The 136,446-nt window shown below is 43.9% G+C and overlaps 1 protein-coding gene and 2 long non-coding RNA genes across 6 annotated transcripts; 2 read left to right on the top strand and 1 right to left on the bottom strand.

Annotated features, from left to right (window-relative positions):
• Positions 1-43,770: 43,770 nt before the first annotated feature.
• LOC102151632 lies at positions 43,771-60,459 on the bottom strand. The gene is made up of 3 exons (XR_005380615.1): positions 60,235-60,459; positions 47,062-47,156; positions 43,771-44,034 (listed from the first exon to the last, which is right to left on the bottom strand). It is a non-coding gene; the product is annotated as an uncharacterized LOC102151632 (long non-coding RNA).
• Positions 59,601-96,241, top strand: GPAM (glycerol-3-phosphate acyltransferase, mitochondrial). 4 transcript variants are annotated; one of them, XM_038578790.1, is made up of 22 exons: positions 59,601-59,737; positions 60,027-60,105; positions 61,295-61,425; positions 62,539-62,661; positions 66,107-66,180; positions 68,480-68,593; positions 70,294-70,440; positions 71,431-71,527; positions 72,184-72,320; positions 74,590-74,689; positions 75,206-75,418; positions 79,105-79,218; positions 80,502-80,587; positions 82,010-82,125; positions 84,040-84,110; positions 85,666-85,930; positions 86,484-86,626; positions 87,969-88,046; positions 88,676-88,816; positions 90,057-90,246; positions 91,692-91,750; positions 92,437-96,241. In XM_038578790.1, the coding sequence occupies exons 3-22, from the start codon at positions 61,324-61,326 to the stop codon at positions 92,551-92,553; spliced, it is 2,487 nt and encodes an 828-aa protein (XP_038434718.1). In that variant the 5' UTR covers positions 59,601-59,737; positions 60,027-60,105; positions 61,295-61,323; the 3' UTR covers positions 92,554-96,241. The 4 variants fall into 4 exon arrangements, with proteins under 4 accessions (XP_038434718.1, XP_038434717.1, XP_038434719.1 ...); XM_038578789.1 differs by lacking the exons at positions 59,601-59,737; positions 60,027-60,105 and adding an exon at positions 59,860-59,994; XM_038578791.1 differs by lacking the exons at positions 59,601-59,737; positions 60,027-60,105 and adding an exon at positions 60,304-60,446.
• A 9,312-nt stretch (positions 96,242-105,553) lies between these two features.
• LOC119866521 lies at positions 105,554-112,757 on the top strand. Its single transcript, XR_005380285.1, has 2 exons — positions 105,554-105,680; positions 111,437-112,757. It is a non-coding gene; the product is annotated as an uncharacterized LOC119866521 (long non-coding RNA).
• The last annotated feature ends 23,689 nt before the right edge of the window (positions 112,758-136,446 follow it).

The raw sequence follows: 136,446 nt of genomic DNA, 5'->3' as shown, positions 1-136,446 counted from the left end.
CAATAAATAATAGATTACATGGACATACAATTAACAATTGCATGCAAATGTCTATGTCCCTGAGTTGGTTTTTTTGTTCCCCTCAAAAAAAGGTAACATAACGTGTTGTATCTAGTTTCATGTAGCAGGAGGCATATCTATATTATATAACAGACATGCATGTATTTTATGGATAAAGACCAAATGGGCTGAAGAGAGGAGGGGGATGGTGCATATTACTTTTTTTAATTCATACACTTGGATCAAGTTTCATGTGGCCTGGAAACACCAGCATGTTTATACTCATCTCCACAGTTCATTATAGGCACTACTTCTTGAGCACAAAAGGCACTGGACTCTAACAAGTATGTGTGAATTCTTTGAGTTCCTCTTTCCGCAGGCTTTGCACTAACCTACCTTATTTCTTCCTCTATCATTTTCTTAAACATTTACTGAGCCTCAAACATATACTGTGTGCTGGGAAAACACAGACATGTCAGTGGTGCCAGGAACTGGGTGGGTGGGTGGGGGATGCGTAGCGATGAAATGTGGGATGGAGAGGAGGGAAAAGGGGGAAAATCATGATGCTTGGCAGAGGAATGAACCAGTAGCTCAGGTCACAGAGGCCCAAAGCAGCCTTGCTTCTAGAGAATGGCCCCTCTGATTCGACATAATGATTGTTCATCACTGATAACTCACTATTGCTACTCTATGTATGTTGAGATACCTGTTTCTATCTCAAGAAGATTCTTTTCACACATCTTCAAGTGTATCCTTCCTTTCAGCCAACTTTGGCTCAGGCAGGTCGACAGGATCATCTAATCTCTGACTTGGAAGGGCAGAGTTCACTCAAGGAAAGTGTTGCAGTAGAAATGAAAACCTTTCTTCTCTCCCAGTGGAAATGTCTGATAAACACCTGCAAGATGCTGTGACTTTGGGCAGATAGACCCTGCTGTTGGCTTGGAATCAGAGGCCCACCCATACCATTCTCTAGCTGTGGGTTCTTGGGCAAGTTACATAGCTTCTGTGAGTCTTAATTTCCTCCACTCCTGAAAGGATATGATAATATCTATGACATAGTGTTAGAGTATTAAATAAGATATAAATTGGTTTATACAGACATGGTTTATTTTCCTCTATTAGGGGTAGAGCATCATTGTTTTATGCTTTATTCTATTTGGGAAATCCAAAGAGGGGAGCCCATTAGGAGTGGGTCACCACTGGAAAGTATATACATTATTGCCATCAATGCTGAATTATGTCACATGTAACTAAGAGCACAGGTTCTGAATCAGAGATTGTGGCTCTGTTACATTTCCAGTTGTGTGATCTTGGGCAAGTAACTTGACCTCTAAGCCTTCAGTTTCTAAATCTGTAAATTTGGGCTCCTATGGCCTAGGGCTATTGCAAGGGACTAAAGAAATGATACATGTAGATTGCGTAGCACAAGGCCTGGTACACAGTAAGTGCTCAGTGAAGGTTTGCTACCATTAAGTTTATTCGTCTGAGGTTGGTATCCTCAAGTTGGGAAGACATGTCAATAGTGTTCCTGTATGAACTCTGGGCATTAGAATTATTTCTAATGGGAATAATTCTCTCTTTAGAAGCCCACCTTAACAAAGAGTAGGTGCTTTTGATTTCTAGAAAAGCCTGATAATGATAAGATCTCGCCTACAATTTCTTGGATGTAGGGGCCCAGCTAACAATCAGGTATATGATACTCCTTTCAAGGGCAAGTTGAATGAAGTTGGGGAAGTGGAATTAACTTTTGTGGCAGGCTGCTTACTAGATGTTGAATTTGCATAAGAAACAGAACAGGACAAAATGTACTGGGGCTGAACAGTATTTGATACTTGCTCTGATAAAAGGTAGGAGGCTCCTATTTTTTCCTGGTAATTATCCCACTGTTCTGCTACCCCACCCCATCCCCTCTCTGCTTTCCAACACCCCTCTCCCTTCTGGAGATGAGGATGCAGGCAAAGGGATGCCACTGGGAGATGGATCCCAAAGGAATGTCTCCCGCTGAGACTTATTGCTATTTCTCCATAAACCACACACACAAAACTGATGGGAAGATTTGAACAATCCCAGGATCTCAAAAGAATGCAGTAAAGGGGGTTTTACGGCACTCATCTGAAAGGTGAGCTTGTCTCTCAAGTGTCTTTTTTTTGCAAATTGCCAGGGAATAGAAGTTATCTGTTCTATTTGAAGGTCTTGCATGATTTGTGAAAGCTGATCCAGACACCAAAAGATTTCCATTTGCAAAATTCCAACCAACATTTTCATTCATCGGTCAGAAATCATATAGGTGATGAATCCTGATGATAAACAAACCAGGAAACCCTTACTATGGTAACAGATGGTACTTTAGAAATAAAGCTAATAGGCATGCATTAAAGTTTAAAAGGCTGCTTTATTAACTTATTTTTTAAAGCACACTGTTTTGAGTTCATTAAATGTTGGCTTTGTTAAATGGACTCCATTGTTTCCTTTAAGCCCTGAATCAAGCCTTCTTCTACTTTGTGGGAGACTCTTTTGCCAATTTGCAAATGAGTGGGTGTTCCCATGCAGTCTTCAATGGCTTACTCCTTGGGAATTAATAGTTCTCCAGAGAAAGCGGTGTTCCCCTTAGAGAAAATACACTTCATAAAGGAGAATTGAGAAGTGAGAAAAGAGTCTGTGCTGATAGTGCATCAGAAATTCAGAGCAAGAAGCTCCACCTCCCCATCCCTCCCCAGACCCAGCAGCCACAAGTTTTAGGGAACCAGATTGCCTCGGGAAGGTAAACTGGTCTGTCCAGGAAATCCTCCAGTCTTATCTGGCAAATCTCTAAGAAGGGGGCTGGGGGGAGGATAAAGTCTTACCTCTTTCTCAGAAGAGTAGGACCCATTGATTCCTCCCTGGCCTGTCTCCCCACCACCCTCCTTGACTCCAAGTATAAGACTAGAGAGTAAAAAAAAAATAGTTCCTCTTCAGATCAACATTAAGGATCTCATTACTGGTAAAAAACATTCAAGGTGAATAATTTGTTCTGTTCTTAAAACTTCACGAGATATCGTCCTTTTATTCTTTATCCATTTACTCATTTATTCATTCACCAAACATGTAATGAGTGTCTGTTATGTACCATGTAGTAATCAAATACATGTATGTGAATGTGTACATGGATGGTCCTCGGCTTAAAGATGTTTTGACTTAAGATTTTGTTGACTTCATGATGGTGCGAGAGTGATGTGTTCAGGAGAAAACCATGCTTCAAATTTGAATTTGGATCTTTTCTCGGGCTAGCAATACACGATCTAATACTCTTGTGATGCCGGGCAGCCCCATCATAAGTTGAGGAATATATGTGGATCTGGGGTAAATGTAAGGATATCGAGGAAGGGCACAAATAGGTTACAAAGACAAAGAATACAGGACAGAGAAGAGGCATCTAAGTTAGATAAACTGGTCAAGATGGGGCCTGAAGGATGAAAATGCATTGGGGTGGGTGTCGATGGGATTTGTTCACACGTATACACACATGTTGTGTGAGTATATATGTAGGGACAGAATATTCTAGGCAGAGTGTTTGGCATTTAAGGAGACTGATTTATAAAATATTTGCTCAAATTATTCTTTGGAAGAAGCCAAAGAACTTTCAAACTGTCCTCAAACCCAGGAGGGTATTATTCTGTATTTCTTTGTGAAGTCCATTACATTTTGGCCAGTTTGCCAAAAGAGACCCGGTCAGACTCCTTCTGAAGTCTGAACATGCATGACTCTGATTTGCCTCTCACTAACTCGCAGTCCGTTCTGCTTCCTGCAGCTCCACAGCCCCCACAGGCAGGCACCATTGTTGAAGTGTTTCTGAGGGGAAGGCCATTCCCACAGTGCCTCAAAGGGATTTATGTGTAACTGCAGTACACAAACCTACCAACATTGTCCCTTGGCTCTGAGAACCAAATTGTATCCTGGGGTTGGGGAGGGAGTGTTTTCAAAACCTTGCAGTGCTGTTAGCACTCACCCTGCAAAATGCGCGCTCCACATTGTAGTTTACGAGTGTTAAATGGTCTCATGAACTAAATTCTGAGTAGTCCCATTTTTCTATTTTTCTGACCCTAACATGTGGGTCTCATTTGTTTAATAAACTGGCGGGATGATGTGTGACACTTTTAAGTCTGCTTTGCATCTCAATGCAGACATACATTGTGTGCTTTTGAACGCAGAGAGAGAATGACAATGCCTGTGTTAAACATTTGGGGAAGGTTGAAAACTTGGGAAGGTACAAATGTAGTTTCTATTATTCATAGAAAGTAGACATGCCAATTGATTTTATTTTATTATTTTTTCTTAAGATTTTATTTATTTATTCATGAGAGATATAGAGACACACAGAGAGAGGCAGAGACACAGGCAGAAGCAGGCTCCCTGCAGGGAGCCCACAGGGGACTTGATCCAGGGTCTCCAGGATGAGGCCCTGGGCCAAAGGCAGTGCTAAACCGCTGAGCCACCAGGGCTGCCCAACAGACCAATCTTCTTAAAGGACAGCTCCAGCCTTATCAATTCACAACCTGAAAATCTTTAATAAATGCTCAGTAAATATATGTTAATTCCCTAGTGAATGAAAAGCAAAGGCCCTGACCAGGGTTCAAGGCTTCAGATTACAGAATTATCTGGAAACAATCTGAGAGCATACCCTGGGGTCCCTGAATGTCCTAACATTCTGTGGGTAAGCCTGTGCTCAGAAACATAGATTCTGGGTTGTTAAAGAATGACTGAGCCTGGGTGGCTCAGTTGGTTGAGCATCTGCCTTTAACTCTGGTCATGATCCTGGGCCTTGGGATGGCCTGCATTGTGGGGCTCCCTGCTCAGTGGGGAGTCTGCTTCTTCCTCTCCCTCTGCCCCTCCCCCTGCTCCTCCTCCCTCTCCCTCCACTTACTCTCTGTATTTCAAATAAATAAATAAAATCTTTATATATATATATATATATATATATATATATATATATATAAATGAATAACTTATTTCTGATCTTCTTCTAGGAAGGGTTAGGTATCTTACTCCCTGAAAATTTTTAGATGTAACTGCACAGGCCCCTGTCTTTAGTAGAAGAGAGAGAAGAAACTGCTGTTGGATCTTGAATCTACTCCTCTGCACACATTCAATGAATATCAGCCTCTACACTACCAGCAGGGAAAGGGTCGCAGAATGCTCCTGAGCCTGTGCAGGGTTTCTATTTAATTAATCTAGTGATTTATCTGGAAAAACTAGTTTATGCACAATGGCAGTAGCAGATTTTCTATAAGGAAGGGATTTAATGTAGCATTCTAGTTGAAAGGATAGGATGTTTCAGCGATAAGCTGACCTTACATAAGACTAAAATCTCAACTGTTCATGTTGAAGACTTAAGTGGTTGATGTGGATTACACAAAAATGGAGTTCCTCCACTCCCCTCTACTACTACCACTGCACTACCAACCAGGTGATGCTTTTTGCAGCACTCATGATCTCTGTCCCTTTTTCATCACCCAGTGCTCCACCTCTGCTTCCTCTGGCAATATTGCAAGGCTGTGCCTGTCAACTCCAGCTCCATTAGAAGTGCCCACCAATGGCCATCGCCTGGGCCTTGCACCAGCAGAATTGCAGACAGTGTAATGGTTACTTTGATGGCAACTGATTATGTGGGAAAAAAGCATCAAACAGACAAATAGAAAGGGGCTCATTCTCCCTTTTGTGTCCTCTGCTGCTGAAATCTGAAGAGCAGAGCCTGCAGAAATAATGGGAACAGGGTTCAGTGTAAAGACTTTACACATTTTGGAGTGGCCAGGCCTTCTGACTCCAGGCAGCCAAGCCTCAGGTCTCAGAATAGGGTGGTAGGCTCCTGCCTTGGTAGGGGGTAGGTGGACAGAAGAACTTGGGGTCCTGGACTGGACATGTCAGTGGCTCAGAGCTAGTAAGGATTTGGGTGAATGAGCGGGACAGTAAATCTTGGCACAGTGTTACTGTATCCTCTTCTTAAGCTCAGAGCAGATAATCCACTGCTTGCTGAGTTCCTCTGTAGATCACTGGTCATCCCAATAGAGGATCTTCTTGGTCAGCTAGTACCTTATTGGCAGAGCTCTTTTGCCAGGCCAGCTATCTCAATGATTACTGACCAGCCTACAGAGGGACCAACTGACCCCTTGTCCAATCAGCTGAGGTTCAAGTTGGTTGAAGTATAGTAATCAGGTATAAGAAAAATTTGGCTTCTTTCCTTCAGAGGGGCGTTGTAAGTGGGTGGGCTTTAGAGTATTGTTTTCCACTTAGACTGACAGTGAGACAGACAAGCTGTGTGTCTGTGAACCCATTACTTAACCTTTCTTTCCTCTACTTTCCTCATTTGGAAGAAGGTGATAATGCCAACATCTGCCTCCAAGGGTTGTTGAGAGACTAAATGAGATAAGATTGATAATGTACTTGGCATCCGGTAAGGACTCAATAACCAGTAGCTATTGCCATCATCTTAACATCATTTCTCAAAGTCCCAGTAGAGCAGTTTTATCTGGCTCCTTCCTCTATGGGGTTCAGACCCCTTCATGTAAAGGACATCTTTCATCTGAGCCCTTGGGGCTTCTGCTGGATAACCCCAGGGACTCACGTGTGTGAGGAGCTGGGGTGGGGGGCACCTTTTCTATTCCCTGCCAGGTGCCTTCAAGAGTCTGGGAGCGTCAACGTTCAAGATGCTTCTTGGCCCCAGCGAAGTCTTTCTGACACTGACTTTTAAATCACATCCTATGGAACCATTCATGCACCGACTCTGTCTTATCAGCCTGTGTCTGCTCATGTGCTGGGAAATCAGGTCAAAGCAGAACACACAGGGTCAGGGCTTGCAGGAGAAATTTAGGTCAACCCCCTCCCATGATCCATCTGCCAGACTGGGACACAGGTGAGGTGTCTTTCCGGTTTCGTTCCCATTTGCTTCTTATCTTCATTGTCCATCTTTACAGAGCCCATTGATCTAGGGATTTTGTGCTCACTGAATATTTGTTATATTTAACAATTCGCAATTGAAGGGTTTTATCTGGCAGTGAGCCAGTGAGCCAATAGGTTGGCCCAAACAATGATACAGTAGCTTCCCCTTTTCAAAAGTTTACACTCTGCCACTTCTACAAGAGATCGATGTTAGGACCTGTCTTCACTGACCAAAGGAAATCCAAGGAGGATTTTTGCTTTTACCAAAAAGGGAAAAAAGCAAAAACAGCATGCAGTGTTTGTTTTGCAGAGAGTGGTTACAGAAGCAGTCCTCATCCCCAGCCGCAACGGAGGCCCCACTAAGCTCCTTCCCAGAAGGATGCTCAGCATCTCAGCATGGAACCTCCAGAGCTCTGAACTGTGTCTGTGACCACCCGTGCCGTATCTCCATTTATTTTTGGCACCCATCAGCAAGATGTGTCCTAAAGTATAAAAAGAAAAAGCCTAATAGAAAGTATTTTGCGGGTCTGGGAACGCTTGAAAATTTCCCCATGTAAATTAATAGTAATTGCTTCTCTGCTTTATGCTTTTTCAGCTTATTAAAGCTTTCAAAGGAATGCTCTATTTTCAGATAGTGGGGGAAACCTGTATTGATTTTCTGGGACCATCCAGAATATACAGACAGCTGTGAGATCTTTATGGGAGAATCTAGTGCAGTGATTTTTTTTTCCCTTTCTTTCTCTCTTTCTTTCTTTTTTTTTTTTTTTTTTTAAAGCAAAATAAAACAAAGAGTGGCCCAGTATTTTTGAGCAACTTGGAAGCCGCATAACCAGGCCTGCAATCTTTCTCAAGTATTGCAATTGCTGGATAGTTCTATGGCTTTGTGCCCTATGACCCTTCCTGGTTACATCAGACCATTTATACCGCTTTGGTTTCTGGTTTGAAATTAGCTCTGCTCTCTTACAGATGGATTAAACAACTATGGAAATCAATCCTTCCCAGTGGACCTAAAAGATGGTTAGATTTGATAGGAAATCCATTTGCAGCTCTGTGCACACTCCAAGATATCCACAGCACAATGCAGTCTTCCCTTGGAGAACAGAAGCTTGGGCTTGGGAAGTACTTAGATTCCTCCTCCCCCCGCCCCTGTTCTGGTCCTGCCCTTAGCTCCCTGTGCAACCTTGGCCAAATGGCCCCACTTCCCTGGCCATTCATTTCCACCAAGCTCCTTAAAAAGTTCTGATGAAGATCAGAGGAGAGGCAGTCAAAAATGATTTGAAAATTAGAAGCTGTACATTGAAGTACATAATTGCAATTATATATACACACATGTGTATGCACACATGTATATATTTACATTTATATAAAATTTCTTGCTTCTAAGCAGAGAGTCTGATAGAGAGGTAGGTGGAAGTTGTGAGTGTATTTTCAATACTCTAAGGTCAACCACATATGCAAGGTCCTACAAGAGACAGCCATTTCTAATAGTGAGGCTGGCTGGTGGTGTTTTTAGCTGGAGGAAAGGCCACCGGTTAGACTGCTGTGCTGACTACAATTTATTGGCTATGCAGGTGGAGGTGGTCCTTGAGTGGTGGCCCTGAGCTGTGGCTTGCATGACTCGAGGGGAGGTGGAGACATTTCCATAGGATCTTACCCTCTTCTACCAACCTCTTCCTTTCATTTTTCCTTGGACTTTCAGGATCACTTGTGAATAGTTTAAACCTCAAATATTCAGCAGTGGCTGCCAAGGGTGTCCTGATACCTATGCCACTGAGGAAGAAGGGCCACTCAAGATTCTGTTTCTCTTCCATCTTTCTTGACCTTCTCCCACGTGGAATTTGGTGACTCAGAGAATCACCTCACTCAGCCTCGTTGCCATCCAGGGAGGGTGACCCACAGCAAAAGTCTCTTATTTTCCAGCAGGTAAAAGGGATTGAGGTAGGGATAAAGCAATATGACCATAAGCTGGCCCCCAGAATCTCTCATCTGGGTTCAGTAGAGGTTTCCTATCAAATGGCCACTGGAAAAATGCAAATGTCGACCTCTCCCCTCTGCATTTGAGCTTATCCTGAGTGGAATCAGAATTCTCTCCTCCACATAACTCAAGCCTATGACTTCATGCCAGGGCCTCCTTTTGTGAACACACTGAAACCATGATCCTACCGGGTAATCCCTGGTTTTCTACGCCTGTGATTTCAAGGGAGCTGATAGCGCCATCCCCCATGGAGCCAGCCTCATTGTCCCAGGCCTTTTGGAACTCATATTGAGTCACTTGGAGGTGGCCTGTTAGAGGCGGCTTACACATAGTAAGTGAGAGAATGACAAGAAAGTGGCTTTAGGAAAAAAGAACAAAGCCAAGCCAGTGAGTTCTGAAGCTGATTTGGGCACAGGTTTCACCTGTCCCAGTACCACAAAAGGGCCGCAGCCCTCCGTAGCTCTTCCTTTGATGGCGGCCTGCTGGTTTCATCAAAGGGTAGGAGATAGCGCCACACTTCAGAAGAAGAGATTCTAGGGATGCCCAGATTTTGAAAAATTTTTCTGCAGTCAAGTGTCACTCTTCTGCTTGAACGTGTTTAATGGCTCCTTATGATTTCCAGGATAAAATTAAATCCCCAGGATTGGTGGTCCCTCAGTGATCTCCCTTAATTTGTGCTTCTATGTTTTATTCCTTTTTCTCCATCCTATTTAGCAGATTTACTGTGGTCTCTCCATTATTAGCACCTCCTAACTGTGACTCAAGCATTTCTACTCTGCTGGTAATGGCTCCCACCTCCTTCCTTTCTTTTTGGGTCATTTCTCACTACTTACTTAACACTTAACTATTTTTTAAAAAATATTTATTTATTTTAGAGAGAGAGCAAGTGAGGGAGGGGCAGAGGGAGAGAAACTTCAAGCAGACTCCTGCTGAATACAGCCCACCGTGGGGCTCAATCTCACAACCCAAAAGATCATGACCTGAGCCACAACCAAGAGTCAGACACTTAACCAACTGAACTACCCAGGTGCCCCCCACCCAATAGCACATAACTATTTACAAAAGAGCATTTCCTTAGATCAGAGGTTAGGAATAGACAGGTCAGGTCACAGGCTAATTCAACCAGCAGACACATGACTTGTTTGGCCCTCAGAGAATTTTATGAATTTGAGTCAACATTTAAAAATTGGGAGATATCACGTAACCTTGGACAAACACTTTTTGCTGAATCTGAAGAATGACAAGTTCTGGCAATACTGTGCCTACATTTCAGCACAGTGATAGCTGTGGTTGCAGATTAGCTCCCATATGCAGTTGACAGGTCACATTCTCTAGTTGTCACAGTCCCTACCATTCACAGACACAATTTGTGTGTCTGTTTCCACCTGCTTCTGCTTCTCATATTCATATTCCAACTGGACCCTGTACGCATTTGTCTTTGTGACTTCTGCCTTAAGTAAAATAGCAATAACTTAAAAATAATAAATGATGAAAACATACACATGGATTCTTCCAAAGCACTATTAAAACAAATTAAAGCTCTGCCTAGAACATGGCATTGTAGAGTGGGAGGTGATATCTGGGTTGCAATCTTCTGGGAAAGTTTAAATCTCCCCATGCTGGTTGGTCTCATCAGCATTTACATGGGCAGGCAGGGATGGACAGAGTGGAGGACATGGAAGACAGAGAGGACTCAAGGGTGATACCAGGGTTTTCACTCTGAAATTATGAGAATAGAGTTGCCAATGATGGATGGAAGGAAGACCATAAGAAAAGTAGACTGAGGAGAATTCAGAGCTTGATTCTGAACCTATTAGATTTGATGCACTTGTTAGACATCTTTTATGAATTGAAGTGTGTCCCCCCTAAAAGATCAGCGCATCACCATTTGGTCAAAATGCTGTACTTGGTCAGTGATATCTGCTAAGAGCATTGAATTGAGAGCAAAAAAAATGCATGAGAGACATTTGTATCCTTTGGTGAATGTATTTTGGTTGTCAGCAAAGCATTTCATGACCTCTATGGAGACCAGGGCACTTTGGTATATAATGTGATGATAGTTACTCTGTATTTTTTGGAATTCTTTCTTTTTTGTTTTTCCTTACATTTTTGTTGTTTTCTTTTTAAGTGAAAATGCTACTTGTTTTTAGCTGCACTGAAAGGATTACAGGGAATCCTTTTTTGACCTTTCTAGACACTGTGTTAAAAGGGGAAGATTGATCTAAGAGTGGGGGGATGGGGCTGACGTAGAAATTGGGAACCTGGGCTAGGATCCGGACTGGTTGTGTTGTGAAGCCCTCCTTTCTCACTCTTGCTCATGCCAGGAGGTGTCTGGTTTTCACCTAAGGGAGGGGATTTTTTTCTTATATGTCCTGTCCAACCAGTGTCAGCCAATAGCTTGTCCCCATTTTAGGGAGAATCTCTTGCCTTCACTTCCTTCTGCTTCCTCTCCCCAACCAGTCTTCATGGGAGTTCAAACCCAAAGGCTCCCATCCTTGATGTCTCAGAGACAGCTCTGGCTGAAAGGCCTGGACAATGGGGCTCATCTGCAGGCTAGAGGTACAATAGGCTCTGACTTGGCAGAGTGTAACCAGCTAATGGGTGCAACAACCTTCAAAAGGGCCCTGGAACACATCTCAGTCATTCTTCTGAGTCATCACCTCATTGATGGTTTTGTCCATATGAAATCCTCAGAGAGCACCAGGGAAGGGGGAGGAGGAATGGGCTGAGGGGCAGGGCCTGTTGATTCTTACCAACATCATTGGATGAAGGACTTTTATGTATCGACAGCAAGTTGGGGAACTTTCCCTCTCAACTTTGGTAGGTTCAGAAGGAATGAGGTGGGCATCTGGGAAAGCATGCTTACTTCAGAAGGGCCCCTCTGGCCTCTACCCAACACACTCACAGAATGACTGGTGGGGCTCCACTAGCCTTCTTAATTTCTCTCTCCCTCTCTCTTTTTCTGTCTCTCTTGGTAGCCTAAATTTCTACCTCGGAGCCACTGCTTAGTCCTCACTCCAGTTATTTATTTTATTTTGTTTTATTATTTTTTTAAATTTTTATTTATTTATGATAGTCACACACACACACAGAGAGAGAGAGAGAGAGAGAGAGAGAGAGAGAGAGGCAGAGACACAGGCAGAGGGAGAAGCAGGCTCCATGCACCAGGAGCCCGACGTGGGACTCAATTCCGGGTCTCCAGGATCGTGCCCTGGGCCAAAGGCAGGTGCTAAACTGCTGCGTCACCCAGGGATCCCCAGTTATTTATTTTAAAGGGTTACTTACCCTTCGAAAGACGTTAAAGTCAGTGGAGCAGGTATTCTATTCGAATGCTGGGGATATGAAGTGCTGGGGATACAGCACTGATGCAGGACTGCCTCCAGGTGATTTGAGTCCTTCCCTTGGGTTTCAGCTCTCTCATTTGTGCAATGGGAGAACAGAATTCAGTGGTACTGACATCATTTTCATTTATCTCTGTGTAGAATTCATTCTAAAGCCCTGCTACTCAGACCAACTAGGGGAAATCCATGCACCTTTCTCTTCCCTCACGGTCCTCCAGCTTCCAGTACTTTCCAGAACTGAAAGGTCAATGAGAGAATCAAATGCAGCCTCTTGAAAGGGAAAAATGTCACAGAAAGTCATCATGCTGCCCAGGTGGGTGGTGAATGTGAATGTTTGGGGACAGGAGGCAGATTTTTTGATATATGAGCTAGGGACTTGGGGAGGCGATGCAGAATAAGGCTGCAGTAGACGTTATAGAGACCCTAAGCCCTAAACACTCATGTCTCCCCTCTTCCTGTTTGTAATTAAAAATATAAATACTACACACCAAAAAAAAATCAAGGATCCAATGTAGTTTTGAATTTTTAATGCTTTCTCAGAGATACAAAATAAATTCTTTAAAAATACTCACTCTCTCTGAGGGCGGTGGAGGGCATAGGGGATGCTTGGGCTTTGCTGAGGTCATTGCCACAGCCCTGGCCTTGTCATCAATTGGTAAGGAGCCACTTCCCTTTCCTGGTCACTGTGAACATATTTGACCTGGAGTAAGTCACGTTCTCTGGAGCAAGACTCAGGTGTCTCATTTGAAAAACAAGGAGTTTGGCAGGAAGGGTCTCTGAAGATACTCTGCAGAGTCAGTGTTTGATTACTTTACAAAGAGGGCAGGTGCTTTAGTTTGTTTTTAAAAGTTTATCTGTCTGTGAGTCAGGGCAATAACAAACAGTAAGCTGAAACAAACAACAAATACAAAACACACAAAACAGCTGTAGTGTTTTGCATGATAAACAATTAGTTTCTCTGCAAGCCTAACCTATCCATTCTATTCAGGTTAGGTAGACTGAGGACAGGAAGGGTGGCTTTTTTTTTTTTTTTCCTGCAAATGTGGAGGAGGGGATGTGTGAGAACATATGGAACATTCCATTCTGGCATCAACTGGCTCCTGTCCTAATGTTATTAGAGAGATCTTGTAACAGTTAAAGCATTGTTCCGAGAGGCTTTCTGTTGCTTTCTACTGCCTTCCAAAAAAAATCTTTCACTCTCTAAAGGCAGTGATGGTGATAGAGACGAAGGGTCCTGAGGGAGATGTTGACAGGTGTGGCTTGTTCCCTCCTCTCACCTCAGCTGACCCCTCCCCTCTCTTTCTTGAGGCCAAAATGGAGAAGGGTCTGCATTGGCTTCAAGCAGAACAGCTCTTTTCAGAGGTGGGTGGGAGGGCAAGGGAGGTTCTTATTAAAACTGGCCATTTTCCAACTTCTAAAACAGCCTCCTCTGTTGGAAGAAAACATGAGAAACTGGAAGCAAGGAAAATGGGATTTTTATCAGATTTGTAAAAGCAGTAGAGAGGTGGGCATGGTGGAGAAGTTGGGGCGATGAACCAGAGTGATCGTCTCCTCTTGGCTGGTTTTAGAACCTCCTATAATACTGGCTGCTTCTATATTTTCAGGTAGATTCGAAGTGATTGACAAAAACAGCATGTTGGTGAGTTGGTTCAGCAATAGGTGTGTTGTCTTGTAGGAACATCCATTGGATTTTTTTTTAACATCCATTGGATGTTAAGAGTGATGGCTTTATCAGTTCTTATGGATGATACCATCTTGAGGCACCTGGATAAACCCCTGGTTTTCCAGAGGAAGCTGGTGTCCTCCCTGGGATGGTAAATCTCTTTCTCTTAGAAATAAAACCAAATAAAAGCTTCTTGTTCTGAAATGCAGACTGTGGCTGGGTAGTTCTGGAAACCTTCAACAAGACATAGGTGCCTGCTGGCCCCTCACATCCCTAGACAGGAGCTCCTCGCCCCTCTGGGACCCTCTGCAAGGACTTCATCCTGGATCTCATCTGGAGGGGCCAGGTTGTCCTGTGGTGGCGTGACTGGCCAGCCTGGGCTTGAGAAGAGCAAAGAACTCACTCGCACCAGTATCTGGTCTTCTGGGGAGGGCTGATGATCAAATCTGGCTTGAAGTTTCCAGTGAAGTCCTTTGCCAAGTCCCAACCAGTAATGATAAAATTCGGTTGAGAATTTTACGGTGTGATCTGAATAGATTTCCATTCCTGGAATGTTGCCTAGATTCATTTATACCTTCTAGAATAAAAGAAGTCTCCATCCTTTGTCAAAAGTGTCAGTGTTCCAACTGCAAAAATACTCCAACTAAAGACACTTCTAAGTGTTACATGTTGCAAAACATTGAAGTGCTTAGCAGGCATCATCTTATTAAATGCTCAGAGCAATCCTGTAAAGTAGGACTTCCTTCATCCTTGTTTCTCAGATGAGGACCTAAGGTTTAACAGTTCAGGTTGGTGAGTAAGTAGAGCTGGGATTATGGGCTCAGATAAGCCTGGCTTCAAAGCCTCTGCTTTCACCACTGTATCTTCCCTAGTGATGGACTGGGTTAACTGGAAAGTGTGTTAAGGGACCTTACTGACTAGTAGGCCAGTGTCCTTTTATGAGAAAGAAACTGAAACTCAGCCAGATCTCACAGTGGTTAGGAAGCTGCCTGGGTCTGTGTTCTGACTATCTCTTATTAGCTCTGTGACTTTGGGCAAATTACTTATTTCTCTCTGCTTCTATTTCCTTGTCTGTAGAATGGTGATGATAGTAATACCCACCTCATGGCATTATTGTGAAACTTAATGAAATAATCATTAGAAAGCATTTAACACAGTAAAAATGAGCTATTTTTTGCAATAGTGAAAAATTAGAAATAAAATTTTATTTTTTAAAAATGGTTTTATTTATTTATTCATGAGAGACACATACAGAGAGAGAGAGGCAGAGACACAGGTGGAGAAGCAGGCTCCCCACAAGGAGCCTGATGTGGTACTCTATCCCAGACCCTGGGATCATGCCCTGAGCCGAAGGCAGACCCTCAACCGCTGAGCCACCCAGGTGTCCCTAGAAATAAAATTTTAATAATACTGTTTAGTAAATCACATATGCACAGGTACGTATATTTAAATGTATACACAACTGCACAATTGAAAAATATATATATGCTTTGTCTGAATATACAGATGGTCCCCAACTAAAATGGTTCGACTTATGATTTATTGACTTCACAATGCCGTGAAAGTAATATGCATGCAGTAGAAACTGTACTTCAAATTTCGATCTTTTCCCAGGCTAGTGGTATGTAGTATGTTCTTCACTTTCATTACATTCTGTTCTTCACTTTCAGTACAGTCTTCAGTAAATAACAGGAGACATTTAAGAATTTATTATAAAATAGACTTTGTATTAGATGATTTTGCCTAACTGTGGCTAATGTAAGTGTTCTGAGCACATTTAAGATAGGCTAGGCTAAGCTATGAACCTTGGTAGGTTAGACATATTAAATGCATTTCAATTTATGATATTTTCAACTTGCAGTGGTTCTATCAAGATGTAATGGAGGAACTAAGTCTTCCTCCAATATAAGTGGAGGAAGATCTATATGTGTATTAAATATGTTACCTATATTTATTCAAATACGATGCAATGAAAACAATGAAACTAACAGAAACCATAATTTTGCAGAATAATTAATTACATGGGGAAATGCTTATAATTTAATGTTTAGTGAAAAAATAGGTTGCAAAGCATTGTTCATAGTATGGTTCCAAATTTAAATAACACGCACATACCTGCATGCAAAGCTATACAAAAATGCTAAGAGTTACTCAATTATTATCTCTGGGAGAACAGATTTCGTGAGATGAATATCTGTGTTCCCTCAAAATTCATGTTGAAATCCTAACCCCCACTTGATGGTATTAGGAGGTGAGGCCTTTGGAAGGAGATTGGTTGTGAGGGTGGAGCCCTCATGAATGGGATTGGTGTCCAGAGAGGACAGAGACTACTTTGGAGGCCATTAATCTCTCTACCATGGGGCTATGGTATGAGTGATCCATTTTATCAGGCATATTGTTGCTTGTTGGGAGGTGATACCATATTAAGTCTGAGGAGGTGGGTCTGGCCAGATTGGAGAATCTTGAGTATCTTCTGCAGTAAGGAATGATACACTGGTTATTAGAAGATGAGGGTTCAAGAAGTCTCTGTCTTACCTCTCATGGTGTGGCCTTGGGAAATTCACCTAATCTTCCTTTGGCTTCAATTTATTGCTCAATAACATTTTCATTTTGAACTTCATCAGCAATTTCTGTGGGCCACCAGCCCTGGGGCCTATGAGGTTCCCTGCAAGTCAATGGATCATGTGCACGAGTCACATTGCAGCTCCCATGGGTGCTATTTCTGAAGCACATGGTGATGCTGTACTGATGAATAAGACATGCTGTTCAGTGAAAAGTGTGACTGAAGTCCAGTAGCTATTCATCAATCCCCAGACTCTGCAAATAGAAAACTACTCACACATGGGGAGACAGTGAATTTATCTATAAATGGGGTTTAGAGCCACATGGGTGGATGGATCTTTCCGGCATAAAAATTCTTATTGAATGGAGGAGGAATGGGGAAGACTATTTTGTTTGTTGGTTGGCTGATGGGTTGAATTTTGTTTTTTAACAAAATTGTGAAGCATGGGTGGAGCTGTGTTTTGGGAAGGCCACTCTGGGGGTGGTAATGGTGGTGGTGGGGTATTCCTCAGACTTAGAGACTGACAGGCACATTGCTCTTGTCCCAGGTATCAGCAGCCTGACCTCCCTCATTTCCCTTAGTCTTTGATGAAAACTCCTCTGCTTCTTGGAGCCTTTTCTGGCCTCCCGAGCACCATGCCCGATCTCCTCTCACACACCACTCCTTCCCTGTGTCTTCTTCCCACACTTGGGTGTTCACCCTCATGAATATCACTACGAACATTCTATGTCCTTCTTCACAGACCCTCTCCCCCACCCCAGTAACAGCTGCATATGAACAGATTTTAACTTTGCTATTATAGTCCCAGCACCCAGAACATTTTATTTTAAAAATATTGATTAATAAATTTTTTCTTCGAGTGTAATGAGCATACAGTGTTATATTAGCTTCAGGTGTACAATGTAGTGATTCAGCAATTCTGTATGTTCCTCAGTGCTCATCATGACAAGTGCATTCTTCATCCCCTTCATCTATTTCACTCTACCCGCCTTCCCTCTGGTCACCATCAGTTTCTTCTCTGGATTTAAGAGCAGGGTTTTTTTGTTCATCTCTTTTTTCCCTTTGTTTATTCACTTGTTTTATTTCTTAAATTCCCCATATGAGTGAAATTGTTTGCTATTTGTCTGACTCACTTTGTTCACTTGTCATTGTACCTATCACTCAAAACACTTGAGAAGGTGTCTCATAAATGATTGTTGGATGAATGAATGAACAAATGAGTGAATGAATGAGTGAATGGTGATGTGGGGGATGGGGACAGCCTATATTGTCCAGCTCATCCCACTCGCTGTCTGCCTTCTGGGCCAATCCCTGGAAAATTTCCATCTTGGGTACTCCTAGCCTCTGAAACTCCCATTTTCCTGCCCCTTCTCCTGCCCTCAGATCTCCAGATGTCTCTCACTGTTGCACAGAAATTAAACTCCTTTGACTCTGCATGCCCCACTTGAGGGTACCAGCCATCCTAGAGTTCAAGAGAAATCAAACTTAAAAGATCTTTGTTATTGTTCTGTATAGACTGCTTATCAGAGGCTGCAACAGAAGTATATCCAGGCAACAAGTGCACAGTGCCGATGACAGTGTCTGCATGCAGTAGGTGTGCAGGTGAATGCTGAGATTCAGCGGTGCCACGTCACCTCACAGCTCCCACCAGGAGCGAGGTGCTATACAAATGTCATATTTCAGAATCTGAACACACCCCACTCTACCTTCTTTTAGTTACTAAAATCTAGTCAGGGAAGGGGGAAGTAGAGTCCAGAGGCCCTGGGGTACACACAGATTAGATGGATCCTGGCCCAACCCTCTATCACTCCAGGCCAGGCTCTGATGACATTTGCTTATAGCCAGGAAGGGGCTTGGCCAGAGGTGCTGACCCAGCACTGGGAAGGTGTATAAATATGCTAAGGTGGGCAGTGGCCTAATGTTGTTTTTGTTCAGGGCCTGAGCATTGAGGGTTCAAACAGAGGGATTGTTGGGCTCTAATTCTCTACTCACCTCCATCTTGCTGTGTAGCCTTGAATAATATTCCCTCTCTTTCTGAGCCTCTGGATTATCCTTTGCAAAGATGGGACACCAGCAAATTAGAATATCAGGTGGTTTTCAAAGGTTGGGCTACCGCTCGGCGCTCAGCGCTATTACAAGTGAGAGATTCTGGATGGAAAATTCTTTGTGTACAAACTTGTCTGAGACCTAAAGCAGAAGAGAGGGACAGCTGCACATCTGGGGTGTCAAGTTCTCAGGAAGACGTAGACATCTTTTGGCAAAGCTTCTGGCATTGATTGCTTCCTGTAGGTATTTAGGGTCTGGATGCACAGCTTAGCTGAGCTTGTTGGTTTTTATCTCTCCCTTGTCAGTAGGGGGATCTGGGAACTCATGTGAGGAAGCAGGACTCTAACCTTGGCTCCCTTCTCTACCCCCTCATTGGATCACCAGTTTGGAGAAATTGCATGTCCTAATTGCCTTCAAGCCACCCACCTATCTTCGTTCCCCTGGATACCACCCTAGTGTAGTCCCCTGGGTTCCTGCAATAGCCTCTTATCCTTCCTCTAAACCCAAGTTCTCCCCATGGCTTTCACCATCCCCCATGATAATCCTGCCTGCCCTTTATAACTGGCCACATGGAGTCACTTGCCCCACACTCTCTCTACCTCCCACCATTTGTACCTGCTGTTCTTGTGTCCAGAACCATCACCTTTGCCAGCTTCTCTTAGGTAACTCCTAATTGATCTTTAGGCCTCTCTATTTGGGAGGCATTTTCACCTGCCGATTTCCCTGACCTATGGTCGCTGGCTCAGGCTGAGATTTCTCCTCTTATGCTAACTCTGCTTCTCTAGAGCCATTTTCCTGGAATGATAGTTTGAGAAGGTTTTTGAGACCAAGGTTTGTGGGAGAGTGGCTTAAGATGTTTGCAGTGGGAGGAGTGAGTGTGTGCAGTGAAAGCTTGGCCATCCTGGTACAATCCTTCCCTCTCCAAGGTCTGGCCCACTCCTCCCCCACGAAAGCCTCTAAATGCTTCTGCTCCAGTGATCTTCCTTTCCTCAAATACCTTTCCGTAGAATCAGCACCAGATACAACTTGGCCCAGATTTCTTCCATAATTGTGTTAGCCATTGTTTTTGGCTCTGGCCCTAGCCTGGAAGCTTCTAGAAAATAAGAAGCTTTTCATCAAATCCTCTATGTTCCCATCCAGCAAGACTGGAACATAGTTGCTGATGACTGGATGGCTGCATGCTACCCTTTGCTCTGGCTCACCAAATAGCCTGCTGATGGCCACTGGTCCTCCTCCCTACAGCCTCTGAGAGCCTATGCTTTTATTGCTATCTCTGCTGTTGCCTCCCTACACCATACTTTAGCTTCTTGTGGCTTCCTTCTTCTTGTCATTCCAGTCTCCTCCCAAATTAAATTCAAACGTCACCTCCTGAAAGACCCTTTCTCGCTACTCACTCTGTTCCCTTGTGACTCTCTAGAGCCAGACTTTGCTTCATATTCTTTGTGGCATGTGCCCATTTTCTGAAAGTATTTATTGATGTGTTATCTTTTTTCCTATTTTCTGTCTACCCTCCCCTATGTCCTCCAAATATAAGTTCCCTGAAGGCCATGTTTAATCTGTCTTGTTCTTACTATATCCTCAGGTAAAATACTCTTGTGAAGTGGACAGATGGATGAGTAAGTGAATACTCAAGGAATGGGCAGTCTGGCTTTGAGGTTGATCCAGTAGGAGAACCCTTTTACTAGATTATTAATTTCCCAGACCTCTGGGATTATGGCCTCTTGCTCTGCAAACTCAGGAGATTTATAGATGGCCTCTTGCTTTCTGGAAGAAAGCAAGAAAAAAAAAAAAAACAACTTTACAACACAAGGCAAAGAGAATGGCTCCTGGGTTGTATGTGGACCGGGCTCCCTGAAAGGCAGAGGAGCCATTGGCCGGCCACCTTTCTGCTCCCAGCTTCTCCAGCCTCCTGGGAAGAAAAGAGGCCATGAAAGGGCCCTTCCTGTGGCCATATTTGCTAGAAAATAAGGAGCCACGTTTCCCAGCTGACTCACCGGGAAGGAACAAATACCCCTCTGTGGATCTCTGAGCCTTGGACTTGAGAATCCCCTGAAGAATGTTAAGGGGGTTTAATGTTTCTCAGCAGAAAGTGCTTTAGAAGAAGGGGAACTAGGGACAGAGGGAGGCATTTTCCTGTATCCTTTTTGGTCTTAACAAACAAGGCCTGTTCCCCAGGAGAATGTCTTGTTCTTTTTTTTTTTTTTTCTTGGCTGCAATTTTTATCCTCCAAGCCTATTGTCCAGTGTGTCAGTAGTGTATGCCTGAGGGTAGACGGCCGTCTTCTAGGTCCAGGTGGAGAACCACTTGCCCGTGGCTGCTGTGTGTTCCTAAGATTTCTTACTGGGATCAATTTGGAAAATGTCAAAAAACAGAAGGAAAAAAACCGAAAACAAACTATATTCCCAACACTCAGAGGCAACTCTCCAGGCTTTTGTTTCTCTCATATACATATTATTTTTTTCTCTTCTATGTATTTATGAAAATTTGGAACAGTTCATATACTGCTTTTTCATTTGACAGTGTATCATAAACAACCATGAATGTTCTTTAAGAAAACTTTTTTATTCCATGATTACAAGACAATATACTCTTGTTACAGAAAACTCAGAAATGAAATTTAAAAAAACTAGTGCAGAAAATATATTTTTAAAAACCTATCATTTCATCATTCAAGGATAATCACTATAAAAGGTGTACCTAACTATTCTTTAAAAATATAGTCTTAAAAACATAACTACATTTAAAAGCCGATTCTTAAAAAGATAAATACGGGGTATATCACACATTCAGTGAGGCCAGGGACATCATGTCTTATAATATGGCTATTTAAAATCGAATATAGTTCATATATTATAGGTTTAGTGAAACCTATATAATCACCTTCTCCCTTGCCTTTCTCTGCTATGAAGGCTGAAAAGTGAAAAATACCCAGCTTCCCTTGCAGCTAGGGATGGCCATACGTTTTCTTCTGGTCAATGAGATAAAGGCAGATACCCAAGGAAGGCTTCTCTTCCCAATTGAAAAATTATTAGCTTAAAAAGAGAAGAGAAGAAGAAGAAGAAGAAGAAGAAGAAGAAGAAGAAGAAGAAGAAGAAGAAGAAGAAGAAGAAGAAGAAGAAGATTTTTGCCATTTCTACTTTCCTTGTTTTGTCTTCTAAAATGTGGATATGATGCCTGGGGTACAGCAGCCATTTTGAAAACAAGAGGATAAAATCCACAAAGGACAGTACAGTGGGGAAATACAAACTGTTGATGATTTTCGTAACAACTTCTCCAGCTCTGAGTTGTCTCCCTTTGGAATTCTTACTGAGTGAGAAAAAATATGCCCTGTACTAGTTTAAACTACTTTTTGTGAGTATTTTGTTACTTACAGCTGAATGCCTTTCTAACTGATTTGAGATGCATATGAAATCCAGCATTATTCATGTCTATCCCTTACCATTTTACGCTCTATGTAAAATTACCAAATCTTACATCAGAACTTGGTGGATCTGTTTTGACAGTAATAGGCTTAATCCAACGAAGGACCTATTTCAGATGTTCATTTCAGTGTGAGTTCATAACATCTGGCTATTTTCACTCAATCATTTTTTAAAATATTGTATGTATGTATGTACTTATTTCAGAAAGAAAGAGAGAGAGAGCTTGAGCAGGGAGAGAGACAGAGGGAGAAGGAGAGAGAGAGAATCTCAAGAAGACTCTTCACTGAGCATGGAGTGTGACACAGGGCTTGATCACAAGACCCAGAGATCACAAGACCTGAGCCAAAATTAAGAGTTAGACACTTAACAGCCTGAGCTACCCATGTGTTCCCTCACTCCATCATTTTGATGTAGGTTTATAACTTCTGTTCCTAAACCTTCTTCAGTGACCAACTCACATCTGGAAGTCAAGGTCTGAGCTTTATATTTCTGTGTATCAACATAATGCAGCATTTTGAGAGTTATAGACACTCAATTAATATTAGGGGTTTGATTGTAACTCTGAATTCTCGATTACAGAACATGTAAGAATTTCTGAGGCTATTGGTTTAGACAACTTTACAGGATCCACAAACACAAAATGATGCTTGTTTTTTTTTAAATGTTAAGCAGAATAGTTAAAATGATACATTTATACTGTTTTGTTTATGGAGTATTTTCAGCTGCCCATCATTCATCATTTCACTATTGTTAGTGACAACTTTTTTTTTATTTTTTTATTTTTTTATTTTTTATTTATGATAGGCACACAGTGAGAGAGAGAGAGGCAGAGACACAGGCAGAGGGAGAAGCAGGCTCCATGCACCAGGAGCCCGACGTGGGATTCGATCCCGGGTCTCCAGGATCGCGCCCTGGGCCAAAGGCAGGCGCTAAACCGCTGCGCCACCCAGGGATCCCTGTTAGTGACAACTTATCTCAGCCCAGTGGTAAGATTACCCTTTTGAAAGAGAGGTTGTATTTCAAAAGACCTGGAAATGATTAGTCAGGAGGCTTTGATACTGTTCATATCATCTCATGATTGCAAATGGAATGTGGTTAATTAGTTGCCCTATGCTCAGTGTACCCAGACCCTTGTAATTGAGGGGCTGGTGTGGTGTTCTTGCCTGTTGGAGCAAGGAGCCTCATAGTCAGATAGACAAAGAGGGAAGAGAGCAGTATGGTTGTCCAATGAGCCTTTGAAATAAATTGATTCAGACTGTTTGTGGTTTCAAAAGCCACCAGGTACTTGTCATGCAGTTCTCCTTGGTATGTAATTGGTCGTGGTTAGAGTGGGGGCAGGGACCTTGACCTCTGCTTGTCCACTTGCAGCAGCAGGATGAGAACCAACAGCTTAATGAATGTCATCAGCTCATGTCTTCATTTACCTGGCTCAACCCATCTTCTTCAGCTATGGAGATCAGCACAATGAAGAAAAAGTCACTCGAGACCATAGTCTTGTTGGCTTCTGTCCAATGGGTGGCCAGAGGGCCAGAAGCCAAGGACTCTTGGTGAGTGCAGGAGCTTATTGAGCTTTGGCCTCATATCCAATCAGGTGAGTCAATTGAGCAAGAGAAGAACCAGGACAGCCAATGGCTGAGCTCCAGGATGGAGAGATGCCAGAGGAGAAGGTAGAGCATGAGAGAGAGAGAGAGTGTACTCCAGGTTAGTTGGAAAGAGTTGAACAGAGAAACCATTGAGCTCTTTTATTCTCCTTCATTCTCCAAACTAATTTTCCCTAAGAAGCAAAATTTCAGGTTTAATGGACTGTCCCTTACAAAAATCACATTTATGAAAACACCGTGAAGTTATTTTTCCATGAGGAGACATTAGAAAAAGGTCCACAGGAAGCAAAGGAAGGAGACACTGTGTGGGTTAGGAAAGATCATAGATGTTTACACATAAAGAAATTTGGAGGTTGTCTGGGCCACCATTTGCCTTTACTGATGTGAAGAGGCCAAGAGAAGAAGAGTGGTGTGCCCAAGGTTGCATGGGTACAGGGTATAACCTGGCTTCTTTTCACCAGGCTTGGTGATCTTTTCCTATATTCTTTTTGTGTCTCCTTTTATATTTCTAATAGAAAATGACTGTCTATTCCCCTCAACCTCTGGGTTCTGACTCCTGTGCTCTGCAAGGCCCTTCTCCATTCCTCTCCCATCATTGGCCCATGAATGACCTTCTTTTTAGGGTCAGACCACCTGGTTGCAGAAGAATGCATATGACCATACTGGGAATGTGCTGATGCTCAGCAATGTCAGCTGTCTGTCTTCTTCAGCAACCTCTGGCTTCTTGGGTAGAAAAAGCTATCAGGAAGCAACTAGAAACCCAAACTAGATGCTTTGTATGTACTAAACTAAATTGCAAACTGCTTGAAGGCTAGGACTTTCCTTAGTCTCTCCTGTAAATCCAGGGCTTAATATATAATTTGGCACATCATAGGTGTTCAATAAGAATTGTTGAAAAGAAATGAATGAGTGTCCACAGGAAAAATGGAATGATCTTCAGAGTAGTCAGAGGAGGTTCCCAGAGTAGGTGTAGCCTAAGCCAGGCTCCCAAAACATGGCTACTGGTAATTCCTTTATTTATTTATTAAATGTATTTAAAGAAGCATTTATTGGGCCAGGCATTCTTCTAAGTGGGGAAGGAATTGCCATTGTTTATGTAGAGGTTAGTTAAGGCTTCATTTATGAAGAGAGAAGTGTGTCCTGTTCTATGAGAGATCACAGTGCCGGGATCCTACTAAGAATCTTCCTGCCCCCAACCCCTTGCTCCCTAGAACATTCTTTTTATTTTATTTCCCCCCATAGACATCCTGGTAGTGAATTGGGCTGGCTGGCTGACACACCTGGGAGGGTGAAATTGTGGAATGCAAAGGTGTGGCAGTGACACCTGGGCGACTCAGTGTCCTGAAGCTTTGAACCTCAGGCCCCAACTTTCCCTGGAGTCTTTTCTCCAGGAGCCAGTGGCCTTCAGGTGGCTTATCCAATGTGGGGCTCTCCTCCAGGATTTTGAAATTGTGGGCAAATTTGTGCCTGTGTAGCAGGAACCTGGATTCTGCATTCTAGATTAGAAGCTTAAATCTGTTCTAGGGCAGCATCCACCTGTTCTGGGAGATATCCCTGGGGACTTCCCTAGGAGGCAGCTGTGAAGTTGGCAAAGTCATCCTAAGGCACATGCTCCAACCTAAGCTTATAAATATTCTGCTTGATGACACAGAGGACTATGTGCATTCTGTGGAAATGATAATATTAACTAGTGTGAGGCTGTCATTTGGATATAAATAAAGAGGTGACCCTGGAGAGTGGGAAAGTTGGGGTGACCACAGTACATGTGCCTTTCCCATGGAGAAGATCCATGGATATCATCAGATTCTAAAATGGGTGGTTGATCCCAAATGGTGGAGTTGACCTATCCAGTGTGTATAAGGGAAGTTGGCTTCTTAGGGGCAGAGATGTACATTGTCAGTCCTGTAAAGGAAAAATCAATCTCCCATGTGTCTCCACTCTCAAAACTCATGACAACACCTCTTCACTTCTGACACACTTCTGTCCCACACATCAATTTGGTGACACCAGCTAGATGTCCTACAATGTAACTCTGTTCTGATACTCCCTGGCATTATTGTCAGATCCCACTGGTGAAGGGCGCAGTTCCACAACACTACCTACTTCAGACACCAATCCCGAATTCAAATTATCACCTCTATTTCTGACTGAATGGCTATAAATTAGAGGTTCCCATGACTCCCTCATCTGGTTCAATCAATTTGCTAAAGTGGCTCACAGAATTCAGGAAAAACAGTTTACTTACTAGATTATAGATTTATTATAAAAGATACAACTCAGAAAGAGCCAAGTGAAAGAGATGTTTAGGGCAAGGTGTGCGAGAAGGGGCGAGAAACTTCCATACCTTCTCTGAGTCTACTGTTCTACCAGCACCTCGGTGAGATCACCAACCTGGAAGCTCACCCAACCCAGTCCTGTGTTTCTGTGGAAGCCTTATTACATAGGCATGATTGATTAAACCATTAGCCATTGGTGATTGAACTTGAATCTCCAGCCTCTCCTCTCCCCAACCCCCCAACACCCTGGTCTGATTGCAAGGAGGAACTAAAGTTTCAACCAACTAATGGTAGCTCTCCCAGGCAACCAGTCCACCTCCTAGGGGCTTTCCCCCCAAATACATCTGCGGTGTGGTTGAAAAGGGCTTATTAGGATTAATGAAAGACAACTTTATCTTTCATTGCCTTTTTGCTTCAGAAACTTCAAGGGTTTTAGGAACTCTGTGCCAGAAATGGGGATGAAGACCAAAACATACATTTCTTATAAATCACAGTATCACAAATCCTGTGTAGTTGTATATTTTACAGAAGGCTTTGATCTTTCTGCTGAACAAGTTGAGAGAAAATGTCAAGGTTGTCCTCCCAGAACGTAATGACAAAGCAGCTTCAAGGAGAGGCCAGTCAAAGGAGCACCTGGTGGTGCCCATGTGGGCTCTGCTTTGGACAGACCCTTGCTGAGAGGGCATCTAAGACAGCTGGCAACCCTGTTCTAGCACCTGTGTGGTTCTGCAGGGGAAAGGTGCAGACCTGTCTCATGCCTCCAGCCCAGGGCCAGAGAGCCCAGCCCATCTCCTGCCAGTGGAAAAATAGACATTTGTCTGTGCAAACTAAGATGGTGAAGCCCTACTTTCCATGAGATAGGAATAGGGCAATAGAAAATTCTGACCCAGTTGTTCCCGCTGCAGAAAATCATGATCATTTTGTATGCAATGATTTAATGTATTATTATTTAAATATTGTTTCAAATGGCTGGTTTTTAGCCCAGTACCGATACATTTTGCTTCGAAGAAGGGCAGTACACATTTTAAAACACTTTTATATATGTTGTCATGAAACACTGGCCTCAGTTCTCTCATTTAGGAGTCGTGGGGACTGAACAAGAGCTAGGGAAATGATAGACATGCCAGCTCAGCTTGATCTACAGCCCTGTGTTAAGAAGGATTCTGAGGCCACTGGTGAGTGCTATAGGAAGATGCTTCCTGATTGGTCAGCTCTGCCAGGAGTATAGGAGGAAGGGTGTTGGTACGTTAAGCCTCATAATGTTTATTATCTTTTCCAACCATGAGATTCCAGGACTCTAGGGTAAGGGTCAGCAAATTGCAGCCCTTGGACCCAATGCAGTCCACTACAAGTTTTCATTTAAATAAAATTTTGTTGAAACACCATTGCACTGCTTTTTCACACTATCTGTGGCAGCTTTTGCCTACATGGCAGCTGAGTAGCTGTGACAGACACCATAAGGCCCACAAAGCCTAAAATATTTACTATTTAGCTCTTTACAGATAGAGCTTGTCAATTTTGTTTTACGGTACTTAAGACACGTTTTAAAAAGGTGTACATCCAGGGAAGTAAGTGTTAACAATGATTAAGTAAGTCAGTTCATTTGATACAGACAACATTTATTTAACACTTCATAAGCAGGCAGTCTCTGTTCCCAAGGGGCTGGAGAACTGCACAATGGTGTAGAAGGGTGAAGAATAAGGTATAAGGAAGGGACAAATAGAAAATGAATAAAGAACAAGAAAGTAAGTGTAGAGCCCAGAGGTAACTTCACACTTGGGGATTGGCTGAGTGGATATACTACATTTCTGGCTGAGCAGAGCATTTACAGGGAAATGAACTTTATTGAAGATTTGGTTTCCTGCTGTGGCACCTGGGAACATCTCCAACTGGGGCCTAGAAATGTCTTTCAACCTTAGGAAGACCTTAGTAGCTTTATCAAGCAAGTGAGGCACCCCGAAGGAGAGGACCTTGCTCAATATCATAATGCCATGTACAACTACCTAGGTGTCCCATGGGGCGCTGATTCATTCCACTGCAACTCGTGGGCTTCACAGAAGAGAACATCTTCATTCAGGGCAGAATTTATTTAATTGGTTCTAGGGTAAGAATTTCACACCATGTTTTCAAATGTAACCTGGGAAGCCAATGATTTTTTGTTTGTTTATTTATGTGCAAGAAAGGGAGCATGGAAGTCCCTGCCTATTGGTGGAGTTCAGGCACTTTGGTTGTTCAACAGTTTGGGTTCTCCAAGAAGTAGGTACTGAAACAGGAGTAGGCAGGCAAGAGATTTATTGAGGGAAATGCTTTTGAAGGATACAGAGGGAGAGGGCAGAAGCAGGTAGGCCTTGGACCATAATGTTGGTCTGAGCCCTGTGAAGGGAGAGAAAGGGAGGAAAGAAGAGCCTCAGACCCCATGGCAGCTCCAAGAATGTCTTATCTGGGCTGATGGAGCAACGTTGCATGGGCAGAAAAAGATTGGCTCAGACCCCTATCATGCCCAGCCATTGATCAACAGGAACCTATGGAAATGTGGCCTTGGCTGAAATGTGTAGTGGATTTTTAGGGGCAGCATCTAGAGGATGTTTGCCAACTATGCTCCTGTAGCAGGTTCTCTTGAAGAGGACGCTGGGGAGTACATCTCTATGATGCTACAGCATGCATTGTTTGCCTGCACACCCTTGCCAGGGTCTGTGCCAGGCCTGGAAGCTATGAGGATCTAAGGAACATTGTTCCCATCACCAGGGAGCTCATGATCTAACCAGGAAGATCAATTTGCACACCTGGACAAGGGAATGTGCATCAAATCATGGCACAGGCAATAATAAAAGGAGAATGACAGCAGCCTGAGATTGGCAGGAACAATGTGTGGTAGTGGTTCAAAGAGGCATCCTTGGAGGAGAGCTTGGAATGTTCTCATTAGGCATTACGACGGGCATGTGTGCTGGGTGTTCTGCATCATTTTCAGCCTTGCCCACGCCCACGGGTTGCCTCCACCTATTCAGCATTCACTGAGTATCTAACCAAGTACTAGGCTCCATGCCAGCTACTGTGATTATGTGGGTCCCTGGTCACAAACAAGCTCATGATATAGAGGGGCCTCACAGACACGGATGAGTCATTCAAAAAAAAAATCTACGGAAATATGTGTGGGTTTGTGTGGGATTCCTAATGACTGGAATCCAGCTACTATTCACAGTGAGACACAAACAATGGGCAATTTCTGGTTTCTGTTCCTAGGGCTTCCAGGGTGGTGCCCGGAGATCTGTGTGGTTATGATGTACCTGGAGACTTCCGATAAAAGAGTCCTCTGACCACACTTTAATGACTCTAGGGAGGCAAGAGAGAGAAACCCACAAGCCACTTGGAGGTTTGGCTGTTACAGTCTATTTAGAAACTTTGGTAACTGTAAAAAAGTATTAGCAAGTAAATATATGTGAATATGTATTTTGTTTACGTTATGGGGCAAAAACTGGCAGCCATAGGCTGAATTATCTTGAAAATCTGTGGAGATCTTTTTGGCCTGAACAGTTGCCAAATTCTAAAAAAAATTGGAGGTTTCCATAAAAGTCATCTTTCCTGTCTCTCATGAAGATAAAGAGCCCTGACAACACAGCCTACATTTTCCATGCAATGTTTGGCTGGAGATGGTAGATGCCCTTAGATGGGTTATGTACGCCCCATTTGACGTCAGCCCCCGCTACTCCCTATTAATTACACCTAACCCATTTTTCTCATTTATATTACCTGCCTGGTGCTAAGATGCTTTTGGATTTGTGATACATTGGACAGACTCCCCAATTCAATTGGCAAGTGTGTTTGTCTCTGTGTGGTTCTGCCCTTAAGTAGTGCAGACTGAGCCCAAATGGAAAAGGGTTTTTATCTGGCCACGACACAGCCATCAATGGTATGGATCACTGGGCACCTCCATTAACAGAAGTTTGCACAGATCTTCTCTGGGTTGAAAGACTCATCCCAGGACCAGGTACTCAGAAAATGCCTGCAGTAGGAAGATTTACCTGGTCACAGGAGCCAATTTCTCTACTTAAGACTATCATCAACCAACTATTTAAGGACAAACTTTGACATAGCCTTAAGGAAATTAAAGCTAAAGCTACTATTCTCTGAAGGCAACAGAACTCATAGAGTCAAAAGCAAGGAAACACACACGCAGATATGTACATAGATATTCTCACAGATATGTATGATATGGATCTAGATGCACATATGTATTAACATACACATGATTTGGGGAATGCCGGAGAAATCACTGAACGGAGAATGGGAATAAGCGGTAGTTTGTGAGAAACAGAAAGGAAATGAATCTAAAAACTCTCTGTGTTTTAAAGGTTTATTTATTTATTTAAGAGAGAGAGAGAGCGCGCACATGTGCACACGTGCGAGTGCGTGAATGGGCAGAGAGGCAGAGGGAGAGAATCTTCAAGCAGACTCCCCAGTGGTCATGGAGCCTAACTTGGGCTCAATCTCACAACCCATGAGATCACAACCTGAGCCGACACTGAGAGTCAGACACCTAACTGACTGAGCCGCCCAGGTGCCCCTAAGAATAGGAATAAGAGAATAAGAATTCTCTTATGAGTGCTAACATGAAATCACAGGAAGATAGGTTTTGGAGTCAGATGGCCTCAGGTTTAAGTCCCAACTGCACCACATGCTAACTGTGTGACCTCAAGCATTTTAGTTAACTTCTCTGAGCTCTACTATTTCATTCTCTGAAATGGGTGTACATATTCCTACCCTTTGGGTTTTCATGGGCCTGGCCTATGGTAGGTGCCAAAAGATATTGTTTCTTTTAACCAACTTGAACCTACTGCCTTGTTTTGCACCCCGATGCCCAATACTCTCTGGGACTCTGAAGTGGGAGCAGATCTAAAGATACCCTTTCCTTTTCCATAAGTGGATCTTGTAGCTAGCTCAGAGATATGAGGGACCTGGTACTAGCTTGGGACTGCTTCGTATTCTTAGAGCATTTTCTAATCAACTTTTTCTGGTTTTCCTGGTGCATACTGTATTCTGCGAGTAATGGGCCCAAGAAAACCCATGCAGGTGGCATGATCTGGATGCAATGGGTCAAGATCCAGGAGCCCATGAGATACCTGGCTAGTTCCAGACTTCTGGTACTTTCATACCCCTCTGCCCACTCCATGATTCCTACTCTCAGGTAAGGAGCACTTTTGCACCGTAATCTCCACTTCAGAGGTGAGCTGTGGCCATGCCCATCACTTGTGCTCTCCTGGCCCACGAGACCGCCCTTCCCCCATGGGGAGTTTTGCCCTCCTGCTCCCAGGAGGATCCCTCATGGGTGGTGCTCACCAGGTCTGTGCTCTTTGGTTGGGGCTGGACCGGTGATAAGAAGCTGGGTGGGCTCTGTACTCTAATACCACACTTGCTATCCCTGGTTAATGTTTTTCTCACATCATTCCACCTGGAGCATCTGTTTGTATTGTTTATCAAACCTTAGGGTTTGGATGAAACATTGCTTGGCCATGGGACAAGCTGGGAACATGGCCAGCCTTTGAACAGGACTCTCCCCACATTCTGTTACCCTTGGCTCTTCTCTTTATAGCCATCTTTCACTGCATCTTCAGACTTTCATGTTCCCTAATTCCCTGTGATGCCCAGTACCTTCCTCACCTTGGTCTTCCCTCACCTGCTGTGCCTCCTATGGGTTACCCTTCCTCCCACCTGAACATCTGAGACCTCAACTGCTCTCAGTTAAATGTTAGCAATAGAGCAAGCTGATCTAGCCCGTGTTTGGGAATCACATAACTGCCTTTCAATTGTTAATGTGTGGTTTACTAGGTTTGTGTCCTTAGAAAAAGTATGTAATCTTTCTGGGCTGAATGTACACATTTTAAAAATGTGAATGCTAACCTCTATTTGTCGGTCTAACTGCCATTTTCTCCATAAATAATAGTGAAGTTCTTTTATTTCTTTCTTCTTCTTTCTCGCTGAACTACACATCCTGGAAGCCAAGGCTGAGTCTGCAAGAGAAGATTAAAGATCTGTTTTGTGTGTGACGAGCTGAAGTAGAAAAAATCATAGGACTTAATTCTGGCTTCAATTTTCAGATGGGTGATTTTTGGCAAGTTACTGAAACTTTCTAATTTTTTTATGGTGTCATCTTTAAAATGATAATAAAAATAATATCTCCCTCATGCCTATGATTGTGGGGACCCTTACACGAGAGGGAATGTGTGATGGTGCTTCTACATGGTAAAAATCTATGCAAACATCAGACTCAGTTGCTGCTATGATATTCTAACTTCTGCCGGGAGAGAAGCCCTTTGAAGGCTAGCTCTCGCACCTGCTTTGCTGCCTTCTTGCTTTTCTGCTATGGGGTTGTGAATTTGTGGATAAAGGGGAGTGGAGACTGGTACATGAATGTCCATGACAGCATTATTCAAAACAACAAAAATGTGGAAACCATCCAAATGAACACCAAGCAGTGAATGGATAAACAAATTGCAGTATATTTTCACAATGGAATATTATTAGCAATAAAAAGGAATGGAGTGAACCTTGAAAACATTATGCTAAATGAAAGAGGTCAGTCGCAAAGGCCACATAGTATATGATTCCATTTAAATGAAATGTCCAGAATAGGCAAATCCACAGGAGACACCACGTGGATGAGTGGTTCCCTAGAATGGGTAGAGGTGGGGGTGGGGGGTGGAGCAAACAGGAAGAGGTTTCTTGTCTGGGGTGCCGAAAGGTTCTAAAATGGACTCTGCTGATGGCCACACAACTGTGTGAAGATGCTAGAAATTGTTGAATTATATCATTTAAATGGGTGAGTTGTACGGTATGTAAATTATATCTTAAGGAGGCTACTTTATATATAAGTATATATATTTTTCAAGTGGGGATACAATCTTGCTTTTCTTCTTTTTCCCCCTAGTTGGAGCCCTACAGGGAACCCACTGACTTGAGTCCACTTCTCGTCCATCGTTACTGGTTTTCCGCTGCTCCCTTTGGACAGGCCCAAACCGTCTGTGACAAGTTGCCTTCACTGGCCCCTTCCTTTGGCCTGACTGCACAAAGGACTCTAATGAACTTCTGCCTCCTGTGCTGTAACCGTTTCATGAGGGCAGGGGACTCACCTTGGTGCTCCTTCCCAAGCCCACTCCGCCATCCCCAGCCCAGGGATTACCTCAGTCCCTGATACAGTAGAAGCAAAATAAATCTGTTGAACAAATGGTTGATGGAGAGGTTGGAGTGGGGATAAGGGGAAATGACTGCTACTGGGAAGGGGTTTCTTTCTGATGTCACTTGAAATGTCCTAAAATTGATTCTGCTGATGGCTGTTATTCGCCTAACAAAGGGGTTCTGAGATTCCTTCATAGAAGAGTTCTACTGTATCAATACCATTATCCATTCTCAGGCCTGTTTAGCTGCCAACGCCCACCCTCCTCATGATGCTCCTGTGGCATCATCTCACTGACAGTGTGAGGGGGAGAGTGATTGGGAAGGATGAGGGATATAGAGAAGTTAAAGTCACTGCCAAGGAAGGACCCAAGGAAAGGCATGTAAAGCATCTCCAACATGTGAGAACAAGTCACTAGGGTCTCCATGACTTCTTCAGGGTCGCAGTCAATAAGTTGTTCATCTGGTGCCAAATACACTCACCCCTACTCCCCTACCCTCTCACGACCCAGCGCTGCTCAGCCCCACTCAGGCTTGGTTTCTTAGGAGCAGTGAGAGCTCTCTTGGCATCATGGAAGCATCCAGACTGGGAGCTGAGTGCCCCCACGTGATTTCTCAGGATACTTAGCTGCAGCCCCTGGGTCGAGCTCCTCTACTGAGAATGAGGCTCCTGAGCTCAAAGCTTCACTCCTAAGTCAGAAAATCCCCACCAGGCAAAGCCAAGAAGACACCACTTGCAGCATCATTAAATTATAACGAGGCCTGAAACTCACTCCAGAAGCCTGGGTCTGTTTGTCCTTGCGGTCGGAAGGAAGCAGGTGATTGGCTGGCCGAGCTCGGCCTAGCAGGCCTTATCTCTGGCTGGTTATTATTTGATTAAAGAGGCTTCCTCCTCCTGTGGTGTTTCAAAACTGTGCTGGGAGAGGTTTGCTGCTGCCTGGGGAGTTTTTCTGAGGTTACTCCCGAGCACCCAAAGTCCTTCGGTCTGCAGCCATACAGACACCCAGAGAAGCTACAGACAGGCAGAGGCTATTTTCTGATGAGTCTTCATCAGCTTTGCTAATCAGCTGGTTGAAAATAATCCCTCAAACACTACAGAGTCAAGGATACAGGTATTACAGGTAACTTTTTTTTTTTTTGCGGGGGGAGGTCTAATTTCCTAGAATGTCATGATATTTGAAATGGGGGGTAGGGTGGAGCTTTGGGCCCCAGAGTGGAAAACAGGAGAGGCAGAGAAAGTGGAAAAAGAAAGTGCAAGAAAAAAAGACTCAGAATCTTGGAATTCTACAGAAAGGCAAAGCCAAGATGTGAGTTATTTGCAGCTGGAAAGAGGTGTGAGCATGATTGCATCACTGGCATTTGAGTGTTTTGTTCCCTATGAAGTCCTTCCTGGAGGTCTGTCCCCTCCATTGGCATGTCTGTCATCGTCTCCCACTGAACCCCAAAGTTCTGATAGGATTTGGGGCACCATATGAGGAATTCAGTTGCCTTAGCTTGAAACTTATCCGATCTGATCTGCAAATAGGACACGGCCTTTGAAGGTCCTGCTGGGTGACCCCAATCCTTGTGCTGTTGACCACAGAGAAAAGAGTGGGGCCGAGCACTGCATTTATGAGAATTTGTCTCCACTTTGTCAGAGATCTCTGTGTGAAGTACACTGTTCTCATCCCCACCAAGCTCCCAGCTCAGCAGTGTTTTCTGCACTTGGGCTGGTTGGATGGAGGACAAGTCAGAGAACTTCCTCGCTACAGATGCAAACTGAGCTCCATGTGGTGGCGGCAGGGATTGAACCACTTGGAATGAGGACAGAACTGTCCTCTCTAATTGTGAGGTTTGGCTGGACATAGTCAAGAGGGGAGGATATGATGCAAAATAAGAAAAACATCATTTTATTTTAGCATTAAGTGGAAAAAGAGGCTTTTAGAGTAAGTTGGTATTAAAACTGGGTTTTCCCTCTGCGTTTTTCTAATTTTTTTTTATTTTTTTTATTTTTTATTTTTTTTCTAATTTTTTTTTAAAAAAGATTTTATTTTATTTCAGAAAGAGCAGAATGTGAGAGAGCACGAGCAGGAGAGGGGGATGGTGCAGAGGGAGAGGGAGAAGCAGAATCCCTGCTGAGCAGGGAGCCTGATGCCAAACTCGATCCCAGGACCCTGAGATCATGACCTGAGCTGAAGGGAGACGGGTCACCGACTAAACCACCCAGGCGCCCCTTCCTGTGCATTTTAGATTACTGTGTTTCCTCTCTCTAGTCACAGCAGTTGTTTTAACTTCCAAATGTTTCCATCCAGGCTGTTCTAATTTTGAACTCTTTGTACCCGGGTTGTGCTTTGTTGGTCTCGGTGGGATGTAATCGTCACCTTGTCCTGCAAAGCTTCTCCACAGGGTGGTGGGAGGACCCTTCTTCTTGTTGGTGACTCTGTGGCCCCCGGGGAATTATCTCTGCTGGGGACACATTGGATTTCCTGAGACTCTTCAGAGCAATGGTCTGAGTTGCTGATCACAGTAAATCCTGCTTCCCCCTCATAATTTTAAGGGAAATAACAAGAGGGAAGAAAAGCCCAGGGCAGCAGATTGTACCCCCGGGGCCAGATTCTTTCCTGCTCTCTTGGGAGAACTTCTTCCATTTACCATAGTCTGGGTCCTGCTCACCTCTCCGTCCTTCTCCCTCACCGTTCTCCATCCCTGTCCCACCACACAGACGCTCGTTCTTCACACCCACCCCTGCTCCCTGCTCTGGCCAAGTCAACATATTAGTTGCATCTTTGAGTAAAGCCTCTTGCTCTGGAGCGGGGTTAGGGCCCCTTGCACCTCATTGGATCCTAATTGTATTGCCTTAAGATGTCTTGTGTCCTTATCCATTGGCTCCCCTACACTTGGAGCTCTGTGGAGCAATGGGTCTTGCTTCCAGCTGGGCCCCCAAGGCCTAGTGGCATGTGACACCCAGTAAACTCTTACTGGTAATAGCAGGTAACACCGATGGAGTGTTTTCTCCCTGTCTGGCCCTGTTCCAACTGCTTTACACTTATTAACTCAATCCTCACAACAAGTCTGTGAGGTGAGTGTCAGCCCATTTAACGGACAAGGGGGCTATATCAAGAAACAAGTTCAGCTAGGAAATGGTGGACTTCAGAGCCCATGTTTCCCCTCCTGTGCTGCCCGCCAATCTGGTGCTGAGTGAGTCCATGAAAACCCAATGAGTGATATCAGGGTAATGAGCAGAACACTAGGCAACTCTCCCATCTGCTCTGTTGACCTGTTTGCCCAGCTGAGCGGATTGCACATGAACCACAGCGCAGGTTGTGAGCAAGGCTTTGAGGACATGGTAGCTAAGTGGGCACAGCCCCTGACCTGAGTGGGTTCTAATTTTAAGTTTTGTCCTCTCTGTCAGGATCTGCTTTCCCTCTCAGCCTCTTGCCTACCTTTGTAGCCAGGTTTAACCACTTATGAGCTCCAAATCGACAATTTGGTCCAGCCTTGAAGGAAGAACTTAAGGAAACGATCATTCGCTGGATGCTCAGATTTGATTGAGATGCTCAGGGGCTGTACTAAGGGCTCTCTCTGCCCGATCTCATTCATCCTGCTTCTGGGGGAGAGGGGGAGTGGTTAGCATCATCCTGTATCTTAGAGGAACCAACTAAGGCTAAGAGAATTAACTAGCCCAAGCTGGTAAGTGTGAAAGTCAAGACTCAATTTCTGATGTATCTAGCCTCAAAGCCAGAACCCTCCCCACATACCAGGGGGTTTCACAAACACTTAGCTTTGGGCTCACTGCCGTCTGTTGATGAGTCCCCCCTGAAATTCCTGTTGGGCAGATATTCCTGTTCCACTGTCTAACTTCCCAGTTGCTGAGTGGGGATCTCCTCACTGCTGTGTGTGGTCCTCCCCATCATCTTCCCTGCCTAGACCACAATCTAGCATGGGGCTTGACAAGGCCAGGGACTGGTTTGGGGGCATCTGGTTCTAGAGCCTCATAGCCAAAAAAGCCTAAGCCAAGGCCCCCTGGCCTAAGGGAATCTACAAAGTCTGAAAACCTGTGTTAGAAGAGTCGTAAGCCATTGAAGGGCCGGGGGGGGGGGCAGGATCATTCAGATCCACTGCCGAATTTTGCTTTTTTCCCCACTTGTTATTTACATTGTTTAAGCTCTAGTTTCCATCATCTGGAAATGGGTATAATACATCTCTCGTGGGGTTACTTTGCAAATAGAGCTTCTGTTCTCACTGAGTGTGCATGTGTGCCTGCCATGTGTGAGACCCTGGGATACAGTGGAGAATCAGGCAGAGGAAACTCCCTTCCCTTTAGAAGTTACAGTCAAATTGGAGGCAATAGGGACTTTTTAAAAAGTCACACAAATAACTAGGCCATTCTTGTTAGTGGTGAGAAAAAAGAACAAAAGACCTAATTTGGATGGAGGTGGAGAGCTAGACAGGAAAGACTTCTCTGATGAATCAATTGTATAGAAGCACCTAACATGTCCCCTGAACCAGAATGCAGTAGGTACTCAGTATGTGTAACCCTGGCCAACCACCTGCAGCTCTCTGGGACTCAGAGGCTGTGAGTATAAAGTGTAGCATATGGACTGGATGATTCCCTTTTTTTTTTTTTTTAAAGATTTTATTTATTTATTCATGAGAGACAGAGAGAGAGAGAGACAGAGACAGAGACAGAGACACAGGGAGAGGGAGAAGCAGGCTCCATGCAGGGAGCCCGATGTGGGATCCCGGGTCTCCAAGATCACGCCCTGGGCCAAAGGCAAGCGCTCAACCGCTCAGCCACCCAGGGATCCCCTGGACTGGATGATTCCTAAGGCTGAGTTTCCAATCTCTGGTATTTAAAATTCCCTTGATCCACAGCAAGATAGAGTCAGAGTAAAGGAGAATCCCCTACTTCCTGTCCAGTGCTCTTCTACCCAGTTGTCTCCATGGATGGAGAAAGTCTGAAATCCAAAATCAAGGAAGCCAGGAGGAAGACTTGGGTGATTCTGTCTCCTGGAAGCCTCTTTCTCTAGCACCTCCTTCCATTCCCCAGCTGGAGGCCAGCATCCTCACTCCCCATCCTCGATCCTCCTAGACGGAAATCTCTAAGCCCCTTCCTAGGGACAGAAACAAGTTCTCCATGTCCTTGTCCTCCAGATTCCTACATGTCCAGCTTGAATGATTCACTGGCCTGAGGCAATCCTCTCTGGTGAAATTCCAAGCACAGAGCTGCAAGTTGAGGATTTGGGGATGTGCGCATCATCTTCCTTGACTGCCCATGAGTGCTCCCAAGACTACCCCCTCCCCCACCCACTCAGTCCCCCCACCCCACCCTGCCCCGGGAGCACCATGTTCCTTTTGCACTGCACACAGTGTCTTTTGTGAGCTCTCTGGCCAGGGATTTAGTGACAGCCCTTGTGAAGAGCTGGTTAGCATTTTTTCCAGACAAAGCCAGAAGCTCTGAGAGGTGATGGAAAGGCTAAGCTTGCCAAGCGAGATGAAAGGAAATGATTAGTTTCAGGCTCCTGAAAGAATGGTCTTCAATCCTCTCCCACCTTCCCCATGGGGGATCCTGTCCCCTCGACCTCCAGGGGCATATCAACTCTCTACCTCCTCTTCCTTACCTGGGGCCTCACTCTTGCCTTCAGCTGCCCGTTAGCCAATCCCTACCTACTGCTTGCTGGCCAGGATGCATAGTAAAGACCTCCCAGGGACATCAGAGTTTTAGCCAGTGATGCCTAAGGGAGCAATGATGGCAGAGAGACAGGCTATAGGATTGAAACTTCACACAACTGTCTTCACATGAAATCAGGGTTTGAAAACCTTTATTTGGTAGGGGAGTCAAAGAGGACTGGATGGATATTGAGAAAGGCACAAAAATGCTGTGCAATAATACATCATGCCAAGAGCATTTCCAAAGAGACTTTGAATAGCAAGTTGAACCCTGAGGCAAATGCTCCCCAAAGGGTCATAAAAGGAAAGTGGCAGGATATTTGCAATGGAAAGCATACCCTCACCATTCAGTTCCCAGAACTTGAAGTCTTGCTAATCTTACAAGGTGAAGCTGGGTTCTCCAGTCATGAACAGAATTTCAGCTGTGTAATGGGGCTCTAAGTTAGCAGGCCGAGCCAGTGCTAATGAAGATGCTCCATCATTCCTGAGCTCTCAAGCAACAGGGGGCCAGGAGCCCTCTCCCCACCCCATCCTCTCCTAGCCTCATGCACTTGCTTAGTGAGCTTTACATTTGGCCTCCAACCTGCCCTACGGGTTTGGCAGGAAGTCTAGCTGAGGTTGGCTCTGTGCATTGAGAGCCTAGACCTCTTGCCAGAAATCAAGTTGGCTAAAAAAATCTACCCAAAACGAGTTTTAAGAGAAAGCAACATCCATTTCCCCATGAGCTGGACTTTCTCTGCAGGGAGGAGTGGTTGCTGTGGAACTTACCTTGGGGCTGCTCGCTAACAATGTGGATGATGTTTGCTTTGTGTGGATTCCAAATTAAGAGTGCCTATGAGGAGCAAGGGCCTGGGAAAATGCAAAATCTTGGGACTGAAAGCTCTTCTTCAACTCGGCAATGGGAAAACCAAGGGCATCAAGCAGCAGGCAGGAGGCTGGCGGCTCCACACCCCAGCCCTGCTTCTGCCCAGGCAGCTCAGGGACACGGGAGAGTTGCTGAGCCTTCACTCAGCGGTCCCCTGGCAACTCCCTGGGGCAGTAGCAGTCTTAACCCCCATCGCACTCCCCTTGGGGCTCATTTTAATTATCTTGTGGGATGATGCTCAGGGTGAGCCTGTTGGGTAGGATGGAGGTGAGGCTCCCTATCCACTGCACTAGCCAGAAACAGCATGCATGATTCAGATCATAGAAAATGTGCCCTCTAATCGCCAATCGTGAGGTCGTATAGGTTCATGAAGCAGGACTGTGTGTTCCTGGTGCTTCGCCATTGGTCTTTCGAATGCCCTCTCCCTACACTGCCACCTCTGCCCCCCAACTAATTAGTTCTGTGACTCAGGCAACAAGGCACAGCCACTGCTCTTAAGGAACTCAAGCAGAGTGGAAAAGGTGGGTAATTAGACAAGCAGTTTAGGGGAGCATTACCACGTGTAGAGAGCCACCATAAAGCAGAGTGGCTTATTCTCAGGGCAACTTTTATCCTTCCACCTCTACTCCTCCCTCCTCTCCGTCCTTGCCCTGGAATGCCCCCTCTGTTCAAGCTGGGTCTCAAATGTAATTTTTCTCCCAGCAACTCCAGTGGCTACTACCAGTACCCACATTCCAGACTGCAGATGAGTGCTGGTCTATGATGTTTTTCTAATCCATGGGCATTTAAGAGCTAAGGAGAAAGTAGCCAACCTTTAGTACTATGTATTTAGCTGGAGGAACTTCCCTTCCTTCTGAGAGTCTATCCCTCCTGTTTGTTGGGATGTCAAAGCATTCTTTCTTTTATGAGATGATGGCATTTGTAGATTATCAATTTGTGTTGTGTTTAATTTTAATGTTATGACCAAGAAGAATAAAAAAGTCCACATCCATTGTTTAGTGATAGCTAAACACCCATGATACTCAAGGTCTGGGAAGCACTGCCTAACAAACTGCTTGTCACCAAGGTTAAAACCTACATCCAAACCCAAGTGGGAACCCCTGGGGTATCTTTCTTAATGTCTGTTTCTCAGTCTGTAGCAGACTGGTGGAGCTGATGTATTCAAATTCTACCCACCTCCCAAAGACACTTAGCTGGCCGTGGAGGCCAAATCCTTAAATAGACACTGCTGTTTTCTTGGCATCTCAAGCTGCTGTATGTTTAATACCTTGAGTATCCAATTTCTGGGCCAAACTCATGAAAATCTAAAGGGGAATTATCTGTCTCAGAAAGTAGTTGCAATGGAAATAAAAGCGATTCGTACTCAGCGTTATCAGGATGTTTAATTTTTCATTGAAATTGCAAGATAAAAGTTGATCTTCAGAGTTGTGTTAACCCAGATCTCCATCTCCCACTGAGATGCAGCTTAGAAACTGCTGGAAAAGATGCCCGTACCTTGGCCGGGAATAGCCTTTTAGGGGGTTTCCATCCATCTGCTGAGGTTAGGAAATCTTGGGGTCAAAGGATCTCATCTAGTTAAATTAAATCCCATACTGCATTTGGTTATCCCACCTTTTAGATATGGTAGAGGGCATCAGAAGTCCCCAAGAAGCTTGACGGATAGAAGAAAATGCCCATCAGTCAAGCCAAATCTCAATACTATATGTGGTAAAGTCCAAGTTCTTGGGCTCTAGTTGAATGTTTCTGTGTTGAAGGTTATTTAAGGGGCACCTGGGTGGCACAGCCAGTTGGACAACGACTCTTGGTTTTGGCTCAGCTCATAATCTCAGGGTTGTGAGATTGAGCCCCATGTTGGGCTCTGCACTGAACACCGAGTCTCCTTGAGATTCTCTCTCCCTCTTCCTCTACCCCTTCTGCTTGTGCTCTCTCTCTCTCTAAAATAAATAAATAAATCTTTTAAAATGGGTTATTTAAAATAAATGATTCATGCTAGGTTTAGATAATTTAGCTGTAAGGAAGATTTTCCTTTACCATTCCGCAATGTTGGTTTTGGTCTGTGATGGCCAATACAAAAGGAGACTCTCATGCTTGGATTGAGTGCTTCTTGAGGTCAAGGATGTACCTTGTGCATGATATTGGTGAACACACTTTTCTTCCTATCTCTCTTCTAGGACCTAACCCATCTCTTGGCATGTAAGATGCCAAAAAATTGTTGCTGGTGATAACAATAATGCAAATAACTAGTATCTTTTGGAGAGAATCAGTTTCTGGCAATTTCTACCTTGACCTGATACCACCACTTAATCATTCATATTTTAACTTGCCTATTTAATTATTAGAAGAAAATTATTTTTTAAAGATTTTATTTATTCATGAGAGACCAGAGAAAGAGAGAGGCTGAGACACAGGCAGAGGGAGAAGCGGGCTCCATGCATGGAGCCCGACGTGGTACTCGATCCTGGGTCTCCAGGATCACACCCTGGGCTGAAGGTGGCACTAAACCACTGAGCCACCGGGGCTGCCCCTAGAAGAAAATTCTTTCCTTGACTTGATAATTATGTTTTGGTTTGCAACACTAAGAAAAAGAAAAAGTGGGGGTGTGCAACTGGTAGGCAACAAAGGCTTCTAGTGAGCACTCTGTGTTCCAAGCGTTGGTCCCTAGTTTTCTGGAATCTGCCCTGGCTGCTTATTCAGGCAGGGTATGATCCAGACTGGGGGGCAATAGGCTTGGTCCACTTGAACTTACATAATTGTATTTGGTTTGCCTGGGCTATTTGGCCAGCACATTCTTTTCCACTGAACTCATCCCTCTTGTAGCAGGCAGCCTCTGGCTGGTCAGCAGCTTGAGGTCTGGCAAGAACAATGTAGAAAGCTTAAGCATGTTTCTCATCACAGATTTGCCATCAATCAATTATATGGCCCTGGGCAAGTCATCTATCTGTCACGGTCATGGTTTCTTCATCTGTAAAACATGTTGGAATAGATCAGGATTTCCCACCTTGGCACTATTGACATTATGGGCCAGATAATTTTTTTGTTGTGGGGCTGGCTGTCCTGTGCATTGTAGGATGCTTAGCAGCAAACTGGCTTCTACCCACTGGGTGCCAGTAGTATTCTTCTTCTATTTTGTAACAACTGAAAGTATCTGAAGACATTTCCAAATGTCTCCCTGGGGGCAAAATCATCCCCAGTTGAGAACTATTAGATCAGATTATACTATCTCAGTTTGAGAAACCACACTAAGTTGTTAATCCATCCTGTTTTATTGAACACCTACTATATACTAGGCACTATATTAAGTTTTGTAGCCTAAATATTTTTTACAGACACTCCATAAAGTAAGTGCTACTACTTCATGAAAATCTGAGTAAGAACTAGAATGGTGTCTATGCAGGCATGGAGATAGAATAAAAAAAAGAGAGAATCTCTCTTTGTATTCTTACTAACCTCATCTATAAAACATCAACCTTGTATACTGTTGTCAAGACCTAATGCTTACTGTATATAAAAGGCCTTAGATCATAATAGACATTCAATAATTAAGCTCATTTTCTTTTCTTCCCCACCCCTGAGAGAATCAGATCTGCCTGAATTGTTAACTTCATCAGCCTTGCTCTGCCATCTCTAAGAATCTACCCTTCTTATACCACATGCCCGCTCCCTGATTCCTGGTCAGGCCAATACTGATATGTCTTCTTAAAAATCTCCAACTGTCCCTTTGCCTTTCTCTTTCTCTGTCTGTCATGAATAAATAAATAAAATCTTTAAGAAAAAAAAAAGAACTCCAACTGTTTGTTTAAAGGAGAGCCCCCCATCCCAATCTCTTCTATTACCAGATTGTTTATTTGGTCCATTTTGAAGGAGTTGCCTTTCTCTAGCGAAGATAAAGATTCTCCAGATCTGGAGAATCACCAGAGATTTGCAGAGGCCATTGTTTCATGTTCGCTTCTGCATGGTGACAATAAGGAACTGAGGAAGGGGGAGCTCATGCTCTGTGACTTATCAGCGTTGCTTTTCCTCTCCTGTCAGATTCTGACCAGGGTCTAGGGCAACATGAAGAAAATGAAGTTCTTGGGGGAAAAAAATAGGTTCAGGCTCAAATCCCAGCTCTGTCACTTATTCTTTGTCTCACTTTGGGACATTTATGTTACTACTCTGAACCTCAGCTGTTGTATCTGAGAAGTCTGCAATCACTAGGGTCTCTCTGAGAATGAAATGCTAGAATACATGGATGAAATGAATGAATGAAATGTTAGAATATATAGTGCAATCCTAGTAAATATTAAGTGCTCAATAGAAATCCACTTTTATTAATACCTATCGACCTAAATAATAACTATAAACAATAATAAATATGACAGGTATTAGATAACAAAAAGATGGACTAGACTGGGTGAAAAGATATGTATGAGATTGACTTGTTCTGTTGGTAATGAGAAAACAGGCTCAGACAGGGGAAGGGAAGGGCACCCAGGTTAATGGCAGAGCTGGGGCAGATCTTGCATCTGTAGGTTCTCCTTCACATGATGAGTCTTCCATGCTAGGGCTGCTTTCCTGTGTTAAAGAAACAAAATATTCAATGACACTTGTAAACATGGTATGGCAGATGCTTTAGGACTCTCACCAGAGCACAGGGACCACCATGATGGGGTTTTTACAGTGAGGAACACAGATTGGACTCAACTCCACATACAGCCTGGGCAAGGAGCAGGGTAGCAGTGAGCAGATGGAAAAGTACTAAGAGGAAACAGCAAGGTTGGGGTGGGGGTGGGGGGACTCTGGCTAAACTGACCTAACAGGATTCTTCACTGAAGACAGGCTGGGGTGGTCAGACAACACCTGTGGGATGGTGGAGGCCGAGGAGCCTGATCAGATATGGGAGTTTGGGGACCTGGTGAAACTGATTTAGCAGCCTTCTCGCTAAAACTGGATTTTACAAAGAGGGGCACTGATGGGCTTAGGAGAAGATTCAGGAGAACTAACTAAAGTTTGAATTTTTGTCACTTGCCCAAACATTTAAAGCCCAAGTTTGGAAAATTGCATACAAATTGAGGAAAATGTGCCTATTGGTTTAAGCACCACGTGCTGTTTCCACAGGCACTCTTTCTTCAGGGTAAGAGAGAAATGAATATTTGTCTAATGGGTTTCTGATGACCTAGGATTTCCTGAGAGAAAAGCCGAGCAGGAGAGGAGGCCTAGCCCCCCAGGGCACCCCAGCCACACTAGCCTGTCCTGATGCACAGCCAAGCGCTATAAAAACGACTGCCTTTGTCCTTCTACCTCCTACCTTCTCAAAGCTCAGCCCTTACCGTCTAGCCCAGGCCCAAGGGACTGGTGAGTTGATCTTTTGCTTTAATGCTGATATTCAGTCTCAAGAGCTCCTATGAATGACCATAAGCACAAATAGTGTGCCCCTTCCCAATGGGCTGGCTCAGAGCTGTGATTCATATCGAATCTTTCATCTCTTGCCAATAACTCATAAGCTTGCTTGAGAAGGAAAGACCGAAGGTTTTAGGCTCACTATTGAAAGAGGAAGAATTTTAAGAGTGGCTTGCTACACTTGGTCCTTCAATGTTGACTCTTTGGAGCTTGCTTGCAATGGGAGGTTATGTGGTTCTGTTCAGATGCTGGCATCATGTATACTTCCCATGATGCAAAATCAGGTGTAATTACACTGTGAATGGAACCTTGGTAAAAATGGAATAGCTTAATTGAATTAAACTCTACTGTACTTGTAGATGATGGCCATAATTCAGTCAATAAGTTGAATCAGTAGAGTCCTGTTTCCTACCAGGACCCTGTCTTCTATTCCACCTTTTTTTTTCTTTTAACTAAGTTAAAACTTAACTGAAAATGGCCGTCTTTCTTATCTGAAAGGGGCTCACCATGCACAGAGCACATATTTTAATTTTTTCTTTTATTCCCCTCTTTTGTTTAACCCCCTTCTGCCATAGCATATATCAAATAATGATTTAAAGAACAGGTCTGAGACTATGGCCCTTAGGCCAAATCCTGTCTACCACTTGTTTTGTAAATAAAGTTTTATGGGCACACAGAGCATCCATTTGTTTATGTATGGTCTATGCCTGTTCTCATACTGCTTCAGAGTTGCATAGTTGTGACAAGGACCATATAGCCCCCAAAGGTTTAAATGTTTACTAGCTGGCCCTTTATAGAAAAAGTGCGCTGACTCCCGATTTAGTGTATGTGTTGGAGTCAAACATGCCTAAATTCAAATCAGATCTTGGTTACTTGCTAGCTTGTAACAAGCTAGCTTTGACGTTGGAAAAGTGGCATGACCTCTCTGAAACCTAATCTGTACCATGGGGATAATAGAGAAATACGTACCTTGGAGGGTTGGTGTGAGAATTCAGTGAGATAGTATTTGTAAAAACTACAACCCTGTGCCTGGCACAGAGCAAATGCTAATCCTATGCATTCATTCCTTTAGTTCACAAATGTATATCTAGTGGTTTCTCTGTGTTAAGCTGGCAGGACGGGAGAGAGGGGTGGCCATGACAGTGATTGACATAGAAGCTCCCTGCTCTCATTATGCTTACATTCTAACAGGGAAGATGGGCAATATAAAGAAAACAAATCAAAGATTGTTATCAGATAGTGACACGTGCTATAAATAAAATAAAATAGGATAGCACAGAAGAAAGTGATGAGGCAGGGAACAGGAAGTTGCTAAATAAGCTAAGACCTAAACATAAGACTGAGTCATGTGCATATCCAGAAAAGGAATGTTCCTAACAGCAGAGACAAATAAGAAATCCCTGAGCCAGGGATGAGCTTGGGATGGTTCAAGAAGAGGGGTGGCCTTGGGGACTAGAGCTGTGATGGAGAGGAGGATAGCAGATGTCCACAGTGGTAACAGCATGTCAACACTTTTGGGCCTTGGGAAGATTTTAGAGGCAGAGGTGCAATCTGAGACCATAATGGAGCAGAAATGAGGTCCTTGGCCTCATTCTCTGACCTTTGTTGTAAATATATTATTCTTCCTCTTTGGTCTCTGGCATTTGTCGCTGTTGGAAACTGGAGATGAGGAGGGGCCTAAGGAGCCCAGGTCAAAGTGGAAGCTTTTGGTTGTGGCAAGCCCATCCCACCACCTGGCTGATCCCAGCCACCTCACTTGGGCTTTTCTCCTCACAGTACCCCTGACTCACCCAAAAGATCTTTTGGCTGATGCCATTACCTCTTTGAAATCTTTCTTATCAGGAGCCTTTAATGCTTCTCCAGGCAGAGCACTTAAGGTGAAAACCAGTTAATGTAATCTTAAAACACTCTAATAAATTTCCAGCAACATAAGACAACCAGATAATCATTTTGTCCCTAGGGTCTCTCAGAATTCACAGCCCAGTTCTCATAATTAGCATTTCTTTTGTGTCTGAATCATTGAACAGGCGTGAAGAGCCCCAGTGATAATATTTTGCCTGTTGGAGGTTTTAAAGAAAGCCATAGATATAATCAGTTATTCAAACTGCCTCTAGAGTTGCTAATAATAACAGCCACGCAGTTTCAAAGCCCTGCTGCATACTTAGCTTACTTAAATACAAAGTCTACCTTTAGTTTACCTACCTTTATCCATTTTGGAAGACTCCTCCTCTTCTTCATTCTTCTTCTTCATCTTCTTCATCATCATCAAAATCCTTTATTGGAAAGTACTTGCCTGGCTAATAGTAATTAATACTTCCTTTACAATGTGCAAATGTATATTTCTGTCTCATCTTGCTTTAGATATTGTTAAAAGAACAAGATCCCAAATGCGGCTGTCTTCCAAGCCATGCTTTCAAACACTGCTTCTTAATCTGGGGTCCATGAATGACCTCTGGGGAGTGGGGGTGATGAACCCCCTGAAACCAAATGCACACTTTTACATGTACTTTTCCCCCCCGTCAGGAGAGAGTCTAGAGTTTCATCAGATTCTCAAAGTGTTCCCCTGACTCCAAGAAATTAGGAACTACTGCTTTCAAGATTTTAGTGACATAATCCATAGTGTAGTCATTGAAGGAAAACTCTATTTGTAATTGGAAAAGAGAGGTTGTTGGGGTTGGAGCTGGGGAAGCCTGGGATTCTGAACTACCACACTGATTGATTATGAACCTGGATCAAATGAAGCCTCCTGGACTAGACATTTCCCAAGAAACTCTTATGATAATTGCAAACATTATATTTTGCTTGCTATACAACAGACACTGTCCATTAATGCCTTACATATTTTAACTCTTAATCTTCACAACTCCCATATGAAGCAGATACTATTACTAGTTTTGTTGTATAGATGAGGAAAATGAGACATAGAGAGATTAAAACCATAGATTTAGTTTGTATTTAATATTCCAAGATCCTTCATGGTTCTGGGTCATGTAGTTTGTCAAGCTGTAGTTGGTAGTTGAGAATAATTACCATTTCAGATGTGTCTGAATGGTAGTCATGTTGTAATCTTCAAGCACATGCCTAATTAATAATAGGATTCCTGTACGTGCCACTTCTGGTTTTGTGAATAAGAGCAGATTGCAGGTCATGTGCAGAGGAGAGGCAGCTACTACTCTTTTAATTAGGATTTGTCTAAGCATCACTGTGTTTATAAAATGGGGTTACTAACTATGTAGATAATTTTATTGTTATTATCACTACTAAAAAATTCAGGTCATGTACCTAAGGCATGCCATGACCCTATAGAGCTTTAAGTTGACTAAGCCTTATCTCTGGGAGGTTAAAATTTCATTCATTCCAGGATTTGATTAATTTATGGGGCTTTAGATATAATTCATCTGTTACCTAGATTATATTTTTCAACAATTAATGATCAGGTGACCTAGAATTTATGGACTATCTTCTAAAAACATTATTTATAATTAAGGTAGAGAAAACCAACATTGTGAATATTAAGGGTTTGTTTAAACCCTTCTGTGACCTATAGTGGTTCTTAGTAATTCTACAATTCATGGATGCATGCTAAATCTACATATGTGTGCCAGTGATTTATGGAGGTAAAGTAGGAACACTGGACCAGAACCAACAGCCTTTGGAAAAAGTAACTATAAAATAATTTGATAAAGGGGAAAGCTGTTTAGCCATATCCTAACAGAATTGGAGGTACAGAGGAATGGGTGAGGTGTAAGTCACCCTGAGTGAAGGGTCAAACTCATTGACCTGTGCAATCATCGGTATAACCAAATGGGGCTACCAGAGGGATTGTACCTTGTGACTCTGGATTATGGAAAGCCTATTAAACAATTTCTTACTTTCATGTTGGAGATCATCCTTGTAATCCATTTCAAATATTTTATGGAATAATATGATGACGACCATCAGGAAAGATTTGGTAAAAATCACGGCTAATCATTAATACTATGCTTGTTCCAGTTTTGCTTTATAGCAGGTTATTTAGAAAATTGAAAACTGTGTTGATAACAATCTTTGTAAACCTTTCATTTGGGGAAATCTGTAAGTTAAAAGCTAAAGACAGTTTAAGGAGTATGTTTAGAACATCCAAGAGAATACATTTTCTAAAAGAAAATCTTGGAGCTTCTATGTCTCCAAAAGTAATACGACTAGATGTCTTTAAAAGTATTCTAAAGCTTACTTTGATCTCATTAGAATTCAATGTAGTTCTGCTTCTCTTTGTCCTCTTCATGAAAACTTTTTTCCTTTTAGACAAAAACTGATTCTAAGGAGGAAATAAAAGTAAGTCTATCTCCAGCCACGTCTAGCTATCAAGTATTTTCAAATTCCTTCCTTCAAGTGTCCTGGGCACATGTGTGTTTGCCTCCCAGCCTCTGCTTTGCCTTGTTCTCAATTGCAGATACTCATCCATGGAAGACCATCACCCATTGTGTTACTGGGCACCACTGGAGAACTGGGACCCTATTCTCCTTGGTATTTATGTTGTTCCCTCTCCTCGGACCCAGGGAGTGGGAGTGGGAGTGGGGGGGTGGGGAGCATCAGTAATCTGCTTCCTACTTCTCTGCCAAGCTGGATACATGCTTCTCAAGACCCATGGAGTCCTGAGCCCCTAAAACTCTATGGTTCATGTATTGCTCCTTGAATGCTTCCACTCTTAAAGTTATACTTGTCTGTGACTATTAATAATTATAATAGCCACTTACACTCTCCTTTATTAAATAATTTATCCCATCTTAGACACTCAACAAACATCTGGAACATCTATTTTGTGCAAGACATTGTTAGGTACTAGGAAATAAAGAAGGAAATGAGAGAGGTCAAGAATTTAAGAGGGACAGGTAGATGTTAAATGACTAGTTTTATAGTGGAGTCTTTAATTATAATTATGATAGGTCCCATGGGGAAGAAGCACATGACAAGGGGTCTGACAGTCTGAGATCCATGAAGATTGTCATGAGGAGGTGGGAACTGAGCTGTGTTATGAGGCATGAACTGTAGAGAAAAAAGGGGGTTGTGGTGGGGGCCACTGCCAGCAGAGGAAGCAGTATGTGCAAGAGAAGAGCAGAGCCATCTTTTGTAAGGAAATGAAAGCAAGCCAGTGTGGACAAAGTCAGACAGAAAGAGCAAGTGGGAGGAGATGAGGGTGGTAAGGCTGGCAAGTGTTAGCTGGGCCAGGGCTTAGAGGCCATGTTGAAGAATTTTTCTTAAAGTCTCTGTCCTAAAAGTCCAAAGCCTCTGTCCTTAAACTGCAAGAACAATAGAAAGGATTTTAATCACTCGTAGTGGGGATCAGGCGGAGAAATGCAGTGTTTGAAATGCTCGGTGTTGCACACTCTGGCTGATGTGTGGGATGTTTGGGAAAGTGGTGGGTGGGAAGCTGACGACCAAGCAGGAGTCTTGGTAGTAAGTTTTGTGCTTCCCAGGGAACATGGTGATGGCCTGCATTAGGATAGTGCAGGTAGAGAGGAGGCAAATGGATGATGGGTTTAAAGCTATTTAGAAGGTTAAATTGCTAGAAGTTGGTGTTGGATTGGATGCAGGAAGAGGTTAAGAATGACTCCTAGGTTCCTGGTGTGCTGGGAGAGTAGGGAATAAGAATAAAGGAGGGCCTTGAGCCAAAAAAAGTTGCCAAGAAAAAGCACCTAGGTAGGGAGAAAGAAATCCAGGAGAGCATGGGGTTGTGAAAGCCAAGGGAAGGCCTTGCTCCTTCCACTAGAATTTGAAGTTGCTCAGCAACCCCTCAGTATCTGATAATCTGACATCAGGTTGTGTAATAGTAGACGGGCTCTGGATAAGTCTGGGCACTCACAATCTAGTCCACATTCAGATCCTTCTTCCGGAAGACAAGATGCCTTGTTTCCAGGTAGCATCTCAACTCCAGAAACCACCTTTGACAATACCTTTCAGGAGCCAACAGTGATTTTCAGACAAGTGACCCTAAGCAATATGTAGGAACAAAACTATATGTCTTCAGAAATGCAAACTTTTATGATGTCCTATAGGATAGTCTGGCTTGTCAGAAGCTCCAAAATATTTTCATTCCAGATTGGGAATTTTGTTTTATTCATCCCAACCAGAAGTTTCACTGAGGTTGTTCTGAAGGTCATTAGGGTTGTTCATAAATATTTATCTTGTTTGTGGCACATAGTAGGATTATATTTCTTCAGCCACTTGCTTTATATAAGGCTTTAACTAATGCAATGGGAACACAAGCAATGTATGGATTAAGAGCCATTGCATGGTTTATACTCTGTTCTTGGCCTCAGCAAAAAAGGAAGTCTGTATCAACAAGGAGCCTCCATCAGTGACTTTTATGAGCAGAGCTTCTATAATAAGCTGTAGTTTACATGTAGCATAGGTAAAAAAAATAAACTTTGTAATCTTAAGGCTCTGAAACATTTGTTACTGAATCATAACCTAGCCCATCCTGACTGATACAGAGACACCCTTTCTAGAACAAAGTAACCCTAAGAGTTCATATGAGTTCCAGAGACTTGATGACAAATTCTTTGCCAGGATTTAAGCTCAGAGAATTTGGATCTCTCTTTTCTCTCCAAAAGTCTCTGCAAAAGGAGACTACTAACACTCATAATAATAGCTACTATTTAGTAAATCTTAACCATGTGGCAGTGCTATGCTAATTATCTTGCACACATTATTCCATATAATCTCAAAATAACCCAAAAAGGTAGTGGACATGACCAAATCCACTTTGAAAATGAGAGGCTCAGTGAAGTTAAATATCTTGCCCAGGGTCACACAGCTGGTGAATGGCAGAACCAAGATTGGAACCCAGGATGCCTGGCCCCAAAGTCCTTGCAGAGTTCTCAGACATTCTGCTAGAAGGAATCAGGGTTGGTTCACTGATGTCCTCACTCAGCTCAGTTCTTAAGCCAACCCCATCTGAGTATCTTATCTTTATAGAGTGGGATTTAACGTTACAATATGCTTTTCAGACCTGGGACCTGTCCTCTCTAACTACCAGGCTCTCATCTAAGCTGGCTGAAAATGTATGTTATGTGTTTGTTCTCTAGAATCAAATAGATCTGAATTCAAATTGAGGTTCTTCCAGGTACTGGATTCACCTAACCTTTCCACATGCCTCGGTTTCTCCATTTGAAAAATGAGGGTAATAATTATTCCTGGCTCATGGGGCTGTGAGGAAGATGGGAACCTTGTTTTTCTGTTTGCTCTCAGATCCATTCTTCATCCTTCTCTGCTCTACTTTATGTCTGGGAGAGGAGTGGTTCCTGCAAACTCATTCCTTAAGCTTCTTTACAGTTTGCTTCAACCAATAGGAGGGGCTTTCAGGTGGAGGGAGGGCAGAAAGTGTCCCTCCCTTTGCCAGATGGCACCTCCAGCAGTGGCAGCTCTGTGATTTTGGGTCCTCCTAAGCAGCCCCTCTCTCCTTGGTCCCAGATGTTGCTGGCTCCCAGTTCTGTTAATATCTTACTTCGTTGCTCCAGTCCTAGAGTCCTGATCTGTTGTTGCTAATCTCTGGGCTGCCTCACAGTCCCCTTTTGCTCTTTTAGCTCTCCCAAGACCTTTCTAAGAAGTTTAGGAAAATCACACTTCCGGTGGTCCAGCACAGGCTCTTTTCCAGATTGTGTCATGGCTGATACAGAGGATTGCTGGAGATAATGCCTATGGATTCCTTAGAGTAGTGCTTGGCACATAAAAAGTGCCCAACCAATGGTACCTTACAAAATGTGCTTTCCTCTTACCTAGATTCTTTGCAGCCAGTTTGCCCCAGGCAGGCCCCAGCCTGCATCACAGCTCCTGAGTCATGGCCTCTTCCTTCCACGTTGGCCAGGTCCATGAACCCAGGATTCTGTTTGGATTCATCCTTCTAAGGGGCCTGTGAATTCCTCCATGATATTTTAAACACATCTCACAATGTTATTTTTAGTTTTCAAAAGTTCTTACTATGACTTAAAAAGCCCTGCTTTATCTGGCCCCTTCTGGCCTTCCAACACCTCCCCCTGCCACTTTCTCACTTGTCCAACTCCTGCCCACACTGCTCACTTGTGTATGCCAGCTCTGTCTTCCCACAGGGCTTTGGCACACGTAGTCCCCCCTTCTTGGAAAGGTCTTCTCTGGGCTCTTATCAGATGAGGTCCTTTTTTTTTTTTTTTTTTTTTTTCCAGAAAAACCAATGTTTATTTATTTATTATTATTTTATTTTTTATTTTTTATTTTTGAAAACCAATGTTTTATTTCTAAAGCTACCTAGCGGGTGCCAATGGCAGGTCACCTGCCACACACGCACCAGGTTGTCGGTGTAGCCAGCAAACAGAGTCTGGCCATCAGCAGACCAGGCCAGAGAGGTACACTGGGGTGGCTCTGCCTTGCGGCTGGTACTGATAACTTCTTGCTTTAGTTCATCTACAATGATCTTGCCTTCCAAGTCCCAGATCTTGATGCTGGGGCCCGTGGCAGCACATAGCCAGTATCGGTTAGGACCACAGCCTTGGGGTTGCTGCCCCTTCGGCAGAGAGGCCCTCCCTGACCACCTTCTTTAATGCTGGTCACCTCTTTTGTCCTCTGTGACAGAGGCTGTTTGGTTCTTCATTGTCCTTTCCATAACTTGTTTCCCTCCCAACCTGCCAGAGGCCATTAGACTATTAACCTCATAAGGGCAGGTTCTACGTGTGACCTCCCTAGATCTTCATCTTGTATCCTCAGTGACTAAAAAGACTGGCACAAAAGGGGCTCTCAGTACGTTATGAAAGAAAGAATTTTGAAATAATTTCCTGTTGCGGATCCGTAGAAGTCCAATAGTGATCATTTTGGGGATTCCCCTCTTCTCCCTTATCCTGGCACTTGGGTAGTGCTGACAGCCTGACAGCCAGTTTCCTTCACGATTGTTCCATGCCCAGGCCCCAAGTGGTAGGTGAAGCTCCCTTCTCTCTACAACACATTTGGCTACTGGGATCTTCACTGAGGCTCTCAAGAATCTAGACTTCCAATCCTTTGGGTCCTCCCATAGTGACCCTCCTTCTGCAGACTGGCCACCTCCATGGCCTTGCATGAAGCAATCTTATATGGAATCCAGGACCAGCACCCTCAACATTTAGCCCCTTCTCAGTGCTTGGGCCATGCTGGTCCCTGTCCCCTTCTCAGACAATCTCTTCTCACACAGCCCAGCTTGATTCTACAAGACAAACAAAAGACCCATTCAGGTTTTGTCTTCTTGGTTACCAACCCAATCAATAGTTTTTCATTTTTTGACTTTCAGTAATAAAAAGGCAGTGAATTGCAATTACTCAGCCTCCCTTAAAAGCTTGGGGAATCTTGAGACCTAAACCAAAGAGCCTGGCTACACTCCTGGGAGAAAGGGAAAAAAATACCTTCCATTTCTTAGGAATGAACTAACAGCTATAAAATCAATCAATCAATCAAACCAAACCTCGATTTACGAGCTAATTTCTTAATTACCCTGCTCCACGAGTTATCTGATCCAGTGCCCCAGATCCCTTCTGGAACTGATGCACAGCTAATGGCTGAAAGACAGTCCAGAACCCCACCTAGTTCCTGCTGGCCTGCCTTCTTGGGGGTAGGAGGCAGGGGACTGAGTATTATCAGGTAGCCCATCCTGTAGGAGATGGCAAGGCAGTTCTCCCAGAAGCCTGCCTGCATCCTGTTTAGATTATTGGAATTTATTTATAGCTTCATTACTAATAAATCAGTTTCGAGTAGAATTGAAGTCCTTATTCTGCCACAAATGTCATAAAAATGAGTCAGAGGTGTTCCATTCTCTTCTGGCCTAACGTACTTTCTAAATGACATGCTCTAAGGCCACTTTCATTGCCATAAACCCCAGCAAGATACACTGGTAGGGATTACTTCATAGCTCCTTTTTTTTTCTTTTCTCCCTACATATTTGAGTCTTTCTAGTGGCTAGAATTGTGCTCAAGATTAAACATGAGTCAGGAATGCACTTGCGTGTGAGTAACAGACAACAAGATTTACGGGATTAAACCAATAGAGATTTAACAAAACTCCAGTGATGTGTGGCTGGTGGTGTTGGGTTTGTCACAGAACAAATGGGGAATATAGTGAAAAAGAAGTAGTGTCAGCTGCCTGTTCCCTTTTACTAAGAAAGAAAACCTTCTCTGGAAATCCTTGATTTGATTTTCTCTTAGGTCACATTGCCCAGAACTGAGTCACATGACCATCTTGTCTATAGTTTGTCTTGTTTTTGAAACATATATATATGTTATATTTTATTATATATATTTCATATATATATATGGTAAAGAATTCTAGATTGACAGTTTTTTCTTTGAGTATTTTAAAGATGCTGCTTCCCTGACTTCTTGTTTGCAAATTTCTGATGAGAAATCTGCTGTCATTTTATCTTCCTTCCTTTGCATAATGATGTATCTTTTTCTCTCTGCTTTTAAGATTTTCATTTTATCACTGGTTCTAAGCAATTTAATTATGATGTTCCTTGGTATAGTGCTCTTCATATTTCTATTAGGAGTTTGTTGAGCTTCTTGGATTTGTGAGTTTATAGTTTTTATCAAATTTGGGAAGTTTTCAGCTACTATTTCTTCAACTTTTTTTTTCCTGTCCTCCCTTGACTCCTCCTCATTCCCATATTTCTCCTGTCCTTCAGGGACTCCAGTTATCTGTATGTTAAGCTCATTGATACCCTATTTGTGTATATTTTAAGGCTTTTTATTCCCTGTATTTCATTTTGGATAGTTTCTACTGCAATGTTTTCAGGTTCTTTAACCTCTTTTTTTTTTTCCCCCCCAGTAATGTCTAATCTGCTCTTCATCCCAAAGACATGTAGTGGTGTGTGTGCTAAAAATCCCAGACAATGTTTTTATGATTCCTAGGTATTTGCTTTGGGGCTTTTCAAAGATTTTCCATATTTCTACTTCCTTGGCCATATAGAATGCGGTTATTATTATTTTTTAGTGTCCTATGCTACTAATTCTATAATTTCTGTGACTCCATTGATTTAGTTTTCTTTTTATTTATTTATTTAGTATGTTTTTATTGGAGTTTGATTTCCCAACATATAGCAAAATACCCAGTGCTCATCCTGTCAAGTGCCCCCCCCCCCAGGGCCCATCACTCAGTTATTTTTCTTTTTAAAAATTTGAGAGAGATGGAGAGAGAGAGAGAGAGAGAGAGAGAGAGAATGGAGGGGGGAGGGACAGAGAGAGAGGGACAAGCAGACTCCCTGCTGAGCCAGGATCCCATTGTGGGGTTCCATCCCAGGACTCCTGGGATCACGACCTGACCCAAAGGCAGGGGCTTAATTGACTGAGCCACCCAGGGACCCCTCTAAGACTGTTTCAATTGATTGATTTTTCTCCTTATATGGACCATTTTTTCCTACTTTTTTTTTTGTATGCCTGATCATTTTTGATTAGATGCCAGACATTGTGCATTTTACCTTGTTGGATACTGGATATTTCTGATTTCCTATAAGTACTGTTGTGCTCTGTTTTGGGACACTTTGTTCTTGGATACAGTTCAATCCTTTTGGGGCAGGCTTTTAAGATTTGTTTGGTAGGACCAGAGTAGCATTTACTCTGTCACTGTTTTTACCTCACTACTGAGACAAGACCTATTGAGCCATGAATTTTTTTAAAAGATTTTATTTATTTATTCATGAAAGAGAGAGAGAGAGAGGCAGAGACACAGGCAGAGAGAGAAGGAGGCTCGATGCAGGAAGCCCGATGTGGGACTCGATCCCGGGTCTCCAGGATCACGCCCTGGGCTGAAGGCAGTGCTAAACCACCGAGCCACCTGGGCTGCCCATAAGCCATGAATTATGAGGTTTCTGATCTGGGTCCCAGGCTCAGGTCCTCTTCCTTGTCCTGTATGATCACTGGGTATCTCTCCACTCTGATTTGTGGGAACAGAAACAATTCCCTGCCCTGTGCAAGCTTTGGTGATTGTTCTCTCTATCTAGGTGGCTCTTACTCTGGGGTAGCTTACACTCACGTGCTAAACAGTTGGAAGACTGGAGCAAGATCTTCTGTGGGTCTCCAGAGCTCCCCATTTCACCGTATAGTTCTCTTCTCTCCAGCACTCTACTCCCGGCTCCCATTGTCTCAGCTTTCCCGATCTCCCAGTTCTATCTCCTCAACTAAAGGAGACTGTCTAGGTCTTCCTGGCTTCCCTTCTCTGTACTGCTACCTGGCAGCTCTCTTAGGCAGTAAGCAGAGGTAGTCAGAGTGCTCACTGCATGCATCTGCTCTCCCTTATTGACCACTGTTCTGCACTGCTGCTTAATTAATTAATTAATTAATTAAGTTGTTTTAGTAGGAGAGTAAATTTAGTCAATGTTGCTCCATCCTGGCTGGCCAGACTGGATTATATAAATTATTATTGTTCTGTTGATAAAACATATTGTTATGACAACTGTTTTTAAAAACAATTCTCATTATGTAACCTGAAATACTTGTACTGCAATCCACATCTCCTACAAGTACAGGATATTCTTGTGCAATGGGTGTTACAGAAGAGTTGCCTACAAATAAACTCTGTGTAAATTAATCTGATTTTCCCCTCTGGATTCCATTTTCATTCCTGCAATGCTCTCTGTACTTAATTTCTCATCACTTTCTCTTTAGTAGTGACTTCAAACCCTGAGACTGTCCTCTGTTTTCTCCTCTCCTTGTTTCTTTCTCTTTTTGGTCAGGGACCAGTAGTCTTTTTTTTTTTTTAAGATTTTATTTATTTATTCATACACACACACACACACACACACACACAGAGAGAGAGAGAGAGAGAGGCAGAGACACAGGCAGAGGGAGAAGCAGGCTCCAAGCAGGGAGCCCGATGTGGGACTCGATCCTGGGTCTCCAGGATCGTGCCCTGGGCTGAAGGCAGCGCTAAACCGCTGAGCCACCTGGGCTACCCAGGGACCAGTAATCTATACACAAAATGTCATGATGTTTTGGGACTAGAATTCATCGTATTCTCATCAATACAGTCCTTGAGTACTTAGGTGTGTGCTTGGAGTTAAGGGGTATGTTGGGTTGAATAAAGGCAGGGTCTTTGGCTTTAAGCAGCTCAATCTTTTTTTTTTTTTTTTTTAGTTCTCCTACAGTTTGGATTGGTTTAAAAGGATATCTCTCCATTTTGAGATGGATTTAGGAATAGAAGCAGAAAGTTCAAGAAAAGGAATTCTTGTTTTTCTTCTTGCTCCACAGCTTCAACAGTATTTATTGAGTGTTTGCAATAACAAAGTGTTGTTGTTATTACCTAAGAGACTGAGACAAATTACTGACATTGATAAATTCATAATCTTTTGGAAGAACGACACATATTGATAAAGACCGAAGGTGTGGCACCACAGTAAATCTGAGATTTCACAGAAGGGTGTGATTACTGAGGGCTGGAGAGATGAGGGAAGGCTTGGAGATCTAGTTCAGGGAAGAACTATAGAATTTAGGAAAAAGCGGTGTGACCATGAGAGTATGGAAGCCCATGGCTTGACTAGGGACTAGAGAGGTTGAAGTGGGAGCTCCTCCTGGAAAACAGTGGGGAAAATAGAGCTCTACCAGTGGAGGCCTTATGTGCCAGGCTCAGGCATTTGGACTGTGGAGAGCTCTGGATGGTGTTTGATGGGAGGACATGGAAGATGTGTTTCCAAGAGCCCGTTAGGGTTAATGTGCACAGAGGAGGTGAGGACTGGTGGCAGAGTGTGAGAGCAGGGATTTATACCGTCTTAATTATGTCTGTATTCCCATCTGTTGGTTCAAACTTAATGCTTGTTGCTAAGGTGCGTGTAAAAGGTTGTCTTTTGCTTTCCAAATTGCTAATATTCTTCATAACCATCGGCCTCGCCAACGGCATGACAAATACCGTGAAAGCACTTCTTCGTGCCGCAGGAAGAACTAAAGGTTGGCCAATTTAGACTCCGGCTCTTTCAAAGCCTTATTTCTTTTTCATCTCATTTTATTCCATTGCTTGAGTCCATTCCACTGTGACTCAGCCACTGTCCCAGAAATTACACAACCGGGTCGTTCCCAAACCCCACCTCCCCCAAGCCTGACGACTTGGGTATACGCTTCGAAACCTCACGAAGAGTGAAGTAAGTCCATCGGAGAACGACAAACATGATATGGTCTCATTCATTTGGGGAATTAAGTAATAGTTAAAGGGAATAAAGGGGAAAGGAGAGAAAATGAGTGGGAAATATCAGAGAGGGAGACAGAACATGAGAGGCTCCTAACTCTGGGAAACGAACAAGGGGTGGTGGAAGGGAGGTGGGGTGACTGGGTGACGGGCACTGAGGGGGGCACCTGATGGGATGAGCACTGGGTGTTACGCTCTATGTTGGCAATTTGAACTCCAATAAAATATAATTTAAAAAAAAAAAAGAGACCTCACGAAGGCTGACCGCACAGGCCTACGGGACCCCCAGAGGCCCGGCGAGGGCTGCCGGCAGGGCCGCGGCAGGTGCAGACCTCCAGCCGGGCAGAAGGGATACAATGTAGCCCTCGGCGCACGTGCACCAGCGCGCAGGCGCGCGCCACACGCTCACGTGACTCAGCGCCTAGGCGGAGTGAGCGTCGGGTTAGGCGCCCCCGCCGCAGCCTTGGCCCCGCCGGGCCCCTGCGCGCACGCTCGGCGCCGTCGGCACGCGGAGCCCGGGCGCCCCCCGCCCCCCCCGCCCCCCCGCCCGGGGCCGGCCGCGCTCACTCGCGGGCGCCCGTTGCGTCATCCCGCCGCGACGTTGCAGCAGCGCCGGCGGAGGCTTGAAGTGCCGGCAGCCGCGGGAGCCCGAGCCGGAGCGGGCGGAGCCGCCGGGCGTGCCCGCGAGGACCAGCGCGGCTGCGGGAGGCTGCTGGGGCCCGGGGCGCCGCGACAGGTGCGTCGTCGCCCTCCCCGCAGCTCCAGGGGCCCCTCTGACAAGTGGGCCCGGCTCGTGCCGCCCGGGGGTCGGGGGCCTGGGCTGCGGCGGGCGCCCCTGGGGCGGAGGGAGGCTCCCGGGGATGGAGCAGCCTGCGCGCCGGAGAAAGTCGTGGGGGCTCGGGCAGCCCCAGGACCCAGGACGGGGGGCGGGGGGCCGCGCGCCGTGTAAGGCGCATTGTGAGTACCGTCCAGCCCTCCCAGCAACTCCAGGAGGTAAGAGCTGTCATCTTGTGCCCATTTTCCAGATGGGGAAACCAAGGCATAGAAGTTACCCAACTTGTTCAAAGTCACACATGTGATCAGCAGTGGGGGATTCGAACTCGGGTATGTTGTGCTTCAGAGCTGACCCTCCTCTCTCTTTCTCTCTCTGTTCTTTTCAAAACCCAGAGCGGGTTCCTCCCCCGCCCCCCCCCCCCCCCAGGGTCTGGCGCCCCCAGATTCTGTTTTACTGACCTTGGATAAACGCCGTAGGGAGGGAGGAGCGTAGCGTGACTTCCTATTGGCACAAGACTCCTTCTCCCCCCCAACTACTCTCCCATCCCTGGGGCCAGCAGCGACTTTTCTGGGGCGGCAGTGGGGCTCCCCCTGTTGTAGCCACGTCCTGCATCCTGCAAGTGAAACTAATAGCTGCTTTTTTTCAGAAGCGTGAAAGCTTTCTGGGCCAGGTGCGTAGCTTTACTGTTCTCTCATCTGGCCAATTACGGCTAGGTTGATGCGTGACATTGTTAAGGACGTACCGGGTGGTTGGTTGTGGCGAGGATACTAGTTACCGCAGCAAACCCATCTGGGGAGTGACACTGTTACCCTGGACGTGACCTCTCAGAGTTTTAAGGGAATAATTTAAGGACTGGTGAGAAATAGCCGAGAGTTTAGGCAATTTGAGAATTCTGTTAGGGAGTTTTTGTATTTTAGGTTAATCTCTGTTTTCTTTGGCAGCTCACTGTTCATCAACATTTTCCCTTAGGGTACGAAAAGGCTTATTGAAAAGGGGGAAAGCTTTTAAATCAGGTTATTTCAAGACAGTGTTGGTTTTGACTTAGAGCCCTGTAGGTGTATTAAAAGTGCAAATATTGCATTTAAGGCAAAACAAGAAAACTGGCTGCTTAATTCAAGCGGGAAACTTGAGAGTATGTAAGACCAAAAATTCCCAGCACATAATTTTAAAAAAGTACTTGTGTGCATACACATAACTTTTATTTAATTAAATAAGCACATGCCTTCATCCTTCCAGAATTCTTGGTCACCTACCTGAAATAAGCTGTTATTTACCCTTGCACATTCATGGCTATTTTTTTTTTTTCAGGAAGTCGAAGGATACAAATGTTGATTTAAAAAAAAAATCAGAATAGTTTATTGGAGTTGCTGAGTTTAAACACATCAAAGTCTACCTTTACACATTGACTGAACATGGTAGAAGTACATCAGTAGTTCCCTTGGCATCTGATGATGGAACAAATTAATTTGCCACCTGGATTAGTCATTAAATTTAAATGGTGTATTTTTTTTTTAATAGCACATGATTTGGAAGTTACTCTTTGTGACATGGATGAATCTGCACTGACCCTTGGCACAATAGATGTTTCTTATTTGCCAAATTCATCTGAATACAGTGTGGGTCGATGTAAGCATGCAAATGAGGAATGGGTAAGTTTAATATGGTAAAAATTCAACCTAAAGATGTTTGTTTCAATGTTGTTTATGAAGGAAGCTGGAAGCAACATAATATCAAATAGAAGTTAATAGCCAAAGAAACTGCCTCCAGCTGTTAGAAGATATGTTTATGAAGCCTAATATTTAAATATTCTTATGGTTTTATGTTAATTGGGAAGAAAAAATTGGGTGAGATATTTAAGCACTGTGGTTATGTTAAAAAGCAAAATATTTTGCATAGGAAAAAAAAACAACTAGGAGTTGTTTTGGATGGTGTCCTATAAGATACTTTCTGTGTCTATTTTCCATAATGTAATGATGGATTTTGCAATGGAAATAAAGTTTAAAAAAAAATAAAAGCAGGAAATAAATATTTGCATGAATCTCAATTTAAAGGACATGCATTTTCTTGTATTGTTTTTGTTTTGATGTAACGTAGCATGTTTAAAATGTTTCCTGAACACTATCTGCATTATATAAAAAATAATGTCAGAGTTTTGGGGCTTTTTGGCTTATTTTTGAGAATACTATATCCATGGGATTTGAGCAACTTACGAACTCAATGAGCAAAATGTTTAGAACAATGAGTAGAATTTGACCCTAATTGGACAGTATGGCTATGATTTAAATTCCAGCCTTTAAACTCTGTTGTCAGGATAAAGGAATGTTATATAAGTTTACCTTGTTTTTTGTTTAAAATATTTTAAGCTGTAAATGACAAGTTACTTGCTGTTTAAGGCTTTGTAGTGGTTTTGTGGGAGTCTGTGATAGGAGAGGGATAAGGTTGATTATTAGCATATGGATCCAGGAGTCTGGTTTTGTTCATCCTGGTGTTGTCACAGGCTGCTTAACCTTGTACAACTGTTTTTGAACCTCTGTGCAGTGGACCTTGCTATTACTCTTAGGTGCTTGCTTTTTGCTTGTGTTCCAAGTGTTGATGACGGAGGGGAGTACCATGAAGGAAAATTACTCTGAGAAATTTCTACTACCCAAAGAAACCTAAGTCCTAGGTTTCTCTTCTATCTGAAATATCTTAGTTTTAGAGACCAAGTGGACAAATAGAGTTCTCTTGCCATTCAGACCCTTTTTTTCACTAACATTTATTAGGGTGAGTGTGGTTTCAGACCTACTGTCTTCAGATCTGCAACCTTAAAATGGAAAGAAAGCCTAATGAGCCGAAAAAGGCCATTTGTTGGAAGATGTTGTTACTCCTGTACTCCCCAGAGCTGGGTAAGAATGTTACTGCTTGTTGATCTTTAATAAACACAGTGAAATTCCAGCTTTGTGTGAATTTTATTATTGGATAGTTTGAATGGACTTAGTTCATTTTTAGAACTTAGGCCCATGTTTATAAACCAAATATTCCAAGTAACGATGCTGACTCAATTTTTCTTTCCGTTCTTTTTTTTTTTTTTCAGTAAATATTGGTCAAACAGTTGATGATAAGTGATAATTTGGTTCTTTTTTAGTTTCTTTTTTTTTTTTTTTAGATTTAATTTATTTATTTGAGAGAGAGAAATGTGTGCCTGAGAGCCTGTGAGACGGAGAGCAGAGGGAGGAGGAGGAGGAGCACTTGGAGAAACCGATTTCTTGCTGAGCTCCATTCTGGAGTCCATGATGTTAGCTGAAGATGGACGCTTAACTAACTGAGCCACTTAGTTTCCCCAGTTCTTTTTAAATTTAGCAGGACTTTAGGGGAAGAGTAGATCTTTTAAATTACTCTTTCTAAAGAGTTTAATAGGAACCTTCATATAACTTCTAGATGTTGAACTTTAACTTAATCTTAAAATCCTAGCAAGATGAGCAAGAGATAGGACAGAGTGAAGTTTTAAAGATGTGGCTCTGTCCTACTCTCCTTTTGCTAAGTTTCTGTTGAGGGGGAGGACAGGTAGGGAGGATGGGTATCTGTTGACTATGATAGTGAAGGATGGTTATGAAAATGTTAGGATGGGGTGCCTGAGTGACTCATTCAGATAGACATATGACTCCTGATTTCTGCTCAGGTCATGATCTCAGGGTTGTGAGATCGAGCTCTGCTTCATGCCCTGCTCAGTGTAGTCTTTGAGTCTGAGATTCTCTCTCTCTCCCCCTCTCAATAAATAAATAAATAAATAAATAAAAATCTTTTTAAAACATAAGGGGTGCCTGGGTGGCTCAGTAGGTTAAGCATCTGCTTTCGGCTCAGGTCATGATCTCAGGGTCCTGGGATCCAGTCCTGTGTCTGGCTCCCTGCTCAAGGGGGAGTCTGCTTCTCCCTCTCCCTCTGCTCCTCCCCCCCCATTTATGCTCATTTGCACGTGTGCTCACTCTCTCAAATACATAAATAAAATTTTCAAAAAAGTGTTAGGATAAAATTTTATTTTATTTTTTAAATATTTTATTTATTCGTGAGAGACACACAGAGAGAGGCAGAGACACTGGCAGAGGGAGAAGTAGGCTCCATGCAAGGAGCCTGATGTGGGACTTGATTTCGGATCCCGGGATCATGTCCTGAGCCAAAGGCAGGCACTCAATCGCTAGCCACCTAGGCGTCCCAGGATGAAAATTTTAAATAGAATGTGTATGGGTTTGTTGCTTGTATTTTGGTGAAATAAGCACATCATGCAAAATCTTCCACATTACAGTTTAAGTATTTGAATAATCAGATGAAAAGCAAGCTTCTGTTGCTAATTTGCTAGAGGGATGAATTAGCACAGGAATGTAAAATCTAATGTGCCTGTGTTCTTGGGCAGTAGAATAACCTTTTTTTATTTTTATTTTATTTTATTTTATTTTATTTTTTTTATTTTTTATTTTTTTTAGAATTACCTTTTAAAAGGTATGCCTGGTGGATGCCTGGGTGGCTCAGTGGTTGAGCGCCCACCTTCAGCCCAGGGCATGATCCTGGAGTCCCAGGATCGAGTCCCATATTGGGCTCCCTGCATAGTGCCTGCTTCTCTCTCTGCCTGTGTCTCTGCCTCTTTCTCTCTCTCTCTCTCTCTCTCTCTCTGTCTCTCATGAATAAATAAATAAAATCTTTAAAAAAGAAAAAAAGGTATACCTGTATGTTAAGCTCTCTCTGGGATGGGATAGTTATCAGGGTAGAAATTCTGCCTTTTGAGTGCCTTTCATTTATTGACATTGCTTATAATCTGTGTAGAGAGCTAACTGTGCTATGTGAGTTTTCTACTTAGGGTTGTAGATTCTGAGTTGTATAAAGGGATTCACTAATTTGGGCGAGATTTGTGTGGGACCCAGGCAGTTTATGTTCAATATTCTGGTCTGCTCAAGAATATCTTAGTTATAGATACTGTTCCTCTTAGATCACAAGTGCCTTGTTGCAGGAATTTGGTAGTATTGAAGGACCATGATATTTCTAGTCTAGAAGTAAGGCTAGTTCAGATGAATAGGCCAGTTGAAATACAAATTTAAATAAAACGGTCATGTGGCTTTGACTTTAATGCATTCTTTTTTTAAAAAAAAAGATTTTTTTGGAAAAGAGAGCGAGACAGAGTGAGCGAGTGCACACGTATGCACAAGCATGAGGAAGGGGCAGAGACAGAAGGAGGGAGAGCCCCAAGCAGATTCTTTGCTGAGCACGGAGACTCATGGAGCTTGATCCCACGGAGCCTCATGGAGCTTGATCCCATGACACAGAAATCAGGGACTGGGCCAAAAACAAAGAGTCCAAAGCTCAATTGACTGAGCCACCTAGGGGCCCTGACTCTAATATGTTCTTAAGTCAAGAGATAGTATAGGAAATTATTTGGTGGTGGGAGGGGTGTTTTGGGGAGGCATAGATGAATTGTATAGTAAATAATTGATTTTTGTGCTTAAATACAGAACCTGATGGAGTTGAACGTAAAGTTCTTCCTTTGGCATGTTTATTCAAAAAAATTTTAAACAGTATTTAAATAGTGATTTTTTGATATTTGTTATCCTTTCTCTGATATCTTGTTTTCCTTATCTCTAAAGAGATTCCACATAAATATTTTTATATTTTCTATCGAAGGTACATTATGCTTTCCCAGCATTTATTTGTGGAATGTTTTCTTTTTGTCCACACTGCTAAAGCTACAGACTCTCTTTTCAGCAGAACTATCTCTGAATTACCCTTTAAGGTTTCCTGTACAAAGAGTGACATCTAGCCATACAGTTTCCAATTAAGTAAACAGTCATTTTAAAGAAATAGAAAGACCATACTCTTTCGAGCAAGATGTAGATTTGAAAATTAAAGTGTCTGTCAGCCTCAATTTTCCTATCTGTAAAATGGGGATAATAATTATTGTGTCAGGATTATTGCCAGATTTAGTAATCTAATGATAACTACATGGTACTTAGCATGATATTTTTGCATTTGGAGAACACTGAAATCTCCAGTATTCCTGGCAGCGATTTAACAAGCTTTCAGTAGTTTCAAGCCTTTTGGGTTGGAGATAAGGGAGTGAGGCAGGAAAGGGAGGCACAATTTCCTTTGCAAGGTAGTGGAAAGCCTTAGTTCTGAGCTTGTGACCTTCTTTGAAGGCTGAAAAGTACTTTTTTTTTTTTCAACAAAACATAATTTTTCTTCATCACTTAGATTTTTGAAGCAATGCTTAACTTTAAACTGAGTTATAAAGGTTATCAAGAAGTAGTAATGTGAGCTCTTCACCAGCAGTCCAGTTGTATACTTACGTCTACATTTTGTTTCATGTAGGATAAATTTTTCAACTCCAGTATCCCATCTTTGGGTTTGCGGAATGTTATTTATATCAATGAAACTCACACAAGGTAAAAAGAAATTTCTTTTATTTCTAATACCTCTCAAAAGAAATACTATAATAATGAATGGATATATTCTAAGAGGAATCTCTTCATCTTTTTTAAAGCTAATAGAATTGAGCTTTGGATACAAGGGGCTTTATCTAAAAACTGGAAGCAGCACAGCCCCCTGAGCAGCCTGTTACTATTACACTTTGTAATGATTTAGTAACTATTTTGGGAGAGTGTAGATTTCTCTTAATAGCTTTCTTTTTTTATTTGTATATTTATTTTATATCTGAAGTGTGCCAAAACGATAAAAGATTTGTCTGAGGAAAGAGTAGTTTCAAATGTCTTATCTATTATTATTTTATACTTAAAAATTGAAATCAGCCTAATTTATGGAGTTTTAAAAGATGTGTTCCTGCATTGAGCAAATGTTCTTTCATTTATTAGGTTAAGATTTTCTTTAGAATTCTTCGAGACTTCAGGCACACTGAAGATGGAGATGGGCTGTTAGGCATCTGAGCCAGAGAAAAGAGGCTTTGTTTTATGTGAATCTAGGCTAGGGGGAAGGGAAGGTTGTGTGAATGTCTGTGAGGCAGAAGAGAATGGCAGCCAAAAATGCTGCCAGTCCTTACAACTAATTCTAAGAGTAAATGCCTGGAGTGGGTCAGCAAGTAGGTTCAGGTGATGAGACATGCTTGAAATTCTGTGAAAAATTGATCCAGAAAAGTCAAGTACTTAAATTTGAAGGCTTTCTGATGTTACTGATCATATTTTGGTGATGAGATCATAAGTGAGCATGACAATACCTGCATATAAAAGGTCTTTTTTTTTTTTTTTTTTTTAATAGAACCAAAGTCAAGGGATTTATGTTTCCCCATTCCCATGCTACTCTTTTTTCTCTGTCTTAAGTTTAAAGGAGAGAGGAGAAATTATGGCCCACTATTTCTTTTTTTTCCTCTCTATTTGACTTAAGGAAAATCTCATAGGGTTTCTTCTTGTTTAAGTAGCCATTTTATGTAAAGCCAAAGGGTTCATTTGTTGTCCTCAGTTGGAAGCAGTTAAGGAAAAAAAAAAAAAAAAAGCATATGCTGTACTGACTAGGCAATCAGGAAACCAGTCTGTGTGATGAGCTGCCTCTGCAGCTCTGCGGTTGAGCTGGCTACTTAGCTTTTCTCTGCATGTTACATGGAGCAAAGCCTAAACAGTTTTATAAACACACACACCACACATTTCCCCCCCCCCCCCCCACACACACACACAACTCAATCCATTGCAAAAGGATTTCATCAGGAGCTGGGACTTTGCACATTCTAGTAACAGTTCTGAAAGTGCTCACTCAAGGAAGAATTTAGAAGTAAACACTTAACATAGTGGGTCAAGTTTGCAGAGAAATGAGACAGAGGAAAGGAGGTAGAAAAAGAATATCCAGAAAAAAGGTGAAGGAATGAGCGATTCATCAATAGTTCTTCCTCCAGTTACTTTTCCTCACCTGAGGGCTTTTCAAAATTCATGAATTTATATTTGAATCCATTTGAATGTGCTTATGAGGAAATGATAGTGAGGCATTATATAATCATTACAAATGGTTTCAAATCCTTGCATGTGAAGGTTTGTAGCATTCTTATTTTGTGGTCTCTGTCTCCAAAGCCCTATATAAGTAACACATAGTCAGCAACACTGATGGGAATGTGTCCTAGGCCTAAGATACGTCAAATGTCCGGGGGGGGGGGGGGAGGAGGTAAGAATTTCTGGCTTCGTAAGCCCAGTATACAAATGTTCAGACCGTACTTGAGCTATCCTTGACTTCTCAACTAATCAAGCCTTATCAATTCAATATGAGAGTCAGTGATACCTTAGATTAAAAAAAAAAAAATTACTTTAATAAAAAAAAATAGCCCTTTGTGTAGAAAAGACTTCCAAACTTTTTCTTTATAGCTCACAGTTAAATATATAGATCTCATTCAACATACTTGCTTTTAACAATGTTTTAATAAAGTAAGACATTTTTATTTCTTTTGTTTTTATATTGGTTTATTATTTGGCAGAGTAAAAACCAGGCATTTTTTTTTTTAAACCAAGCATTTTAGTACACAAATTCCAAGTTGAAATTTTAGTTGAGAGTACATGAAAGAAATCTGGAATGAAATTGTCTACGCAAATCATTCTGAACTGCTACGGAGAATTTGCTATAGTATGCCACATTTCAGGAATAGATGAAACAAGGGTTTGTTTTTATGGCAGGGAAACTACTGTATACTTCAAGCAATTTTTTTTAGGTCTTCCTAGTCTACTCTCTGCTAAGTCTTTTTTCACATTGCAGGCACCGAGGATGGCTTGCAAGACGTCTTTCTTATGTGCTTTTTATTCAAGAGCGAGATGTCCATAGAGGCATGTTTGCCACCAATGTGGCTGAAAATGTACTGAACAGCAGTAGGTAAGGGTAAGGATACTATTGTAAGGGGAAGAGGCAGGGATGGGGTGAGGGAGTGGGGGATCAATTCCTTTATTAACCTTTAGTTTCTCTGGGACTCTGTCTTAAGTGGGATTTCCATTTCCAAATGTTAAATGTTAAACTACAGGGAAAGCAAGGAAAGGCAGCAAAACAGGTGGTTTTGCGAATAATAGTCTTGTTTTATGCATTAATAATCAAATGGGCTTTTAATATGTGAAAGGTGAGTTAGAATTTAGAGATGCACATACCTAGTTCTGTTAAGTTTTCTTTAATATGAATATTTGGGACATTATGTTTCCTATCTTATAGCTGAAAGAGAAGTGCATTTGCTATTTCAGTTATTGAGTATGTAGGTACAAATTTTTGTGCTAGAAAATCCTTCCTAGAAATTTTAAGAGAATAACAATTCTGTCCTTGGTCTCAGAAGAGCTTGCTTACAAATGGGAGTGACTTGAACTCAGAGTGGGGAAAGAAGTCATTCTCAAGTTTAAGTGTTAGAGTATGGGAGTTTGCAGGAAGGTCAGTCTCTGCTCCACCTCATTGGTGTGGCCCATGTAGATATCTACCTGGATTTAGGGACCAGAAATCAGAGTGGTTAGAAAGACTGCTTTGAAATGCAGGCCCTATGCTGTGGTTGTTGAGGCCTGAACAGTGGTGGCACATAGTAGGTACTCAGTAAAGAATGAATGAATGAATGAATGAATGAATGAGAAAATAGTTGATATGGAGATTTAGTTATCTTCTCAATTACTTGTAAAAAATACATGCCTGGCCAGATTGAAATGAAGGTATTAAAGGAATAGGCTGAAGGTGCATCAGTGTCCTATGGAATTGATCTTTTGTATTAATGAATTACGGGACTATGTGGGGTTTTGCTGTGTACTAGTCTGAAATCAGTAGCAACGGTGGGAGAAAAATGTAATTATTTGAAACTCCTTTGGGTTATTGTATGTTCTGTTTTCTAGGTAAAAACCTTTAAGTATGTTTCATTCCATTGCCTGTTTTGACTAATAACTAGGATATTAAAAGTGATTTAAGGAGGTTTAACCTCACACGTTCCCTAAGTCACATGGAAGATTTACAAAAACTAGGTTAAATCTTACCTCTTACTTTACCACTTATCACTGTGTGTTGTTTTAATCTTGAGCTATGCCTTTCTTATATTAGTAAATTGATATGGGAAACACTTGTAAATATTTATACTCCTCTTTGATCCCTCCTAGAGAGTTTTACATATTGTTCTAATAAAGTCACAATATAAATGAGTAAAGTCTTCAGAAGAAAAATCACACTTCACCTTGGCAGGGGGCTTTGGATACCTCTGAATTATATTCCTGAAAGGATAACCTTTCTTTCTCTTCCTCTGCTAGACTGCAACTTTGTATCCCTTGCAGGATACCTGAAACATTCAATTCATGTAGTTGTTAAGCCAATGAATTTGAGTTAGGTTCTTAAATCCGCCTTCCAGATACCTCAGAGATTCCTTGATTTAGGAGTGTAATATCCTTAATATTTAGTGGGCAGCCAAACAAAACATATCTAATTTGAGCTTATTTTCAGGTTCTATAAGTATATTAAGGAGATTTATAGCTTTTCTTGTGATTTATAGCTGTGATTTAGAAAATACTGAATGCAGAATGTATCCTAGAACCAGTTACATTGTCTTTCTGTTTTCAAATCAGAGTTCAAGAGGCAATTGCAGAAGTGGCTGCTGAATTAAATCCTGATGGTTCTGCTCAGCAGCAATCAAAAGCCATCAATAAAGTGAAAAAGAAAGCCAAAAGGATCCTTCAAGAAATGGTTGCCACTGTCTCACCAACAATGATCAGGTATTAAAAGGCAAAGTAAAAAGCTTTCCTTCAGAGCCATCCGGTTTTGAGCAAATAGGGACTGAACCATTGGACTTTCCTAGTGCAGTGGTTTCCGTCCAAAGGAAGTTTGAGCATGTTCTGATGTTAAAACTAACTCCTTTTTATATTCTTATTCAGCTTCCATAGGAAGTAGCACTGTGGTAGGATTTGAGGTGCCTTAATCTTTGTTAATTGATAGCAACCATTGTACAACTGCTGACATCTCTCTAGACTTGTGTGGTAGATTTCACATATCCATATCTTACAAAAACTGGTTTTTTTTTTTAAGATTTTATTTATTTATTAATGAGAGACAGAGAGAGAGAGAAAGACAGAGAGGCAGAGACACAGGCAGAGGGAGAAGCAGGCTCCATGCAGGGAGCCCGACGTGGGACTCGATCCCGGGTCTCCAGGATCACGCCCTGGGCTGAAGGCGGCACTAAATCACTAAGCCACCCAGGCTTCCCTCCCCGCCCCCCCCTTTTTTTTTTTTTTTAAAGATTTTATTTATTCATGAGAGACACAGAGAGGTAGAGACATAGGCAGAGGGAGAAGTAGGCTCCCTGGGGGAGCCTGATGCGGGACTCGATTCCAGGATACCAGGATCATGAGCAGAGCCAAAGGCAGATGCTCAACCACTGAGCCACCTAGGTGCCCCAAAAGGGAGTAGTTTTGTACGGCATTCTGCTCACCTAAATATTCAGTTGATGATTTGCTTCTAAAGTGTAAAGTATGCTATTTGAGTGAAATGTAAGATTTAGTCTTTAATAAATACATGTATCTATACGTATACATGTAAAAATCAGCTCTTTAATTCAGAAGTTCAGATACAGACATACACACTAAGTTGTTTATGAGCACTTTTAGGTTGTAGGTTCAGAAACTTTAGACAAAAGTCAGTTCTCTCTCAATGTATTTATGCACATTCAAATTCCTTTTTTTTTTTTTTCCTCTTTAAATTTCTTTTAGACTGACAGGATGGGTGTTGCTTAAACTGTTCAACAGCTTCTTTTGGAATATTCAGATCCACAAAGGCCAACTTGAGATGGTTAAAGCTGCAACTGAGGCAAGAATTTGTGTGATCTGTCATTCTGTTATCCCCATGTTTGTGGAGTGATGTTAGTTAGAGTCTTTTGTATGGAAATGTTCTCTTGTGTCCTGTGTGCATCCAACCCATTTGGAAGATTTCCCCCATGTGAGGTGACCACAGTAGTTGTGCATTTGGGGAGGTGTGAGTAAAGGAGGACCTGCCAGTAATATGCTGGATTCCTTCTGTAAATTACCTTGCAACAACTCTGAAATCAGGTAGAACAATCCGTATTTTTAATGAAGAAATAGAAGTACAGATAAGTATTTCCCAATCATGGCTAGTGAGTGACTGCCCACGATTTCAACCCAAGCCAGGCTTGACTCTAAAGCCTCTGCTCTTTTGACATGATCAGAGCTGCCTCTCCGAAGGTACATAAAGTCCATTTGAATTCTCGACTGCACTTTTCCTTTCCTAACTCATTGTTACTGTGGTGGTTGTTGCTTTCAGCTGTGGAAGTATTAAATTGGGAGAAATTAGTGGAAAATGTTTTTAAAGAATGAGTCATTGATCAACGAGCATTCTAACCAAATATAAAATTGCAATTGTACACAGATCAATGACTCATTGATTTGATGTTCACATTTGAATTTTAAATTTGGCTTTTTTTTTTTTTTTTTTTTTTTTTTTACTAGATGAATTTGCCACTTATATTCCTGCCAGTTCACAGATCACATATTGACTATCTCCTGCTGACTTTCATTCTCTTCTGTCATAACATCAAAGCACCATACATTGCTTCAGGCAATAATCTTAACATTCCCATCTTCAGGTAAGACCAGCTTATTTTGAATTTTAGGGTAGTGGAAAGACTGTATGTTGAATATTTATTTTTTCATTATATGTCTTGAAACATAAAACCTGTTATTGTAAAGATGATATTAGCTTTTTTACTTTTGCTATATAAGTAATGCATATTTATTGTGAAAATTTGAAAAGTACAAAAAAGCATTAAGATTATTAATTATTTCTATGTTTTATGTGGGGTACTTAGTGAACTATGAATACCTCAACTTCATTGGGAATATTTATCAAATGGCTAAAAGTCCTAGAAAGATGAGCTAGCATATTGTATAAGGCTTGGCAGTAGGGGAAGGTAGGGTGGGTATGAGGGTTGTGGTGATGGTAGGAAGTAAGTAAGAAGAACCATACCTGTTAACTTTGCCCCGATAATTTAGTACTGCTAGGACATGTAATAATTATAGCATGACACGAAAAGTATATATTAGAGGTTTTTGGGAGAATGCAGTGCATTCCATTCAGAGGAAATAGTATGTGAAGAGGCTGAGAGGTTCAAATCCATGGTATGGTCAGAAGGGCAGGCGATTCAGTGGGATTAGAATATGAGATGCAGTTAAATGGTCAAAGGCCAGAAGTGGTCATTGCACAGGGAGTGAGAGCTAGATCACAACCAAGAGTTTTTAAGCCAAGAGTTTATGGAGTATATCCTGTAGTTGGGAAGTGGTCAGATTTGCATTTTGGAAAGTCATTCTGGATTAGAGGGATTTAGAACAATTCTGGCTCTATTGCAACTATTGCAATAGTTTAGGCAAAAGGTAATGAAGGCTTAAAATTTGTCGTGGTGCTCTTGGTAAGGAAGGCATAGAGTGGCCACTAAGAGTACTTAGGTGAATTTATAAGATGAAATGCTAGTCCACAGTGGGAGAGGGGGAAATGAGGGAAGAAGCCTCCCAGATATTTACCACCTGGTGACAGTAGAGCTGATCACCAATGGGGAATGGGTGAGGAGTAGGTTTAGTTGGTTTAGGACATTGAAGGCTCAAATTTCAAAGCATAGAGCATCTCTGAGGTCAGCTCTGAGCAGTTGGGAATAGAACGAGGATGGATTCACAGTAATTGGTGGGGGAGTGGACTGGCAGATTGTGCAGGTAAGGTCTCACAGAGTGGCAGTGTGATTACCTTTGTGTGCTGTGAAGTTTTACCCTCAGCCTCACAGTCCAAGGAGCTCCTTCCTAATCCTTTGCTCAAAGTTCTGTGGCTGGCCAGACTCATGTGAATGGCTGAAGGGAGGTCATTCATTCATGTGTCAGTTGATACTTACCCAGCTATGTTTTAGACAAGAGTGAAGAAGGTAACGTAGTCCTTGCCTTCAAATAGCTCTGTAGTTTTGCTCTTAGAGGATATTGAAAATGTATGTTGATATTAATATTAATATCACTCTATTTGAAAAGGGGGATGCTCTGAGTTTGGAAAGGTTGACTTAGGTATTATAAAATTTCATTTCAATGTCAGAATCCATCAGTGTCATAGAAAGAACCATAGGATTGAGAGAAGAATCGTCTTATCCCCCTGTAAGGGTACATGAAGCACATTTTTGTTTCATGTTTTGGGAAAATGGTTATGCTTGGTTTTGGTTTGATAAGATTATCATTGTCTTACTGAGGCACTCTCTAAGCAGTACTTTCTTTTTAAAAAAATATTTTATTTGAGAGAGATTGCACACAAGCAGGGGAAGGGGCAAAGGGAGAAGCAGACTAAGCAGGGAGCCTGTCATGGGGCTCAGTCCTAGGACCCTGGGATCATGACCTGAGCTGAAGGCAGATGCTTACCAACTGAGGGACCTAGGCGTCCTTAAGCAGTACTTTCCAAGAACATTTGCCCAAGGAGCTTCTGCCACATCACATTCATTTTGTAGTAAATGTGCCAAAGGTAGATTTCAGGATATCTAATAGTCAATGTCCTGAGATCTTTGACAGTTTTAAGATTTATCAGTATTTCATCGTCCTCTTTAAATCTATAACACCATCTTTGCAGGGTAATATATTGTACAAACTTCTTTTAGTTTGGAACAGATGTTATTAGAGCTTCAGTACATGAAGTGATATTCTAAAGGCTGACAAATGATGCAAATGATGGAAACATGTCAATAACATGAAAATGGAAAAAGGCTCATGTTTTCACTGTCAGCTCAAACAACACATGTGGTTTATATTCATGTGGCATATGTTTTGAAGTAACCTAGAATTTGTGTATCCTTACGTTTTTCTTTATAAATAACTAATGCATTCCTTAATTTGCAGTACCTTGATCCATAAGCTCGGAGGCTTTTTCATACGACGGAGGCTGGATGAGACGCCAGATGGACGGAAGGATGTTCTTTATAGAGCTTTGCTCCATGGGGTATGTACATTCTCTCATTCTTTTTTTTTTTTTTTTTTAAAGGTTTTATTTATTTATTCATGAGAGACACAGGGAGAGAGAGAGGCAGAGACAGGCAGAGGGAGAAGCAGGCTCCATGCAGGGAGCTGGACGTGGGACCCGATCTCGGGTCTCCAGGATCACACCCTGGGCCGAAGGCAGCACTAAACCACTGAGCCACCTGGGCTGCCCACGTTCTCTCATTCTTAAAGCCCTTATAGTAGTTGTCACAGTAGAAGGAAAAAGAGACTTGACTGAGATTTAAAAAATTGTCTGAGAAATTATGTAAGTGGTTACTGTTTGAATATGGGGCTGATGATTATTTCTGTTATCACCAAAATAGAGCATTGGAGGAGCTGGCTTGCTATTATTCATGAGTAAAATATTTTGTCAGTAGTTAAGTTACAGGTTTCTGTTTGTTTTAAGATTTAACTTGGCTAAGCTTCATCTAAGTTGGGTGGTCTTGAACTCACATTTTACATTCTCCTTCCATTGCAGCATATAGTTGAGCTACTTCGACAGCAGCAATTCTTAGAGATTTTTCTGGAAGGCACACGCTCTAGGAGTGGAAAAACGTCCTGTGCTCGGGCAGGACTTTTGTCAGTTGTGGTAGATACTCTGTCTACTAATACTATCCCAGACATCTTGATAATACCTGTTGGAATCTCCTATGATCGTATTATTGAAGGTCACTACAATGGCGAACAACTGGTAAGAGGCCTGCTTACCCAAAAGTGTTCTTCACTGTCAACTCTTTTGCTTTTAGATACAAGCTTTTGGAATCAATTAGGAATTTTTTTGCTATTATTTTATTTAAAGCACTGTGGGAGACATGGTAGCGTGGTCATACTGAGTAGCTCTCATCTTTTGTGTCAGTCTGATTGGTAGTGCTGACCTGCTGTTTTCCTGCACTTGGAGGGACTGACATGGTTAGATTTTCAGTGCTGGCCATGACTGTGGAATTGGGAAAGGCAAGAACACTTGGCACTGAGTTGCCATCTCTACCATGGAGGGTTAAATGTAGTTCTCCCCAGGGTTTATGGTTTATGTGTGGGTTTTAAGTTCAGCCTGAAGGAGTGGTGGGATCACGTCGAAAAAGCAACTGTGAACTCATTTGATAAGTGGCAGTAATTTTTTAGTAAACTTTTTATTGAAGTAAGTGTAATAGTTGGAGAAGAATGCACAAATCAGAAGCATGTAGGTTGAATGATTGCAAAGTGATCACACTCGTGTAACTGGTATGCACATCAAGAAACAATATGATCATGCCCCTAGGAACTGCCCCCCCGCCCACCATGCCCCTGTCATCACTGTCCTCTCAGGGGCAACCACTTATCTGCTTACAGAATAGATTAATTTTGCCTATTTTTGAACTCTTACGTAAATGAAATTATGTAATATATGGATGGTCTTTTGCTTCTGGTTTTCTTTGCTCAAGCAGGCGTTTGTGAGATGCATCCGTGTTGTTGTGTTTAGCCATGTACCATGATCTGTTGAAAGGCAATTTGGTTTCTGGTTTTTGACTATGGTCAATAGGCGGTAGATTTCTCTTGATGACCATATATATGCATTTTGTTGGGTATGTACCTACAAGTGGAATTGCTGGGTCATAAGGTATACGTATGTTTGGCTTTAGCAGATAATGCCAGTTTTCCAGATTGCTTTTATCAACTTACCTGCATTATGAGAATTCCAGAGGGATTTTGTTTTGCTCTGATTTAGTGTAGAAGTCTTGGATAAAGTATTGGTTTTGAGCTTAACTGCCCCTAAAATGCCAGAAGTTCAAGGATACTAGATAATTAGAGTCTTTATTACTTTTTTAAAGATTTTATTTATTTATTTATTTATTTATTTATTTATTTATTTATTTATTCATTAATTTATTTGACAGAGCGCACCAATAGGCAGAGTGGTAGGCAGAGCAGAAGGAGAGGGAGAAGCAGGCTCCTGGCTGAGCAGGGAGCCTGACTCGGGACTTGATCCCAAGACCATGACCTGAGCCGAAGACAGATGTTTAACTGACTGAGCCACCTAGGCACCCCGATAATTAGAGGCTTTAAAGATGAAGTGATAGACCGGATTATCATCTGTGTTCCTCTTAGGAGACCCCTCCTTGAATTGGTCTGTGTTGAATATGTACACCACTCACCCTGTTTCATGAGGCCATATCTGCATCCTGTGTCCATTAGAGGCCCATCATTGTGCCTTATGTATATTAATATTCAGTAAATGTTACTAAATGAATAATTGGATTAAAGGCCACTGGGGCTAGATTTGGCATTCACTTGCCTAATATTGGATATGTGGGCTCTGGTGATCATCAGGCTTCATATAAATGGCACCTGACCTATTTTTATCTGAGAACTGCAGAACAGTTCTCCAGCCTGTTGCATCATTTTTATCCTTCGTTAGTTTGCAATGGTATTTTTTCTTTGTTGTGTGTTTTAAATTTCAATTCCAGTATAATTAACATAGTATTCTATTAGTTTCAGGTGTACAGAATGGTGATTCAGCAGTTCTATACCTTCCTTAGTGCTCATTATGTTAAGTGTACTCTTAATCCCCTTTACCTAATTCTCCCATCCCCCCCACCTATCTCCCCTCTGGCAACCATCTGTTCTGTGTAGTTGAGGATCTGTTTCTTTCTTTGCCTCTCCTTCTCTCTCTCTTTTCCTTTTGTTCATTTATTTTGTTTCTTAAATTCCACATGTGAGTGAAATCATATGTATTTCTCTGACTGGTTTATTTTGCTTATAATTATACTCTATAGTATAATTATAAGCTCCATCCTTGTTGCAAATGGCAAGATTTCATTCTTTTTTATGGCTGAATGACATTCTATTATGTATATATGCTGCATCTTCTTTCTCCATTCAGTCTATAGGGATTTAGGCTGCTTCCATACTTTGGCTGTTGTAAATAATGCTGCAATAAACATTAGGGTGCATCTATCCTTTTGAATTAGTGCTTTTGTATTTTGGGGTAAGTTCCCAGTAGTGTGTGATTATGGGATTGTAGGCTAATTCTGTGTTTAACTTTTTGAGGAACCTCCAGTGGCTGCACAAGTTTGCATTCCCATCGCCAGTACATGAGGGTTCTTTTATCGCCACATCGTTGACAACAGTTGTTTCTTGTTTTGTTGCTAGCCATTCTGACAGGTGTGATACCTCATTGCAGTTTTGATTTGAACTTCCTGATGATGTGTTGTTGGCATCTGCATGTCTTCTTTGGAGAACTATCTGTTCATATCTTCTGCCATTTTTTTTTTTTTTAAGGATTGATTCATTTATTTGAGAGAGAGAGAATGTATGTACCCCTACAGGGGGAAGGGGCAGAGGGAGAGGGAAAAAGAATCAAGTAGACTCTGTGCTGAGCCTGGAGCCTGAGGAAGGGCTTGATCATCATACGAGATCATGACTTGAGCCAAACTAAGAGTTGGATGTTCAATGGACTGTGCCACCTAGGCACCTCTGCCCATTTTAAATTTTTTTCTTTTTTTGGTGTTGAGTTGTATAAGTTCTTTTATACATTTTGAATATTAACCCTTTATCTAATATGTCATTTTGCAAATTTCTTCTTCCATGTAGTAGGTTGTCATTTAGTTTTGTTCAGTGTTTCCTTTGCTGTGCAGAAACTTTTTTACTTTCATGTAGCCCTAATAGTTTATTTTTGTCTTTATTTACCTTGTCTTGAGACCTGTCTAGAAAAATATTGGTATGACCAGTGACAGAGAAATTATTGCTTGTGCTCTCCTCAAGGATTTTTATCATTTCAGGTCTCACGTTTAGTTCTTTAACGCATTTTGAGTTTATTTTTTGTGTATTTTTTTGTGTATGGTGTAAGAAAGAGATCCAGTTTCAATTATTTTGCAAGTAGTTGTCCGGTTTTCCCAGCACAATTTGTTGAAGACAGGTTTTTTACCATTGCATATTCTTGCTTCCTTTGTTGAAGATTAATTGACCATATAATTGTGGGTTTATTTCTGGAAACTCTATTTTGTTCATTTATGTGTCTGTTTTTGTGCCAGTACCATAGTTTGCAGAGGTGTTTTTGTGAATGGTGTAAACAGTGTGCTAAATGAATTAGTGTTCTGGTTTTCACTGACCAAACTGTCTCTCCCCATAAAAGGATTACGTCTTTTTGCATCTTTGCATGCTAAGCATTTATGACAGGTCTCAGTCAAGGAACACTTTTCCTTCTTTATCCAATGTTGTCTCTTTCAATACAAACATCTAGTTTCCTTAAAAAAAAAAAAAATGGTGGGCACCTGGGCTCAGTTGATTTAAGCGTCCGAGTAATAAGTGAATGAATGAATGAATGAATGGCATTTTTTGGGTAACAGAATACCTTGTTAGCTTTATTTCTTACCATGCTGTTCTTTGAAAATTGGCATTCAGGGAAAACCTAAGAAGAATGAGAGCCTTTGGAGCGTAGCTAGAGGAGTTATCAGAATGTTACGAAAAAACTATGGCTGTGTCAGAGTGGATTTTGCACAACCATTTTCCTTAAAGGTGAGTATTTATTGGAACGAAGCGGTATTAAAGTGCTGGCATAGCTCTGTGTCAGAAGATGTGGGCTTTGGTTCTGTCTCTGCTGCCTCCTCTCTGTGTGACCTTGGTATCTTCTCTTTTAAAATGAGGGCTATGTCAAAATTGGCATTTCCTAAATTTTCCCACCCAAGTGTGCCTATTGACAAAGGATAGTAAATTTCTATCTCTGGGCAATGCCAGCATCAACATTTTTTGCTATTGTTTCTTTCTTAGTTCATGAGAATTCTTCACATTGATATACGTTGGTATCTTATAGTATGTTTTAAAATTGTCTTTAGAGGAAATTTTTTCAAAACCTACCCCTAAAACCTGGGTAAAATCGACAGTCTAGGACCATGTTCTGTTCTACCGAGTGGAATGCAGCATGCATACATTCAAAGGCACGGTACCGTTTGTGTAGAAGCCTGGTGCTGGCGGGCCCCTGAGGTCCTGGCAGTTTTACTTTCCTGAGATCACTGAATCAGTCCAGGAGAAGGGAGAAGAACGAGTAAGGGAATCGGGAGCCCAGGGACAAGGAGCAGAGGCCTCCTTTTCTTTTTCGTAGTTTTTCTTTAAAGATTCTGACTGTGGTGCTAGGTGCTTTCTGGCCTTACGTGCTTTCAAGAATCTTGTCCTTTCTTAACCACTTTATCCTCTTCAAAATTATTGTACAGCTTCTCTATACTGTTAGGATCTGCTTTTGGATTAAGGGTCTTTTGAATATTATGTGACTTTCAGGTTGTCAGATTTCCTTTAAAAAGCAGGGTTGTATTGATTATCATTATTATTATTATCACTATCATTATGATAACAACAATGATTTTTAAAAGCATGGTTATAAGCATTATATTTTTAAATATAATATTGGGAATGTCAGATAGTTTTGTGTAGATATGAGAAAAGTTCTTGGTAGGGCGTGCAACTCTTGATCTCAGAGTTGGGAGTTCAAGCCTCATGTTGGGTGTGGAGCCTACTTAAAAAATTTTTTTTTAACTAAAAAAATATGTAATTTTGCTTAAGCGTTCATTGTCCCATCCTTTGTATCATCAGTCCTTAGATTTCATGCTTGCCAACATTTGTAGGTGTCGTTCTACACTTTTGAAGGTAGTTTAGCATTAGAAAGTACTTCTTCTGCTCTGTAGCATGGCTCATTTTATAAACCACTCCCTTTTTATTTTTTGAAGATTGAATTATATTTTATATATGCTTATGTAAGCAAGACAATGGGAGTTAATGATTGTATTGTATTCCCTCCCCACCCCCAGGAATATCTAGAAAGCCAAAGTCAGAAACCTGTATCTGCTCCACTTTCTCTAGAGCAAGCATTGTTACCAGCTATACTTCCTTTAAGGTAAGATTTGTGGACATTTTTTATACTACCTAAATTATCAGATAATCTATTACTTCTGGCATTGTACAGAAAGATAGATTTTTTTCTTTTTGTTACAATTTGCTTGCTTGTACAACTTTTATTTTCCCTGGAGTTAATTATAGCTTAAATTTGTCAATGTTTACTTCTTTATGCACTAAACTCAAACTCATCCCCAAATTCTTCTAAAAGATTTTTTTTTAATAATAAATTTATTTTTTTATTGGTGTTCAATTTGCCAACATACAGAATAACACCCAGTGCTCATCCCGTCAGGTGCCCCCCTCAGTGCCCGTCATCCATTCATCCCCCACCCCCTGCCCTCCTCCCCTTCCACCACCCCCAGTTTGCTTCCCAGAGTTAGGAGTCTTTATGTTCTGTCTCCCTTTCTGACATTTCCCACCCATTTCTTCTCCCTTCCCTTCTATTCGCTTTCACTATTATTTATATTCCCCAAATGAATGAGACCATATAATGTTTGTCCTTCTCCGATTGACTTATTTCACTCAGCATAATACCCTCCAGTTCCATCCACGTCGAAGCAAATGGTGGGTATTTGTCATTTCTAATGGCTGAGTAATATTCCATTGTATACATAGACCACATCATCTTTATCCATTCATCTTTCTATGGACACCGAGGCTCCTTCCACAGTTTGGCTGTTGTGGACATTGCTGCTAGAAACATCGGGGTGCAGGTGTCCCAGCGTTTCATTGCATCTGTATCTTTGGGGTGAATCCCCAGCAGTGCAATTGTTGGGTCGTAGGGCAGGTATGAAGAATGAGCACATTCTCATTTTCACATCCTCACTTTGGGTAACTTTTCTCTTGGTCTGTTAAAGGATAGTGAAGTAACACATTTTCATATCAGTCTGGAGGCTTTTGATTATTTGTGTTCTAACATCTTTTTGATTGTGTGAATCAGGTATGAGTTCTTACTTGATTTATACTTTTGAATGTTGGAACTGAATTCCTTTTGGTAGTAGCATAGGTTATGTGTATTGTACCTAAGTGCAGTGTACAGAAGAGTTCCTATGTAGATTTTCTAGAATTTACGTTGAATTGTAACTTAGCAAAATTAAATATTAAGCCCCTCCCTTAATGTGTTCAATTTTAGAAATGTCTTAAAATGAGGTATCTTGCTTTTTTCAGCCAGTGGATTTTGGAAGTGATGTATCAATAGGTTATCTAGTCATGACTCAATAAAATCTTTTGGTCAGGAGAGTATACTACATATATAAATATAGTAAGGCATATTGTGGAGGGAAATAATGCATATAAATCTATTTGTGGTTTAAATTTATATTATAGAGTAATTGAAAGTATCTAAGACATTTATGCCTTAGTTTTGGATAGTTTGCTTATAAAAGAGCTTGTAGAGTCTAATTAAAACAATTCTTTTCAGACCCAGTGATGCTGCTGATGAAGGTGCAGACACATCCATCGATGAGTCCCAAAATGTAACCGATGAATCCTTCCGAAGAAGGCTGATTGCAAATCTGGCTGAGCACATTCTCTTCAGTAAGTACAGTACCAAACCCTTTAATTCTGCATTTGAGACCCAGCGTGGGGCAGGGCGCACCACACTTATTTTGGAACCTGCTGTAGTTAGGTTCTGCTTCTGGTGCCATTACCTACTACACAGGTGGTGATGGCAAGTTATTAGAAGGTGATGCTTTGGGGATTTGAAGTAATCGGGTACATCACACACAGTGCCTGATAATTAGTAGGTGCTTATATGATGAGTCTTATGCTTTTTACAAATGAGTACTGTCACAATGATTTATTGCCTTTTTTGTTCATGAATTTGTTTCTTTGAACTAATTAGTAGTATATCGCATGTGGGTTTATAGTTGCATGTCCCTTTCCCCTGCTGACCCCATATTCATTTTTATCCAGCAAATACTGAGGGGCTGTCGTGTGTGCATACAGCTTTGTTTCAGCCATGGGGGATACAAATGGAATAATTAGCAGTTTTGCATGAGCTTATGCTCTTCTTGGTGGCATAGCCGTGCACACGTAATTCAAGTGGATGTGAGCCAGAGCAGAGTGAGTTGAGTGCAGAATTAGCCATCTCTGAGTCCCAAATGACAGTGTGTATCATGTGGTAGAGTCTGCTTTAAAATCCTGTGGCAGTGGCAGTGGTAGTGGTAGTGGTGAGGTCCCTTGGTGCACAGCCCAGGTGGGCTCTCCTTGTTATTCTCTGAGCCTCACTCCCAGTGAGGCCAGACTCTCAGCACTTCCCGGCAACACCAGTGTGGGGGCTTCCTCACCTCCTCTTGCTCCTGCCACTCCAGCTGCTCCTGCTCTTGCTTCACCCGAAGTCAGGGTATTCTTTCTTATGCACCTCTATTTGTGTCTCTTTCTTGCTTAAATTCTGATGCTAGAAATAATACACCTATAATGTGGAAAAGTTGGAAGATAAATAAAAAATCTCTTACTTAGATAACCAGGGATGTTGCTGTGTAGTCTCTAAAAATGTTTTGTATTGCACTGTTTTCCATTTATAACACAAATATTTATTCATGTTTTTTTAAAAACTATGAATATTCTTTTTAATGGCTATAAATGTGGTAGTTGGTACTTTTTTTTTTGTTTTTCAAACGCTAGAGACAACACTATGAGTGAAGTATTCGTGAATTCATTATCATCTCAGAAAACTCACAGTGTGTTTGTTTTGGATTATTCCATAGATGTTCTCATATTTGATTTATATAATTATTTCCTACAAATTCTGAGTATTGGGTTATGGACTATGGTCATTCTCAAATATATTTTTGCCCTCTCCCTCCATATCTCTACCTGGCAGGTGGGTCATTTCCTCCTCATCCCAGTGAGCGAGGCAGCATTTTCATCTTACCAATGAGGAAGCTACGGCACAGGGGTTGAAGTAATTTTCCCCCCAAGTTATGAAATTAGTCAGTTGTAGAAATTAGATTTTAGCCCAGATTTTCTGACTTCAAATCTACTACTCCTTCTCCCACTGCACACCTGTTTTACTGTGATGGTGAATCTACCTGCAAGAGGAAGGCTGTAGTGGTGCAGCTACTAGAACAGTAGAGATGCAGCTACTAGAGTACTAAGTCAAACTCAAAAGTGGGAGACCCTGTAGAACTGCCAGAACGGCTTCTGCTTTGGGTCTTGGTATTTCTATAAAGGTGTCTCTCGGTCATTCAGTAACTAAATTCCACTGGCCTGTTTGGAAAGTGGAGCTGTCTTAGGCCAGATTCTGTTACATCATCATAGTGATCTCTACTGAGGATCTGTTGGCCAGAGCATGGTGTAATGCTGTAATTTCCCTTCAGTAAACTATAGTGACAGGAAACGTAGAGGTATTTATAGTTTTCAATCCTCCTATTTAAGGTTTAGGTACTTTTTAGAGACTTTCAGTGCTATTAAAAAAAGGGACCCTAAAGCTTTGTGTTTGCCTTCCAGCTGCTAGCAAGTCCTGTGCCATTATGTCAACACACATCGTGGCCTGCCTGCTCCTCTACAGACACAGGCAGGTATGTCTGCAGTGTCACCTGCAGTTAAGGGAAAGCAGAGGATGCCGTGTCTGCTGTTTAAATACTTGTTCACTAATAAGTGTGGTCTCGTCCTGGCTTGTGCTTCTGAGATAAGCAGTAAAATAAGCTAAGCACTCTGCCCACAGGAGCTTACAGATCTGATGGAGAAAGAAGTCTATGTAAAAAAAAAAAAAAAAAAAAAAAAAATCTCAGAGACTGCGTAATACAGATGACAGTAGGACACTCTTTGAGTAATATAGTTCACGTAAATAAGGCATATTGCATGGACATGCAGTAAGTGTTCTGACAACTATTTGACTTAAATTAGGGTCACATTCCCTTCATGCACTTGTCTAAGTACTGTGATGGAAAAGACCACATCTGTTCCACTCAACACCAAACATAGTGCCTACGTATGTGTATATATATTGTAAGCACCAAATAAGTAGTTGTCAGATAGATAAATAAATATTTATTTTTAAAGAATTTATTTATTTATTCATGAGAAACAGAGAGAATGGCAGAGATACAGGCAGAGGGAGAAGCAGGCTTCATATAGGGAGCCTGACGTGGGACTTGATCCTGGGTCTCCAGGATCATGCCCTGGGCCAAAGGCAGTGCTAAACCGCTAAGCCACCCGGGCTGCCCCAGATAAATATTTAAAATGAGGGCACCTGAGTGGCTTAGTTGGTTAAGCATCTGCTTTTGGCTCAGGTCATGGTCCCAGAGTCCTAGGATTGAGCCCCATGATGGGCTCCCTGCACAGCAAGGAGTCTTCATCTCCATCTCCCTCTCCTCCCCCCTGCTCATGCTGTCTCTCACTCCCTCTCTCTTAAATAAACAAATAAAATGTTTTAAAAAAAATACAATAAGGGCAGCCCGGGTGGCTCAGTGGTTTAACTCTGCCTTCAGTCCAGGTTGTGATCTTGGAGACCCGGGATTGAGTCCTGTCAGGCTTCATGCTGGAAGGACTCTGCCTGTGTCTCTGCCTCTTTCTCTCTGTGTCTCTCATGAATAAATAAATAAAATCTTTTATTTAAAAAAAATACAATAAAATGAGGGAAAGTGGGGCACTGGGTGGCTCAGTCAGTTACGTGTCAGCCTTTGGCTCAGGTCATGATCCCGGGGTCTGGGGATCATGCCCTGCATTGGGCTTCCTGCTCAGTGGAAAATATGTTTGTCCCTCTTCATCTGCTCTCCCTGCTTGTGTTCTCTCGTGCTCTCAAATAATAAAATTGTTAAAAAATAAATAAATAAAATGAGGGGAATAATTGCTAAAACATAAGCACTTCTTACTTTTAGATGGCTGCTTATCCCCTTTGTGATCATATCATGTGTTGTGATCAGAGCGTTTTCTGGATGTATCTTGACTTTCTGGAGGACCAGCTTTTTCACCAGTATTTTGATATCCTGTGCCCTGATATTCTGGCCACTATATGACCAACAGTGGGCTGCAGGAAAGCCAAGGCAAGAAATAAAATCATTGGACTGGCCTCTTGGCCTTTTGCGAAGCAGTTTTCCACTGTTGTGAGACCATTTCTGTCTTTTTCTTTAGGGAATTGATCTCTCCACATTGGTGGAAGACTTCTTTGTGATGAAGGAGGAAGTCCTGGCTCGTGATTTTGACCTGGGCTTCTCAGGAAACTCAGAAGATGTAGTCATGCATGCCATACAGCTGCTGGGAAATTGCATCACGATCACCCACACTAGCAGGAATGATGAGTTTTTTATTACTCCCAGCACAACTGTCCCATCAGTCTTTGAACTCAACTTCTACAGCAACGGAGTGCTCCATGTCTTCATCATGGAGGCCATCATAGGTACGGCTTGCCCTGAAATAGCTTCGTGGAAGCTGAAAGGGCCTAAAGCACATGGTGGTGTCTGTTGATTTGGATGGTAGCCCCTTGTTGGAGGGGATGTGTTGCTGTACTTTTAGTTTTCAAATTATGTAGTCTGCTAAATCTCACTTTAACTTATTTTTACATTTATTTATGGATAAGTTGTTACTGAATCACTGTTTGCATAGTGTTACACTTATTACTAAGGAGGAGAGGGAAGGTATTTTGCTATCAGGAGCTGAAAATCTGAGAAGTCCACATGGCAGTGAAGTGAGTATAGGGGATCCAGAGGGAACAGAGAAGGAGAGCAGGAGGGATTGAAGCCCCTGAGGAAGATGTTGGATGGCATTGGGATCATATGGAATTGTGAGGAGTGAATCCTGCAGGGATTTACTTACATTTTTCTCCAGTGAATGCAGACTGTTATTTCTGATTTGTTCATGATCTATTAAGGTAATTCAAGTTTTCTGAGCCGGTCGAAGTTTTCCTTGGAGCTGTAAGGCTGCCGGCTTCATTGATGTTTTCCTTTCCTTAGCCTGCAGCCTTTATGCAGTTCTGAACAAGAGAGGCACAGGAGGGCCTTCAGGTACATCCCCCAGCCTGGTCAGCCAGGAACAGCTGGTGCGGAAGGCTGCCAGCCTCTGCTGTCTTCTCTCTAACGAAGGCACCATATCCCTCGTAAGTGAAGACTTTTTAGTGTTGTCTCTTCTCTTTTCCTTGAGAACTTTAATGCAAACATAAGCCACCTTTGTTCTCGCAGAGAATGTTTGGTCTGTTATTGAAGCTTTACATTCTACTCCTGGGTGTCAGTGACCCTCTGGCCAGTATGTTGTTTACTATCTTTGTTTGCCATTGGGGTCACTGCTCCAGTGAACCCTTCATGTAGTTATGAGGCATGATAGGACAGATTGCTCAACATTCTCCATCAGATGGATCCCAACTGACTGAGCTCTTATTGTACATAAGGCACTGGGTTAGAGGCTTGTAAATAATTAACACGCCCAGAAGATAAGAGCCAGAAAGTCTTAAAAATCATCTGTTCAACCCCTTGTCATTTTACAAATGGGAAAACTAAGTCTCTGCAGGGCTGCTGAGCATTTGTATTCAGTTACCTTTAAACGTCCATAATGAGGCATACATATTAAGCAATAGAATCTTGTTTCTCAGAATCATCAACAAATAGTATTCATATTCTATTTGAAGTCTTGCACTCTCTCTCTCACTTATTTGAATGTGTTCTGGGACATTTATGAGTATGTATATTGTGAGTACAGTGATCTTTGCATATGGTATATTGTCGCCCTGTTGTGGAATCTGTTTTGCATGAACTTTGAGGGACAGGGTTGGATGGGATGGGGTGGATAAAGCTCCCAAGATTGACCTTGTCCTTTTCCTGGGTCATTTTTGAGTTACTTGAATAGCATGTTTCCTCTTCCACTACCTTTACGTACAGTGTTTACTGTAAGGTAGCATTTGCAGAGAAGTTGTCTTATGAAGGAAAAGAAATAGACTGTAGGGGCCTGATGAGCAACCCTTCTGAGAGTTGCCCCACTGTGGGAGGAGACAGTTTCAGGGCATCTGTGCAGGTGGTGCCACTCTGGGTGCTCTACCAGATACAGAACAAGGGCTCTTCTTGAACATTGCCCTTGACCATGGAGGGTGGGCCTCAGGAATCTTAGGACTTGCCTAAGAACAACTTAGTGAGTTGGTTGATATGGAAGCATTTAGCAGTTACCTTGTGCAGTGTTTTCTGTCTTTAAAAAAGGTCAGTGATGGGGGGGCACCTGGTTGACTCAGTTGGGTTAAGCATCTGCCTTCAGCTCAGGTCATGATCCCGGGGTCCTGGGATTGAGCCCTGGTGTCAGGCTCCCTGCTCAGTGAGGAGTCTGCTTCTCCCCCCCCCACCCCTCTCGCTCGCTCTCCTACCCCCTGCACTGGTGTTCTCTGTGTCTCTCAATAAAATCTTTAAAAAATTTTTTAAGAAGGTCAGTGACATTATTTAAATGCCTTTTCTTTTCAGCCTTGTCAGACATTTTACCAAATTTGCCATGAAACAGTAGGAAGGTTTATCCAGTATGGCATTCTCGTTGTGGCAGAGGTAAGAGGAATGGCTTTCCTTTATTTGCCTTTATTCAATTTCTGGCTCTTCCTTATCTTTTCTACCAATTATTTTAACCCGTGTTACAACCAATGATTTTAGCCAATAATTACATCTTGATATATAGTCAAGTCCACATAAAGAGGAAAGAATAGGGAGAGCGAACATCTTTTGGGATTGTTTTTAATATTTTGGTTTCTTTTGTGTAACTGGTGTCTAGAACATATCTTGACTTAGTGACACCCGAAAGTGTTCATTCCAAGATGAGATGTGTCTCATATCCATGTGCTTGTAGCTTGCACACATGCATTTTTCTCTTTTGAGATTTTAATTTTTGTACTTAGTATAGCAGGTATGGCCTGGGAAAGTAGATATCAGTTTAGGGGAGGTCAGGGTATTTTTATTTGCTCTACCTGGCAGCTTCCCCTGCTACCTCTTTCTTTCCTTCTTTCCCTCCTCACTGTCTCCCGAGTGACTGTGTTTGGAGCAGGACGTGGGCTGATGCTGTAGGGGGCTAACAGAGGGGAGTTGGGAGGGCAGGGCGAGAGGATGTTGGTATGACATCCAACCACGCAGATGTCTGTGTGCCCACGCATGTTTGTTTGCTGTTTGCTATCTCTTTGGCATAGCAAGATGACCAGGAAGATATCAGTCCCGGTCTTGCTGAGCAGCAGTGGGACAAGAAGCTTCCTGAGCCTTTGTCTTGGAGAAGTGATGAAGAAGATGAAGACAGTGATTTTGGTGAGGAGCAGCGAGATTGCTACCTGAAGGTACTTCGGTGAAGAATTCTGGTGGACGTTATAGTGAGGAGCTGAGGTTTATGTTGCCCCTAGTCAATGAGGTTCTTAGCAACTGGGACTCTGCTGACTTACCCACAAACCAGCTGTGGTCCTTGCTGCCTAGTAAAGACACTCAAATGTTCACGGTGAGCAAATACCCCCAGTTGCTCAGTTTGGGTGCAGATAATGGAAAAGGAAACAAAATTTGAGAAGATGAACACGAGTGAGACCCTTCCCGACCCTCTCATCAAAATGCACAGGGAACAAAGCTGTTTCCCAAACCTTCACTTCCTCCCGTAGAGGGGGGACAGTGTTCGGTCCTCCACAGAGCCAGCAGTGCTGGACCAGGTGGTGAAGGGAGTAGGTCTCAGCTGCCACGCAGCCCGTGGCTCTGAGTCATGCTCACTCTTGTCAAGCCTTCCCAAATTTCATACGTTGAGCTCTTTGCCTTCAATCAAAACAAATCCCATCACGGGAAACTTCAGATTTATGAGATTGATTGTCCCTGATTTGACCCATTTTTTCTGAATACCTTAAATGGATTACTTAGTAACACCCCTAATTTACACACACACAGACACACAGAGATTCAGGAGGTGTCACTTCTGGAAAGTCCACCTGAGTTTTAGGAGTTTCTGCATTTTGGGTATTATCATCATTAAGATGGGGCAGTGATCTTGCTGCCACACCGCAGAGGGGCTTACCTCTGCAGTTCCTGTTTTGGGGGGTACAGTGAGAGCCCCCTCTGCCACCCAGCACCCCGTCAGCACTACTGTCACTCCCCACTGTGCCGGGATATGGGCCAAAGGCCGTGTGGGGTAGCAGGACGTGAGGGCTGGGGAGGATTGAGGTGACCTTGGTGGTCTTGCCACGTGCCCTCTTTCACACTGGAGTGAAACCCTGGAGGGTCTGGCCTCAGGACCAGCTGTGTTCAGTGATGACGATATGTCGTAACTCTGTCATTCAGGTATGCTGGTTTCTTCTAGGCAGCTGTGTAGGGAGTGCAAACCTCAAATACTATAGAAAGCAGTGACTCCCAATAAAAGAGCCCATTTCAAAGCCAGAGTCCTTTTGAGCAGAGGGTCTGTGTTCCCAGAGCGGCCAGCTGTTTCTGTGAAAGGGCCAGAAGAGGCCACCCGCTCCACTTCTGCCTCTGAGGAGGTTGCTGTGTCACAGGCTTGTTTCTTCTGCCCCTGCTCCATGACTTCATCTCCCACCCTCGCACTCCCAGGTGAGCCAGTCCAAGGAGCACCAGCAGTTCATCACCTTCCTCCAGCGGCTGCTCGGGCCTTTGCTCGAGGCCTACAGCTCGGCCGCCATCTTCATCCACAACTTCAGCGGGCCTGTCCCGGAGCCTGAGTATCTGCAGAAGTTGCACAAGTACTTGATCACCAGGACAGAGAGAAGTGTTGCTGTCTATGGTATGTAGGGCTCTACTCTGGTGTCTTTTAAAAGTTAGGCTTTTTTATTTTTATTTATTTATTTTTTAAAGATTTTTATTTATTTATTCATGAGAGACAGAGAGAGAGAGAAGCAGAGACACAGGCAGAGGGAGGAGCAGGCTCCATGCAGGGAGCCTGACGTGGGACTCGATCCCGGGTCTCCAGGATCAGGCCCGGGGCTGAAGGCAGGTGCTAAACGACTGAGCCACCCAGGGATCCCCAAAAGTTAGGCCTTTTTTGATCACAGGAATCTGCTATTGGTAGACAAAAGGGAAAAAAATGCGAACTTATCCTGATCTCTAACTTCATAGATTGCTATTATTATCTGTGTGGGGATGTTATATAAACGGAATGATACAGGTACTGTCCTGTGTGGCTTCCCTCACTTAACATTGTGAGAGCATACATGATAGCACAGGTGGTCGTTTGGTTATTGTTGTTGCTGTATAGTCCTACCCGGCAGAAACATTTACCTTGTTTCATGTATTTCCATCATTGATGGAGAGTTGGGTTGTCTGCACCTTGGAGCTACGGTGACTAGTGCTACTGCGAACATGTTTGAACACTGGGCAAACATATGCCCTCATTTACACCAGGCTGCATCTAGGAATAGAGTTGCCTGTCACAGCTTCTGGGGGTACTGTGGCTGGTCCTGGGGTGATGTGCCAGTTTGCACGCCCGCAGTGACGGGTTTCCGGTGCTCCCCATCCAGCCACTGCTTAGTAGAGTCCATGTTTATGGGAGTGTGACTAAGGTGGGAGTAGTGTTTTATACAGTGATGGCTTAGGACTGAAACTGCTTGGAATCAATACTTTATTTAGAGGCAGAAGGGACCTAGAGGTGATTTCTCTCTAGAACTATATCTCTCTCTCCCTTCCTCTCCCCATAGTCTTATAGACCTATATAGTTATAGATTTATCTCTAGATAGATATCTAGAGATCGAGTACTCACTTTATAGATGAGGAAGCTATCGTAGGTCACACAGCTAGTTCATGGGCACACCTGGATTCAGAACTCTTTTTTTCTGACCTCTAGATTTGTGCTCTTTCTGACTCCACTGGTATGGGAACATCTGTGCATCACTGTGCAGGTTAACAGAATTTCTCCCCACTGTCTTGTTTACTTCTCTCAAAAAACCCTTCAAGATGGATGTTATAGGTATTTCTCCTTCTTTTCCTTTCTTTCTCGTTTCTTTTCCTCCCTCTTTCTTGCTCTTTTTGCCTTAAAAGATGACAGAATGGGTTTAAAGAAACAGCAAATCCTTTGAGACCTCACAGGTTGCCAGTAGCAGAAGAGCTCGAGCCCGGTCTGCTGACTTGCTCACACCCTCTCCAGGGCCTCCCACACTTTCATACTGTGGATGTTGGGGTTTTTGAGTTTGTCAGGCTTGAACTTTTGACAAGGTCTTATCCTTTCTCTACAGCGGAGAGTGCCACTTACTGCCTTGTGAAGAATGCTGTGAAAATGTTTAAGGATATTGGGGTGAGTACCCACCGCTTATGGTATGAAGGCATGTGTTAACTTCTCTTTCTGATCAGCTCTGGTCTGTTTGAGCCACCTGCATCTGGGGTGGGCCCTGAGAAAAGCAGGTTGTGCTGGACTAGTCATGACCACATTTCTGGGGATTGGGAGGGGGACAGGTATGTTAAAAGTGCCCATCAGTACAGATTTATTCTAATGTTCTGGAATTTCCCTGGCTTTCATTTTTATCCCAAGACCATTTATATATAACTGGTGGCAGTGTGTTTCAAGATGCTACTACAAGTTTTGACAGGGATATTAGTTATGCCATATGATTTTCAGTTACTGGGTTTTTACCAGTATTGCCAGATATACCCTCCAGTGTACTTACCTTCCTTCATGTGTCATATGGGACATGAGTTCCATGGAGGTACTAATGGCATTTGTAAGGAACTATTTGTGACTATCCTAACACAGGTTTTAAAGTATAGTGTACTGATTGGACTCTACCCCAAAGAACACGGCACCTACATCCATAACCTCTCCACCCCATACTTGTGAAAACCCGTAGTACATTTACTTAAAGCCAAGATACAGTTTTATATGCCTTTGTGCATTTTGGGGTCTAGAACAGAGGTCAGGGTTGGTAATAGGAATGTCTCTCTTTTTTTTTTTTAGTTTGTCTTTAATTTAAACTTTCTCTCTAGGTTTTCAAAGAGACCAAACAAAAGAGAGTGTCTGTTTTAGAACTCAGCAGCACGTTTCTACCTCAACGCAACCGGCAAAAACTCCTAGAATACATTCTGAGTTTTGTGGTGCTGTAGGTAACTCCTGGCACCTCTGGCAAGTTAAGGGCATGGGACGAGTCCCTGGTAGGCTCCAGCCTCTGGCTTGAGAGTTGAAGGTGCCAGCGTGTGGTCAGGCCTGACCTGTCCTAATCTGACGTGCTGGAAGACAAGTGCCTTCCCCTCCGTGGGTCTGTGCTTATCCCTACTCCGAGATGACACAGCAGCCTCCGCTTGCAATTCATCATCAATAGATGACAAAATGAAATCTCAAAAAATTATTTTGGAGTTTATATGAAAAGATTTACCTTTTAAGTATAGGACTAAACTACTGTGATGGGCACAAAAATGTAGATTCGTTCTAGAACTGAATCTTGTATACTTAATACTGTCGGATAATTTGTCGGTATACTTTCTGATTAACGGTTAATACTTCCTTTAAACATAATTGAGTCATCCATTCACTGTTGATTTTTTTTTTTTTTTCAGTTTTTGTCAATAATAGCTAAGTCTTAAAGGGGACACCTTTCATCCCAAAGTGCTTTACAAATAATGGGCTGATCTTTATCACACCCAGGTATCACTGTGCTGTCCTTCGCAGTCAGATTTAGAAAGTTTTTTAAAAGCTACCTGAAAACACAATATTAGTTTATGTCAGAAATAGAGCTAATGTGATCAAACTGTTACCATCAGGAGGTAAATTTGGCTGGCAAAATTCAAGGTGAACTTGGCCAGAACACTGACTTTGAACTTTTGCTCATGTAAAAAAAGTGCCATTGAGTTTTAAATGACCAGCAAGGATTTAGGAACGAGTCCTGTTTTATGTCTGTACCCCTTCCCACCCTCGGGTGGCACCCGCCTGTCATAGGTGCAGCTCTTTCTTGGAGATTCTCCAACCAAATAGCAGTTGTCCTAACCTGATTAGCTTGGCCTGAGAGACTGTGTTAGGGTAAAGTGCTGTGGTGATAGGCTGCTGCCCCAGGGCTCATGTACCTTGTACAGATTGTGCACTGCATCCAGTCCAGGTGACTGGTGCCCACTCAAGTTGTGTGGTGTACAACCTGTGCCATATATGTCGTAGCCCTGTTGACTAGTCATCGGTTTGAGGCATGTATGGATTTTTAGCTATGAGGAAAAACCATGGTTTTTAAAAAATGTATGTGGGTTACATGCCTACACCCTGATGCCACATAGTGGCAAATTGTCATGAAAAATTGTCTGTTCATAATGGGTAGGTGCCTTTTTATGAGCAGGGAGCATAACTGTGCATTGTAATTATGGTGATTTCATAAAGATCATGTGATATGAAAATATTTTCTAGCATCTTACTGTTCTTTCTCTCCACGGTATTATGGAATTAGGAATTTTTCTTGAAGAATATTGCATATAGTCTTTGAATTAGAAAGTACTGAGAATTTAGTTTGTACTTTTATAAGCTTGGACTTTAAACACTAATTGTATCGTCCTCTGTGTGTGTCAGGAGAGGAAAGGGTACTGATCGGTACTTCATGTTGTATGAAATATCTCCTTTGAAACTCATAGCAATAATGCTGTGCTGTGGTGATCTTTTTCCAGTCTTCTCAAATTCCGTGTGTAGGTTATATTTGTTCTTGATAGGAACTCATGTACCCTTAAGCCATTGTCAGTGTTGTAGCGGCTCTGGTGTGGAGCGGGGTCTCCACCTTGTAGCACTCCGTTTGACTAACGGGGACAGAGGAGCACTTCTGTGGACTGGAGCTGTGCCTGTGGAGGAACACCCAGGGAGACTTACTAATCCCCACGGGCGTTCCTTTTCTCGACTGGCCGTCATCGCACTAGTCTCTCTCATTCTCCCTCTAAATCATAGATCAAGGATTGCTCAGATTCTCTCAGTTACCTGGGAAGTCAAGGTTGGGAGTGACTTTGAGTGGAGTCTGCTGCCCTACCTGAGACTTCTGCTAAGAGCCACTGCTGTGCTGGCCTGAGCAGGGAACAGTGGCTCCTCTGGCTTTATTTTCCTTTTCAGTTGGTTTGTTTTCTGGAAATATAATCAGATGCTTTGAGGAATGCGATGTATGATTTGCTAGCTCTCTCGCAACTTAACTCACTGTGAGAATAAATATGCATGCTTTTTGTAATTAACTGGTGCTTTGAAAACCTTTTTTAAGGAAGAATAATCTCAACCAAAGTTATGCTCATCCAGACAAGCTGACCCTGAGTTAATTTTAGCACAACTCATTCTTCAGTGCCTCATTACTGAAAAAAACATACATCATCACAGTAAGGCTTCCAGGTAGCACTGTTTTTGCTTAAAGATTTATTTTCACTGTTTTCCAAAAGCGAATGGCTTCCATGTAAGATTAAACAAACTAGGTGCTTGTAAATAATTTATTACAGTTTACTCTCCTGCATTTCTCTAACACTGAAATGCATGCCCTCCAGGGGAAGACTGTGAGTCAAATTAAAAAACAAACAAAATCCAATAATAAGCAATATGAATCTGCACGCTTTCCAACTGAGAATGTCCTAAGTGATTTCAGAAAGAGGAAGGATTTTTTTTCTTCCTTAAATTTCAAGAAAAAACAAAGGGAAGGAATTTGTGTGCAACATGGAGAACTAGTAACAGAGAAAGTACTCGCGAGTCTTTCTTCTGAGACCTGTTCAGTCTCTCAAAGTCACGAGGACGAGTGGAGAAAATACATCAGGGATTGCCATGAATGTAAACTCAGATTGTGAAGCTTCCAGGCACCTGAAGGGGCAAAGCATTTCCCATGGTTCTCCATGTGATCTCAGTGCTCTGTGAGATGTTCATAGGTGTTTTATAGAAGAAGTGTTGGTGATAAAATAAATGTGGATCCTCTTTTTTTTTTTTTTTTTTAAAGAAACTCCCATTGTGCACTAGCATGGTGAGGGCTCAGGATATGCCAGTCCCAAGCCTGTTTAACCTGGCATTTCCAAACCGTTGTGATCCTCTTTTCCCCTTGGCACCCCTATGAACCTCTCACTAATATGCCATGGAAAACATTTTGGGAACCACTACATTAGGTAGTTCTTTAAGGGGACAAAACAGAATGAGATGGCAGGGAGGCAGAGTTTGCATGCATTGTGTATAGTCACGTTCTAGTTAGTGGGTGTATGTTTTCTTCCCTGGAGACAATAAGCACAGAAAACTAATATAGGCGGTCAGAGCTCTTTCCTTTGAAGGAGAGATTGGCTGTCAATGATCCTGGGTTTTTCCCCCCGAAAGTAGCAAAATTAACACAAGGATTAACTGGGGTAAATAATTAAGATTTTAATTCAGATCTAGAAGAAAATAATGCACAACTGAATGCAGATTTTTATCCACAGGTAGTTCTAGTGTTTAGAAATGATAAGATCTATCATTGAAGTTTCTAAGACTTAATTTGGATGTAAATCTGTTTTTTAAAACACTCTTTTTAGGAACTTGAGACTTGGCCTCTGGTGTTCTAGTTTAATACAAACTAATGATTGCATTTGAAAGAATTTTGACTTTATTTCTAAACATCTAAAGCTCTGAAATGCCTTGATGGAAGGTGTTATTTTTCCTGTTGTACAAAGAAATGTTAAATTGTTGTAAAAAGAATTACTATAAAGTACTGTGAAATAATACTATGTGATTTTGTGAGCGAAACTTATTTGGAAACGTTGATTGATTTTTATGCCTGTTAATGTATTGTAAGAAACACAGAAGTGTAGTTTTCTTTTAATAAACCAAAAAATGAATACATTCTTGATGTCTTGCATTTGTAGTTAAAAGTTCCTGACATAACTCATTATACAGTTGTTCTTGTTTGATTTTATATAGCACTTTATTAAAATGCTTATAGGAAATGATCTTACATAAATTTATGAGCCTGCATGCAGTGCATGGTTTTATTACGGACCCAGAACTCTCCAACTGCGATCAAGCATTTGCTCTCCTTAGTAAATATTCACATCACAGAGATAGACTTTGAGTTTCTGTAAAGATCCCTTTAAACTGGGTGCTTCTGTCATATTTTTATGTACTGAAGTGTTCGTTTTTTTCTCCCAATAGTTCATAATATTTGCTCAAAAAAATATTAGTTGACTTTTTTGACAAGGCAAGTATTTTCTTATAGCACATTTTTCTGTGGATCCTTCACAATCACTCCAATGCAGCCTTTTCAGGAGCATGCCCTTTGGAAAGGGAGCAAACACGTGCCTGGCCATGCTGTCCCTGTCCTTTAGGCACACGACATGGCTGTGAACCTGACATTCAAGGCCGTCTCATCTGTTCTCCACCAGACCCTCTATCCGAATGTTGTACTCTGCCCTCTGTGATTTGGTCGGGTTGTTGCCAGGACTGTGCCCTTGCCCTTTGATGCATTCATTCTTTCTCTGCATTAGCAGCTCTCTCGCTGCAGCCAAGTGTGACCTTCCCTCTATCATACAAAATTCCATTTACAACCGCTCACTCTAAGTGGATGTTAGTTTTGAAGGCTAATCTCTAGATCTTCAGTTCTGCACCCACTCATTTTAGTCTGTTTATTCCCTTTTGTACCACCTAGTCTGTCTCCTACACACATATCTAGTAAAATTCTAATGTCCGTCCCTCCTTGGCAAATAGAAAGATGTTTTTGTAATGTCCACAGCATCCGCGCTGTCCATACCGCAGCCTGACCCCTCATTGAGATGCTACTTTTGCTCTTCGAGTGTCCTTGGCCCTCTGGTCTTCTCTCTCCTTCAGAACGCCACCCTCTCCAACTCTTCCTTGCCTCCCACCCTTTATCAGATGGTCCAGGCATTGTTGCTGGAGCCTCTGAGTATTAAGAAGCCAATTTTGTCTGAAATTTGTATTTTTTCAATATGAAAGTACCCAATTTTTATATGTTGGTACAACAAAGTATGTGGATTATGTGTACTGCCTTGCTGGGCCATTTCTGTCTTTTCAGCTGCCAGTTCATGCCTTCTGATTTGGGAGAAAGCAGCTATGAATACACCAGTTCTAGATGCCCCTTCCAGGAGCCAGAAAAGGTTCTGTTGTTGGGGAAAGGTTGATCTTGCTCATCTGAGTTAGGCAGGGATGAAGTGTCAAAGCAAGGCTTTGATGAGGACCACTGGGTAATGTTTAACCAGGCAGGCAATGGGCAATTGAGTCAGCCTTTGATGTTGGGCTCACTGCTGTGCCCACGTCAAGGAAAGTGTACATCAAAACAAGCCAGTGTTGCCACTGCCAGTGGCTCTGGTGTTCCTGCCAAAGCTACTTCTGACAGGAAATGGTTAGAATAGGTGCACAAGCTCAATTTCCAAACTTCTGGGAAAACATCTTGCCACCTTCACATTGCAGGTCAGTTGAAAATTAGAAGGAAAAGAACCCATACAGACTCCCGCAGACACCTGTTGAAAGTCCTTAATTTACATAGCCAAGATACAGAACATAGTAGAAGTGAGGGGTCTACATAAGACAATAGCAGATATAGATAACCTTTCCTCGGGACGCCCAGGTGGCTCAGCGGTTTAGGGCCTGCCTTCGACCTGGGGTGTGATCCTGGAGCCCCGGGGTCGAGTCTCGCGTCGGGCTCCCTGCATGGAGCCTGCTTCTCTCTCTGTCTGTGTCTCTCATGAATAAATAAATTTTTAAAAATCTTAAAAATAACCTTTCCACTTGCTTCCTTTTGGGTTCTTTATTGGTGGGCCCATCTGATACCTAGATTCCCATTTGCCTGCCATAGTCCCTTTGTGATTATTAATAATGCCCTTTTTGGCTCTCAGAGGAGTCTAGGTGAGAGTAATAGATTATATGGTCACTATCCATGGGACATCCATCTGCCAGTCAGTGACAGGATCCCACTAGAGTTGAGAAAGGAGCTTCTTTTTTGGGGTACCATTAGTTTATTATAAAAGAGACACAAATTATTTACATGATAAAAGATTTCACAACTTCCCTGGAATGGGCAGCTTCACTGGATGCCATTTCAATAACGATTTACTTTAGTCTACATGCTCTCCGAGAATGTCACCATCTCTATTCAGTGTCACGTAGAACTACTTTGGTGTCTCCATATTCTGGGCAAAGAACTATACCTACAACTTTCACACTCACTGGTTGAATCTCTCCCACTTTTTCCTTTAGAACCTGATCCAACTGCTACTACTGTTGCTTGCAGTATTTTTCCTTGAGATTTTTCTGGAAACGTAGTGCCTCCTTTGGTTACAGTTTTGGCTACACTCTTTCAACTAAAACTTGGTCAAAGAGGGGAAGAAACTTTCTAAACACTGTCCCACCAAGACTTTGGCCACTGTTGTTAGTACTCCACTACTTTCTTTCTCTCTCTCTCTCTCTTTTTTTTTTTTTTTTCTCAAATACACTCGGGGGTTTACCACCTGAGAACTTTCAGCATCTTCAAATTTACTTGTAAGGAAATGTTTATAATTGAACTGATCTGAGCACTTATGGAGAGACTGTGGAGAAACAGCCCGGGAGTTCTCCAAAGAATCTCTCAATTTTTCAGAGTTCCATTAAGTCCATCTCTTCTAGTACATTTGGAGGGTTTGAGGCCAAATGAATATGCTTCATTATTTCTCTATGGTTCAAAGGGTGAGCAAAATATCCCTGCTTCTATTTGTATGATTCTAGGCATGCATGGTGGGTGGAGAAGAGAGCTACCAGTCTCCTTTTATCTAATAAGGAAAAACCAGAACAACATGGGGCCTGTGATGAGGATTTCAAGGAGGGACTGAATATGGCTGTTCTCTGTTGATCAGTGGTTTTCAAGAAGATCACCAGACAAGTAGCATCAGCACCACTTGGGACCTTGTTGGAAAAACAAATACTTTTGGCTCCACCCCAGTGCCCAGCAATCTGTTTTGACAAACTCTCATTGATTCATAGGGTTTGAGAACCCCTGCTTTAGATACACAGCCTTGGCAAAAATTGGGAGTTTCACTTTGTACTCAGGAAATGGAAACAAGGGACAGAGATGGGTAATAAATACCCTTTCCAAAATGGGTTCTTCTCAGGAAAGCATGAAAGCCATCAAGTCAGCTTGTCCAAGCTGGGCTATGGGATAATGGGCCTTGGCCCATCTATGCATGTTGGGGTGTATCTACCTTGGGCAATGGTGATACTGAGCCTTGTCATTGCTCAGCCATCTCTGCGGGTGAGGGCAGGCATACCTTCTGCCTTGTGTGACTTGTCATCTGGGGGATTCTCAGCACTCAATTTATCCAAAGAAGGCTTGTCCAAGTTTTGTTCTGTGAGCAAATTTTATATAGCCCTTCAAATCAGTATTTATTGTTTTTCATAATAAGTGTTCTCCATTGTTTTGCTGGAGCCAATAAACTTTCTTCTTGTTTCACTTTGTCATGTCGTTTTCCAAGTTTCACACTAAGTGCAGGAATCACCTTGACATTACTGTAGGGCCTTTGGGTCATTTCACTTACTGGTTTGCATTCCATGTGGCTGGTGGTCAGATGATGTCATTTCTGTTCCAGATTCTTTCATCACCTTCCTGTGTGAGCATGGGCAACTTCCTCCTCTGGAAAATGGGGCTGAATGTTGGGTGACTCCTCATTTCCCTTTCAGAGCTAAACTTTTCTGTCCTCAATCGGAAGCAGAGAAGAGCAAATCCCACCCAAGAGCAACGTTTCCAATTCACAAAACACTTCCACATTCATTCCACCTAAGGTCTTCTTCGAGAATGCATTGTGAGGGTGTCCCTGTGCACTGAGGTGATGTGACTCGCTCAGAGGATTTTGCACAAGCCCTCTCCCACCATGCTGCTTGCACACAGTGAGGCAGGAGGAGAGCCTCTGAGATTGAAGATGGCTAGAGTTGGCTACACGTATTGTGTATTTGTTATGGTGCAGAGCCAAAACTCAGCAGTGATTGCCATACATGTCAGAGGTTATTGAGAGAACATGATCTCCAGTTGACCTGCAGGCTGAACCAGGGCAATGGGAGGCTCCTTCCCCTCTTGCTGTCCCCTCCTTTGTCTCTGGAAAGTACATTTCCCCTACTATTCCCACCCGAGCAGCCATCTCAAGGATGTAGCATTGAGAGGAAAAGGTGTTGTTCAGATTGTCTGGAGGGCTTCTGTGAACCCAGTGAAGGTCTCTACGTGAGCTTTTAAGATTCCCACAGGTGAGTGTAGAGATCTCCCATTCTTGCCATTGCCCAGGAAAAGCCTCCTAAGTTCCCTTGCTTGTTGAAGGCGGCCACCTACCAATCTGGAGTGCTCTGCCTCTTTCTTCGGTGTCTCTTGGCCTGCAGTGTACAAGGGCCAGTGTGCAAACGGATCCTATGAAAGTACTTTTAGGATCCTGTATGTCAAGAGCCATGCCGATCACTTGGTGGTGGTTCTCAGGACCCTCAGAGGTAAGCAATGTGAGCGCTTAGTCCAGGTCGTGTTGCCAGCAGGCTGTGGGACCGGTTTTCAAATGCAGCAATTGCACTGTTGGGGATTTACCCCAAAGATACAAATGCAATGAAACGCCGGGACACCTGCACCCCGATGTTTATAGCAGCAATGGCCACGATAGCCAAACTGTGGAAGGAGCCTCGGTGTCCATCGAAAGATGAATGGATAAAGAAGATGTGGTTTATGTATACAATGGAATATTCCTCAGCTATTAGAAATGACAAATACCCACCATTTGCTTCAACGTGGATGGAACTGGAGGGTATTATGCTGAGTGAAGTAAGCCAGTCGGAGAAGGACAAACATTATATGTTCTCATTCATTTGGGGAATATAAATAATAGTGAAAGGGAATATAAGGGAAGGGGGAAGAAATGTGTGGGAAATATCAGAAAGGGAGACAGAACGTAAAGACTGCTAACTCTGGGAAACGAACTAGGGGTGGTGGAAGGGGAGGAGGGCGGGGGGTGGGAGTGAATGGGTGACGGCACTGGGGGTTATTCTGTATGTTAGTAAATTGAACACCAATAAAAAATAAATTAAAAAAAATGCGATCCTCAGCACTTTGTTTTACAAATGCTCCTGATGGCACTCCGCCTCCCTGGCCAGTCCATGTCTGGAAGAGAGAACTAATAACACTGAAAGCGAATCTGCAGATGGCATTTATTTGGGAGGCGTTTTGAGCACCGGGCAGGCTTTGGTTGGGCTCACTGTGAAGTCTTCTGCTGTGTTCACCAGGTTGGAAAAGTCACTGTCTCTGGTGTGGAGAGGAGGTGGCGTTTCCACCCTGCCCTCCCCCAGCACAGCCTGCAGCCCTGGCCCCTCCGTCTGGGGTCAGGAGACATCCCCTCCCCTATGGAATCAATCACTTCTAAATCTGACTCCTGGGCCAGTAATGATATCAACAGGGTCAGAGCTACGTAATGCTATAAGGCTCAAAACCACAAGTCATTTTTCATGGAGAGTTTGTTTCTATCCGAATTGGGCAGTTGTATGGAATCTGCTCGGTGGGAGCCTTCCGGCCTCATTAACTTTTCCCCACTGACGTTCCCGCTCACGGTAGGCACAAAGCAGGCAAATTAATTTGGAACGACTATCTCAGATGGGGAGTGGAACACAGCCATTGTTTTTGATCAAGGAGGAAACTTAATTTTTATTGGCAGCAGCCTTCCATTGAGGTCATTCTCACTGAAAATTCATTGCGCTCTCTAATCTGTTGTCCTGGGAGGGTCAGCATCAATGCTGTGTCCGTGGCTGCTGTTTTAATTCAGTTTTATTAACAACTAAATCTTGCCACTGCCCAAGGAATAGTTTTACATAAATTAAGGTGAAGTGTAAAGGTGGAAAGAGTACTTGTCAGAAAGGGCATTCGGATTTCAAGACCCTGGAAGGGGCCAGAATGGGCCAGACACCCAATATAGGGTTTCTGTAACAAAGAGGACCCGCCAGCATACCGAGACGGATGACACCAAGAACTAGACACATTCCCGAAAAGATGTGAGGAAATCAACTTAAAAATTACAAAACAATTTGCAAGGATGAAATGCTTTGCTATGTGAAGTAACTCCCTGGCAAGGCCTTTAGTGATATAAAGTTCAGCAAATCTGCAAATTAGAGTCAGTGACCATTTATATCACTCTGGGCAAACGGTTTCTCCCATTTGCCAACTCCAGCAAAGGGTCACAGCCCCAAGCCTATCATGGGGAAGCAAGATGGGCCAGAGGACGATGCTTTGCAAGTATAATTCATTCTCTCAGTGTCATGGAATGGGGTCTTCTGGAGGCAGAGTTCTTGTAGAGATTCTGTAGGACTCTGCCTATACCCTCCTGGCCACCCGGGGGTCACCCCTGAATGTTCCGGCACCCCTTGTCTGCCTGTATCTTCCTGCTGAGGGCAATCTCTGACTGGGAAGTGTGAGGGCCCACAGAGCAAGCCAGAAGTGCTGGGGTGTTAACATCCCAAGAGTGACCCTCAACCAAGAAGGGGTGGGAACCAGAAGATAAGAGGTTGGCTTTTTTGCCCCTCATGGGAAGACTTCAGAGGATCTCCAATGGGCTTAACCTCCACTGACCATGGCAGTGACCACTCATTATACTTTTCTCTTGGCTTTCTCTCTTCCCTGTCTCTTTGCCCATCCCTTGCTGGTGCTTCCTGGTGTCAGCTCACACGTGAATGACTTGTAGACCAGTTCTTGTCTCAGGAGCCGCTCTTAGGGGAGCCCAGACTAAGACAGCCATCATGGCTACATGTCGTTGGCTAGATGCTGAGCTACAAAGCAATGTGAAGAGTGTTTCCAAAGACTGGTAAATTCGACTAACCAATGTGTTGGCATACCAGCGAGTGGAGCAATTAGAGAACCTGACGTTGCTAGTTCCCAGTTTGAGATCCGTGTTCAGAGATGATGATGAGGAATGATCTATAAACATTGCCCTGCCTCTTTCGCTGCTTGCCAGTGAGAAAGATCAACAAGGTGCTTGGAGAGATCAGAACTCAGGGTGTATTTTTAACTGTTTGAGGAACCTCCACACAGTTTTCCAGAGTGGCTGCACCAGTTCACATTCCCACCAACAGTGTAAGAGGGTTCCCTTTTCTCCGCATCCTCTCCAACATTTGTTGTTTCCTGCCTTGTTAATTTGCCCCATTCTCACTGGTGTGAGGTGGTATCTCATTGTGGTTTTGATTTGTATTTCCCTGATGGCAAGTGATGCAGAGCATTTTCTCATATGCATGTTGGCCTACGACCCAGCAATTGCACTGTTGGGGATTTACCCCAAAGATACAAATGCAATGAAACGCCGGGACACCTGCACCCCGATGTTTATAGCAGCAATGGCCACGATAGCCAAACTGTGGAAGGAGCCTCGGTGTCCAACGAAAGATGAGTGGATAAAGAAGATGTGGTTTATGTATACAATGGAATATTCCTCAGCCATTAGAAATGACAAATACCCACCATTTGCTTCAACGTGGATGGAACTGGAGGGTATTATGCTGAGTGAAGTAAGTCAGTCGGAGAAGGACAAACATTATATGTTCTCATTCATTTGGGGAATATAAATAATAGTGAAAGGGAATATAAGGGAAGGGGGAAGAAATGTGTGGGAAATATCAGAAAGGGAGACAACGTAAAGACTGCTAACTCTGGGAAACGAACTAGGGGTGGTAGAAGGGGAGGAGGGTGGGGGGTGGGAGTGAATGGGTGACGGGCACTGGGGGTTATTCTGTATGTTAGTAAATCGAACACCAATAAAAAATAAATTAAAAAAAAAAAAAGAACTCAGGGTGGCAAATGTTCGGGGAGTGTTATTGTCATCCGCAGCCAACACTGACAGAGTTTAATAGGCAGGGGACAGGATACAAAGTGCAAAGTGTGGCACTCACCCCGGAGCAGCTCCCTGTCTCCTAGAAGACACAGGACTTTTCCCAAGAGAAGTTACTTGGAGGCAAACGCAGGAGCTGCTGTGGGAGGTTGAGTGGTAGTGCCCGAGGGGGTTGCTGGCAGAGTCAGTCTTCAACTGGGTCTGGAAGGAAAGGTGAGAATCAGGCCGTGGGAACAGGAATCCTTGTAAAATCTCACTTGATAATTAAATTTCACGGAACTATTAAGTTGCTCACGTGCAAGGCCCATGCCCATGGGTCACCTGTGGGCTTAATTCGTCCCGCAGACCCGCCTAGCTTGGTAACTGTGAAGTGCCAAACAAATGGAGTCAATGTTCAAGGTATCAAAAGATTTCTAAATTCTGAAATTCTGGCTTTTGTTGAGATTACTAGAAGATCTCTCAGCACTGGGTCTGCATTCCAGTGGGTTGAACAATGGGTTGAAATGAATAGAGGCCATTTACTTATTTTTTAATTTTAATTTTATTTTAATTTATTTTTAATTGGAGTTCAATTTGCCAACATATAGCATAACACCCAGTGCTCATCCCATCAAGTGGAATAGAGGCCATTTAGATGAGGCCTGTGGCTTTAAGTTTGCTATAGTTCCCCCCCGCCAACCTGATTGTCCCCTGACCAAGGGTCAGGAGTCACTGTGGCCAATGGTCAGGGGTCACTGAATCACAGCGCTTGCAGTTTTAAAATTTTTTCCCCTCAATACTGAGTAATGCCTCTAAATGCATGTCTTTACTTAAAATGACAAAAAGAAAGCCATCTGAATGTGCAGATGGGAAATTTATTTTTTTCAGGGGAGAATAAAATGGTACATATTGAGCATGAACTAATTGCCAGTCTCTGAGCTAACAGCTTTCCAGGCATAGCCAGCCCCTCCCCATTTTACAGATGAAGAAGTGGAGGCTTGAATGTCTCCAGAAACACCTCAAGCTTCTTAAGGGAAACATGGCCCTGCTCTGGTGCTCGAACCTCTGCTCTTTCCACCAAGCCCCAGGGCTTCCTTGACCTTGAGCGTCTTCCTGAGTGCCTGACTTTCACAGTCTGGGTGTGGTAAGTCCCCAGGGTCACTACATTCGGGGGTGGGTTAGGGGTGAGGGTGGTGGGAGGGAGAGCAGGATGATACATCCGGAATGGGGCCTTATGGTCACCCCTTAGGTTTGAAGCCTGCCTCCCAGGACCCACACGTCTGCCTCAGGACTTAATCCCGCCCACTCAGGGCCAGAGAGGTATTTCAAGAGGGGAAGCGAGGGCTGGTATTGAGTGTGACAGATGGGCCAATCCCAAATCTGGGGCCTCTGGATGAGGAAAAGAAGGCCATGACCAGGAAGTCATGGTTACTCCACATTCATGGCTTTCTTCACATTTCTTGAACTGCCAACAGAGTTTTGAACAGGTAGGGTCCCACCCAGGAGTCTGGGGGCTTCTTGGTTCATGGTCTTCCTGACATGCCTGAGGTGTCCACAGCTTTGATTCAGTCAGCACCTAGAATCTGCCCAGGCTCCCTGGGTTCAAGTCCCAGCTCCCTACTCAGCAGCCCAGAGACCTCCCACCTGTTCCTTGATTCCCCCTCTCCACCCATAGGGGATACTGTGAAATAATGCAGCTTCAGGAAGCAGTTAGCACCAAGTCTGGCACCTAGAAAATGTTTTATGTTAGCTCTGGGGAGCCTGGGTGGCTCAGTCGGTTAGGCGTCTGCCTTCAGCTCAGGTCATGATCCCAGGGTCCTGGGATGGAGCACTGAGTTGGGCCCCATGCCTCTTCCTCTGCCGCTCCCCCTGCTTGTGCTCTCTCTCTCTCGGTCAAATAGATAAAATCTTAAAAAATAATGAATGCTAATTCTGTAAAGGATGTGTCCCTTTCCAGATGACTCGGAAACTTTCCCCGGGACCCTTGGCTTTATCTACTTGCATCTGCCCACTCTCTCCCTCAGCCGGAGACCTCGGGAGCACTCCACGCAGATGATCTATGCCAGCCCCAGTGACAGAGGCAGCGTGTTCAGGAAGAGTGGTCTGTGCTTCCCAAGCGCCCTCAGCCTTCCTGAGGTCCCGGGTCTGGGGGGCCCGGAATCCGGCCCCACCTGGACCAGGATGCAGCGCGTTCCAGCTCTGTCCACGAGGTGGTGCTAGAACCTCACGTAGGGCTCCGGCCCGGGATTAGCCGCCAGGGCCGCAGGTGGGACCTCAGGACGGATCCTCCAAGTGGAGGAAAGGGGAGAGAGACAGCCCCTGCCGGTGGGATAAGAGGGGCGGCCTCGCTCCCGGTCCCCCTTTGCCTCTCTCCTGTCTGCCGTCCCACCGGACAAGGATGAGGATGGTGAGGCCTGAGGGAGCCGGGTCACCGCCGCCTGGGCCTTATGTCTGTAGCTGAGTCTCTGCTCGTCCTCTGTGTTGGGTCAGGCTCTGGCCCCTCTGTCACTCTCTCTGGTCCCCCTGTGGGTTTTCCATGAGCCTTTCTGCTCCTCTGCTAACACCTCCCAGAGCCCTCCAAGACCACCTGCCCTGTCCTTGCCCTCACCCCCAGCATAGTCAAGCCCAACCACTCGAGCCACCCCTCCTCTGTGCCTTCGCTTCTGCAGCCTTGCCACCACCTCTGCACCATCAGATCTTTTGCCCTTGGGTCCCCTGGAAGTGAGCGTTCCTTCTTCCCAAACCTCGTTGCATCTCTCCTATGCACTGGACACTTTCAACCATTCCACTGAGCACCTTCTTTGTGCAGCGGGGTGCTGGGGATACAATGGTGAACAACCCTGGCATCCCGGACCTCACGGAGCTTATGTTCCAGGTGCTGAGTTAGGTCTAAAAGGAGTGAGTGGGAGTGTCAATAAAGCATAGATGAGGATGTGTGCAGTGAACCAAGCTAATGGGGTGCTGTGAGAGAGCGTCACTGTGGGGTGTAGACTAGGGGAGTCTTCTCTGAGCAAGTGGACAGCTAAGCTGAGAGCCTTATGGCTGACAAGAGCCAGCTTTGCAAGGGGGCTCAGGAGTGGGGTGCTCCTGCCCAGGGGACACCACGAGGAGGGCTCGAGGACGGGAAGGTACTGGGCTATAGAGAGGAGGGATGAAGGCTGGAGCCCAGCACCCGAGCACAAGGCAGGAAGTCACCAAAGGGAAATCAATAGAGTTTAGACCTTTTTGAGGGTACTGTTGCTGCTTGGTGTGCAGTGGCCTGGGGGAAGGAAGGAAACCACACCGCACCGAGGATGATGGTATCTGGGACATGGTGGGGAGGAGCTGGGGAAGCAGGCCCATTGGGGTATGCTCTAGAGATTGACAGGCAGCTCTTCCCTATCACAAAGGGATGGGGTCTCCTGTCAAGTCGAATACCAACTCTGTTGGCTTGGAGGGGACATAGCCTCCTGGAATACTGAGAGGGAGGTGTTCTGGGAAGCGAAGGGTGACATGATGGAGCCGCCAGCTCTGGGGTGGGTGCAAAAGGGGCAGTGTGGCCTGGACCATCGACTTGACATTTGATTCGTAGACTCGAAACTTCCAGAGGCACTTCCAGAAGTGCTTGATGAATTGTGTCCCAGAAAGCATTTTGGGGGGGCCTCCCTTGGGCAAAGCAAGCAGCAAGGGTTGATACCGTTGGGGTCATGGGTGCCAATGGGGCTGGAGCAGGGTCCCCTTCGCTGCCTGCCACCAGGTGAGGAATGCTTGCGGTGGCTGCAGAGAGTGAGGGGCCAGGCTCGGCATCTCTTTCGGCCTTTGCTCTGTGCTCCCCAGGGCTCAGCCCAGTTGGCCCTCAACGCTATTGCATAAGCAGTGGGCTCCAGGCCCCTGGTGTTCTCTCTTTGTGGCGCCACCTGCATGCTTCTTCCCCTGGAGAGAGTGAGTGCTCTAGGAATAGTAGGGTAGTCCAGACTGCCCTGCAGAAGGGGACAGTGGGTGTCTCCCACGCGGCCCAGGAACACTTCCTGGACGCCTGCATCATACCCCAACTTCACTCCTCACCAAGCTTTTGCCTTCCTGTTGAGAAGGCCTGTTGGGCGTTGTTTACGGTAATTTTGCACCTTCCTAAAACTGGGATCCACCGAGCAAGCTGGGGATGGTGGGAGCGAGGACGTGGAACTTTGCATCTGCGGGAGGTGGCAATCGCTGCGGAGGGGACGGGGGGAGGGACTGGAAGCCCCAAGGACAGTGTCCCAGCTGCACAGTGTGCTGTGGCCCTGCCTCTGGGAGGGTGACTGTCCTCCCCGCTGCAGGGAAGGGGCCGCGGCACTTGTGCCGCTAGAGGGCGCCAGCACCCTGCAGCGGGGGCTTGCAAGGCCCGCTGGTAGTGGGTGAGATTTGGGGTGTCTCAGGGACCTCAGGATGGAAATACTGTAGTGCCTGGACCTGCTGCCTGGCATGCCCTGCACCCCCTCCTCCGCTCTGGTGCTCAAACGTGGCTGCTGCTTCCTTGGGCCTCCCGCAGCCCAGCGCTGGCCCCACTGTTGGCTGGGGAGCCCTAGAGTGGGGACCCCTGGCCAGGGCCCCCTCTCAGGGGCTTTGGCTGCTGTGGTGGACACTAGCAGGGCTCCGCAAGTTAGCCCCTGTGTGTGTAGTCGGATCTGCCTGTCCAGGATCCTGTGGTGCCTCCGGCCTCCTCCCTGCAGGGTGAGATTCCCCGGGGAGCCCCTGCCCCAGGCCTGTCTGTCCCTCTGTCCTATGGCCGAGCTGGGTGCTGCACTCAGTTGGAGCTCATCTGATGCACTAGACCCGTGCATCTCCTGGGGGCCGGCTCCCGGTGCGCCGCCTGGGGTGGTGGCAAGGCCCTGGCGGACGATGCGTGGGTGAGAAGGTGGTGTGGCCGGGCTCAGATGCAGCTGAAGGGCTGGGGAGGAGGGCCCGGCTGGGGTGGGGGACCTTGGGGGGCGGGTGGGACCACAGCACCTGCAGGAGGACGGAGAGCCGGAGGAGGTGGAGAGGGCAGTGAGCTGCCCTCGACAGCAAGGAGGAGGACTCAGACAGGCGGGGAGGACTATGGGATGAGAAGGTTTGGCCCGGTGGCCACCCTGGCTTGCCACTGTTGGAGAACCAACCCTTGGAGCCGGCTCTGCTCTGACTTCCAAAACTGTTTCCTCCAGGCTGCTCTGGGCCAGGAAAACACCAAGGAGGATGTTTAACCACAGGGCCGGGCTCCCTGGAGGGCGCGGGCAGAGCCACGGTCCTGGGCTGCTGGAGCCTGCGTGTCCCACGGGCCCACTGACGTCCCCACAGCTGCAGGCACAGGTGCTGCGTGTGCAGAGGTCTCTCTGGGTGGCTCTTGCCACCAGCGCCTCTGAACATTGCCAGCCCGGGTACGGGGCATGCAGAAAGTTCTTGGGCCCCCAGGCCTTAGCAGTGTGGGCTGTGGGCATGCCGGGCAGGCTGCGTGTTCTCCTCCCAGCTTCTACTCCGGCAGCTGGAGGATGCTCCTTCTGTGCTAATCCCCAGCAGCCATTTCTCAGGGCTTGAAACTAAACCCTCCCTGTGTATAGGGCTTGTCTGAAATGTTAATATATTTGATTTCAAATGTCACTGGGGGATGATTATCACCATTATCATGATGGACATTGTCCAGGGCTCGGGCACTTTGTGCAGAGTGTGTGGAACACGAGGGAGTCTAATGAAGGGAAGGCCTGTGGCTTGGAGGCAGCAGGCATGCTTCTGAAGGCCAGGATGGGTAGAGCGTTTGCATTATCTATGCAGGTTCACCACACACCAGGAGGTGGTGGGCCCTGGCCGGATTGCCGTTCATTCTGTAGTGCAGTGTGACAGTCAGTGGGACTTTCTTGGAGGAGAGGCTCAGAGAGGTTTAGATTCTTGCCCAGGGCCACACAGCAAAGCAGAGACAGACAAGGCTCAGGAAGCAGATTTCTGCCTCTAGATCTTCAGGGTTCTTTCTTCACAAAGGCTTGTTGGTTTCATTTGTTCACTTGGTCAAATAACCTTCACTGGGTGCTTACTGCATGCTAGGTGCTGAGGACAGCTTGGGGACAGGCCATTACCATGTAAGGTTGGTGGGTACACACTGTGGCAAGCCCAGGCTGGGTGTCAGGGTGGCTCAGAGGAGGGATTCACCTTGGCTGAGTTGGGTCAACAGCCAGGCTTCTTAGAGGACGTGAAAAATAGTTGAACTCTGATGGAGGGTAATCCAGGAGTGTGATACCCCATTGAGAATGTTCCGGGAGAAACAGAGACGAACCACCAACTAAAGGACAAATAAATAGCAGAAGTTAAGTGACATGTTGGAGCTCTCACTAGACTCTAGTCCCTGCGAGCAGGAATCAGTAGCCCTGAGACGAGTGGCTCTGGGGGAGCTGGAGTGGCCAGGGGCCCCCAGCTGGTCAGTGGCAGGGCAGAGGCCTTTTGTTTTCCTTTTTTTAAAAAAAAAAATTCTGTTCATCACGGGAAATTTCAAACACACACAACAGTGGGGAGAAGCTCATAACAAAGCCCCACACTCACGTCAGCCGGCTTCAATAATTGCCAAGTTTGGGCCAATTCTGTTCTGTCTGTTTCCTCCCTGCTCCCTCCACCTCCAGATGATTTCAAAGCAAATCCCTGACATCAGATCATTTTATCCATAAATATTTCAGCAGGCAGCTCTGAAGGATAATGACTCTTTAAAAAACATAATCACAATAGCATTATCACACCTAAAAACAGCAGTCGTTCTCCGTCGATGTTCAACATTCAACTGCCTCAATTTTTTTTCTTTTTTTACCAGTTGGTTTGTTCAAGTCAGGATCCAAGCAAGAAAGAGCCACACTTTGCAAGCAGTTAGGCCTTTTAAGTTTCTCTCGAGCTGTACATTTTCTTTCCCCCACCACGTGCCTGCCTTGCAACGTATTTGTTAAGACATCTCGTGCATTGTTGTGTGGTTTCCCACACCTGGCTCTTGCCGTTGGCATCCTCAGGGGTCCGTATGCATGTTCCTCTGTCCCCTGTGTTTCCTGTAATCTGGAGGTCTGGTACTTGGAGCTGGAGGCTTGCTCCCATTCAGGTGCATTTTTTGCATCTCTGGCATTCTTCAAGCACAAAATCAAAAGGCGGCCTGCCAAGCAACCTGTGTGTGTGTGTGTGCACGTGTGTGCCGGTGTGTGTGCACACATGTATATCCACCTGTGCACTACTTTCTTTCCCCTTTGGCCACGACCCGGTAACCACTGCTTTCCACTGTTCACAGGCTCCTCTCAAAGTTGCAAAACTGCTTTAAGGCACCTGCCAAAGAGAAAGCCAGAAGCCACAGAAGTACCCCCTTCTCAAAGCCAGTCCCTGGGATGCTGCCTCAAAAATGCCTTCTTCAGTGGGAACAGAATTCTTTGTGGTGTCTGCACACTAGATTCCTCCTGCTGCCTCCTTCCCTTGCTCGTATTTTGACATCGGGTCCTGAGCATCCAGCCTTCTCTTCCCGCGCCCCCCCATCATTCAGTGCCAGCTCTTTGCCAGAGCTGATGAGTTAGATGTGAGCCTCTGGTTCTGGCCCGAAGGTCCTGGGGGCTGGTGTGCCACACTGGCATAATGCTGAAGTGACAGCAGTGACCCCAACGCCCAGACTGCCCTGGAAATAGGAGGGGGGCAGGGGAAAGGTCAGGAGTGTGGGTTTGCTCTCTGCCGTTCCTGCAGGATGGAAAGCCCTACACAAGCCAAAGACGGAGACTGGAGGGGACAGCTGCAAGTGGAGACAGTGGCCTCATGCTCACTTGGGATTCCTGTCCTGGCAGCAGAACTGTGTGCTCTGTGAGCCACCCACCAACACATGGCAATTAGGGAAGAAATATGTCATTTCATACCCTCACAGTGTGTCTGGTTCAGTGGCCAAACAACAGGGAGAAATTCTTAATCCCTCTCCTTTGTCCCTCACATCCCATCCATGGCCAATGGTGTCAACTCAACCTCCAAGACAGATTTAGAATTATCCTCTTATCTCCATCTCTCAGCCCAGCCCCAGCCCCAGCCCCATCCCCACCCCACCCACTGCTCCTCAGACTCTTACTTTCCCTCATTCTCACCCTAATCCATCCCTCACACAGCAGCCAGAGTCAGAGATATGACACATAAAGCCTATCATACCCACCCCCGGCCTAAAATCCTGTAGTGGATTGACCAGTTGCCCCAAAACTCACATCGACCTGGGATCTCACAATGTGACCTTACTTGGAAATAGATTCTTTGCATGGGTGATTAAGATGAGGTCCTGCTGGAGGAAGGTGGGCCTTAGACCCAATGACTGGTGTCCTCAGAAGAAGAGGAGAGGACACAGAGAGGAAGGCCACGTGAAGACAGGCAGATTGGAGTGATGCATACAAGCCGAGGAATGCCAAGGTTTCTTCCCTAGAGCCATCGAAGGGAGCATGGCCCTGCCAACACCCAGAGTTCAGATCGTACCCTCCAGAACTGTGAGAGAATAAATGTGAGTGGTTTTAAGCCGCTCAGTTGGTGGTACTTTGTTATTGCAGCCCCAGGGGACTGATACAAACCCTTAATAAATGGCATTCAAAATTGTAGCTAGAATAAGGTGGCCCATCATGTCCTGCTGCTCTGGGCACGCCACCTGTTCCACCTGTCCTCTTGATCATCCCACAGACTTCCCTTCAAATGCCTGTTCCCCGAGCGGCCTTCCCAGAACACCCTCCTCCTCCTGACCCAGTGCTCATCAACATTAGGCATCTGTCCGTCTCTCTCAGATTGTTCTCTTGTAACTTCCTTCATGGCACTTGTTCCAAGTGGTAATTTTAAATAGGCTGTGATGTCGTCCCCTTACCCGATCAATAGACATGCATGTCTTTTTGTCCTTTGTCCCTGGCTCTTCATCCTGGGTCTGGCACACTGTAGGTGCTTCGTAAATATTTGCCAAATAAATGAACCCAACATACACACGTGAAAATGTTTCATGGGATGAGGCTGAGAAGAGGGTCAGTCAGTGAAGCATGGAGAGGAGGGGAGGTCAGAAATGACCCAACCCATGGTCCCTGGGTAGGACATACTGAGGAAGGCGGGTCAGGGCCAGGCATCTGTGTTTCATTGTGAACTCGGTGGTGGCGGTGGTGTGGAGGGGTGCCACATGTTTGCCACTATGTGCCGGATTCCTCTGCCGAAAGGACAGAATTTGGCTCTGCCTGCTAGTGAGGCGCGCCCTGCATCTGAGCGGGAAAGGCCTTCTGGCTCTCTGTGCTGTGATTTATGGGTCCCAGACAGAGGGCAAGTGCTCATGATTTACACGAGCCACAGACCCCTTGGGGCAGCGCCTGTGGTCAATGACATCACCCGACGGAGGAGATTTATGGCAGAGGGAAGACACCAGAGCATCCGGGAGCAGCTGCTCCAACTCCCAAGTTTACTGATGGGTCCACCGAGGCCACGAGAAGGCCTGTGATTTGCTCAGGGTCAAAGGTGGGCATCCTCCCTAGGGCAGGCCTGGAAGGGCAGGGCAGGGCAGCACTGGAATCCAGGTGTCTCTGGACATTTCTGGACTCTCCTGAGGACTTTCCTCAGGAAAACAGTCAAAACCAAGCAGATAACAACCCCCACCCCCACCCCAGCTGCTCGCTGGGAGGCTGGCATTTAAGTCACTTGATCTGGCCCAGCTTTTACTTAAAGATAATAAAAGTGACAGTTCTATTTTATTTAAAAGTTAAGCTTTTTAGGGGCGTCTGGGCGGCTCAGTCAGTGAAGTGTCTGCCTTCGGTTCAGATCATGATCTCGGGGTCCTGGGGTGGAGCCCTGTGTTGGGCTCCCTGCTCAGTGGGGAGCCTGCTTCTCCCTCTCCCGCTGCCCCTCCCCCTACTCGTGCTCTCTTGCTTACTCTCAAATAAATGAATAAATAAAATCTTTACAAGTTAATCTTTTTAACTTGTTTTTTAAAGATTTTTTATTTATTTATTCATGAAAGACACACAGAGAGAAAGGCAGAGACGTAGGCAGAGGGAGAAGCAGGCTCCAAGCAGGGAGCCCGATGTGGGACTCGATCCTAAGACTGCGGATCACGCCCTGAGCCAGGGGCAGGTGCTCAACTGCTGAGCCACCCAGGCGTCCCCAAGTTAAGCTTTTTAAAACTTCCTAGTTTTTCCACTGATGGAGCCCGTGCTGAGAGGTCACAGCTATCCCTCTGCAGCCTCTGCCTTCACTGCCCTTCTGATCCTTTGATGTCTGGGAGCCTGAGACAGATGTGGGTGGAGGGGGCCAAGTGCGGCAGGCACAGAGGAGGCCTGCAGCCTCATTCACCTCGCCTGATTTCTTATGAGACTGCTCACCCCATCCAATTGGGGTCTAGAGCCTGGCTTTGTGCTGGGCACACAGTGGTGCCTAATTAAGGTGGATGGACAGATGCAAGGAAATAGCCAGGGATGGCTTGAGAGCCTGCAGCTCAGATGACGCTTGGGACTCGTCCCGCCCTCTGCGTCATCGTAGACTTCCTTACTGACAGACACGTGGCCTCTCAGGGCTAAGCCTGGGAACCCATCTGCACCCCCCTGCTCAAGTCAGAACCCCGTTAATCATTCTTGAGTCTTTTCCTTTCTCCCTGGCATGTGCCATATATCTGCAAGAGCCATGGGCTTGATCTCTACAGGGTGTCTCTGAGGCCCCTCTGCTCTCATTGCCTCGGTCACCGCCTCAGCACAGCCCAGCTCGGCCCAGCTCAGCCCAGCTCCCTGAGAGACACCTTTCCCTCAGTCCCTGCTGCCACCCTTGTCGCTCATATAGCTCCTGGCGGTTGGTCATACAAGGGGTGAGGCTCCTAAGATGAAACACACTCAAATCATGGTAACTCTCTGCTTAAAACTGTCACTGGCCTGCTGCACTTGCAGTAAAGTTCTGACTCCTTGGATGGCCCACAGGGAGGCCTGCACATGAGGGGACCCCCTGCCCGTGCTGACGGCCCCTTTGGCACCCCACCAGCACCGCCTGCTTGGCTTGGCTCATAGCCAGCCCGAGCCCTGGGTTCCCTCTACTGGGAAGCTCTTTTCTCTTGCTTTCCATGGCTGGCGGCTCCTCACCCTTCCAGCCTTAGTACGTGTGACTCTGTTAGGGACGGTCCCTCTACCTCCCCCTCATCATGCTCAGGGGCCACCAAGATACATGGGCTGATTTCATACATGAGGCTCATTGGAACACAGCCCCCCCACCTGTTCCATTACCTATTTGGCTGCCTTGGGGTTAGAGGGGCAGAGCCAAGAGGTTGAGACACAGGCCGTATGGTCCAGAAAGCATAAAATAGTTACCATCTGGCCCTTTTAAGAAAAAAACAAAAACAAGCAACTTGCTGACTCCCATTCTAGCTCAGCCTTTTGTTTGCCTTTTTACTGTCACTTTTCACATACAAGAATCAATTTATATATTTTCTTGTTAGCTTTTGTTTTGGTCTATCTTCCAATAAAAGTTTAAATTCCCTGAGTGTAGGGGTGTTATATGAGATAGGTGACACCTGTACGCCTGGTCTGCATGGGGATGTTACAGGAAGCATTCAATTATTATCTGACCCAAATAAAAAAGAATAAAGATGTTGTTCAATGTTTCCTAGGACTAATCAAGTAATAATTACTGGTCAGATTTATATTTTTGGATGATGTTGAGCCTACTTGCTCCAAACACACGTACATACCCCCGAGTGGAGCAGATGAATGTCGAGTGTGCATTAATGGCACTCTTGCCCACCTGCACACAGACTCTTCTATTTCTCTCCTAACTCTTCTATTTCTCTTCCTGGATAATCTTTGAGAATGAATTGTCTACAAAGGGTGAAAAGTGGGTAAAACATTTCCCCTGCCAGGAGTAAACAGGACGGAGGATGGACAACGGATTGGTTTCTGGAAGAAGGAGACTGAGCCCAGCATCATGTTCTGGTCTTGATGCCACGAACTTGTTATGAATGGCTTCAATTTCTTTGGAAGTAGGTAGATTATCAGTTATAGCTAGCTAACCATGAGAGCATGTTTTCTCTGTGCCATGGTGTCTTTATCTTAAAAATAGTCTCTGAAGAGTACAGATTACTATTTAGTTGCGTGGGGCTCTTGTGTTAGATTCCCCATGTGTGACCAGGTTATTTTGACTCACAGCCAGACCCACTGGATTAAAGGGAGTGTGGATTTTCTCCCATATCTCATATTCTTGATGCTACTAACTTCTGGTTCGGGTGTTCCCATTTGCACTGTGTCTTTGGGCAAGACGCCACACGTGCCTGAGCCTGTCTCTTAACCCATGGTAGGATCATATTTTAAAAATATTAACTGATTGTTATTCCTTTTTCTTTCTTGTCTCTTCCATCCATCAGTGGGAGTCCTGTCTTTCTCCGTACGTCTCCCTGTGAGAGCAGAAAGGAGAAGAGAAAATTCTCTCTTCCTTGCTTTTGAGTTTCGGTAGCCTAGGAAGGACTCATCTCAGAGGAAATGACATAAAATCCAGACTTTCTTTCCATCCCTGTCTCTGACCAGAAAAAGACTCTCAGCGCTGCAGGCAAGGAGGCACCCTGGAAGGGATGCAGGACAGGAGTTGACATGGAGAGACCCCACAGGGGCTTGGCTTCCTGCTCCCCAGGCTGAGCCCTGGAGATGGAGCAACTTCCAGATGTGTCTGAGGGCAGAGGAGACCTGAGTCTGTCTTCCACAGAGGCAGCAGGACCTCGGGGGGAAACGGCATCCTAATGAGTCTTGATAAAGAATTCCTTGATTGCCTCAGTTTATCCCCATCCTAAAATAAAAAAAGTAGCAGATTATTCCAGAAGGGTCATGAGGCCAACAGGGGCCTGGGGAGCGGAGGTGGGGGTGGGTGGGCAGGAATGGGGATGACAGTAGTGACCTCAAGGGCAGATGATGTCATCACCCTTCTCCCCCCACCCCACCGCAGCTTTGTGTCGAGCTTCCTGAAACTTCTGTGCAAACTGGTGGCAGAGGAGGATGGACCTGAATCCACCCGTGTGATTCCACTACCCCAAACAGGCAAAGAGTATTTTCACCCCTGGCTGATACACATCTGAGGTTGGGCTTAAAAATGGGGATGAAATTTGGTAGGGGTTTTAAACCCATGAGAAGTTTGGCTTGACATTAAAATGCAGACAGGGAGAAGGGGAGAGAGGGAAAGAGTGGGAGCCGGGAGGGAGATTGAAAAATGAATCCCCCAGCCTCCAGCAGCCCAGCTGGTAGGCAGCAGATGGGAGAAGGATGATGTGCAGCTCAGGTGGTGTTAACAAGGCTGATAGCAACCATGGGAAGCCACCTGCAGCTGGCTTTGCGGAAAATCTGGCTCCCGAGCAAGGGGCTTTGAGTAATCCATCTCGGGAGCCACGGAGCCATGAACTTGTTAAGCGGTAGCCACCGGAGCCCTGATCAGCTCACCCTCAGCTGCCAACGGTGGTGGAAACTCTGCCCGGGGAGGCCAGATGGTGCAAACGGCGCCGTGGTCCCGCGGGCCCACCGCAGCGCGCACTGCCCCAACGCCTGGGTGGCAGCTCCCGGGTCAGCCGATCTCGTGGTGCGGGCCCCCCAGGGCATGGACAGGTGCGGCTGTTCACTTGGGAATCCCGTTTTCTTCCTGCCGATGTCCACTTTCCTCCAACCAGCATCTGCTTCCCTGCTCCGGTGGACCCTGGAGCTCCTGCTCACTTCCCTCTGTGAGGGTCGGGCTGGTCCTGATGAGGGTTGAGGCTGCTGCGAGCCCAAGGGATGGAGGGTGGAGCAGAGTAGATGCCGGGGCTCTGGCTCCACCCCGATCTGTGGGACTCTGGGCAGTGACTCAAAGCGGTTTATTATTATTTTTTAAAGATTTTATTTATTTATTCATGAGACACACAGAGAGAAGCAGAGGCACAAGCAGAGGGAGCAGCAGGCTCCATGCGGGGAGCCCGATACAGGACTCGATCCCAGGACCCCAGGATCATACCCTGAGCTGAAGGCGGGCGCTCAACCACCGAGCTGCCCAGGTGTCCCTGACTCAAAGCCCTTTAAAACCCATTTCCTTCCCCTGTCAAAGGGAATAGATACAGGGATAAAACGGGTAATGTGAACAGAGTACTTAGGTCAGTACCTGGCACCTAGTACCCAGTACCTACTCAGTAAGTATAACATGAAGACCACAACCAGCCACAACCAACCACACGCATGCAAGGCTTGCACAACTCATGACACAGTAATGGCCTCTGGGACACTGGCACAGCAGAGTCCCCACAGCACAGGGGCCGGGTGCTCGCTTTCCTTGTGGGACTGTCACTCTCCCAGACCTGGGTAATTGTGTCTTATCTGTTTCCCTTACTCCTCCTAGGATGTGCTTACTCTCCTCCTTCCCGAGACAGGCCATGGGAGAGTCCCAGTTGCATGCGAGGGTGGGAGCAGACTCTTCCCAGGAGGATTTGTATCAGAGGGCTCCCTTTCCTGCAACCTTGCCTGTCTGAGCTCCCCGGTTTCCAATCACTGTAACTATCTGTGATTAGATGGGAAGGAACTGAAAAACTGACTTTCAGAGGAGACCATTGGCACTGGATTAGCTCCAAAGCTGTTAGACTGTTGTGAGTAATAAACATTTTGGTGATGAACTTTTGACCATGCACTCATGGAACATCCATTCCTCATAGACGCCTTCACTGCAGAGGCGGTGCATGTGGTGGGAAGGGACTGCCCTTGGAATCGGGAAGTGAAAGTCCCTGGTTGTGCTTGAGAACTTAGTTCTCTCCCTGTGGCTCCACTTCCTTACCTGTATAACCTGAGAAGTTTAGATCGGATGAACCCTAGAGTAAAATCGCTTTTTTAAAACTTCCACACCACCAAGATTTAGAGTGAGTAGCTCAGAGTGGCCGTGACCAATCAGTTGCCTTTGGTTTTTAAAATTAGTTTCTCTGGGAACAAACTTTGGTGAGTGATGATGCTTGGGGATCCTGTAGGAGGGAGATGTTGGGAAATGACCCTGGGTTGACACAGTTTTCATGAGAATAATTTTCCATTCTGAGGATGCTCTGGACGGGATTAATCATGTCTTTCTAAGTAGTTCTTGACCTTGGCTTTTCATTAGAGTTATCTGGGGAGATTTTTTAAAATTTCAGTGTTCAGACCACACCTCTGAATAATCACAACAGAGTCTTTGGCGGGGGGATGAGGCCTCAGTACTCTGTAAAAATTGCCCAGGTGCTTTCATTGTGTGAGTGAGGTTGAGAATCACCGTGCAAGAATAGGACATTTTTAAACTTTCATGTGGACATGAATCACTAGGGATTTTGCTAAAAGGCAGATTTAGATTTAGATTCAGTAGGGCTGTAGTGGGACCTAGGGTCTAACAAGCTCCTAGGTGATAAGTGCTGCTGGTTGCAGGACCACACTTTGTGTAGTAGGACTTGGTAGGCTGATAGGCCTGACTCTACTGTCAGAAACTGTGAGTTCCTGAGAAGCTAAGGCTGCAGGCAGTCATGTGGTAAACTTCTCTCCCCATCCCCATCAGCAGAATGAGACTGGAAACTATGGGCACTCTCATCTGGCTAATATTTTGGCTTCTCTTCAAATGGATAGTCTTTAGATATTTGTTCAACTTTTTTTTTTTTTTAGTAGGCGTGGCATGAGTATTGGCAAATTGGCAAGGGTTTTTAAAAATTGTGATGCGAATGTTCAGTTTGCCCCAAGGAGTGTGGGCATTTTGTTTCTTTCAGAGCTGCACAGCATCTAATGCTTCTTCATGTGCTTTGGGAACGATCCATGGTGCACCATTCATGGACACAGGTGTAGCAGCTTGGGGAGGATCTGGGCCTTAGCTTGGAAAATAAGGTGCTTCAGCCTAAAACTTTGACTCAAGCAAGTCTGTGGCTCAAAGACACAAGAACAGTGAGAGTTGATCAACAAGAGTGGGTGTACCCAGGTCTCAGGGTGGTGGTGACAACAACGGTGACCCACGTTTAGCAGTGTCGGCAGTTGTTGCTGGCTGGGCCATGACTGTGGTTTGCCCTGGGCTAGGATTCTGGCCTTCCAGTGTTGCTTGGTGCCAGGTATGGCCTGGAGCTACTCAATAGCCTTTCATTAAATGTATTTTCTGCTTAAATCAGCTTGCTTTCTATGGTGTGAACTCAAGATTCCTGATTGATACAGAGGGTTGTTGCTGGATTAAATGAGACAATCCATGCAGAGTTCTACCCAAAGCATGGGAAATAGTTATGTTGATGGATAAGGAGAAGAAGAAGGTATGGGGGAAGGGGAGGAGGAGGAGGAGAAAACCAGCAGAGGAAGCTGAGAGGGACAATACTGAGGGGACTTGCTTTCAGTAGAGCGGTCAGAAAGACCCTCTGAGGATATGCCATAGAAGTACAGACCTGAAAAATGAAAAGACAGCCTCTGGGCAAAATTAGGATCTGTGTGGTTTGTCTTGGGGGTGGAGTGTCCAGCTCCTTGGATGGTTCCCCTCATGCAGGCTCAAGGCTCACTACATTCATCTGCCCGGCTGTGGAGGTCTTTCTTCAGAAGACATCCCTATTAGTCAATATAGGGTAGGCTACCCTGTGCCAACCAATACTCCCTGAATCTTGGGGACTTAACACGGTAGATGTCAGTCTAGCAATTCTCCAGGACAGCTGTTCTTCAGGCATAACTCAGCGATTCTGGCTGCTTTGATCCTGTGGTGCCATCAACTCTTCATAAGACTTCTTGGTCACTATGGCAAGAGATAAGAGGTAGAGGGCCAAACACCAGCTCTTGAGTCTTTCAGATGCAGCCCGTGGATAGGACTGGCTGTATAGCCTCGCTTAGATGCAAGAGGGCTGGGAGCACATGGAGTGTAAGGAGCATGCCCAGTTCTGCCACAAGCCCTCATCGAATCTAGTTGAGTTCCTTCCCTTGAAGGAAGGCATGAAAGGCCACCATGTTCTACTTGTTGCTGTATCTTGGTTAAACCTCATCATAACCATAGGAGACTAAAAACTGATACCATCTCCACTATAATAGGAAGAAACAGAGGCTTAGAGAGTGAATTACTGGGGACTTGTGGCTGTGAATGTTAAGAATCCAGGTCCATGTGGGTGTGAGTGTGTATATTATGTTGGTGTAGGCATATAGGAATTTATTTATGTCAGTAGGGAGTCTAAGGCTTCAGACACAGCTTGGATCTAGGGTCTTCATGGTGTCATCAGAACTCACTTATTCTCTTGGTTGTACTTTCTGCTGGGTTGGTGGGCTTCTTAGTGCACTGGCCCCAGCGGCTTTAGGTATGTGCCTTCTCAGTTTCAAATATAGTTAAAAATAAGGGAGCTTTTCCTTCTGAGAGGTCCCAACTCCAAGTCCCAGGATTGAGTGTCTTTGGTGTAGCCAGGGTCATGCTGATTGGATAACTGTGGCTGAAGAGATGAGCTATGATCCTGAGCTATGTGCCCACCTCTAGAGCCAGGGATGGAGTGGTTCACTTCCGTCAGCCTGAATGAAAATCATGGTTCTGTTATCTGGAGAAGAAGAAATAGGTGTTGTACAGGCAAACCAGGAAACCAAAAAAGGAGGCATTTATTTCAAAGAATTTCAGTAATGTGTGTGAATTTTTATAGCTATTAAGCAGCAGCTACAGAATTTGCACAAAGGCCCAAGTTTCCCCCAGATGCTGCTCTAGAACCGTGTGAACTGTCATATGACCTCCCAGTTGCACACTCACTCTGGTGGAGCCATAATCTCTCCAGTGGCAGGAAAAGGATTCCTGTTGACCTATTTCACTTTTGCAGAATGTTTATGTGGAATGAAATGTGCTTTCTTCTTGTTAGGGGGAAGAGAGTTCAGTCCAAATGTTCCCTTCCATTGGGGATGACAACAGGTTATTCCTGGCTCTAGGCATGGGATGCAAGGAAGTCCCTCCCCCCACCATGGAAGAAATTGGGGAGATCATTGTGGAGGAGGATGTGGAATATTCTTGAGGCCCTGAGATTTACAGCATGTCAGTGTCTCCTGCCTGTGCCCAGTATTTGAGGCTCCAAGACTCACTTTGAGTCCAGACTGTGGTCAGGAAGGCTGTTTGACACAGGGAGGTGTGAACAGAAACAGAGTGTAGTCCTCCATCCCCCTTATATATACACTCGATCCACTAACATTACATATGACTTTGATTCATGTGGCTTTGTCTGTAGGTATATGGGTACACCCTCCTTACAGAGGCTCCTCTTCCCTCTTCCCAAATTTAAAAATCCCTTGAGGGTAGGGACTGCGATTTCTATTTCCAGCAAGCTATGGGCTGCTTTAGAGATGCCATTTCTGAAAGCTCCTTGAATAAATAGGCCTGGAGGTGGGGGAAAAAGTAGGTGTCGGGCCCTATCTGTGTGCAACAAGACTGAATGAGTATGTATGTATGTATGTAATTGTGTCTGTGTACATGTTGTGTATGTGTGTGTCTATACGTGTCCCCTGTGTGCATGTGTGTATCTATTTCTCTGTGTATATTATTACATGTCTGTCTATGTGTGTATGTCTCTGCGTATGTGTGTCTGTTGTGTATATATGAGTATTCCTGTGTGTACATATATGTGTATGTATCTGTGTCTGCGTATATGTTGTGTATGTCATATATATGTGTGTCTTTGTGTGCATGTATGTATCTGTGTGCATGTGTGTCTCTGTGTGTATGTGTGCATTGTGCATATGTGAGCATTCTTTGTGTATGTGCATGTGTACGTATGTTTGCATATGTGTGGATTCATGTGTGGATGATTCTCTGCGGGCAGCTGTTCTGTGTCCTGTGGGATGTTAAGCAGCATCCCTGGCTTTTACCCACTAGATGTTGGTAACAACCCCCAACCCCCACTTCGCACAATCAAAAATGTCTCCAGACACTATCAGTCGTCTCCTGGGGTAAAATTGCCCCTGGCTGAGAACCACAGCCATAGACGGCGCTTCCGCTTGGGACCTGCAGTCACACACTCCAATCAACACAAACAGGTTGTTAGAAGAGAGGGGTTCACATCACCTCTGATGCGAAGATGCCTCTGAATGAAGCCACCCCATGGGGTGGGCTGTCTTTTGATCCTGATGGTAGCCTGAGAGAGAGGCAAGTCTCCTCTGGAGGATTCCTTGAGGGTGGGTGGGAGGAGTGTTCACCATAGCAGCACCAAACTCATATCCTCGTGTGACAGGGAGGTCCACTAACTTCCCCCAACTCCTGAGAGGCCACTTGGACATCATGAACTATAGGAGCCACCAGGTTTCTTTGTCATGTTGGAGAGTCAGTGTCCCAATAACTGATGTTTATCGAGCACTTGCTTTCTGCAGAGCTCTGTGCTGAGTGCTTTGCATAGATGATCATTTTTGATCTTCCCAGCAACCTTATGATGTGGCTTCTATTACTATTCCATTAAACAAATGAGAAAAATGTTTGTTAAATCATGTGTCCAAATGGTTGACCTGGGATTTAAACGTGGACAATGTGACTCTAGAGACCACATTGTATTTTTTTTTATTATTAAATTTCGACTTAGAGAAAGTGAGGCGGAAAAATTATAGAGACCACATTGTAAATCACTGTGCTGCATATATATTCATGTCTCTCCCCATTTCCTGAAAAAATACACCCTAGTTCTGTCCAAATGCCAGAAAAATATAATTTTAGGTGAAAACAACTTATAATAAGCATTAAGGGATGTTTTGTGAGCAAATTTTAATAAGCATTAAGAGATACTTTTTGAGTTAAGCTTCCCTGACAGGGGACCAGGATATCTCAGCCTGGGAAGTGTTTTGCTCCCTGGGGAGCAGCATAAGAATTAAGTCTCACCTGGGGCGTGTGTCCAGGTGCTTCCTTTGTCCATGTTGCTGCTTGTGGAAAAGTTTTGGAGTGCCAGGGAGTGCAGAGGGGCATTGGGCAAGGTGGGGGCGAAGGTTTTTAGGTTTTTTGCCTAAAACCAAAGTTCTTTGTGAATTTTTACAAACGTCATCAGCAAGCCCCACGGGATAATAGGAGCTTTGGGTTGGAAGGTGCTGGGAGGATTCCCACTGTGCCTGGCTTTATTCCCTAAAGATTGACAAGTAGGGGAAAAGCAGAAGTATCATTTAGAATGGTTTTGCTTCTGCTAATGAGCACATTGCTAGAATAGTTAAAAACCCCTTAATTTAGATTTGGATTGGAAATAGAGAAAAGCAGGGAGAAGTAGAGCAGAAGGCGAGTGTGTCTGCAGAGCACCTGTGAGCTGGGGATGCCTCATGAGCTGCTGCCAGACTATGATCAGTGTGTCAAGGTTATTTGTCTGGTAGCTGAAGATATTGAGTAGGTTGTGTTAAAGGAGCAGGATGGTGAGTAGAGTGGGTCCTGTGCTATCTTGGGACAGGATACAAATTCTTACGAGAGAAAGGAAAGAGGCATTCATCATTAAAGGCAAGTCAGTGGGGAAGACAGTTGGCATGTTTAGTGGACCATGAGAGTGATTATTCGCCTTATCTGTACGTAGGGAGAGTACGGTCAAGGCACAAGCAGGCATGTTCAGATAGTAGCCCCGGTGCTGAAGGGGATCCACGGGAGTAGGATGGTGATTGTAGGAAAAAAACTCTAAGTCATGTGCCCATTGGGACTTTTGTTTGCAAGTAACAGAAACTTGATTTAAACTGATTTAAGCAAAACACAAAGCAGAAAACAAGAGTGAGTGAGTGTGTGTGTGTGTGTGTGTGTGTGTAGGGGAAGGGCACTAATTAACTTAATGGAAAATTCATTTCTGGCACAGGGTGTCAGGAAGCTCAAAGGTTATCAATAGTGTTCTGTTTCTCTTTGGCTTTTGACAATACTTTCCTCTACTGGCCACTCCCACAGGCAGGTTCTCTGCAGGATGGCCCCAAGCGTGCCTCCCTTCACGTCCTTAGAACGAAAAGTCCTCTGCTTCTTATTGGTCCAAGCTAATGTTCTGACTTTAGTCTCAGTGGTCAGTCCTGGGTTCTGGGCTTCTCTCAGCTCAGGGGTTTAGGCCAGCCCCCCCCCCAACCCAAATTGGACGGCCTGGGAGTAAAGGAGAGGTCTCACTCAAAGCAGAAGTGGGGAGGTGGGGGGTGAGGGTGAGCAGTGGGGGGGGGGGCAATTCACAGACTCTTTTTTTTTTTTTAAAGATTTTATTTATTTATTCATGATAGTCACAGAGAGAGAGAGAGGCAGAGACACAGGCAGAGGGAGAAGCAGGCTCCATGCACCGGGAGCCCGATGTGGGATTCGATCCCAGGTCTCCAGGATCGCGCCCTGAGCCAAAGGCAGGCGCCAAACCTCTGCGCCACCCAGGGATCCCCGCAATTCACAGACTCTTGATGGATTCAGATGCACACCTTGAGCTCTTTCATTCCACATGGAACCCTAAGCTACAGCCACACACTTATCATGTGGGGGTCACACCAAGTATTCCTATACCCCAGTTTCCCATCTGTTCTATAATAGGCTTGCTGGTGATTTGATTTCATTGATAGTCACATCCTAACTGGTGATTTTTTTTTTAAGATTTTATTTATTTATTCATGAGTGACACACAGAGAGAAAGAGAGCTAGACAGAGGGAGAAGCAGGCTCCCTGTAGGGAGCCTGTTGTGGGACTTAATCCCAGGACCCCGGGATCATACCCTGAGCCAAAGGCAGATGGTCAACCACTGAGCCACCCTGGCGTCCCCTAACTGGTGATGTTTGATTAAAAAGATAGTAAGCACCAGAGTTGGGCTCACTGATAAATACCACACGAAGTCGTGGAGGTGAGCGTAAAATATCACTTTCTTTCTTTTTTTTTAATGTCTAAGCTTCTCAAAGTGAGACTATGTCTTTGCATGCCCTCTAAGCCTTCCATCGCCCAACCCAGTGGTTTTTTGATTTCCTGTACTACAGGCTGCCTCACACAGACCTCAGGACCAGGGGCCCTACCTTGGCCTTCTGCCTTTTACCTTGCCATGCCTGCTTCCCTGCAGTGAGGCCGCCAGTGGGAGAAGGGGGAGAGAGCTCACTAACATTGGGTATATCTAAGAGTGGCCAAGACCATAGCCGTAATGACAGCTGATTTGCAGTCCAAGAAGCTTCTGATTGAAAGGCTTAGGACAGCCTTTCTGCTTTGGAGGTTACAACCTTGGAGCCTCTTCTTATGGTCTAATCATTGGTCCAAAGCCCCTTTGAGATCAAAGCAAGTTCATGAAGGGGCTTTGTGCAAGCCCCTCTCAAACTCCAACCAGATTTTACTGCAAGCAAGTCAGCAAGACCACATGCTGCTCTGCCTCAAATTCTCATTTATTTTATCAGATTATGACATTTTTCCTTGCGAGATCATCCACACAAGTGCATGACTAGAACCAAGGGGGTGGTGCCTGCTTAGCAAAGCCTCAGCTGGAGCATCCCTGCTTGCTGGAACTTGAATGGAACTCTTGATTTTCTTCTCTCTAGAAGCCCAAGAACATAATTTTCCATCTACAGTTCATCTTGACTACATTTTCCGTTGTCTCCCCTAGAATCACTGATGGGACTTTCAGGTTCCATTGATATTATAGACACCTTATAGATTCCTTGGCTTTCTAGTGTGGTTCATGTTTTTAAAAGACAGTTTTTATTTTGATGTAGGGAGGAAAAGTTTGAATCATGTCCTCGAACTTTAAGCTTCAAAAAGCCATGGACATCATTAGCCATGAGGGAAATATAAATCAGGACCTAGATGCCACTTAATAATCACTAGAATGGCTGTAAGAAAAAAAGATAGACAGTAACGAGTGCTGGCAAGGACTTAGAGAAAGTAGAACCCTCAAACACTTCTGGTGGGAACTTAAAATGGTGCAATGATTTGGAAAATAGTCTTGTTGTTCCTCAAAAGGTAAAACATACAGTTATCATGTGTCTCAGCAATTCTACTCTAGGTATATATATTTAAGAGAAATAAAGACATGTCAACACAGATATTTGTATGTGAATGATCATAGCAACTTTATTCGTAATAGGCAAAAATTAAAAACAACCCAAATGTCTATCAACTAACAATGGCGAAACAAAATGTGGATGAATGTTAAAAATATTATGCTAAGTGAGAGAAGTTTATTGCAAAAGACTACATACTGTATAATCTCATTTCCATGGGGTTTCTTTGTAGGGTGATGAAAGGTTCTGGTATTAGATGGTGGCAGTGGTTGCACAACTCAGTGAATATACCCAAAACCATTGAATTGCACATTTTATTTATTTTTATTATTTTTAAAGATTTAATTTATTTATATGACTGACAGAGAGAGAGAGAGAACAAGCAGAGGGAGCTATAGCTGGAGAGAGAGAAGCAGACTCCCACTAAATAGGGAACCCAATGAGGGGCTCTATCCCAGGACCCTGATGTCATGACCTGAGTCCAAGGCCTCACACACACAGAGCCACCCCGGTGCCCCTGAATTGCATATTTTAAATGGGTGAATTGTATCATATTTGAATTATACCTCAAATATATATATTTATAATATTTATATTTATAATATATAATATATAATACAGATTATAAATATTATAATATAATTATATATAATATAATTATCTATTATATATATAGTACTAATTCATGACAATTCTTGTTAGTGAGCAGAAAGATGGAAAATTCTCAATTTCAAGAACATATAAGTAAATATTAACTTTGATGGGGTTGTTGCACAAGACCATTTTTGCTGTGGGAGATGGGCAACGCCTTCTGATTATGGAGGAACGAGGGAGCACCTCACAGCTCCAAGTGAAAGGGGACAGGTGAGACTCTTAAAGCAAGTACTATTTCATGTTCATTTAAGAATGGAAAAAGTTCAATTTATAAGAGCAATTCAAAGTGTTTTATTAATCTTAGGTCTCTCTTAGAGTGATGACTTTCTCGGGAGCTCTGTTTTCCCCATGCTGTGCTGTCTTTGGATTTAGCATTAGGGTCAGACCTAGAGGGGCACTTCAGGGGCTGGTCCAGGGAGACCAGAGGGAGTTTCTTTTCAGCGGAGTCAGAGTCCATGTCCCTAGCTAACCAAGAGGATGATACTGGAGCCACAGTGGGCTATAAGCAACTCGATGATAGAGATTGGGTCCCTGACAACTGGATATCCTTAGGACCCAGCATTTAATCTGACACACAGTAGGCATTTTGTATTATTTTCTTGGATCTTAAATGTTGACTGTAATGCAGTGGGCAATGCAGAAACAGGCCCTTACAGAAATAGTAAGGGAGACGTTAATCAAATAATCACATACGGATGCAATTATAAACTGTGAAGTACCTTAAGGGGAAAGCATGCAGGGGCATGTAGAATTATTGATGACCGAATGTCCACATGACACCCTTGTAAACTTTGCCTCTGGCACACTTTAGGTCTCTCTAAACAGATGTGTTTAGACAGAGGAGAAATTAGTTCACTCTAGCTGTCATCAGGGCTCAGATGGTCAGGGCTAATTTGCTCAAAGGAAAACTGTTTATGCCAGCTAGCCTCCTTGTTGAAGGAGGGAAGGGCAAATGCATAGGGCCTCCTTGGGAACCATCTTGCAGGGTGCCCATTGGTATCCTGGGCCACCATTCAGGGACTGAACACCTCTGGGAAGCAAGAACTGGTTCTGGCTTGAGGAGGAGACTCTGGTCCCCCTTGAGGAGGAAGAGAGGAGGAGACTCTGTGCTGCCCCAATGTAGTGAAAGTGGAGCATATCCTCTGCTGCTGCCTCCCCTGGTTCTGGTCCAGAGCACCCGCCACACTACCCATCAGACAACTCATGGTGTCCTTCGCCATTGCTTATGACCCTTATTGTTCTGATATGTGCTTGTTGTAAGGAGTTCTGACCTTACATCCATCAGACTATTGGATGTGGCTCTACTTAGTAGCCCCGTAGAAACCTGGAATTTAAAGTATCTGAAAATGAACTTATGCCTCTCTTCTTCTATACTCTTTGAGCTGATAAAGGGCATCATCATTCAGTTTCCTCCTCTCCCTCTGCCCAGGGCTAAGCAATCATATTCCTATGGACCATGACTCTATGACTCTATGTATTTTACTGAATTTATTCTTTCTTTCTCCACCTCAATACTGTTTGTCAGTAATTAAGTTGTTTGTTCAGGGAACATATACAGAGTATATAGGCCTGTTGCTTTATTAAAAGGTTATTAGTTGATTTGCTATTTGTTGGGGGTAATTGTTCTTGTCCAGAGAGAAGGCTTTCCTTAATATAAGGAACATTGTCCTATTTGGTTGGAAATGGGCCCCTTGTAGGAACATTACCAGTTCTTTGCTTCATTGAGCTGTAAATAAAATGTAAACAAAATGACCCTACCATCTATTAATTTTCCGATGGAGTTGTAAATTTAAACAGAAAAAGACAAAAGACTTCCTTGTCTGGAAATAATAGTGTATACCTTCTGTAAATGCCATCTGCATCTATCTTTGAGTTTAGAGGAAAGCGTTTTAAAGGTAAATCAAACGGTGTAAATGCACATCTTGCAGAAATCCATAATTAAATGGAGTTTTCCTGATTAGTGCTTTATGCCACAATTTGCCATATAAATCCCAAATGCCTTGTGTACCACTCACTATTAATCAATTGATTGGTTAAAAAATTATAAAGAAGCAATTCTTATGAAATATTTATTATGTTTTTTCTTATCTGGAAAAAATTTATTATTTCGTTTGTGATATTATAATCTATGTTCTTAACAGTGATTTGACCCTTTTTAATCCTCAAGTCTGTGTGTCATCTGAATGGAAATGATGGGTAGTGAAATTTATTTCGCTAGAGGTGTTTGGCCTTTGAGAGATCATTGGATTACTAAAGGTTTCCTATTGTTTTGATTTTACAAACAGCTGGAATTAAAGAATAATAATCAGTCCTTCCTTTGGTGAAAATATTTCAAATTTTTCAGTATCTCCATTGCTTGGGTACTATTTGTTGCTCTGATTGTTTCCATTAATCTTAGATATCTAGTGTTGCAGAATCGTAAAATGGTAGCTCAGTATAGTATTTTGAAATCATCCTCAAATAGAAGCTTCTGGAAAGATTCACAATCTATTTTAATCTTTGATGTACAAAGCTGGAGATTCTTGGAGCTGTCTTTGGCCCTTCCCCCACCTTTTTTCTATAAGCAATACCAAAGGGACTATTGGTCACCTTCTCATTCATTTTGCTGGTGGCCTTGACCAGGAGCAACAGTCATGAATTCTACTGAGACACGCTATATTTCCTAGGTGTCTCTAGTAAATAGTGCTCCATGCGTGGTGAACCAAAGTAAATGAATTATCTGCTGGCACAAAGCTGACGGCATGGAACAAGTTTTGTTTTCTTGAGTTATCCATCTTGTCTGGCTTAATAAGTTGTGTTGAAATTCTTCTCACTTCCGTCTTTTTTAGTTTAAAATTTGTGGGTTTTAATGAGGGTGGTGCTTAGAACAGTTGATAATATGATGTGTAATTATCTCTGTCACATTCACTTAGGTTTAAGCACCTATTTTCGTCCATAATGGGGTGAGTCAGCAGAAGACCGTGCCCTTTGCTTGAGAGTCCTACGTTAAATAATTTCGCATTTACTTCATAAATTATTTGTAATTCCAGGCAACCTTGAAACTACAAACTTCAGAAAAGAATCCCATTCCTATTCCCCTTGAAATTACTTGAAAAGCTAGCATCTCTCCACATGACCACAGAGTCTGCTGTTGGGTTGAACTTTTCTTTTTCTCTCTTTTACCATTACTTTATTGTGTTATGTAAATCTAATTTCTGCCTTAGCATTTGCATCCTTTAATTAAAGCAGATCTTTGGCATTTGTAGATTTCCAAATTCTTGGGATTGACTATATTCTAGAGACCCTGTAGTTATTTGTAGTTTTACAGAAGTAAGAATTAGAATTGTATCTAGTATAGGCTGGTAAGCTAGAGACAGGTCCTTTGCTAATAAATACACTTGACTGACCCCAAACTTTGGCATGGGATCACTCTTCCATCATGGAAGGTTCCAGCTGCCTCTGGGCAATGTAATCTTTACTCATCCTACCTTAGGGATTTATGGACTACATTACACACTATAGGGATATATGTGGATTTGGAGTTTGTGATCCTTTAGAATATTGTTTCTCAAGCTTTTAAATAATTGCTGATTCCTGGGAAATATCCCTAGAAATTCTGGTTCATTGTTCTGAGGTGAGGCCTGAAGATGTGTATTTTTAAAAAGCTCCTTAGGCAATTCTCATGTGCAAACAGAGTTGGGGGCCAACGGACTAGCAGACACTTGGATCCTTCATAAATCCCAAGTTCTACTTTAAAAAACTTGACTGGTTTCCCACTGCTATCAAGAGTAAGACCAACCCCTTAAATGTCTCCTAAACCAAAGTTCCTCAGGATCTGGACTCTGCATTCCTACCTCACTCTCTTCTGGTGCCACTTTCATCTTCTTTGTACATCTTTCAGCATCTGGTATGCATCCCATCCTTCTTTCCATGGTCTTCAGGTATGCTCTTTCCTTTGCTGGAAAGTGCTTTTCACCTCCTCTGCTCTGGTGAACTCCTATGCATCCTACAGACCTTAGCCCAACCACATTTCCTCAGTGACACCCCTACTAACCCTCTTTCCCCACCATTGCTCACCCTCTCACTTCCTTTCAGTGCTCATAGTTGTGATTTGGGTGATTCTTTGCCTTGAGCTCATCTCCCCAACAATGCTCCATGAGGGCAGGACCATGTTTTCTTTTCTCTAGACCCCTCTTCCCAGCATGATGCTTGCATGGAGTTGGAGTTGAAGATATTCATTGAGTGAATGAATATAAAGTTTTCAGCATTCTTCATCTGTCATATTGACTATTCCACCATCAGGAGAGAAGGGGATTCGTCCATTTAGAACTAAATGAAGTCCATTCACTGCTGATTAAATACTGTTCAGAACATTGTTTTAAAGGGTTTCCCCTTTAATGTCCCCTTCTCTAGACAGGGTTTCCCAGTCTAGGCACTCAACATTTTGAGTTAGATACTTTGTTGTGGGGGCTGTCCTGTGTATGGAGGACATTAAGCCACATCTCGGACCTCTACCTGCTAGAGAGCAGTAGAGCCCCTTCCTCGAATTGTGCCAAATAAGAATGTCTACAGACACTGACAAATGTCCCCTGGGGTCCAAAATCAACCTTCGGTGCTCTAGGCAGAGAGACCAGGGTCAGAAGTTACCCTGACTGCCAATGGTGGCGGACCCCAACACAATGATCAGTTGTCCTTTGAACTGCTGGGGAAGGAGGAACTTGGTCATTGCTCAGCTCATCATGAACTAATAACTGGAAATAAAAAAAGAAAGGGAAAAGAAGAAAAGAAGAGTTTGATAATGTCGAGTCCTACTAGAGAGCTTTCTTCTATGTGCCCCTGACAATTGTGGATCTAAGATAAAGAAAATAAGGGTGATGGCAATTGATAAGGAGTCATTTTTGTGGGCCACCAGATCCTTGTAATGAAATCTGAGGCATTGGTATTGTGCATGAGGGAAGTGTGCTTCCCCTCGCACCGCCAAACCCTCCCCAGACACAGTCCCTGCTTCTGTCTTTTTGACAATGTCTGGTTCCTCTGCGGTTTTCTGCTTAACTGATTTCCAGATTTGTCTAGTCACCAAAATAATAGGAGAGCCTTCTAGAAGTAGACATGCCCAGCCCTCTCCCATGGAGATTCTGAGTCAGGACAGGAATCTGAACTTGTGAGGGGTCCCCTCAGTGGCATGGATAATCCTCTCCATTTGGAAACTGCTTGCCTGAACCATAGGAGCTGCCTGGAGCCAGGCCTTGAGCAGCCTAACTGGCCAGCATAAGTGAGTACCTGGAAGTCAGACTCTATGCTAAAGAGTCAGGGTTTGGGGGGATGGGCCAGCATTCTGTAAGAAGGTGGGAAGAAATAAGTGGTGCCTCTATGGAACTAGTAGCACATGGCCTACCTGATGTAGGGAAGGGCTGAAGTGAATAATCAGGGATAATATCCATGGCACCAGAGAACTCAAAGCCCTTATTACTGAAATCCATTTGGCTGCCAAGACGGGTTCTCATTTTCAGTCTTCCTGCTTCCTTCCCTTTTTCTCTCTTAACGAAATAAAGCTTCCAGCATTTTCTTAGTATTTTTTATTTAGGGGAAAATGTGAGAAAGATGATCTAAGTGTTTTGCTACAGGCAACATTTCGCTTTATTCTGAAAGCTTTGAGAAGTCTAGGAACTGCTTGCCAGACAGCATTCTGCTGGAGCTGGACCACTCAGGGCAGTGAGAGTGGGTGCGGGGGTGTGTGCAGGGGCTCCTGGGCCTTTCCACTTTACCCAGAATTTCCACATGGTCCAAGAAGGGAGAGGGCAGGGTGGGGGCGAGAGCTCGTGTTCTCAGTGAGGGACTGAGTTTATGCAGTCAGATTTTCTTCACATATTCCAAGTAGCAATTACAGGCTGTGTAACAAGTTCAATTTGTAAGAATCTGTTTAAAAGATGTCAACACACACATCCCCCCACCAAAAAAAAAAAAAAAAACCCCAAGAAAGAAAAAGAAAAGAAAAAAACAATACAAAACAAAACCATATCTCTCAGGGAAGGACTTAGTCATGTTTCTTATTGCAGACAATTTGGAGGAACAGGGTTTGGATTACAGGACATGAGTGCAATACAAATGTAATTGTTTGGAGGTAATTCGAAGAAAAATGAAGTGGGCTTGTACTGGGAGTTCAAGGACATCAAACAGTCTTTATATGATGGGGTTTTGGGTGAAAGCTCTCTTGGAAATTATAGTCTGAGTCCTGAGCTGTCAATCCAGGGACTGGGTCCTTCGTTGCAGGTGAACTCCCAGCTCTCTAAGGAGAAAGCAGCTATTCTAAAAATTCTTCACCATTCAGAGGCCTCTCTTGCCCTTCTATGTAAGTGGGTACTTTATTTCTTAGCACACAGTACAAAATCCCGGGGATGTTGTTTGTGATATTGTTGGTGTGTGAGGTTTCATAATGATAGTGTTTAGTTAGGTAGAAATGAGACAGCCTTTAAAAAGATTTGCATGACTTACTTCACTCAGCATAATACCCTCCAGTTCCAACCACGTTGCAGCAAATGGTGGGTATTTGTCGTTTCTAATGGCTGAGGAATATTCCATTGTATACATAAACCACATCTTCTTTATCCATTCATCTCTCGATGGACACCGAGGCTCCTTCCACAGTTTGGCTATTGTGGACATTGCTGCCATTAACATTGGGGTGTAGGTGTCCTGCCATTTCACTGCATCTGTATCTTTGGGATAATTCTGCTGAGTGAAGTGAGTCAGTCGGAGAAGGATAAACATTATATGGTCTCATTCATTTGGGGAATATAAAAATAGTGAAAGGGAATAAAGGGGAAAGGATAGAAAATGAGTGGGAAATATCAGAGGGTGATGGAACATGAGAGACTCCTAACTCTGGGAAATGAACTAGGGGTGGTGGAAGGGGAGGTGGGCGGGGGGTGGGGGTGACTGGGTGATGGGCACTGAGGGGGGCACTTGACAGGTTAAGTACTGGGTGTTATGCTATATGTTGCAAATTGAACTCCAATAAAAAATATACCAAAAAAATAAGTTAAAAAAAAAAGATTTGCATGTTTTTGGGACGCCCGGGTGGCTCAGCAGTTTAGCACCTGCCTTCAGCCCAGGGCGTGATCCTGGAGTCCCGAGATCGAGTCCTGTATCGGGCCTGCATTGGGCTCCCTGCGTGGAGTCTGCTTCTCCCTCTGCCTGTGTCTCTTCCTCTGTGTCTCTCATGAATAAATAAATAAAATCCTTAAAAAAAAAAAAGATGTGCATATTTCCCCCTTCTGTTAGCTCCTGTTTGGGGAATGGCTGACTAAGGTGTAAATTATTGCTTATTGATGTGCCATTGAGCATATGTTTGCATAATAACTAGGAGGTTTAACTTGGAAGGAAAATACCTGGGGAGCTCAAACCAGAACCACAGAATCTGGACACCTGGGAGCGTGAGCAGCTACTTGATTATGTTGCCCAAGTCCACACTGCCTGGGCTCTAGTCCAGTCCCAGCACTTTTAGCTGTGGTAGATAATGGCTTCCCCAAATCACTGCCCTCTGCAATGTGTCTTTGCTCCTCCCATGAAGCAGTAGATCCGGGCTAGGCTGTGACCTGCTCCAGCCAACAGAATGCAAGGGAAATGATACTGCGCCAACCCCAAGCCTCCACCTGAAGAGTACTTCCACATTTCCACATTTACTTGGATTAAATTTTAAATTTTCTTTTTTTTTTTAAAGATTTTATTTATTTATTCATGAGATACACACACACACACACACACAGAGGCAGAGACACAGGCAGAGGGAGAAGCAGGCTCCATGCAGGGAGCCCAATGCAGGCCCAATACAGGACTTGATCTCGGGTCTCCAGGATCACGCCCTGGGCCAAAGGCAAGCACTTAACTGCTGAGCCACCCAGGGATCCTCTCCACATTTACTTGGAACGCTGCTTCTGCCCTGCGAGCAGGCCAGAGCCAGCCTGCTGGGGTGTGAGAGACCACGTGGAGGCTCATGGAGGCCCCTCAGCCAACAGCCAGCCGACAGCCAGCAACAGAGATGCCTAGAAACCTCCAGAAGCATCATCGCACAGTTGATGGCAAAGCAGAAGGAACAGAGCCAAGAGGAGAAAAAAAAATGCATAGCCGAGCCTAGCTTGCATTTTGAGGGAGTTTTGGGGATTTTGGTAACACAGATAGAACAGCTATATTAGTGATATGATGGCGATGTGCTGCTCAATGCTTCTGTATCTATATGGGGACAGTAATGTGACCTCGGAGCAGTGCTCATGACAGCTGTGCACAGTGCCCTGTGCGCACTGAGTGGTGATGGGTGTCAGTCACTATTCTTCCGGACAGATGGACAGTAAGGCTCAGCTCCAGCTTATTTGGGAGTAGACGGTAGAGACAGCTTCAGCGTCCATGCTCCTCTGAGCAGGAGAGGAAATAGGGCTCGGTTCGTGGAAGGCAGGGCTTTCTCCCCCAGTTCTGGGAAAGCAGGAAGAGGGAAGGAAGCACCTCTAATCTTTGGAGGGTAGTCTGGCCTGGTTCCCGGAGGTGGTGGGGTGTGTGTGATCAGGGGTGGGGGCCGCTCCAAGTCCTGGCTGTTGGCTCTCTGCAGCCCAGACTCTGCTTTCATGTGCTGAACAGATTTGGAGCATTCAGTAGCAAGCAAAGCAATTATTTATTTTATGGAACTGGATATTTCAAAGTAAGCGGACACCAGACAGGTGTTTATTCTATGTCAGAGGGTGGTGGTGTTGGCGAATCTCACTCTCTCAGCCTTTCAGGGCCCTAGAAAGATCCT

The sequence above is a fragment of the Canis lupus genome, chromosome 28 (assembly GCF_011100685.1).
Source record: "Canis lupus familiaris isolate Mischka breed German Shepherd chromosome 28, alternate assembly UU_Cfam_GSD_1.0, whole genome shotgun sequence".
Lineage (NCBI taxonomy): Eukaryota > Metazoa > Chordata > Mammalia > Carnivora > Canidae > Canis > Canis lupus.
The sequence above is the reverse complement of the archived record's forward strand: the minus strand, read 5'-3'. Positions and strand labels throughout refer to the sequence as shown.

Coding starts and splice junctions, on each gene's coding strand:
- GPAM (XM_038578789.1), top strand. CDS start 59,862: ATGGAGCAGCCTGCGCGCCGGAGAAAGTCGTGGGGGCTCGGGCAGCCC. Junction 70,441..71,430: donor GTCTCACCAACAATGATCAG/GTATTAAAAGGC, acceptor AATTTCTTTTAG/ACTGACAGGATGGGTGTTGC. Junction 88,047..88,675: donor GCATTCTCGTTGTGGCAGAG/GTAAGAGGAATG, acceptor TCTTTGGCATAG/CAAGATGACCAGGAAGATAT.